Source organism: Nomascus leucogenys, chromosome 22a (assembly GCF_006542625.1).
Source record: "Nomascus leucogenys isolate Asia chromosome 22a, Asia_NLE_v1, whole genome shotgun sequence".
Lineage (NCBI taxonomy): Eukaryota > Metazoa > Chordata > Mammalia > Primates > Hylobatidae > Nomascus > Nomascus leucogenys.
In genome coordinates this window covers 62,011,511-62,155,689 of record NC_044402.1, presented here as the reverse complement: position 1 = coordinate 62,155,689, position 144,179 = coordinate 62,011,511, and the positions used below count along the sequence as shown (strand labels likewise).

Sequence of the window (144,179 nt, the reverse complement as noted above, 5' to 3'; positions counted from 1 at the left end):
CAGCCTGGGAGACAGAGTGAGACCCTGTCTCAAAAACAAACAAACAAACAAAACACACACCCACAAAACGGTTAAGATGGTAAATTCATGTTACGTGTATTTTACCACAATTAAAAATAAAAAATGGACAGATAGAAACTTCTGAACAGTATAGTGGGGTGCTTAGGCAGAACATATGAGGTGCTTTCCTCCGTAGTAGACAAGACAGAAAGTATGAGATTTCCAGATGCTTAATGAGAGATTTGGTATCAAGAAAGATTATTTATTTATTTTTTTATTCATTTTGAGATGAGTCTCACTCTGTGGCCCAGGCTGGAGTGCAGTGGCGCAATCTTGGCTCACTGCAACCTCTGCCTCCTGGGTTCAAGCAATTCTCCTGCCTCAGCCTCCCAAGTAGCTGGGATTACAGGCGCCCGCTACCATGTCCAGCTAATTTTTAAATGTTCAGTAGAGACAGGTTTCACCATGTTGGCCAGGCTGGTCTGGAACTCCTAACCTCAAGTCATCTGCCCACCTCGGCCTCCCAAAGTGCTGGGCTTATAGGTGTGAGCCACCAGGCCTGGCCTCAAGAATGATTTCAAAGGCTTGTGCACTATCCCATCTTTTCACCTCCAAAGAACTATACAAGGTGAACTATGTTATTCTGACTCTCCCTAAGTGAGAATAGGACTGGACTTCCCCCAGTCCTCTGGTTATCCTAGTCCCATACATTTTTTCCAGAGCCTACAACGCCCGAGGCACTGGGGACACGGTGTCAAATCTAAATAGATTCACCTCATTCCCTGCCCTCATTGGAGATAAGGTTCTTGTGAGGAAGAGAGCTTATCACACAACTAACTTGTTATACATGTTGTGAAGCAGACATTAAAGAGGCAATGAGAGAAGTGATCTTTAGCTGAAGTAGAGGTGACATTGAGCTTTAGTGATCTTCAGCTGAAGTAGAGGTGATATTGAACTTCAGCATGTGAACAGGGTTCCCAACATTGCATCATGGCAGTGGTTTTCAAGTTGTACTTTCTAGAAGCATTTTTGGACCTCTGAGGAAGAGTGGGGAAAGGGGAAGAGGCCTGACAGCTCAAAGTAGGGTAAGGTTGAGAGGCAATAGATTTATTTACCCAAGCAATGGAGACTTACTTTCTCAGAGAATCACAGCTGCAGTGGGAGGTGGGATGAATTTGCAACATCTGAAAGCAAAAAGATTTGAGAGTTGCTCATAAGGGAATAAATAAATACAACCAGATATTCCCTGGTTTCGTGTCACCAGCTTATCTATAAACTTAGAAACATCTTATGATTCCTGGAACCTCTCCTGGTCTCCGGCACCCACAGCTTCAACTCCAGTTTCCTGGGGTTGCTGGGTGCTTGCCCCCAAAAGCCCAGCTGCATCAGGACACTCTGTTGTATCGAAATGGGAGAATGTCCTGGTAGAGCTGAAGCTCTGCTTCTACTGTCTCATGCCGCAACAGCTGCAAGTCCTGCTCCCTCCAGAAAGCCATGCTTGCTAGTTAGGTCTTCTTTCTCCACCTCTCTCAGGAAGGGGGCTTAAAACAAGAGGAGATGCTAGACAGTCTCTTTGTTAATAACAACCACTGCTATTTATTGCATGCTTACTGTGTCCTAGTATTTTATTTTTAATATCACAACAATCCCATGAGGAAAGAAATATTAGCTCTGGGTCCTAGATGTGAAACCCGAGGTTCAGAAAAGTTAAGAATCTTGCCCAGATTTATACTGCTCATAAGTGACAGTGCCAGATGTGAGCCCTTTGTGTGTGCTCCAAACCATTCAGTGAAAAAAGCAAGAAGTCGGCCGGGCGTGGTGGCTTACACCTCTAATCCCAGCACTTTGAGAGGCTGTGGCAGGCAGATCATGAGGTCAGGAGTTCGAGACCAGCCTGGCCAACATAGCGAAACCCTGTCTCTATTAAAAATACAAAAATTAGCCAGGCATGGTGGCACACGCCCGTAGTCCCGGCTACTCAGGGGGCTGAGGCAGGAGAATCGCTTGAACCTGGGAGGCAGAGGTTGCAGTGAGCCGAGATCATGCCACTGCACTCCCGCCTGGGTGACAGAGCAAGACTCCATCTCAAAAATAAAAAAAAACAAAAAAAGGCAAGAAGTGCCTAGACTACCTCTCTAGTGGTGGGCACAGAGTCATTCAGGTAAGGCCATTGAAAAAGAAGCTGGAAGGGGAAGATGAGTTAGTACTTGAAATTCTGCTGTCTTGACACAAATAGCTTATCCCGAAATGATAAATGTATCTGTTAATGGAATTTACCCATTTTGTACATCGCACATGTTTTGTATGTGGTGTTGAGCATAGAGGTCTTCATTACGAGTCAGGAAATGTAAGTTCCACTTCCAGTGTGAGCTGTGTCTCTGTCACAAATGGCTTTATTATTCAAAATTTTCAGACCCCAGTTTCTGTCTTCACTTGACTGAGAATAATTCAACGACAGAGAATGTTCTAGTCTCCTTTGTGTCTCTAGTATCTAGTACAGGGCCCCAAAATGTTTGAGGGGGGAATGACTAGGGAAGGAGGAGAATAAAGGAGGAAGAGATTTATCTTGTAACATCTGTCCTGGTGTTAGCAATATTAATTAAAACAGTTTGCAGGTTTTGTTGAAAAGGTCTATTGTCCATCTTGGTGGCAAACTAGGAGGAAATGGTATCTAGCAAGGCCCTCTTTGGCATAAAGGGCACAGAATGTGCAACTGACATGTACACACAATGGAATGCCTTCCTCTGGCCACCTTTCATTTCCCCTTGTTCTTTCCAAAGCAACTGACACCACAAAATGAGAAGAGGTGGAACAGGAGACAGGCTCGCAACAATGACTTACCTGGCTGCTTCCTTTTCAGTTACCTTTGTGGACAGACACAAGAATGCAGAGGTCAGAGCTGCCCTAACACAATGTGGAATTGTGAGCTAGTTTTGTGCCACTAAACTCACCTGATATATATTCTTCAGTGTCCTCAATTCTTTTACCTTTGCAGAGCTAACTCTTACTTTAGGATTGTGCCAGGATTTAAACTGGGAGCATTAGCTGCAGAGGGCAAAGGAGTCAAGCTAATAAGCTCTCCAATTCTGCTTCTTGCAGACTGCTTCAATTTTGAAGGAGAAGTCGTTATTTTTAGAATTCTTACTTGCGTTCACCCTGTACCCCGAATGATTAACTCCTAGTGTGTCCCTCAAGTTTAACCCATACTCCCCCTCTGCTCCTAGGAATGTGACCAGGATTTTAAAAAACTATTTTCAATCTGCCTCCTCTTCCTCTACCCATTTCCCCAATTGCAGCCCTTACCCTCCACCCCTCTCCTATTAAACTCATGTCCATTCAATCTCCAGACTTGTTGGGGGAAGTGGCAGCATTGTAAGATAAACCTTAAGTAATTATTATTGTTTGTTTATTTATTTCGAGACGGAGTCTCTCTCTGTCACCCAGGCTGGAGTGCAGTGGCGTGATCTTGGCTCACTGCAAGCTCCGCCTCCCGGGTTCAGATGATTTTTCTGCCTCAGCATCCCAAGTAGCTAGGACTGCAGGCGCACGGCCACCATGCCTAGCTAATTTTTGTATTTTTAGTAGAGATGGCATTTCATCATATTGGCCAGGCTGGTCTCGAACTCCTGACCTCGTGATCTGCCCACCTCGGCCTCCCAAGGTGCTGGGATTACAAGCGTGAGCCACTGCACCTGGCCTATTTTTTTCTTTATCTTAAGTTCCAGGGTACATGTGCAGGATGTGCAGGTTTGTTACATAGGTACACATGTGCTATGGTGGTTTGCTGCACCTATCAACCCATCGCCTAGGTATTAAGCCCCACATGCACTAGCTATTTTTCCTGGTGCTCTCCCTCTTCCGGCACCCCAGCCTGAAGTTATTATTAAAGTTCAGTTTAACTCTTGTGGTGTCTACAAAGCATGACTTTGTTGAGTCTTCAACAGATCGTAGCGTTACTCACCTTATGTCATTAAACTGAAGAGGCTGGGGTGATAGGATAAGGGAAGTACACAGCTCAGCATGTGGGGAGTTTATTTAAAACTCTTGTGGTCTTTCATTGACTAGGCAGATGAAGTCATTGCTGACTTATAAATCAACAAAATACTTTTAAAATGTAACCTCCTTTCGTGGTTTGTTATAATAAATTACCCTTGACCACTCTTTAAAAAAATCACAAAGAGAAAATTATAATTTTCCTTCATTGAGTTCAATACTTGTGAGCATCTTTCAGGTAAATTAAGAGGAAAAATACATACAAATAGTTACATTTTGGAAATATTTGCACCTAAAACAATAGAATATGTTCTATGGGAGTAATAAGTAGTTCCTAATGTTGATTTATCTAGATGTATTATTTCTTTTTTTTATATAATGTGACTATGATGACCAGGAAAGGAGCCAAAAAAAAAAGGTTTGAAAATAAATGAAAATAAATGCAAAACCTTAAGTGGTGCACACCTGTAATCCCAGCAATTGGGGGCGAGGGAGATGGGGCAATGGCTGAGGCTGGAGAATGGCTTGAGTCTAGGAGTTTGAGACCAACCTGAGCAACATAGGAAGATCCTGTCTCTTTAAAAAAGAAATAAATTGGCCAGACATGGTGGTTCATGCCTGTAATTCCAGAACTTTGGGAGGCCAAGGTGGGCAGACCACCTGAGGTCAGGAGTTCAAGACCAGCCTGGCCAACATGGTGAAACCCTGTGTCTACCAAAAACACAAAAATTAGCTGAGCGTGGTGGCAGGCGCCTGTAATCCCAGCTACTGGGGAGGCTGAGGCAGGAGAATTGCTTGAACCCGGGAGGCAGAGGTTGCAGTGAGCTGAAATCGCACCACTGCACTCCACCCTGGGTGACAGAGCAAGACTCCATCTCAAACGAACAAACAAAAATAAAAAACAAATAAATAAGGAAAAAAGGAAAAAGAAGAACTTGTGAACTTGCAAAGAAAAATGGGTGCATTTCGTAACACTGCCCAAATTGGGTGTTTTTTTATTATTATTTTTTTAACTTTTTACTGGCAAGAGAGATTCTCTGGCATGAACTGAAGGTCCCCTCTCTTCTGGGTGATGTGTATTAACATTGTACTGAGTCTGGTTAGGGTGGCTCTTGGCAGGATAATACTTTTTTTTTTTATTATTAAAAATAATTGTATTTAGGCCAGGTGCAGTGGCTCACGCCTGTAATCCCAGCACTTTGGGAGGCTGAGACAGATGGATCACCTGAGTTCAGGAGTTCAAGACCAGCCTGACCAACATGGAGAAACCCCGTCTCTACTAAAAATACAAAATTAGCTGGGCGTGGTGGTGCATGCCTGTAATCCCAGCTACTCAGGAGGCTGAGGCAGAAGAATTGCTTGAAACTGGGGGGCGGAGGTTGTGGTGAGCCGAGATCATGCCATTGCACTCCAGCCTGGGCAACAAGAGCAAACCTCAGTCTCAAAAAAAAAAAAAAAGGAAAAAAAATTGTGTTTACTTAGAAGCATTCAGAATGTCAACAAAACAGCTGCAACTTGTTTTTTTTTTTTTTTTTTTTTTGAATTACAGAGTGGTATTCAGTTAATGGAACAACAATTATTTGGTATAAGCTGCATCAGAGACAACTAAAGATGAAAAAAACTACCATCACCATATATAACTAATTTGCGCTGTGCACCAAAAAGAATCTGTTTGAAATTTCCATGCCAATTTACAACCCCCATACGTTACCAGGCAAGGTTAGTGGTTATTGAAAATACTAGCAGGGCATGGTGACATGCGCCTGTAATCCCAGCTACTCAGGAGGCCGAAGCAGGGGAATCGCTTGAACCTGGGAGGCAGAGGATGGAGTGAGCCAAAATAGTGCCACTGCACTCCAGCCTGGGTGACAGAGGAGACTCAGTCTCAAAATATAAAAAGAAAACAAATACCACCAAGACATCGCTATCTAAAGAAACATTTCGGTAATGTGTTAATTGTGCAAAAAAATACAACGTATGGTTTAAAAACAAATTTTACACAGCCTTACATTTCATTTTTTTTCTTTAAAAGGAGTGAGTTGTGTACAGGCGGGCTAAATGCTTTACAGACAAGAAAAAAGAAAAACTAGAACCAACTTATTCATTATCATTGTCTTCTTCATCTTCATCTCTTCATCTTCCTCCTCCTCACCCTCTTCATTTTCCTCAGCTTCCTCCTCTTTTTCTTGCTTTTTTTCAGCCTTGACAACTCCCTTTTTTGCTGCATCAGGCTTTCCTTTAGCTCGATATGCAGCAAGACCCTTTTCGCATTTTTCCTTCAGCTTTGCAGCCTTCTTTTCCTAAGGCTGCTTGTCACCTGCAGCAGTGTCATTCCGCATCTCTCCCAGTTTCTTTGCAGCGTCACCAATGGACAGGCCGGTATGTTTTGGGCAATACTCAGAACAGAATAGAAAAAAAGGCTGAAGGAGGCCTCTTGGGTGCCTCGGGATCCTTGAGCTTCTTTCTTGTCTCCCCTTTAGAAGGGATACAGGTTTTCATTTCTCTTTCATTACGGGCCTTGTCTGCCTTTGCTGTATCTTCAAATTTTCCTTTCTCTTTAGCAGACATGGTCTTCCACCTCTCTAAGCACTTCTTAGAAAATGCTGAGAAGTTGACCTAAGCATCTGGATGCTTCTTCTTATGCTCCTCCTGACAAGTTTGCGCAAAAAATGCGTATGGTGACATTTTGCCTCTTGGCTTCTTAGGATCTCCTTCGCTCATATTGGGTAATTTTTCCTCAGTGAGGCACAGAGTCGCCCAGTGCCTGTCTGGCTGTCACTTGCCCTGGTGCTGTCTCTGTCGAGAGGATAATAATTTAAAAGTTTTAAATAAGCATGTCTTATCCTTCAGTTCTCTAAAGCAGGTTTTATATGAAATCTGAATCTGACTGAGGATGTTACTGTTCATTCTTTTCAAAGTTCCAAGTAGACAAGCCACAAAAGGAATTTCTCAGTTTCTTTGGCATGGCTCATGCAAGTAAAAACTGGTGGCTAAGACCTAAAGAACACAGTTTTAATCTCTGAAATACCGATGACTTTGGGCAGAAGCACAGATGGGTAGGAAGAGGGAGGCAAGGGGAGAGATTTCTCTCCCATGATCACGTTGTCCCAAAAAGGGTCCTTGTGTACAGTTGATAAGGTCACATGTCGACACATTGGTTGTTAAGACCTTGATGAAAAGAGTCAGAGGAAGCCAGTGTGAAATACTCAATGACATATCAGTGGTGAGGCCTTGAGGCATATAAAGAAGGTCATCAAAGTTTGCCATCTCTTTTATCTGCTCTTGCTCACCTCTGCCTAGATGTTACAAATGAAGGAAATATTTGTTGGGAATATATTTATCTGAATGCACTATGTGAATAACGAGAATGTTGGAAGAATGTATGACGGTATATATTGGCTCTTTCAATATTAAGAACCTCGTATAGTCCTTTACTAAGCTTAAGGCTTGTGCAAACAAGATTAAACAAATACACACAAACAGCCTCCTCCCTCCTTCAGTAAACCCAAATAAATCTGATCAGCTTGAAGTGATTTCTACAATAGCTCTCACGGCTATCAGGATTTAGTCTGATCTCCTGGCAAAGCCAACCCAGGCCCACATGAGCCCCCGACCCTCTGCCTCCATCCTTCTCTCTCCCTAACTCCCTGCTGGCCCCACCCCCGCCCCCCGGCATGTTAACTGTGAGGTCCTTGACATGCACGCTCCCTCCTCACACCTCCATGCCTTTCTTTCTCCTGTTCCCTTTACCTCCATGTCTGTCTACTCTCACCTGTCCTTCCACATTTAGTTCCGACATCACCTCCTCCTGAAGGCTTTCCTGCACTGTCTCCTTGCTCACACCAAGACTGGTGCCTCGCCAGTGTGTGCCCATGCATGCTGTCCAGGCCTCCACCACAGGGTTCTACTGAAGGGAAACCTTTTGTCTTCTCCTGTTTACTGTTCCTTGTTGTTGTTGTTGTTGAGACAGAGTCTCGCTCTGTTGTCCCGCCTGTTGTGCAGTGGTGCAATCTCAGCTCACTGCAGCCTCCATCTCCCTGGTTCAAGTGATTCTCCTGCCTCAGCCTCCCAAGTAGCTGGGATTACAGGCATGTGCCACCACACCCAGCTAATTTTTGTATTTTTAGTAGAGATAGGGGTTCACCATGTTGGTCAGGCTGGTCTCGAACTCCTGACCTCAGGTGATCCGCCCACCTTGGCCTCCCAAAGTACTGGGATTACAGGTGCGAGTGACTGCACCCAGCCTCCTGTTTACTATTTCTTTTCTCATAATACAAAACCTGTCAGATAGTAAGTGTTTAATGTACATTTGAGGAATGAATGGTTTAATCAGAGTTTGTTTCTAATCTTGTTTCCAGCCCACATTAGCTTATTCACCTGTGTGCAAAAGTGGATGAGGACAAATAATTGTTAAATCGTTTGCTTGACTAAGAATGTTTTACTGATAGCAAGTTGGCAATCTGAAAATTAGTGGGAGAAGTAGTGATGGGTACTGAGCAGACTGCCAACTTAGATTCTGATTATCTGCTGTGAATCATTTCTTTAACCTTTGAAGGCTTTTAAAATTATTTTTCTGGGTATAATAATAATGTGGCTAACTAAAAATAATGAAGATCATGTTCATTGTAGATGTGTGCTAAACATCCTTGTTTTGATCCAAGTGCTACAATTGCGACCCCCACATTACCTCCTTTCCCCACTCTGCCTACTCCCAGCATACATGCGGGCATGCGTGCGTGCACACACACACACACACACACACACACACACCCCTAGACTAAACCTTACCAGATTTAGTCTTTAATAGAGTCCTATAAGACACATTTCACCACATTTCCAAAGTCATAATGGATCTTGGAAGGGAAAGCTATGGAAAACAGTGATAGAAACACACTTATCACACAGCGATAGAGTTCCCTTTTGATCTCTTCAAACAAGCCAAGAAACAAAGAGTGAAAATCATCTAAGAATTCAAAACTGCTGGACTATTCCCATTGCACCGAGTCATATGGATCTGTGTCAAGTACACAATCAGTTGCAAGTCAGCTGATAGAAAAGAGTTACTTCGGAAAGATAATCTCAGGGAGCTTATTATACTCCCTTTGAAGTATTGAGTCCAGTGAACTTGAACTGGAGATTTGAAGTTTCTGATGTTCTGCTGTCACTGGAAAGGAATTACTTTTTTTTTTTTTTTTGAGATAGAGTCTCACTTTGTTGCTCAGGCTGGACTGCAGTGGCGCAATCTTGGCTCACTGCAACCTCTGCCTCTTGGGTTCAAGTGATTCTCTAGCCTCAGCCTCCTGAGTAGCTGGGATTACAGGCGTGCACCACCATGCCTGGCTAATTTTTTTGTTTGTTTGTTTGTATTTTTAGTAGAGACGGGGTATCACCATGTTGGTCAGGCTGGTCCCAAACTCCTGACCTCATGATCCGCCTGCCTCAGCCTCCCAAAGTGCTGAGATTACAGGCGTGAGCCACCATGCCCAGCCAGGAATTACTCTTGACAATTTTCTATGTAATTTATTGGAGAATGACAAAAGTGGTTGAAAATATTATTAGCTGGAATCTTGGCGTCTTTTGGTAACTAAAACAGTTTTGTTTCTCAGAAAAATGACGTTATAGATCTGGCATAGAATTTAGCATAGAAACTCTTCCTACAAGGTATAATGAGAAAGAGAATCAAAGCAAGAGTCTTAAGACTCAGCCTTAGTTCCAGTTTGGCCTTTGTGATCCTGGCCAAGTCACTTCAACATGAACTTGGTTTACTACGTCTACAAAATAAAAGGGTTGGGCTACTATCGCTGCTGTACTACTACTACTGATCTATTTGTGCTGGATTATTCTATATCCAGATGAATGAGGCCAAGTGTTTCGGGCATCACCAACCACCATTTAAACAAATAGCATCTCCTCCATAGGGGAGGAGGCTGCACACATCTGCTGCTCTCCACCCTGAGAATGCGGATGAATTCCAATCAGCAGCCACCACCTGACTGATTTGCCCACAGCCTGCTCTGGGTCCACTGGCTGGGAGGCTTCTGGAGGCAGCTGGGTCATGTCATCCCAACCCAAACTGGTGATGTGAAAGAACAGTCACATGTGTGAGCAGGTGCATAACCCATCCTCAGGAGGGAGAACGGAGTGAAGGAACAGTGGTTTAGGGAGTGACTCATTCAGGTTATTCATTCTGTGTGTAAAGCCCAAGGCCCTCCAACTGGCCCCGACCTACCTGCCCCGACTCTTCTGCTTTCCCGACGCCTTCTCTGGGCCTCTATTGCCCTTCTGGCTAGTGCAGCTGGCCCCTTGATGGCTTATATAGAAGATAATGTACCTAAGTCATTCATCACCCCAACCCTTGTGCATAGGTTTTCCTTGTTGCCAGAACCTGGATTTTGTTCAAGGGTGTCCCCAGCCCTGTGTGATCAAGTGAAGAACTCCCAACCTTCATCCCCAAAGGAAAACTGATCACTATGCTCCCATTGGTAATTGGCCTAAGCCAATCACTGCACTCCCATTGATAATCGGTCTAAACCAATAACTGCACTCCCATTGGTAATGGGTCTAAGCCAAGCCAATCACTGCATTCCCATTGGTAATCAATCGAAGCCAATCGCAGTGTTCCCATTGATAATTGGTCTAAACCAATCACTGGGCTCCCATTGGTAATTGGTCTAAGCCAATCACTGAGCCCCCATTGGTAATCAGTTGAAGCCAATCACTGCACTCCCATTGGTAATCCATCTAAGCCAATCACTGCACTCCCATTGGTAATCCATCTAAGCCAATCACTGCACTCCCATTGGTAATGGGTCTAAGCCAATCGCTGCACTCCATCTCCCAGTCTACTTACAGTGATTATCTCGGGTATGGCCATACACTGCAATTTTGGCCAGTGGGAGTGAGTCAGTTAAGAGGCTTCTGGGAAGATTCACACTGTCCTGTCTGTATGAGATGCTTGAAATGATGCTGCCATCTTTTGAAAAAGAGAATGATCATCTGACAGGCTGAGTGAGCAGAGAAATGAAGAGAATCATCTGGGGCCTGAGTGAGATCACTGGGCTGCTTTGTTAATCTACCCTGGATGCTCTCTACATCTTGAATTCTTGTTATGTGAAATTACAATTTTTTTTCTTACTGTTTGAGTCAGAAGCCCAAGGTATCTTGCTGTTTCTCACACTGGCACACTGGAGACGCAACAAGGAAACCCCAAGTGGGGTTAGTGGAGGAATCAGTTCCTCCACTTAGAAGCCATTACTGAGGAACAAATTACTTCAAAATTTAGTGGCTTGAAATAACAATAAGCATGTATTGTCTCTCAGTTTCTGTAGGTTGCAAATTTTGGAGCTTTTTGAATGGGAAGTCTGGCTTAGATTATCTCCTCTCATGAGACTGCAGATGAGTGTGGGCTGGGGCTGCCCTAATCTGAAGGTTCAACTGGGGCTGGTGGGTCTGTTTCCAAGGAGGCTCACTCACTTGGCTGGCCAATGGGGGCTGGCTGTGGTGGGAGTTCTCAGTTCCTCTCCATATGGGCTTCACCACAAGGTACTTGAGTGTCCTCTGTTTTAAAATATAGGTTTTATTAATATTTAGGTATGGCAAAGCCATCGGATCAGGAATGACTGCTAATAAGCAGATAGTTTGTTATGCTCACAGATCTCAAGAGGAAGGGGTGTGTCACACCAGACACATGGGGAAGTACCAAGGTCAGTTAGGAGGCAGAGGGAGCAGAGTGAAAACAGGGGCACAAACTTTTTTTTTTTTTTTGAGATGGAGTCTCACTGTATCACCATGCTGGAGTGCAGTGGTGAGATCTTGGCTCACTGCAACCTCTGCCTCCCGAGTTCAAGCGATTCTCCTGCCTCAGCTTCCTGAGTAGCTGGGACTACAGGTGTGTGCCACCACACCCAGCTAATTTTTTGTATTTTTAGTAGAAACGGGGTTTCACTATGTTAGCCAGGATAGTCTCATTCCCCTGGCCTCCCAAAGTGCTGGTATTACAGGCGTGAGCCACCGCGCCCTGCCAGGGGCACAAACTTTTATTGTGGTTTCTGTGGGAAGGAAGGAGTGAGGGAGGGTGATTGGGCTTTGGATTGAATAGTTTGAATCATTTCAGCAGGCTCTGGGCCACACAGGCTATCCCTAGTTGTCTAGTTCCTACTCCTGGGGTGATTAAGGCAGGTGGATAGTGGCCTGGAGGGTGAGAGCCCATAAAGGAGGTGGCAGTGTGTGGGCCCTGGATTGATTGGTTTACATTTGTAACGCACCCTCATGGTTGTTTGCTATTTCTAAAAACTGGCTAGTCCTGGGACAGGCATAAAAATACAAAAATAAAAGACATGGTAAATATATTCTGACAGCATGGTGCTGGCTTTGCCCAGAGTAAGCAATCCAAGAGAGCAAGACAGATGCTGTAACGTCCTTTATGCTCTCAATTCAGAAGTCACATATTATCCCTGCTGAACTCTACACAGACCAGTCCTAATTCAACATGGAAGGAGACTATGCAAAGACATAAATACCTAAGAGGTGAAGATCACTGGGGGCCATCTTGGAGGCTGGGTACGACACATCTGGCAAGTTCCTTGACCTCCAAATGTCAGTGTCTTCACTTAAAAAAGATGGCAATAATATTGTTACTTTGACTTCTAAGTTGAAAGCGAACAGAAAGTGACTCTGGCTTGCTTAGGCAAAAGAGGAATTTATTGAATCAGTTTTGGATTCACACAATAGAAGGGAAGGCTATAGAACCAGGCTTAGCAGAACCTGAGGGAGCTCAGGGAGCAGGGAAGGTCATGCAGGGCAAAGCCTCAGGGTTGGTCTGGTTGGGAAACTGATGTTGACATCAACTGCACTGGCCACCAGATAATGTGGCCAGAGCTAAACGCTCAGCACCACCGCTGTTGGGCAACTCTCAATCGCCTCTGTGCCCTGAAGCTTCCACAGTGTGGGGAGACTGGAGAAAGGAGGACCAGGTCCCTTTGCTTCTGGGATTACAGCACATGTCCGCTACAAATACGGGCTTCATGGGATTCACCAAAAATATATGAGCACCTTCCTTGGTAAATCGAGAGTGCTCAGTAATGGTTGGTTGCTTAATAGAAGGGAGAAAGCAGATACCTTGGGATGGAATAGAGTGAGTTTGGAGATCTGAAGTTGAGAGTGAGAATAAAGCATGCTCATTACATTTCCAGCCACACTGAGCATTTCTAATAGCACTCTTACCTTGTCTTCACTCATATGTACATTTGCAAATTCTTAAATTGCTGAGATTTGTACAAATCCTATCTGTATACTCTAATTATCCGGTGAACCAAGTTGGAGGCAAGGGAACAGTGAAAGCCTCCTATGAAAATTGCAGTACTGTCTGTGAGCAGTGGCTCATGCTTGTAATCCCAGCACTTTGGGAGAATGAGGTGGGCAGATTAATTGAGGTCAGGAGTTCAAGATTCCTGCCTGGGCAACATAGTGAAACCCTGTCTCGACTAAAAATACAAAAATTAGCCAGGTGTGGTGATGCACGCCTGTAATCCCAGCTACTCAGGAGACTGAGGCAGGAGAATCGCTTGAGTCCAGGTGGCAAAGGTTGCAGTGAGCTGAGGTCACACCACTGCACTCCAGCCTGGGCAGCCGAGTGAGACTCCAACTCAAAGCAAAGCAAAGCAAAGTGAAGAGAAAAGAAAATTGTAACAGTAGCCTCTTGCTACCTTGACATGAACCACAATTAACCACACTCTTTAAGTGGTGGTAGCTTCCATTTCTGTCACTGTTACCTTCATAGTACTTTTTTTTTTTTTTTTTTTTTTTGAGACAGAGTTTCTCCTTCTGCTCACTGCAGCCTCCGCCTCCTGGGTTCAAGCAATTCTCCTGCCTCAGCCTCCCGAGTAGCTGGGACTACAGGCCCATGCCACCACGCCCGGCCAATTTTTGTATTTTTAGTAGAGACATGGTTTCACCATATTGGTCAGGCCGGTTTTGAATTCCTGACCTTGTGATCCACCCGCCTCAGCCTCCCAAAGTGCTGGGATTACAGGCGTGAGCCACCGCACCTGGCCCCTTTATAGTACTTCTATCTCAGTTTGAATTTCCAAGGCAAAGCCAGACACCTTTTCTCACAGAGCCTGTGCTCTGTTGTTAGGTGTGGGCATGAGTCTTGCTGTTCAAACTCAACTATTTCATTCAAAGTGACCTTGCTTGGGTTTACAAATTCATTGAGGTTGAATGTGTAACTAAGTTCTAAAATATTAGTTCTAAACTAAGTTCTAAAATGGTTCTAAAATGTTCGTATATAAGGAGCACCAGGAGGGCTTGCTGAAACACAAGTTGCTGGGCCCCACCCCTGGGGTCTCAGGTTCAGCAGGTCTAGGGCGAGGTCTGAGGATGTGCACTTCTAATACGTTCCCAGGTGGTGCTGAGGCTGCTGGTCTGGGGGCCACATTGAGAAACACTGACTTGAATGACTTGATGCTGTTGCTGGCCTGATTTGTAAACTTCTTAGACCCTACCCAGTAATCGCCTTTCTTTTCTTTTCTTTTCTCTTTTCTTTTCTTTTTTTTTTTTTTGAGACAGAGTTTCACTCTTGTTGCCCAGGTTGGAGTGCAGTGGTGCTATTTTGGCTCACTGCAACTTCCGCCTCCTGGGTTCAAGTGATTCTCCTACCTCAGCCTCCAAAGTAGCTGGGATTACAGGCATGTGGCACCAAACCTGGCTAGTTTTTTTTGTATTTTTAGCAGAGACAGGGTTTCACCATGTTGGCCAGGCTGGTCTCGAACTCCTGACCTCAAGTGATCCACCCATCTCAGCCAACGCACCCAGCCAGTAATTGCCATTCATAAAGAAAGCCAAGATGACACCTACAGAGCAAAATTATGTGATACTCAGGAATAAACATTGAAACATTATTTTGATTAGAATAATAGCTGCATGGAACAGAAACTTAGCTATCAGAGCTTAAGCATATAGCAGTTTGTTTTTCTCACATTTCCAAGAAGACTAGAAGCTGTCCTAGGCTGGTGAAATGACTTCACCTCATCAGGGGTCAAGGCTCTTGCTAACTTTCTCTTCTATCATCCTTGGTAAATGATCTTTGTCCTCATGGTCACAAGATGGCTGCTGCATCTCCATGTATTGTCTCTGTACTCTAGGCAGGAAAATGAATGATGAAGAAGAAATGCATGTATGAGCTTTACTGAAAGTCCCTCTAGAGACTTCTGTTCCCATCTCATGGGGTTAGAACTATGTCACATGGCCACACCAAGCTTCAAGGGAGCCTCAGCACTCATTGACCCACATAAAATGGGGTTCCGTTGATGAGAAAGGAAGGAAGAATGGGTGGTAACCAGCAGGCTCTGGGATGCACTCACCTGCTTGACTCCCAAAGGGTCACATCACGTACTCAGGCCGGAGCCACCTACAGTGCTAAACCAGCCACGCAACAAATGAAAGGGACAGACAAAAGACATGAAGCCACTTCTGTACTAGCATTTCTTGCCTCCTGCTAATGGGTGTTATATGAAAAGGGAAAACTGAACTAGAACTTCTTTACTATAGACTTCTGAGAAGTTTTATTAATCCTATGTATGTAATGACATTCCAAGGCAGGAACAAACATGCTGCATTTTCCAAGCTTATTTGACCACAGAAGCTTTTCAAAAATTTTTCTGGTGCATCTCCCTGAACTACATTCCATGGAAATTTTTGCCAGAAAACCTTGATATACACAGTGTCAACTATCAGTGTGTTTCTTAAGACTCCTTATGAGAAAAAAAAGCCAAGTATGTTCTTCTTACATCAGTGAGATAGTTCTACTTTTTTAAGGGGAAGGAAATGAAAATAGGAACAGTTTGTGAGTTAGGGCGGGGGGTGTGATGCCAGCCTGCCGCCTGAGAACCATGCAACCTTGACAGGCCTGGTGGCCTCCCTAGAGTCTCCTGTGGTGTTTTTTTTTTTTTTTTTTTTTTTTTTTGTGAGACAGAGTCACCCAGGCTGGAGCGCAGGGAGTGCAGTGGTGCGATCTCGGCTTACTGCAACCTCTGCCTCCCGGGTTCAAGCGATTCTCCTGTCTCAGCCTCTAGACTAGCTGGGATTACAGGTGCATGCCACCATACCTGGCTAATTTTTGTATTTTTAGTAGAGATGGGGTTTCGCCATGTTGGCCAGGCTGGTCTTGAATTCCTGACCTCAGGTGATCCGCCCCCCTTGGCCTCCCAAAGTGCTGGGATTACAGGTGTAATCTACCATGCCCGGCCAGAGTCTTCTGTTCTTACTTGCAAAACAAGATCTGTAGGGAAGCACCAGGATGCATCCCAATAAACCAAAATTCTGCAACTTTACAGCTCCTAGAAAGATCAAGAAGGGACGTCTGAATCAATCTTTGGTAATGGGAGATAGAGGATATATGCACTCCTGTTGGGCGACAGAGTGAAACCCTGTCTCAAACACTGGAGATGGACTCTTGGGGTTTCGACATGTTGGCCAGGCTGGTCTTGAACTCCTGACCTCAGGTGATCTGCCTGCCTTGGCCTCCCAAAGTGCTGGGAGCACAGGTGTGAGCCACTGCGCCTGGCCTGGTTCTCCCATTTTAAGGGCTCATGCATTCTATTGAGCTCACCCAGATAATTTAGGATAATCCCCCCATCTCATCACATCTGCAAAGCCCCCTTTGCCATATAAGGTAACATATCTACAAGTTCTAGGAATTAGGACATGGACATCTTGGGACTCATGGGTATTCTGCCTACCGCGCAGATGAAATCTATTGTTTAAAGAAGTATAGACAGTGTTGGGAAACTAAAGACTATAACAAAAAATTCAAATTAGGCTTAATAGTATGTGAGACAAGCAGTACAAAAAGGTAGAGAAGGTTTATGTGAGAAAAGAAAAGAAAAAAAAACCCAAGAAAGGAGATCAATTACAACACAAGCAAAAGTAGGACAACACTAGTTAAGAGTTGGAAGCACGTGAATCCTTTAAGAGCCCGAGCAAAGGGCAAAGGTTTAGTATGGAATTGCTTTGTGTTTTTTGTGTGTGTGTGTTTTTTTTTTTTTTGGAGACGGAGTCTCGCTCTGTCGCCCAGGCTAGAGTGCAGTGGCGCAATCTCGGCTCACTGCAAGCTCCGCCTCCCGGGTTCACGCCATTCTCCTGCCTCAGCCTCTCTGAGTATCTGGGACTACAGGCGCCCGCCACCACGCCCGGCTAATTTTTTTTGTATTTTTAGTAGAGACGGGGTTTCACCGTGGTCTTGATCTCCTGACCTCGTGATCCACCCGCCTCGGCCTCCCAAAGTGCTGGGATTACAAGCGTGAGCCACCGCGCCCGGCCTAGTATGGAATTGTTGGAGTTTCTTTCTATTATATATTGTACCTTCACCAATAGAACTAAGAGTCTAAAATCACACTATTTAAAAACCAAGAATGTATCAGCATTAACCAGATTGATCCTATAGGCGCTGCCTGACTTTCAGGTGTGGAGGTGGTAGGAAGAGCCACAGAATGGCCCGAAATAATTGCAGAGCTCCAGTGTTCGAAGAATGTATAGGAACCTGGTGAGGTGAAGGCACCCTTGCCTTTGCTTAGTGGCTTCAGAATGTGGAATAAAAAGGAACATGACATCTACATCCAGGTGAGAATTAGGCTTGGGACAATGGGTGGTGAAGTATTAGTCCAAAGGTCAATAAAAGAGTAAGAATCACATGCAAGTATTTAAAGGATCCAGGCAGAGGGGGTGCAATAAGAATTTCTCAGTCCTGGTCCTATTGACACTGTGAACCACGTAATTTTTTGTTGTGTGGGTGTCCTGTGCATTGTAGGCGGGTTAGCGGCATCCCTGGACCCCACCCATCTGATGCAGTGGCACCCTTCCCCAGGATGTGGCAACAAAAAATGTCTCCAGGCCTTGTCAAATGTCCCCAGGGGGAGGAGACAAAAATCACCCCAGTTGGGAACCACTGGTATAGACTGAAAGAATACGCAAGGGGGCACAACACACCAAAAAGGGGGAGCCTGCAAGGCTGGAGAGAGCCTTTGAGGCTACAAGGACACAAAAACTGAGGGAACCTTGTAAGGCGCCTGTTGCTGGAGCTGGTGGGCTGGCTGGGAGCCACCAAGAGCATCCAGCTGGTTTGCATACTGGTCTGTAACTTGGCTGGGGCAGGATCCAGGTCAGAAGAGCTCAAGTCTAATTCGTTCAGGGGTTGCACTCTGGTTGTTTTCCATTTGTTATGCAAGCACAGGTTTCAAAAGGCAATTCACCTGGGCAGGGGATATGCTTGCTTGCAATATAAACAGCTTGGAACCTATTATCTTACATGGTTGTTTCACTTCATCTAGGTTCACTGTCTGTCCTCCTGACCCCTGATTTGTAGAGGAGGGAGGAAACGAGGATGGTAGAGAGACTTGGATGCAAGTAGTGCCACCCGCAGCCTTTACAAGTGCCTTTATGAGAATTAGAAAAGGTGCATCTCTGGCTGGATGAATTAGGAAAGAATGTCCCCTCAGGGAGGATCAGGAGTGGGGCTAGGCTAGGAGAGTGGATGGCACCTTATCTCCAACCCTAGCTGGGAGCGCAGAGCTGCGTGTCAGCGCCCCCATAGTGAGTACCTGCAGAGTTCCTATGGGAGCAAGCCTCCACCACGCACACTACATCTTACATAGCCTGTGAGGCAGAGGCTTACTTATGTAAACGTTGGGGGGCAGACATGACATATGGGGCCCCCGAGCTCTGAGGGGTACTAAACTTTCTTACCAGCAGGATTAGAATTTTAGTATGACACACGGTGAGAAACAAAGGCAATTGATTCTGTAGGAATGAGTGTAAGGTGGCTTGAGAATAAACTAAAGGATAAAAAAGCAAAACGGACAGCTAGGAGAGACTGTGCAAGGTTGCTTCTGTGCATCTGGCCTGATGAGCCTATTCATTGATAAATTTAGGACCTAGGTGATCAGCAAGAGCACTGCACTTTTGCAAGTGAGAGCAGACCTCTAAAGTTCCTTCTAAGGTTCAAACACTAATGGCCCAAGGCTATTAAATGCATCTAGTTCAGGGGATGTGTTCTATAAAGTAAATCATGATCTGCTGCATAAATTCCTATGCACTGGACGTTGTAGAAAAATCTTCCTTTGATGACCTTGGAAGACTAGACACGTTAGCCCTCTTTCTACAAGGGCAAGGAAGGTATCATGCAGCCAAAGGACAGAGAAAGATTCTAAGTCAAGAAAATGCCCATTAAGTGCAGATGTGTCCACGTTACAGATGGAGACCTTGAACCACAGGGTCAGACTAACCCTAACATTGCAGAGTTGCAGAGGGTGAGAGTGTGAATGGAGACCGACACAACAACTGTCTAATTTTGTTTCTTTTGAGACAGGGTCTTGCTCTGTCACCCGGGCTGGAGTGCGGTGGTGCAATCACAGCTCACTGCAGCCTCGACCTCCTGGGTTCCAACAATCCTCTCATCTTGGCCTCCCAAAATGCTGAGATTACAGGCATTAGCCACCATGCCCAGCAAATGTCTAATATTTAAATAAACTTTCTTCCATCTTTGTACTTTGTCAAATATACTTTCATAGCAAGAAAATGAGGGAAAAGTGAAATTTATGGTTTTTATATGACTGAAAGTTGGCAAAAACAAGAAGAAATAACTGGATTTCATTATTACACACCTGTGGGTGTTCTGTTAATGGGCTGACGTGTGAATGCATACTAAAGACATATACAATTCATGCATTGTATATTTATCCATAAAATTAAGGTTTCTTGCTTTCATTTCAGGAAAATTACAATTATGTTGTTATAATCAATATTTTCACATAATTTGTGTTCTATTGACAGTAATACCTAATTAGATTACCTTTCTTGAGTCTTGGTTTTTCTTTTCATTTTTTCAAGTTTACATTTAGAGAAACTGCTCTGCAGAGGCAGTAGCAATTGCAATTATCATTAAAATTCTTCAAGCAACCCTTCCATTTGGAAATGAATCATGAATTTTATGTCAATCATTATAATTGGGTTGCATATGGTATATTGCCATTATCACAGGGACTATCACAAAATAGTTTAATTTCATCCCATAAATTACTATCACTTATATAATGATTTTCAAGATTTCTTATAATAATGTCTTAAAAATTTCTACCTATATAGTTTTGTGAAGGGTTGCTATCATGTTCATGCTTACATGTACAGACCTACATATACACACCTTTAAGACTAACATGAAGGCCGGGCGTGGTGGCTCATGCCTGTAATCCCAGCACTTTGGGAGGCGGATCACGAGGTCAGGAGTTTGAGACCAGCCTGGCCAACATAGTGAAACCCTGTCTCTACTAAAAATACAAAAATTAGCCAGGTATGGTAGCATGCACCTGTGGTCCCAGCTACTCGGGAGGCTGAGGCTGGAGAATCACTTGAACCCAGGAGGGGGAGGTTGCAGTGAGCCGAGATTGTGCCATTGTACTCCAGACTGGGTGACAGAGTGAGACTCCGTCTCAAAAAAAAAATTAAAAAAAAGACTAAAGACTAACATGAACTGTTGTGAATATTGTGCTAATGGATGAGTAACTCCAGAATCTTAAATTGGAACATGAAGGGAAACAAGACTCTTGCATTCAGTCTGAGAGGAAGATTTTGGAGAGCTAATTGTCTTTCCTCTTACCAAGGAGCTCCTGTTACCCCAGCTCTCCTCACTCCCCAAGGCAGTGTCTGTCTGATGCCAGCAGAAGTACAACCTACAAACCATCACAGCTCTGGATGTCGTTACCTTTTGTTTGGAGAACACAGGGCAGAAGATTTAGAGGTCCCCTGGGACCTAAATGATGTTAGTCATGAGTGGTGTTAAGGGTTACAAGTTGCACTGAGTCAATGGTGAATGTGAAGTGACCACGGACCTTCTAAAGTGAGGGCCCAGGACCCCCTACCCTAGTCCTTGAAGGCCAATGCTGCACCCCTTGCTAAATAACCATACAAATATTACTATAGTGGATTGAATGGTGTCTCCCATTAGAATGTCCACATTCGAATCCCTGGAACTTATAAATACAACCTTTTTTTGGAAGAAGAGTCTTTGCAGATGTGTTAAATTAGGAATCTTGAGATAAGCTCACGTTGGATTATCTGTGTGGGCCCTAAATTCAATGACAAGTGATTTTATAAGAGACAGAGGGGAGACGGAGAAGAGGAGAAGGTCATATGATTACAGGGGCAGAGACTGGAGTGATGCAGCCACAGGCCGAGAATGAGAGTCAAGTTATAGCCTTCAGAGGGAATAGGCCCTGCCCATAGCTTGATGTTGGATTTCTGGTCTCTGGGACTGTGAAATAATAGATGTCTGTTGTTTTAAGCACCAAGTTTGTGGCAATTTGTTACTGCAGCCACAGGCAACTAGGGCTAATGATAACAATGACTAATAACCATTAGCATTTACCATGTCATTTAACAGTGACTAATAACCATGTGCCAGGCCCTCTGTGAAGCCCCTTTTACAAGCATTATCTCATTTGAATCTCACAACAGCCTCATAAGATTGGCGTGATTATTTATCCCAATTTACAGATGAGGAAATTGAGGTTCAAACGGGGCAAGCAGCTTGCCTGAGGCCACATAGCTAGCAAGTGGCTGAGCTGGGATCTGAACCTAGATCTGTGTGACGGTAAGACCTACTTGAAGCACACACTGAAGCCTCGCTGCCTGGTCACATATGGAGCTGTTATAGACAAGCCCTATTCTTGGTGGTTCCGGGTTGATAGTTCTGTGTTCTTTGGCACCCTACTTAAAGGGTGGTTCAAATATTTTAGCACTCGCCCTCTCAACCTTCAGCTCTGTACCACCCCTCAGAAGTGATACATAAATTATAATCAACCATTTATCTAACTCAGAAGACCAAGGGAAAACTTTCCTTGCTATAAAGAAACATTTTAGCCATGCTTAGTCACATACAGTTCTTTGCAGCTATTTCGCCTCTGGGTCATTTGGGTTTATTTGCAGATGTTGCCAAATGAATCAGAAATCTTGGGAAACGGTCTTTGGAGAAGGACAGCAATCAGAATGATTTTGTGTTAGTTTCTTCTCCCAGGAGAAACTTTTAGTCAGAAATAAGTTTGTTTTCTTAAGACTTAAAATATGTTCTCTGAGCTCATTAAACTATCAGAACATGAAGTCTAGACTCTGGTAATAGTATGAGTTAGACAGGATTTCTTTCCTTGTCTATCTTTGTCCAGTCTACTGGGGACTAGAAGAGATTGTTCTCTATCTGCTGGCCAGCCCAAAGACCGTGTGTGTGTTTGTGTAAGTGTGTGTGTGGGGGGGTTCTGGATGAGGTGGTTACTTTTATTTTGCTATCCTTTCTTTTCTTTCAAACAAAATCTACACCCCATTTTACAGGTGGAAACATTGAGCGTTTTGGTGACTCTAAAGGATTTTCTCCATGGCGACTCAACTATGCAGGCTTATTACAAATGCTGTGCTCGTCTTCTCAAGAAATCATTCCATTTAGTGAAAACAAGAGCTGTTATACAATGAGTTTTGAGGCTAATTTTAAAGCAAGTCATGTGTCCCTCCCATTGCTCTGACCCAAATATGAGACAGGGATTCAAAGTTGCACACAAAGAAAACCAAAATCAATCAGGAGGCTCTATATGAACATTTAGTGGGTTACGGGAATGCAAGCTTCATTTTTCAGCCACTGCAATGCTTTATCACTTGAAATGTATTTAGTGTTCTAGTTAGTGCCTGGGAGACTGCTGGGAAGGAAGCTTGAGTCCCAAGCTGGAACCTGGGACTGACCTTGGGTCACTTGTTCTCTCTGCACCTGGGTTTCCAGAGCAGTAAAGAGATGCTATTCTAACCTCTCTTGCAAAGATGCCTCTGTAGTGTGCTAACCAACCACTGCAAACAGAGGTTTGAAGCCATGATCAGGAGCATCCTCTTGAAGGCCGATGGTGAAGGGAAAGGATAGAGACAGGGTTGCAGGTAATCCTTAATGCGGCCAGGGCTGAAGAAAGTTGGTGCAGACTGAAGGTGCCAGCGTAGACAAAATGAAGTTCACCTCTAATTTCATTTGTCTGAACCCTTTCTTTCTGTCCAAAGTTAACTTTATGCAATCACTGGGCCTTCGGGAGCTTTCCTCCTCTCTTATTTCTCCAAACCAAAACCTGCTCCCAGGAAATAATCTGATAAATTCATTTGCATCATGGAGAATGGACCAACTGTTATCTTCTGCAAGCCCTCACATTGAAAGTCTTAAAGCAAAAGTAGTGTGTCAGTGTGCAATTCCAGGCAACAGAAAAGATGGGGAAGAGAGGTGAAACCTGTGCTGGGGCAGGGAGTGTTGAGGAAAGTGTCAGGAAAGTTAGGGTCCCAGCAGGACAGGCATTGCCAGAAAGGCAGGCGGAAGTCATTAGCAAGGTATCCAGCGCCTGATGAAGCAGACCATGAAGCTAAGGAGAAGGAAGAGCAGAAAACCTTGAACAAAAGCTCATATGGAAAGCTATTTGCTTTTTCCCTCAAGCAAAAGATTCAAGAAAAGCAAATGTGTGTATAAAACTCATCATTCATTCATATAAAATTGTATTTACTATGTTCCACGTATCAAAGAGATCGCCAGGAAAAAGATAAAATCTCTGTCTGCACGGAATTTTCTCTTAGGCTAGTGGGTGAGGCTAACAACAAACAAATAATTTCAGGTGGTTGTAAGTGTTTTGAAAAAAAGTAAAACAGGGAAAGGAGATGAGAGGGTGATGGAGCTGGATGAGGGGGTTAGGAAGGGGTTCTTACGTATGGCTGCCTGAGTTAGCAAATAAAAATACAGGACACCAGGTAACTTTGAGTTTTAGATAGATGACAAATGCTTTTTCTTTTTCCTTTCTTTATTTCAATAGGTTTTGGGGAACAGGTGGTGGTTGGTTACATGGGTAAGTTCTTTAGTGGTGATTTCTGAGATTTTGGTGCACCCATCACCCAAGCAGTGTACACTGTACCCAATGTGTAGTCTTTTATCCCTCACCCCCTCTCATCCTTCCCCCAGGGTCCCCAAAGACCATTGTATCATCCTTATGCCTTTACCTCCTCATACATTAGTTCCCACTTATAAGTGAGAACGTACGATGTTTGGTTTTCCATTCCTGAGGTACTTCACTTAGACTAATGGTCTCCAATTCCATCCAGGTTGCTGTGAATGACATTATTCCATTCCTTTTTATTGCTGAATAGTATTCCATGGTGTATGTATGTATATATATATATATCTCAACGTTTTCTTTTTTTCTTTTTTTTTTTGAGACGGAGTCTTGCTCTGTTGCCCAGGCTGGAGTAAGTACAGTGGTGCCATCTCGGCTCACTGCAACATCTGCCTCCCAGGTTCAAGCCATTCTTCTGCCTCAGCCTCCTGAGTAGCTGGGACTACAGGCGCCCGCCACCAGGCCGGCTAATTTTTGTATTTTTAGTAGAGATGGGGTTTCACCATGTTGGCCAGGCTGGTCTTGAACTCCTGACCTCAAGTGATCCACCTGCCTTGGCCTCCTGAAGTGCTGGGATTACAGGGTTGAGCCACTGCACCCGGCCCCCCTATATACCACATTTTCTTTATCCATTCATTGTTTGATGGGCATTTGGGCTGGTTCCATATTTTTGCAATTGCGAATTTTGCTACTATAAACATGCGTGTACAAGTGTCTTTTTTGTATAAAGATTTCTTTTCCTCTGGGATACCTAGTAGTGGGACTGCTGGATCAAATGGTAGTTCTACTTTTGGTTCTTTAAGGAATCTTCACACTGTTTTCCATAGTGGTTGTACTAGTTTACATTCTCAGCAACAGTGTAAAAGTGTTCCCTTTATACCACATCCATGCCAACGTCTATTATTTTTTGATTTTTTGATTATGGCCATTCTTGTAGGAGTAAGGTAGTATTCCACTGTGGTTTTGATTTGTATTTCCCTGATAATTAGTGATGTTGAGCATTTTTTCATATGTGTGTTGGCCATGACAGTTTTTTTTTTAGTTATCAATATGTCCCATGCAATATTTGGGACATACATGTGCAAAAATATTACTCATTTATCTGAAATTCAAATTTAACTAGATGTCTTGAATTTTATCACATAACTCTCTCTACTCCCATGAGGCCCCCATGAACGCGGTGAGGTTGTATCCCGGGAGATAACAGTAAGTGCAAAGTTTTCCAGGCAGAAATGATCCTAGTTTGCTCAGGAAGAAACCCTGTGTGGCTGAAATAGAGGGAATGGGGATGGGGAAAGGTGGGGGGTTGGGGGTGGTAAAGATGACCCAGTGGAGGTGAGCAGGGGCCAGATCTTAGGGGGCTCCAGGCAAGTGTGAAGAGTTTGCATTTTATTCTGATCTTTGGAGTTTTAAAGAAAGCTCTCAGTACTGCAAAGTATTCATTTCCATGACTATTCCAATATAATACTGTATTTCCCAAAGCAGTCTCCACTGACATTAAGAACAGACTTACGATAGGAGAGAGTAGGTGCCCCTGCCCTGGGAGAAAAAGAGTGATATCCCCTCTAACTCCACCTGACCTCCCTTCTCTCCCTCCACCCCATTCACATTTTCTTCGGTTTTCCTAACACCATTTCACAAAACCTTAATAAATGAGCTTAAAATGTTACTGGGAGAAAAGACTTAGGGACTCAAATTCTTACTAGAAGTTAAGTGACTACCAGACTGCATATAGTATAGATTTAGGTGAAGATGAGAAAATAATGAAAAAGGGAAATCTGACAGTGCTGGCCAAGTGCTGGCAGCTTGGCTAGTTTGCCTACCTGTGACCCTGAGAGTGAGAGTGTTTGCTGAGTAGAAATAAAATCCAATTCTCCCATTCTCTGTGGTGAGATGGCTAAGAAGCTCTCATGGAAGGGGAATTCATTGGGAACCAGGTTGGCTGGGAACTGATACTGCCAGATGGCAGAGTAGTCAAAACAGTTAGCTATAAAGCCCACCCTGTTTTGGAAAAGGCTGAACTTGCATCCCTGCCGCAGACCTCGGTGGGCTCCCATCTAATAATGTTTCCTGCCTCCTCTGCCTTTTGCCTCAGTTGATCGTGGGTGACTCAGTGCTCATCTCTGGCAATTCACTCTTTGCAGGGATTTATCTTTCTGAACCAGCCTCCTCTCTGGCCTTCTATTAAAATATACTCTACGTCAAAAGAAGAGTTTTGACTGTATTTCTGTGACAGAGTCTCTCTACCTTAATTTTCAGGCAATGTGGGATTTTTCATACCTAATAATAATCTTTTTTTTTTTTTTTGAGACAGGGTCTCACTCTGTAGTCCAGGCTGGAAGTGCAGTGGTGGATCTTGGCTCACTGCAACCTCCGCCTCCCAGGCTCAGGTGATCCTCCCACCTCAGCCTCCCAAGTACCTGGGACCACAGGCACGTGCTATCACACCTGGTTAATTTTTGTGTTTTTTGTAGAGACAGGGTTTCGCCATGTTGCCCAGGCTGGTCTTAAATTCCTGACCTCGAGTAATCCACCCACTTCGGCCTCCCAAAGTGCTGGGATTACAGGCATGAGCCACTGTGCGCAGACCTAATAATCTTTTAGCTAAACAGAAGAGTGACCATGCTCTCCATCTTACAGATAGGGGAAGTGACTGAGAGAACTGACTTGCCTCAGGTTTCCAGAGTAGTAAGTGGCAGAGCATAAATTTGGACCTCTTATTTGTCTTTTCTAACACACCAGGGGTTGTCAATTTGTTTGAAAAATATTTAATGACTTGAGCAACATTGCACGGCTTCATGCTTCCCTCTAAAATCAAAATGTTCTTTTTCTATAGAAACCAAGAGCAGTATCTACAGTGGAAAGAGCTTTGTTCTCATTTTTTTATTTAAAAAAAGTATTTCAAATCGATTGAGTCACTAGGTGATGGGCTGATTCTTTCAAAACAATTTAATGACCTCCCCATTATACAAACAATAAATGTTTATTGCAGTAACTTTAAAAAAGTTAGAAAGCCACAAAGGGAAAAATAAAAATCACCTATAATTCGCCCACCTTGATATAATTGCTGTTGACATTTTGATATGTATTCCTCCATCTTTTTGATACACATGTAAATGTAGTTTAACAAATTGGAAGAAATGTGCTACAAAATGGTTGATAACTTTTTTATTTAATATTTCCATGACCATTTTCTAACGTTGTTAAATTTTTTCCAAAATATGTTTGATCAGAGCATACTGTCTAACCTATGAATGATACATCTACTGCACATAACCTGTTGGTACTTTGAGATTATTACCCATTTTTTTATTATTATAAATAACACTACAGGCTGGGTACGGTGGCTCACACCTGTAATCCCAGCACTTTGGGAGGCTTGAGATGGGCAGATCACTTGAGGTTGGGAGCTTGAGACTGGCCTGGCCAACATGGTGAAACCCCATCTCTACTAAAAATACAAAAGTTAGCCAGGCATGGTGGCATACACCTGTAATTCCAGCTACTCGGGAGGCTGAGGCAGGAGAATCACTTGAACCTGGGAGACGGACGTTGCAGTGAGCTGAGATTGTACTACTGCACTCCAGCCTGGGCCACAGAGCAAGACTCCATCTCAGAACAAACAAACAAACAAAACAAAGAAAAAAACAACCAAAGAACCACCCTGCAATGACCATCCTTGGTCTTATAAAAACTTAAGTGTTGTTTCCACTCAGTGATTTGTCTAGATCTTGCTTGGAGAAAAATAAAGACTGGGTAAAAAACAGAGAAAGTTCATAGACATTAGTTTGATTTTTGTCTATCGGAGAAGGGAAAAGAGCAAGGCCACTGATTTCAAATGTCTCCTCTGTAAAGGCCATTTCCTCCCCCGTACTCCTAGTTCTATTCTGCTAACTTGGCTCTTGCACTATCATCCCTGTAGCCCCAGCTTTCCATCCTGCCACTGCCTTCAGCTGCAATTCTTTGTTTTTGCCCTACTCATCACCTTGGAACCTACCTCCCAGGTCTCACCAGCTGCTGATGGATGTTTTCTGTCTCTGCTCAGTGCCTGAAAACTTATTTCTCAGGGCAGCCAATCAGGGATCCTTATCACAGTATCTGGAGTCATGCCCACAAAGCTCTTTGGCAAATCATTGCACTGTTTTACCTGTGGGCACATCCCCACAATCTGGCTATCGTTGACCTCGTGGGGAGGGTAATAAGCTTAGGGATTATTCCCAGTATTGTGACTTACGGATTTCTTTCATTTCTTCACTGGACTGAGCTACTATCTCTCCATTCCCTTCTTATTAGGAGCTGTTTGTTAGTTCTAATAACAACTAGAAAAATTGTGGTGATCATTAGTCCAAAGCTATAATCTGAGGAACAGTTAAGAGAGGTCATAAAATCAAATAAGGTTAGACTGAGTGCCTTTAAAAAAACATCTCAGTTGTTGCAGGGTTCTAAAAATAGTTTCCAACACATCCTTCACCTTCACAATTATTTTTGTCTTCAGTTCTAAATGTGAAAGGTATAGAGCAGCAAATTTATACATTAACTTCATAGGAGAACAGAAAGCTCATTAATTCTTAACATTGGTGGGATTTGATGGTTCACTATCATATGCTCTGTTCCGAAATATGTCTGGGTCCACTTTTCTGAGATGATTAAGATGTCCTATTGACAACCTCAGGGCTATTAAAAACACAGTGCCCTTCATATGTGAGATAAGGTTACAGCTCCCACAAGGGAGGGTTTGGGCAACATCAGCGTTAATCATCTCATGTTCATTCATTCACAAATTCATTTATTCCAATATTTGAGACTCCCCTATGTGGCAGGCAAAAGAAAAAGCCCCTGATTTCAAGGGGGACAAATAAATATAGATACAACACAATGGAAATATTACAGAGAAAAATAAAGCCAAGTCAAAGAGAGATGTGTGTGGGGAGGGATGTGAGGGATGATATTTTAGATCTGGTAGTTGGGGAGGCCTCTCTGGGGAGGTGGCATTTAAGTGCAGGGACAGGCCATGCAAATAAATATCTGGAGGTGAGGACAAAGGCCTTTAGATGGAAGTGGCTCCTCTAGAGAACCAGGCAACAGGTGAGGGCAGCTGAATGTGGTGAGCAAGGAAGAGGATGGGACATGTGAGAGGGGTCAGGGCCAGCTCCAGGAGCCTGTAGGCCATGGAAAGGCATAGGATTTTATTCTCTGTGAAGCAACTGCCTAGAGGTGGCTCCGAGACACAGGCAAGCTAGTGACCTCAAGAGGGCCTTGGTCCTGCTCCATCCGAAGACCTGATTCACTAGACTTTTGCAGTCCCTGATCCCAGCAGCTACAGTCTGAGATTCCCAGGGAACTGGAAGCATTAATTAGGGATTCTGGGGAGAACCTGGGGGTCCTGTGATAAGGTCCCTGTGGCTGCAAGACCCACCCTCCTGGAGGTTTTATGATTCAGATGAGCTGTTCTGGCACTCTGGGTCCACTAGAAGCTGATGGGATTTTTAACAGAAACAGATGTTATTCCCACTGTGCCACCGGCAGGTTTTTAAGGCCTCATGTGACCATTAGCTGTTGTGTGGGGATCATAATTCTTTCTAAGAGACCCCCCTGGAGACCGTATGATCTGTATCTATTTTTTTGAATCCTAGAACCATGCTGAGGTTTAGGAGGTTAGGTAACTTAACAAGGGCACATGGTTATTGAGCGATGGCAGGATTTCATCTCTGATCTAATTGGCTGGTGATATGGTTTGGTTCTGTGTTCCCACCAGAATCTCATCTTGAATTGTAATCCCCATAATCCCCCATGTGTTGAGGGCGGGACCTGGTGGGAGGTGATTGGATCATGGGGTCGATTTCCTCCATGCTGTTCTCATGGTAGTGAGTAACTTCTCAAGAGATCTGATGGTTTCAATAAGAGGCTCTTCCCCCTTCACTTCCTTCACACGCTCTCTCTGCTGCCATGTAAGACATGCCTACTTCCCCTTCTGCCATGATTGTTAAGTTTCCTGAGGCCTCCACAGCCATGCAGAACTGTCAATTAAACCTCTTTTGTTTACAAATTACCCAGTCTTGAGTAGTATCTTTATAGCAGTGTGAAAATGGACTGATACAGCTGGAAAGCTTGTTTTCCCCATTATGCACCACACTAATACTTCCCAAATACTTCCATTCATTCATCAAAACATTTACTGAACATCTGCTATGTATTCAGTGCTGGGCACACTCCAGGGATGCAGAGACAAATGAGACAATTCCTGCCCTCAAGTGTCTTGGAATCAAGTGGGTTGTTTAGAATATACACTCTATCTTCCAGGATGAAGTGAGATTATAACACACAGCCCCACTTTTAGACTTTCTGAATGGAGATTTGTCTTATCCTCATAAAGGAACTTTGCCAGCTGCCAGGCAGGACATGAGGTACTTGTCCATACCTGTTATTGTGCATCTGCCATTGTCACACATGAAAATCATCCGTTGATCCATCTGTCCTTAGTTACCGTTGGCAGGTACTACCATTCTGTGCATTTCACTAACATTTGGATCCTTGTAACTTTCAAAGAGATCACATTGTGATTCAGGACTAAACTGAAAAGTCATCAGTTGCCCATCACACAGGGATAATGCAGCTGAAGGCAGTGGGAATTGCTAAGTCTCTGAGTGCTCGCAGAATTATTAGGGCCAAGTGTAGGCCTGACTCATGCATGGCGGACTATCGTTTAGGTGGAGAACAGAAGCCTCAGATAACCAGAAGCTTCCAGATAATTTTTTAGAGATGTGAAACTTCCAGGAATATCTTATTTGGTTGAGACAATAGGAACTACCCATGTAACCACATAGGTAAAACTCCAATATCTTTCGACGTGCCTCAAAATTATCTTTACAAGTACCTAAGAGATTATTCTCCCATCAGAATTCTGATTGTTGCCGTCAGCATACTTCCTATAATTTGTAATTGTTTGTCTTTGTCTTTCACCCAAAATGGGGTTATCTTTTCATTTGCTGTTTCCCCAGCACTGGCAAGATGCCTGGAGCTGCGTAGGCCCTCGGTGAGTGCTGCAGGATTGCAAGCAGGGGTTGGGGGAGCAGCATGCTTCTGAGATTCTGTAGACCTAACCATGGCCAAAATGATTGCAAACTGTCTTTAAGGTCTGGCAGGAGCTTAATCTCAGAAGCTTCACTGTATTATTAAAATAAGTGCTACATAGTTGTATAAACATGATACTATTTGGTTTTTAAATACAGAATTATGAACATGTGTTATCTCAAAAAAGTTTATTAGATTATTTTTTTTAGATGACGTCTCACTCTGTCGCCCAGGCCAGAGTGCAGTGGCGCGATCTCGGCTCATTGCAACCTCTGCCTCCCAGGTTCAAGCAATTCTCCTGCCTCAGCATCCCGAGTAGCTGGGATTACAGGCTCCCGTCACCACGCCCAGCTAATTTTTGTATTTTTAGTAGAGGCGGGGTTTCACCATGTTGGTCAGGCTGGTCTTGAACTCCTGACCTCAGGTGATCCACTTGCCCTGGCCTCCCAAAGTGCTGGGATTACAGGTGTGAGCCACCGTGCCTGGCCAAGTTTATTAGATTTATAGATATTATTTGGTAATTACTTTTATGACTTGGCAGTTTCTTTTGCTCAATGGCAACACAGAATGAATGAAATAGTATCTGAAGGATTTTCCCTATGTCTCTTCGCTAATCCATGAGCGGAACATCCTCACTAGATAATGTGGACTTTATAAATAATTTACAATCACACTGATGTCACCGTAGACAGACTACTGTCCTGGTTAGAAATGTCATATTGTCCTGGTTAGTTGCCAGGACAACGTGAGTCCCTATAACCGTAATTGTGTCTAGAGGGGCGGGTCTGAGGGGCCGCTTTCTGTACTGTCTCTCTGCCTAGTGAGCTCCAATGCCTGGCATCAGCTTTGGACCGGGAAAGCCCATTTGAACTCTGGCGTCAGACTTACCTTGGGCAGGTCATTTATCCTCTCTGGATTTCAACTTTCTCATCTGCAAAACAGGGAAGAGAGCTGCCAATACCTAGACACTGGGAGGAAGGCACCTTGGCGTCTCACTTGAGAGGTGCTCTGCAACTTCTTTCTAAAACACCTTTTGGAAACTGCTTTCTAGAACACCTTCTGAGCCAGTAGTGAATCCCTGGTGAGCCTGCTAGTGAGTCTCAGTGATTTGGAAGGCCACTGAGAACACCATGCTATTTAATTCAGATCATGAGAAAAACTGCTATCTCTAGAAAAGTACTCCTTCTCTGGTACAGTTATTTCATCAACCTTTCATTTTTTTCCGTCTATCCAAATTTTATACTTTCATCTACTCTATTCCTACCTCAACTTCTTCAGAAACTTCAAGTACCGCCACAGGTCCCAGGACACGGTCTATTCTCACTTGGATCCTGGGCCAGTGTGGACACTTGGGAGGCTGTTTAATCCCTTGATCTCATTCCATAAAGAAACACATTTAAATCACCTCCCACCAATTTTTTCCCCAATTGAGGTAAATGTAAAATAAGTTGTAAAAAAATATGTAACATTCTTTCTCAAATGTATTCTCCAAACATTAGGAAATAATGCAAAAGAGGCCAAATGAAAGTGTGATACAGTGAATACAGTTGCAGAGAGTCTCGCTTAATTTCACAGTCACTTATTCACCTGCAGGCAGCTTTCCCGAGCAGTGCTGCGGTCCACACAGGAGGGTCTTACCGGCCGCAGTCCTAGACAGAAGTTCACTGTGTGCAGGCCTCCTTGCATTGACTATACGCTGTGTGTAACGTTTAACCTTTAAGACATATTGGAAGCAAGTTCTACTTTATGTCAACGTCCTGAAAAGGAAAGGAACTGGAAGTAAATCAGGGCTATGCTGAAGCAATGCTACTTTGGAATCACAGAATGTTCAAGATGGAAGGAACCGGGGCACTCCCACAACCCCCTCGTTTGTAGAGGAGACGCAGAGTCATGATGTGCCTCACCAGAATCACATGCCAGTTAGTGCCAGAACAGATAATTTTTGTTCTTGAGTGACAACTTATGACTAGACAATTCTCATATTAAAATCATTTTGTAAGTCAACTGAATTGAAGACATCCGATTTGTCCATTTTTTTTGAGAAATTTGAGTTATCTTATTAAATGCTAGTATTAACTGAGCTTTAACCAAGGATACTTTAGTGAAAATAATGTGTTGGGTAATAAAATTTTAAATCTCATGCCATATTGATTAACACACATCTTCCTTGCTTACTTACCTACCTGGTAATAAACCACTCTTAACAGTAAGTGCCTATCGGGGTAAAGCCCTGTGCTAAAAGCTTTCTGTTTCATTTCTGCATTCAATTCCAGCCATATTAGCTAAGCATCCGTATCTCTTTTTTATAGTTGAGGGAAACTGAGGTTCAGAAAAGAGATAATTTGCTTGTGGTCCCACAGTAGTAAATAGCAAAGCCTTTCTAACAGGTATGCTATGCCACCTCCAAACACACACAGAATTCTGCTAGCATGGACAGAGGTGTCCCATCTGTGCCATAGGATATGTATCCTCCTATATCCAGTTCTAAAGTAAAGGTGTAATTTAGGTTCTAGCTTGGGGCCATCACAATTTCCCTCTCCCATTGCCCTTAAAAGAAAGTAGCTTTGTGTGCTTAGGAGTTGGATTCTGACTGTTCCTTTGTAAGACCATGGGGTGACATTTGGCCTTGTTGTTATTGTTGTCGTTGTTTTGAGACAGAGTCTTGCTCTGTCGCTCAGGCAGGCTGGAGTGCAGTGGCGTGATCTCAGTTTACTGCAACCTCCTCCTCCTGGGTTCAAGTGATTCTCCTGCTTCAGCCTCCCGAGTAGCTGGGATTATAGGTGTGCACCACCATACCCAGCTAATTTTTGTATTTTTAGTAGAGATGGGGTTTCACCATGTTGGCCAGGCTGGTTTCAAACTCCTGACCTCAAGTGATCCACCCGCCTCAGCCTCCCAAACTGTTAGGATTACAGGCATGAGCCACCACACCCAGCCCTGGCCTTGGTTTTAAAATACACTTAACCCAGTACTCCTAGAGGGCTGGAGCTCTGCAGGAATGGCACAGGCAGCAGGCAGGTGCGACTTGGTCAACCCCTAACCATGTAGCCTTCCTGGAGGACTGAGAGCCACAGCAATTAATAAGGGAGCAGGGTGCTGGCTGTGGTGGCTCACACCTGTAATACCAGCACCTTGGGAGGCCAAGGCGGGCAGATCACGAGGTCAGGAGATTGAGACCATCCCGGAAAACATGGTGAAACCCTGTCTCCTACTAAAAATACAAAAAAAAAAAAGTTAGCTGGGCATGGTGGCGGGTGCCTGTAGTCCCAGCTGCTCGGGAGGGCTGAGGCAGGACAATGGCATGAACCCGGGAGGTGGAGCTTGCAGTGAGCCGAGATTGGGCCACTGCACTCCAACCTGGGAGACAGAGTGAGACTCCGTATAAAAAAAAAATAAAGGGAGCAGGGAAGGGCACAAGGTTGTTGGAACCTGGTGCTGATGCTTTCCTACAAACAGGCACCTGTTTCACTGGGAACATTGTCAAGGGGAAAGCACACAATTTGCTGAAAAGTGGTAGCTTGGTTAAAACATTGTCAATCATCCAAGGGAAACCTGCATCTATGCCCATTATTTGAACAAAGAACACCAGTAGGAATGTGTGGACATAATCACTTAAGAAATATTTGTTTATGAGCCCATACGGGATTTCAATCCCGACTCATCCCATCAGGTGCCCCGTTTTCAGATTTCAAATGCCATCTCTTTGGTGACGAGCAATTTTCTGGCAAAGGTCTGAGGTCCCCTTTGAACCTGCCCTATCTGACAGAAGACTCCATCAGCTTATCACTGAGACTAAGTGAGTCCTGGTTCTTGTTATCATCATGTTCTGGCTCCTCCCTGGCACTGCTGGTGATGGGGGCAGGAGGGCTAGGACACAGGCCAGTGACAGGAGGTTCTGCTCAGAATGGTTCCTTTACACATAATCACTACTTCCTCTGGGAGCTCTGAATAACATTCTACACATTTCATCTAGGACAACACCCAGACAAATTCCACTCTCTTCCCATCTTACCTCATTTTTAAAACAAGCAGTTTCACCCACACACCCACTTGAGTGCAATGTGTCATCTCCCTCTGGGCCTTCTATGCATTTGCTCATACTGGTTCCTGTATGTGGAATGCTGTCTTCCCAGCACCTTCAGGCTCCATCTACTGAAACCCACATGGTCTTTGAATGCTCAGATTAAAAGCCAACTCCTTTACAGTGCTTTTCTTACCCACCCTTGCTATAAGGGTTCTCCCTCCCTGGACTCTCATGGTAGCTGGTTCATACCAATCTCACGGCAGTCACCACAAACCATTTTACACAGAAGGCACACATGTGTATGTTTGATCCCAATTCAGTAGAGGCTCCTGCGAGGGCCGGTTGTTTTCTCACAGATCCCTGTTTGCTCAATACACCTAGCTCAGTCCTCTGTATCAAGCACTCTCCCAGTGAACAAGGTCACATTCTGCAAAGGCCTGGCCAACAGAGTAACATAAATGGGGCAACAGACAGAGTGGTAGGTACTGTTCAGGAGAGTCCTGATTATGTGAGAAAGGGAAGCATTACAACTGGATGTCTGTCACCACTACATTAGCCATTCACTGGATCCTGCACTGCTTGTTCCTACTATTTCCACCCCAGAAGTCTTCCTTGATCTGATCAAGAGTCGAATCCAGACATCCTCTGCAAACTATGGCAAAAACTGGCCCAGGAACTTTCTTTTCATGAGCCATAAACATACCGAAGAAAGAGAGAAGATAAGGACTACAAAAATGTCAAGGATAACAAAAGCAGGTTTTAAATCTATGCCTGGAGTAAGAACTAATGGCCAATGAAGCAATGCTAAAGAGCAGAGCAAAAAACTGACAGCAACCACTATTTGGCTCCATCTGCTCCACTGAGGACAATCACTTCCAAATTAAAGAGTGTAAAGAAAAACCTGGTTAGGATTTGAAGTCCAAGAGTGATAAGGGGATTGCAGGAGACACCTGTTTTAAATGAGTTCTCATGAAAGACATGTCAGTCGCTGAAACAACCTGTGGATATGAATGCAGAATTGTTGTCAGAACTCCACAGAAATAATGGACAAAGTCCAGATACTGATAATCACTGCCCTACTTTCCAAAGTAGATTCTAAAGACTCCAGAATGGTGAATTTAATGTAAAATCTGGCAAAACCAGGAATAATACAGATGGTGAACACTTGACTCCTAAGAATTTCTTTTCAACACTGATTTAACAAAGAAAATGTCATACAAAATAACTTCCTTCCCCTTTTTTTGATAGGATTACTAGAGCAGCCAACCAGGGAAATAACAGTGAAACAATAGCTTACAGATGAAAGAGACCAGTGGGGTGAGTTGAGATTACGATCCTGAAGGTAAGTTATCACATATACTTTACTCTGAGCTAGATGGGGTTCCAAAGGCTTTATATACACAGTATCATTAGTCATTTATTTAATCCTTACAAGGACCCTATAACATAGAAACTTAACATTGCTCCTATTTGGCAGATGAGAAAACTAAGGCAAAGTTTTCCTGCCAAAAGGTCATACAGGTAGGATTTCAACCCAGCCAATGTGGTCTCCAAGTTGTACTTCTCATATTAGTCTACAATGCCCTTCACGTGATTAGCAAGGCTGCCAAAAAATAGAGGGAGAAATGGGAATCCTCTCTTTTCCATACAGGAAAAAGGACAGCAGAACACATCTGCCCTCTCTCTCGCCTCTTATCCACTCACTTCTCTAACTGGGGGAGGGAAGACTTTGATTGCTGCTTGGGAGATGCAGCTAAGCACACTTTCTTGGCATGGTAAGGTTATCAGTGTAGAATCTGCCACAAGGGGAGTTTACAATTTAAGGCAGGTAAATTCCAGGACTGATATTTAATATATTTTAATAACCACTTTATCACCAGACCAACCCTCAGAGCAACCACTGGTGTGCTACTGAGCCCTGGTAAGTTAGGTTAATAGAGTTATTAGCAAGGGTTAGAGAGCCACATTGTGGTCTTAGTTTCACCAATCCAGCCTTCTTAGTAAGACACATGCTATTTTGATTCCTACTGGTCTAATTTCCAGTATTTCTTCAATTTGTTCTGAACTTAGAGGGGAAAGACACGGATATAATTTATTACCATCAACTCCCCAACAATCCTCTTACACCTTCTGGATAATATCCCAAGTACTAAATGCAGTTTTAGGTGACATTTCTCTGGAGTTCTGACTGGATAATATCCCAAGTACTAAATGCAGTTTTAGGTGACATTTCTCTGGAGTTCTGACAGTTCTGCAGTCATATCCGCAGGTAGTTTCAGCAACTAACATGTCTTTCATGTGCACTCATTTAAAACAGTATAGGCTCAGTCTTGGCTCTTAGGTGCTTTCTAGTTTAGTACCTAAGAGCCTATACTGGGGACCATATGGTATGAAGTAGATGGAAGGAAGATGGACCATCCATGTCATCTCTCCTGTTGTAGACATGAATGTACCTGTAAATTCAAAATAAGTGGGGGTATGCTGGGAAGGGCCACAATCTGGGACATAAAATGATCTTTGGCAAATAATAAAATGATTGAGCTTTAGGTCCAAGAGGAGGGGACCTCATTACTCTAGAGTAGAGGTCAGCAAACTATAGGCACAGGCCTTCTGTTTTGTAAATTTTTTTTTTTTTTTAAGAGATGGGGTCTCACTCTGTTGCCCAGACTGGAGTGCAGTCACATGACCCTAGCTCACCATAACCTTGAACTCATGGGTTCAAGCGATCTTTGGCCTCATCCTCCTGAGTAGCTGGGACTGCTGGTATGTACCACCATGCCCAGGTAATTTTAAAAATTTTTTTGTAGAGATGAGGACTTGCTATGTTTTCCAAGCTTGTAAATAAAGTTTTACTAGAACACAGCCATGCCCATTCATTTGCATATTGTCTATGGCTGTTTTTGTGCTCCACGATGGCCCAATCAAGTGGCTGCAACAGGGACTGTATGTCCTGCAAAGCCTGAAATATTTTCCAACTGGTTCTTTCCAGAAAAAATTTTGCAGACCTGTGGTCTAGACCTAGGAAAGTAATTCTAACATCCTCAGGGTAAGGGGAGAGATTGGGGCCAATGAGAGGAAGGACAAAGGAGCATGTTTAGAGCTGGAACCTTTAGTGGGATTACCTGGAGGAGGCAGAGAGGACAGCATTAGGGTGGAACCACCACTATGCCTTATTATGCAGGGTCCTTCCTCATTGAGAACTAAGCAATAATATGGCCTTCCTAACTGAATTATTTACATCCATTTGTGTAAGTTCCTAGACAGTGAATTAAGTGGATTTTTCTCCCGTTCTTCAGAATTGCCAGCACAAAAAATGTAAAATGCAGGCACAGGTAATCAAAAATGTTTTAATGATTACTGTTTAGACATTTAACAACGTGGGTATATCCAGGTGAGCTAAGCACACTTTGACAGCACACTATTGGATGTTATAGTTTCTGTATTGAAATATGTAAAGACATCTGCAAATTAGTACCTAGCAATGAAGACATACATTTATAAATATACACATTCTAGGTTTGATAAGGTAAATGTAAACAGATGCCATGACTCCTTTTCAAACAGAAAACCCACAAGACTAATAGAGAACCAATAGGCTCCCTATAGTATGAATGTGCAAAATTAAAGCATGGTAAACTGATATTTACATAAATATCAAACCAACAATTAGTTTATACATTGTCAATGACCTTCTAGGATATGTCATGAGTGGTTCCACGAATATCTTTCCCCCAATGGAGAAGGTATTCAGAGGCTAAATTCCAACACTTTAAAATGACACACATCATAGGCTTTATCTGTTTGACCACTGCCTCAAATGTGTGAGATGTGATTTTATGAGAAGCAGTCTATTATTTTTAAACAAGAGGTTCTAAACAAATCTTTAGATTCTAAGCAGAAAGAAATTACAAGTACTATTAGATTTACATTAAACAAGTTACCTCTATCAAATTTCTCAATTCTCTTATGCTGTAGCTATACTTGATTTTACCTCAAAAAGTTTTAAGGTCCTTTTCCCCCCTTTGTTAATTTTGGTAAACTAGGCACATTTTACAAGGAAATCTGTGTCAAAACAGATAACAGTGCATAAATCAATCCAAATTTATACCCTGGCAACCAGTTCCCCATTGCTCATCTACGGGACTCTGTCAAATGGTAAATAGGCAATCATCTCTCTTGAAAAGTATACATCCTCTCTCGCACTGGTGGAAAGCAAAACTGACTTTTTGTTTGCTGTATAAAAACACTTAGCACTTCAGAAATTAAAAATGGCCTACTCACCCTACACCCTTCCTAAAATTTCGAGGACAAAGAATATATATTTAAGTTTCATCAAGACTGCTGTAGAGCCCTCCCTTTTTACATTAATAGTGGCACTCAAAATAAAAAAATAAGATCTGTTAAAAAGTTAAACTGACTGTTCCACTAGATTTGAGCCTGCTTGATTCAAAGCCAATAGTACAAAACTGAAGGTGCCGTGTCTGATTTCACATCAAGTCACTGGAAATTATGTCACATTAGTTTCATAAATCATGGTCTCATGGTCTTTGATTTTTTCTAAACAGAGCTATTACAAATTAATACAAACCTGAAACATACCCTAATTTAAACTAATAAGCTTTGGGCCCTGCTTTTTAAATTTTAAGGCATGTGTGTTTCTCTACCATAACAACATTGTACAAATTTACATTTACAATCACATGCATGATCTACAGTTAAAAAAAAAGTTTGGATTACAGTGTTTTTAAATTGTGAATCACAATTCAGCACCTATCATGTTATAACTAATAAGGCAACAGCAGTGTTGTATACTACAATAATACTCCCTTTCCACAGTCTAGCGCAGGGGTCAGAGAGCCCAGAAATGTTAGAAATCTTATCCCTACTTATATAATCTGTATACGTTTTCTAGGGGTTTTGAATTGATGAAAGAAGTCCTACATGAATCACACTATTGTAGGCCAGACTAGTTACAGCAGCTGTTAACGAGCATCGGGGCACAACTCATATTGTGCTTACAATCAGATGACGTCGTTTGGAGGGTTTCAATTCTTTGACTTCAATCCTTCCGCAGCTTCCTTGGCTTCACATTGTTTTCCAGGGGTGAAAAGCTGTTGGTGTGTCCGTTCACAGCAGCCATGGACCCATTCTGGTGGTCCTTCAGGTGGTCTTTCCTTCGGGAGGCCCCTTTCTTGTTGTAGGTCTAAAGTGTGTAAGGGCAGATGAGAACCAAATGACCACAGACAGTTTTCTTTATAGGGAACTTTACTGGGAATTGCATCCCTAACATTAGGCCTAGTTTCCTTTTAAGATCAAATCTTATCAAAGAGAAACTCCTGAGGTCAAGTCCCCATGACTAAATCTTTTGTCACTGGTTTCAATCATTCTTCCTTTTTTTTTTTTCTGAGGCTTAGCCTGAGGTAAGTTAACTGAATCACAGGCTGCAACAGAAATACTATTTAAAGCGTCACGGAAAATTCAATTTACACTTTACTCTGCTTTGCCTTTTAGTATCTGGATGGCAGAGGACAGAGGTTATGTGGCCAAATTGGTCTTTCCCACCTGGCAGCAGCTCTCTTGACACCCACATCCCTTGTTCGTCTTTAAAAGTTCCTCACTGCCTCAGCGACTATCTCAGCCTTCATGAACAAAGTGCTATGCTGCTATAAGCAGTTAGAATAAATGTGATTTCAGCTTCATCAGGCCCTATCCTTTCACCTCCCTTGTACCTGGTGTATGTCCCACAGTGCAGCCATAAACTATGAAGCCCAGAGGTATATGACTTCAACTCGACCTCAACATGCCACACACAGGTGCCTGTGAGCACAGAAGAGGAAAGGACAAATGTCTGAGCCTCAGGACTTGCAGCCTCTGCCCTTGCTCCTGACATCCGTGTTTTGCCCAGATCAGCAGGCCTTATGGCTACCAGGCACTAGCAACAAAGGTAGGACAGATGTCATCTGGGGGGTGACGCATGGCAGGAGAATCAGCAGTGGCTGCAATGTGGTGAGGCTCCACTGGAGATGATCTGCCCTAAATGGACCTTTCTGTGAGCAAAGACCTACATCACCACATCATATGCTTAGGAATGAACCGAATCCTCACACCTGAGGACTGAATGTATAAGAAAGCTGAGACAAAAAAGCGTATCTCCATATCTGAGGACTGTGATAAAAATCTCTTCTGAAATTTCATTTGGCCGTGAGGTTCAGGGTAGTGAACTGAGAGATTTCTGATTGAAATCACCTCTCATGTCTCTGCTGCAGGTCAGAGGGAAGCAACACAGGGTCCTACTGCACAGTTTTCCATTTCCCAGGGGAATCCCAAGACTCCCTCATCCAGGCTCTAGAACAGGGTTCTAGAGTGTCTTCCAGTGAGCTGTGAGCCCCCCCAGAGGCAGGGGCTGCTCTTGTCATAGTGACTCCATTAGAGGCCAGAGCCTGTCACCCAGCAAGGGCTCCACATGCCCATTAAGTGAATAGATGAGGGCCTTTGTTGGTAAAGGCCCCAGATCCCAAGTCCCAGAGAAGGGTGAGATTTACCTGAATGTAGAAGTTTGTGAAGAGAGCAATCAGGGAAATCATGTATCCAATCTGGAAATACAACCAACCAAGAGGGAATGTGCACGGCCAGATGACCCCGCAGCTGGTCTGGATGATTGTCAGCACAAACTGAAGCTAGGGGAACAGAGGGGAGGCAGCTGAACAGGGACAGTGCATGGACAAGGCCCCACACCAGGCAGACTTTTTAACCAGCATCACCTAAATTTCTGAATTAACACTTGCTGCAGGCACAGCAGTCACTTCATGAACACAACACATACACTACACTTATCCTAAACTCTAGGTGTGTTTGTCTTATATATATTCTTCCTCTGCCCTCCAAGCTATTTAAACTACCTTCTCCAAAATTCAAGGATACGCTATAGAGACATCCAAGACTTTTTATTTTTTGAGAAGGAAGAGCAAGCGCGTATGTTGAAAGGGCACTGATAACATCACTGCAGGATGTGCCACCTGGCTAGACATCCTTCCAACTCCCTATCCATGGACGCTTCTGGTTTGGTGAGGGCTGATGAGTAGATTTAAACCTTTACTGGCAAACAACACTAAGTGCATTGATTAATTTTGATGAATAAACCTTGAAACGCATGTGAACTGGTTAGATAAATGGTGGAAAGATGTTTTAAAAAGGGCTAGGCTGAGGCCGGGCGCGGTGGCTCACGCCTGTAATCCCAGCACTGTGGGAGGCCAAGGCCGGCGGATCACAAGGTCAAGAGATCAACACCATCCTGGCCAAAATGGTGAAACCCTGTCTCTACTAAAAATACAAAAATTAGCCGGGTATGGTGGCACACGCCGGTAGTCCCAGCTACTTGGGAGGCTGAGATAGGAGAATCGCTTGAACCCAGGAGGCAGAGGTTGCAGTGAACCGACATCGCGCCACTGCACTCCAGCCTGGTGACAGAGCGAGACTCCGTCTCAAACCACCCCCCGCCCCACAAAAAAAGGGCTAGGCTCTGCACACTGTATTTCTAGCAGCTCCAATGTTTCTAAGTAGAGTTTCTTGTTTTTAATTTTTGAGACAGGGTCTTTCTATGTTGCCCAGGGTGGCCTCAAACTCCTAGGTTCAAGAGATCCTTCTACCTCAGCCTCCCGAGTAACTGGGACTCCAAGCCATGACCCACTGTGCCTGGCTGTTTGCCTTCTCTTTTTTAAGGTTAGTACTGCAGACTGAGGAATAACTAGGAGTGGTGCTTAAAATAAATCCTGACAACCGGGGTAGGTTTAATCTTCCATCTCAAAGTACACAGCCTAACGGGAGACCAACTTTGCCAGTCTGTTCTTTTAAATTCTGCTTCCACCAGACCCAAAACTGTGTGGTATAAATCAATTTCTGCATCATTTCTCCTCAAGTGTAACAAGGAGGTTAATCAACAATTTTCCTTTTTCACAGGTGGGTGAGAAAAAATTAACAAGGACCGTATAGCAGCTGGCAGAGAGGTGAAAATGAAATATCAAACACTTCAGTCTCTAAGATTTTCTCAGACTTTTTTTTCAGATTGTTATTTTTAAATACTGAAAAATCATAATTGACTTGAAGGGATCTGAATCAGCTTGGTCTGTTTAGAAAAATGTGTTAATAATCCAAGGACAGGGCAAAGGCTTTAATGTCCACGCCCCTCAGTCAGCTAGCTTTGGCCTATTGTCTCAGTGTCATCTATAAAATAGGGACAATAATATGTGTTTTTCTTTTTGGTAGAGACAGGGTCTCACTATGTTCCCAGGCTGGTCTTAAACTCCTGGCCTCAAGTGATCCTCCTGCATCGACCTCCCAAAATGCTGTGATTACAGGCGTGAGCCACTGTGCCTGGCCTGGGGACAATAATATGAAATCAGGCTACTGGAACAATCTATGTAAAATCATGTACTTAGTATGAGTACCCAACACGTGCTAAACACTTAGGAAATGTCAGTGTTTAATATGAGCAGTAGTAGTATTAATTAGTTCATAGAAGAATTCATGAGAGGAGAGAAAGAGGTTACCTATAATATACTGATGAATGGAGAAGGCTTAATCAAGGATGGTGAGAAGTATCAGGTAAAGTGGCCTGGCCCTGGCAGTAAACCAGGGGAGGGAGCTGTTAACTGAAGCAAACAGCTGCCATCCTCACCAACAGGTGCTCCACTGCATGGGGGCTGAGGGGTCACCATACCTGCCAGACAAATATCCTTGCTGCCTAGTAATGGGCTACACATACCTTGGACTCCATACTACTCTCCAGCTCCTTCTAAAACCCCCGGAAACACACAATTTTCATTTTGGATTTTAGACTATAATTAGAAAATGCACACACACATATACACACATACATGCATATGTGCTTATGTGCAAAAACTCAGAAGAGCTGAAATTGAAGTTGGCAAATTAGATTCTAGCCCTCTTTCTACAATTCAACTAGCTGTACGCCCATGGTCACAGTTCACTATCAGTTCAAAATAAGAAAATTCCCTAATCTACCCACTTCAAGGAATTTAATGATATCAAATGAAAAAGGCTGGAGAAGGGGCATCTTAGATGCTATTACGTAACACTAAAGCCAAGAAGAGGTCTGCATCCACCAGGAAGTTAAGTCCTGCGGAAAGAGGCCAAGTCACTCACCAACTGCCCCTGAGTGATGTACTTCTTCCACCAGAGGTACGGACGCATGGAAGGGACCGACGACAAACCATAATAAGAGTACATGAGGACGTGGATGAAGCTATTAAGTGTGGCACCAAAATAAGCTGCAGGAACAGAGGGATTTGGTAAGGAGAATGTATTAGTGTTTTAAACAGAACAGGTGGTAAAATAAAAAAATACAAGATTCTTTTTGAATCAAAAAGAGAGATGATTTCCAACAGGGCTGACAAACACTGCAACAGCAAGCACTGCATGGATGTGTAATGAGAATTCAATTTCCACTTGGGCAGGCAGCCACCAGGAGGCTCCGAGCCCAGGGGTCAGCTGTAGCTGCTAGGGGGGCATCTGACACTGAAGCCATGACGCCATCCTGGCACCTACAGGCTTTGCTGCAGATGCCCACCAGCTCTCAGAGGCAGCTGTTTTTCTTTACATGCACAACTGCCTCAGATATGCTCTCTGAAGGCTGTGGAAGACAGCTGATGGGCAACATGCTCAAAAATGGTTGTTTCTATACATTTGCTGGGGTGTGGAGAGGTCTCTGAAGCCACCTTCTAATTATTCCCCAGGACTGCAGTGCTGAGGTCATACATTTTTATTAATAATAGAGTCAAGAGTCTAGCTCTTTAGAGATAAAAGAGCCATCTTATCACATCACTTTCAATGTTCAGTAGGACCACTAGTTCTTTTTCCAGACTCTGTCCTCCTCCCCAACGGTCAGCAACTAAACCAAGCCATCTGGCTTTTCCCTGTGCAGCTGGAGGTGCACAGCCTGGTGTTAGGGAAGTTTCTACTCCTGGCTATGATAGGAACTGGCTGTTTGACTTTGGACACATCACATCCATTCCCTGGTTCAGTTTCTCCTGGGCCAAGTGGAGCTGATTAAATCTGTCCTCCTGAAAGTTCTCTGAAAATTTAAAGCACTCTTCAAATGTAGGGAGGGGCTGTTTCTATTAGAAAGTTAGGTCAGTTAATCCACCATCATGAGCTCTGACAGCGGGAGGAAGGAGGAGCAGAAAGCCCCAACTCCACCCACCTTTCTGTGGTCTTAGTTTCCTCCCAAATCCAAAGGATCTGTATTTGGAAACCTTTTTTTTTTTGTTTCCCTAGCTCTGGAATTCCATGACATTGTGAATCTTAGTAGGCTCAGGTAATCAAGGGCAGTGCTATCCCAGAGAAAAAATATCCATAAATAGACCCATGGGTTCTCAGTTAAATTCTTCAGTGTTCGATGACAGGACTTTTGACTGAGACATTTGCTAAAACTCCCAGGCTGAATCTGAAGGTGGCAATCTCTGAAAATTATAAGAAACTTTGGACTACAAGGTTTCCAAAACCCAAGTGCAACCTTAGAAAATTTATATCAAGTTTTGGTGCTTGTTATAGAAGACACCTTGATCACCATGCTTCAGGGGATATGAAGGTTGTTAGAACATGTGGAGACCTCCTAATGCATGACAGCTAAAGCTGTATTTCAAAATGAGCCTCACTCCCTGGTACTCATGCAACAGTGTGATCCTATTTTCCTCACCTGCCCATCTCAAACCTTCCACACCATACAGAAGGACCAGAAATAATCTGGAAACTTGCCCTCTAAGTCAGAGAATATTGTACCTATTCCTTAATATGTTCCCAGTGGTATCTCCCTCATCTCACCCAATCAGCACAGAAAGTTCACTTAACTAAAAAAGGGTTTTGTGTGCATAGGTACATAAACTATCATTAAAAGCAACTTGAACACAAAGCTGAAAGCCTGACCCAGACATTTACAGAAACAGCACCTTTTCTGAAAGCATTAGTTTCCACTCTCCTCCCTGCTCACACCTGTTCCCCAAGTCCCCGTCTCTAATACTTACAGTGGCCGCAGGGAACCCAGTTCATCACAAACCACCAGATGTTCAGCATCGAGGCATGGTGGTAGACGTGCAGGACCGTGATCTGGTGGTTGTTCTTGCGCAGGATGAAGAAGAAAGTGTCCATAAATTCTATGAGTTTGGAGAAGTAGTACCACCAGAGGACACGGATAATCTAAGAGGAAAGGGTCAAAAATTTAAGGCTTATCCTCACGGCTTCTCTGGAATATCACCTCTGACATGTTTCACTAATATCCAAAAATCTGATGTCAACTCGGAGAAGCCCGAGTGCCCCAAGAGCTCTTAATGTCCATCAGTGGCTGGGAGCTATGGTCACTCTCCAAGTACCTTTACCCAAAGAACATGGTTGGGTTGCGACAGCTGGAGGGGTTTGAAATGACTACAGGGAATGTTTTTGAAAGGGTCCCTGACACTCTTTGAGACTAACAAAAACATGAGGCTCAAGGTTCAAAACCTTGAAGTCTGCCTATTCCCTCTGGAAGCAGCCTGCACAGCCACTAGCAAAGGAAAACCATCTGAAAAACGCTATTGATTTCAGGGACTAGCATGGGGCAGCCGACCTGATAAGAGACACAGAAGAAAAGGAATCAGAACCTGCAGTGTCAGGTCTCTGCCCAATTAAACATGTCAAACAAGTGCTCTAAGGAGATGACTGCCCATGCTGAGCTGCGACTGTTGGCCTGTGATTTAAAAGAAACCTCATGAGTGGAAGTCAGATTTTATTTTTAACACCACTACTTGGAAAAAAGTACTTGGATGAATGATTTTAAAAATTTAAGACCTTGCTTTTATGATCCTGATTGTGTAAATATAACATACTGACTGCATGTGATTTTTCCTGCCAATTGTTAACCGGAGTTATTTTTACAGAGGGGGATGCTTTAGGTTTTATTTTATACCTTTCATGTTCAAATTTTAATACGATGTGTATAAATTGCCTTTTTTATTCTTGTAAAAATATCAACAGGGATGCCTGGGCAGTGAGGTTATGGGCCATTTTGTATTTTATACAACTTATTTAAAAAAACTCAACACTTAAAATAATAAAGTTTCTGAAAAAGAGACAGTACCTTCATATCTGATTCTCCTGCAGCACGTGTGCCCTGACAGAAGAAGTTGTATTTGCCTTCCCATACTCCTGTTACTAACTAAAAAAGAAGAAAAAGCCAGTCACCAACAGCATCTGAGCCATGTAAAGTCCTGATTGAACTTTACTAGTTGCAGAATCTGTGATAATTTACCTTGGGCTGTGCTGAGCCAAGTTTGCTCTGAGAAAAAACAATTGTAGGGAAGTGTAAACAAAAGGAAAGCTTTAATGACTTGAGCCTCAATTTCCTAAGGGGTGGGCTTAAAAGTCACTCCCAGGCTGCTGCCCTCAGAGACCCTCCTTTACCACGCTGCCTCTCTGCAGAACGCTCAGCTCGTCACCCCCTTGGTCCTAGCACAAGTGCCCAGACCAAGCCAATCACAGGCTCCCTGCTCTGCCCCACAGAAGCCTCTGGCTGCTTTCCCTAAGCCAGTGCTCCTCAAACTTGAGTGTGCAGCACCAGAATTATCTGAGGGGCGAGTTAGTAAAACACGGGTCCCTGGGGGTGTTTCTGTTCCAGTAGGTCTGGGGGCCTAGAATTTGTATGTCTAACAAGGTCCAGGTGATACTGATGCTGCTGATGTGGAAACCATACTTTGAGAACAACTGCTGTAGGCTCAGGGATAATTTAGTCCAACTTTATCTTCATTATTTCCTGTTGTTGTATGTACAATCCTCTGGATCCACGAATTAGGCTTCACAGACTGAAGAAATTGTGCCCATGCCTCAGAATCACTTGCAGTACAGTAGGCACTATGCTGTCACAGAAAGGACCCCAGAATTGGGGTGCAGGCTCTACATCACAGCCCTGCAGTTATCACAGGCCCATCCCCTCAATGGGCCCGTGATAACTGCAGGGCTGTGATGTAGAGCCTGTACCCCAATTCTTGTGTTCCCTGTCCTTGAACACAAGAGTTTAGCTTGGCGAGTAACACAGATTCCCCCCCAGGGAACAAGAGGTGATTACAAGGATCTGAAGGCACCTTGTGATATTTCCACCCGGTCTGACCTCAGAAATAAACGGCAAAAATGGGTGCAGCCGCTGCACTCACGCTGGGTATCCTGCCTTCTATCTGATTTTTCTTTGGTTATCTTTCTTCTTGCCCTTTTCCTTCTGCTTTGTCACCTTCTACACATAAAAAAGCACTGAGAGTTAACAGGCTTTTCATGGCCAAAGAAGAGCACAAGGATTTAGCATGGGAGAAGCATCAGTTCATGATGAAGAGCCATGGAATTAGGAGGGAGGCTTGAGTGCCAGGCCCAGCACCTGGGGCAAGCCAACTAATTCCTGCGGGCTTTTGTTGTTTTTACTGTAAAACGATGAGGTTGGACTAAATTATTTCTAAAGGGTCTGTTCCAATTTTCTGTAGCTTCATGTTAACAGACTTTAAAAACAGACCACACAACAAACTATTCTATACTATCTTTGAAAGACCAGTACCCACATGGTAATTCATTAGAAGGTGTATTAACTTTTCGGTCTTACACTACTCTCTAAAGTCACGGCCAGTCAAGCAGGATCCATGCAGGCTGATCAGAAGTCCTGAGAAGCAAGACACAAAGCCTGAATCCAAAGTGCGGTGGAGGTCGGGGGAGGAAGCTGGCATGCACTCTTGAGACCTGGGGTGGAGAGGGAAGGGCCAGCTTAGCACACTGCTCTCTTTGCTGCCCTTCTTTCTACCCCAGGAGGGAACCAAGGAACCACCTCCTGTGGCTTGAGGATACAGAAAGGAAACTGGTGCTTCTTGATGAAATGTTCGCGGGACAACCGCGAATAAGAAAAATAAGGACAAAGCAGTAAGGTTTTCATGAAGATAAATTCGTGCAATGTAAAAGATACTCTTTTTTAAAACAGCAGCCTCTCTTGGCAAAATTAAAAACATACTAACATGACTGTCTTCATCAGAGATATTTTTGGAAATGTTATCATTTTATGAATCTTAAATCTAGAACCTACCATCACTGTTTTTTCCAGCGACTATTTTGGTTTATGGTGTCCTGAGACATCCTGGGTTGGTTTTGCTTTTGTCTGTTTTAAAATAGGATGGCTGGTGTGTGTGCACTTGTGGAGGTGTGGATGACTGCATTCATGAATGTCTACCTTGGCAGGGGTGGGGAAAATCAAGGGAGCTCTCTGGAGAAGAGGAGGACAAATCCTCTCTTGTAATTCTGCAGGCGCCTCAATGCCAAGGATGAGTACGGGTTGAAGGGGTCTTGTTAACTCAGCAGAAGGGACTCTTGGACACACGCTTCCTTTTTAAGAAGGGATCCAGGTGGGATTGCGTTGACTCTTTAAACTAGTTAACCTAAAATTCCATTTGCCCTCTCCCCACCCATAAATGGGGGCAGGGGAATCCATGTATAAAAGACACCCGCTGTCTTTGGAGTTTAAGTTAAAGAACTCAAACCTCGGTGTTGGGTGGTGAACTTTTTTCACTCCTGAAGCATAAACCAGGTATACACTCGGTGCCACTCCACTTAACCTAGACCCACCATTCCTCTCCCATCTGTTGAGGTTCCCTGTAGGAGCTCTGTCATGCTTCAGTGCAACACTCCCTCCACTGCTACTCACACCTACCACACTTCTACTGGGGCTGCTGTGCCCCTCAAACAACTGAATTCCATATTTCTGTATTTAAAACCCTCCAGTGAGTCATCGTTGCCTTCAGAATGAAACCCTGAATCCTAGGTGCAGTGTCCAGGTATTTAGTCTTCCACAATGTGGTCCCAAGCTTATCTTTCACTTCTCCCCTACCTACACACAAACTGGACCTCTTCCCATTCTCCAAACATGCCCTTCCTTAACCACTACACAGTGGCCAAGGGGAAAGGGCATGGGTTTGGGCATTGGCCCATTAAACCCTAGCTTTCTCACATTTTGCTAGGTGGCCTTAGCTAAGGTATTCCAACATTTTAAACTTCAGTTTTCTCAGTCCTCAAATGGGATAAACATAACGCTCCTGCCATGAAGTATATAATGCCTGTCTCACTCAATGTGGTTCATAGGACTGAATATCAGTGTTGGCAGTGACCACTGTTTTATTCTTTTCAACTAGAATGCCCTCTGCACCCAGGTACTCCATCTCCAGCTCTCAAAATCCTATCTATCCTTCAAAGTTCAGTTAAAATTCTATTTTCTTCTTGATTACGCCCTTGAGCACTAGAGCCTGAGGTCTATTCTCCTTCCTCTACCCTCACCTTGCATGACCTGTAGCTGTTTGCTCACATGCTCCCTTTGTTAACGGGCCTATTGTGTGCTCTTCTGTAAGATTTCGAAGGGTGGTGACTGTGGCTCCTGCATCCGCATCAACATATTCCAGCACAGGGATTAGTGTACCAGAGATGTCAAACAAATATTTGCTAAACAAATGACAAAGAGTTCAAGACTGCCATTTCTTTCCCCTAAATCTAGGCCTAATGTTTCGTGTGCAGCAACAAAGAGAGCTTCATAGTATTTTAAACGAGGCTTGACTTTGTGATGATATTCATCTCAACTCTGTTCACAAGATGAAAACTCTTCATCATCAATTTCATAATGGAGTCATGGAAATTCTCAAATCTCCCTGGCTTCAGAAAGGATAGAATAATTTAACAAACCAAGACCAAGGACCTGAGTTGAAGCTTATTCACCTAAGACCCTCATCAAACCTCCATAAAATGGGCTAGTAGTAGAGGGCTCTGCTCCCTCCATCCCTCTCAGAGGATAGCAATGTGTCCACAGGTAATGGACTACAGAGGTGCTCAAAGCCAAGGACTGACCCCTCTAGCCCAACTAGGAGCACATCACAGGAGACAATCCTCAAGTCAAAGTCACATTGGCCATCTTTCCCTTTGGGACTCAGGCCTAACTTCTTTCCAAAGAGCTGTTTTGGTCAATTTCCCGGAAATTCTTCAAGTTGTGTGTAAGTAGCCACCACAGGGTGAGAGGACCCAGTAGGCTGGAGAAGGTGAAGCACTGAAAATAAGGGCAGGTGTCTGACTACCTTGGGCTTCTGAGAATCAGATCAAAAGAGGACATGACGATACTATAATGAAAAAGCAGACCATCACAAACAGCTAACCACTACGTAACAAAATTTTCCATACCACTGCCAACTCCAAGAACCACCCAGGGGCATTATTTGCAGGCTTTTTCTGAGGAACTGAGATACAAACAGTACCACTGCAAAGCTTTATACGCTTCCTCCTTCCTTGGAGTAAAGCAAACTTTAATTAGGCCAACAGGATGTGCAGAGCTATAATTAAAACCTAGCTACAAGCTCTTTTCTCCATATGAGATAAAGTCAATAACAACCCTAATGGTTTCATGCACCTTTTCAATGAAAGAAAAAAATTTAGGTGAGTTTCACACCTGGTTCTGGATGACATAATTCATGGAGTGAATCTTTTTTCTTTGAGACAGGGCCTGGCTGTGTTGCTCAGGCTGGTGTGCAGTGGCACAATCTCAGCTCACTGCAACCTCCACTTCCTGGGCTCAAGCCATCCTCCTACCTCAGCCTCCCAAGCAGCTGAGACTACAGGTGCATGCTGTCATGCCCGGCTGATTTTTATATTTTTGTGGTAGAGATGGGGTTTCACCATGTTGCGCAGGCTGGTCTCAAACTCCTGAGCTCTAGCGATCTGCTTGCCTTGGCCACCCAAAGTGCTGGGATTCCAGGTGTGAGCCCCCCCACCCAGCCAGGAGTGAATAATTTTTAATGGTGAGTTGACTTTTCCCATCTAATAACACATTTAACCACAACTTGTAACCTTCAGCAGAATAACCATTTCCATGGCACTTTCTGGAATGCTACTGAAACATCTCAGGAAACAAGGTCACTTGCAACACTTAAAGAAAAAGTAGGAAAACATCATCTTGGGTGGCCCTTATCAGCCATTAACCTCAGCATCCCAAGATGTCAGAGCAACAAGATAACTCCTTTCCAAAGAAGGCTGGCTGCTCCTGGTGATAAGAGCTTGATGAAGCTGTATGTTTACTACCTCCTAAGCAGAAATGGGGTAAAAAGTAATGAAAAATAGACTATCCATACTCAAGTTCAACTACATCACAGGACCTAAGGTGCTTTTCTAAGCAAAATCTCCAAGAATACGTAGGGTTGACCCTTTTCATAGCTTTGTTTCTGTGTGAGTCCTCAAGTGTGTATTTTTTAGATCTGGTACATGCTCATATTTTTAATGAGAAAACAGGGAATGAGAAGTGATAAGGATGGCCCAGGTCTTGGTACCACTGGGATTAGCACAAAGGAATCCTGACTCTCAGTCCAAATGCACCTCAAACAGCAGTTCCAAGCATCTTTGCCCTTCTTCATCTGTTTTTGAATTCTTAGTAAGAACATGGTAGGGATACTCTGTCCATGAAGAATTCTGTGGAAAAGCAGACCTTTAGCTGCATCGTTTTCTTCCGCAGATGTTTGGTTTAAAATTAACCATGAACTACTCAAAACTGAAAGTACCTATTTCCTCTAGGGTTTAGTTGGCCAATTTTGGCAGTGCTATTAGGGAGTGCCAGGTCAAAGCATGTGGTTTTTAAATTTCAAATCTTTCCTGTCCAGGGCATAAGGATGCCAATTAAGATAATTTCACACCCATGACCTCCACAGGTGTTTTTTTTTTTTTTCCTTCTGCTTGTGAACAGGAACACCCCTGGGTTACAGCTGAACATAATACTCTTGGCTAAGTTAAAAAAGACAGGTTCTGTACACTTGAGAAGTCTTTAAAACAAAGCACAAAGAAACGGCCTGTCCTCAGTCCAAGCTGAAACAGGTATGTCTGGCATTTTCCCTGAATCCTCAAGCCCTGCCCTCTTATGCTAGCAGTTCTCCCTGTTCAGGCCTCCCAGAACTTTCCCTCTGTAGAAAGCGGATGGTAAGAGTGCAATGAGCATTAGATGAGTTAGCCCAATACCTGACATAAGGTAGGCACTATCTGTCTTTGCTATGATCTTAGGCAAATGTTAAGTATTTTTGCTTCCAACTAGGGCTAAGGTGGTGCTGGATGTCCCAGCCAAAGTATAATTTGTGTCATTTAAAGGAAGTTCTCCAGCCTACCCACTGACTCCTGCTTTGCAGAGTTAAGTCCACTTTAGTTGAGGATCTGTAAAGTGATGTGCTCCTAGCTACACCGGCTGCAGAGCCAAGCTCTCCAAGTGTTGCAGGGGCAAGTTTAGAGGAGTGAGGCCTGGCTCTGGACAAGCCAGAAGGCTTCCTCTCTGTAGAAAGTATTCCCTTCCCCTCCCCTGGGTGTGGGTGAGGAATGAAGGATGTCTGAGCTGCATCCTTCTCTCCATTCTCCCTACCGTGAGGCATTCTCTCAGGGCAGTGTCAGATACACTAGGGACAGCTAACTGTTTCCTTTCAGGCCCTGAGAGAAGTTTCTTTCTCAGCAAGGAATTTTAGTTGTAAGGAAACTAAGAGTGAAAAGTATTTTAGGCAATGATCAGGCATTTCTTGTAAGTACTAATCTCACCAGATGTTTCAACTGCTCTATACCTCTGCTAAATGGGAAAAAGAACAGCAAATAGCCTTTTCAAAGTATTTTGGTAAACGAAGTAATTTTTCAAATAAAATTCAATAATCAATTGCCAGGTTGCTTAAGTGTTTTTCCAAATCCTATTTTCCCACAATAACATATCTATTTTAGGAAAGCCTGAAGGGAAAGAAAAACAACGAGACAGTTTAGAATATTATGTTTCCAAAGCAACTGCTCTGTGGTTCCATCAGATGGCCTTCAAAGCCAGAGCCTGCGGAGATGCTTTCACAGCCCACAATTACAGAGGTTAGAAAGCACAAACAAAGCATTCAGTCACCAAATGCTCAACTTCTTTCATCTTTCCAATAAAAAAGCATCACAAATTTTCAAAAGAAATTCAAAGGAAAACAAAACTGACTTCTGGTTCTAGCAACGTGGCAAACTGAACAAAAGCACAACCAACTCTCTCACTATAAACACAGGTAGAAATGTGGTATAAAACACAGCAAAAACTTCAACACAATCAATTCTTACCTATGTGAGGTCCCCACAACAAATTATTCTTTAGAAAAAGAGAAGTCAGCTTAAATTCAACTCCTTCCAAAATCTTTCTTTTATGTGGAAAAGGCATGTTTACCTGAGATGACCCCCAACAATACTAGTTTGGGGTGCTTACACAGAACACTAGGCAAACCTTTATTTCTGTTTTAGGAGGTAAAGAAATTTAACACAGACAATAATTATTCCAGAGGCATTACCTCACAGATTATCTGTAAGCAAACTTTTAATAGAATACTTAAAAAGGCAACACAGCAAATGGTTAAATTTGGAGATCACTGTAATCTAATCTGTATCATTGGGGGGGACAATACTTCCATGTTATGGAATAAAAAAAGAGCAAGCAGTGAACTTTCAGAAGTAAAAGATACATAGCCATTTAAACTAAAAACACAATAGATGGATGAAACAGATTAAAAACGAAGGAAGTAGAAGTGAATGGAAGAATGCAAAATTTTCAAAGTGCCTAGAAAGAAAAAAGATTACCCCACAAATGAGCAAAAGTGGAACCACAGCAGACTTCTCTGGAATAAATCTTCAAAGTGCTGAGGAAAAAAAACTATTAATCTAGAATTCTATGCCTTGATAAAGTATTATTCAAGTGTAAAGGCAAATAACATGACACTCAGACTAAGATATTGCCCTTCATAGAAAGAACTACTTAGGAAAAAAACTGAATCAAAAAGGAAAGAATAAATTTCACAGAGCAAAGAAAATCAGTAAACACTGATGGTAATAATGGTGATTATTTAGGACCTTAAAAAAAAAAAAAAGTGAGGCCAGATGTGGTGGCTCACGCCTGTAATCCTAGGGCTTTGGGAGGCCAGTGTGGGAGGACTGCCAGAGCCCAGGAATTTGAGACCAGCTTGGGCAACAAAGTGAGACTCCATCTCTACAAAAAATAAAAGTATTAGCTGGGCACAGTGGCATGCTCCCGTAGTCCCAGCTGCCTGGGAGGCTGAGGCAGGAAGATCACTTGTGCCCAGGAGTTTGAGGTTACAATGGGCTATGACCATGTCACTGCACTTCAGCCTGGGCAACAGAGCAAGACCTTCTTTTAAAAAAAAAAAAAAAAAGGTAGAAATAACTCCTGACAACAGTAACATGAAAGATGAGGGGTCAGAGCTAGAATCCTCTAAGGTCCCTGGTATTGTTTAGGAGAATAGAAATACTGACTCAACTGAAATTTTCGTAAGTTAAAAATGCATGGTAAACACCTATGGGTAACCACTCAACAGAATGAATAACTTTTGAATAAGTACAATAAAAAATAACAATTACAAAAATTCTACAAAGCAGTAAAGGAGAAAAGGCAGCCAAAGAAAACATATATACACAAAAAAGGTGACAGAAAGTACAGGCATACCTCATCTTTGCTTTATTGCACTTTGTATATATTACAGGTTTTCTTAACTGAGGTCTGTGGCAACTGCATTAAGCAACTCTATTGGTACCATTTTTACAACAGCACATGTTCACTATGTGTTACTGTGTCACATTTTTGTAATTCTCACAATTATGAAATATTTCTCAAAATATTTCAAATTTTTTCACTATTATTATATCTGTTGTGGCGATCTGTGTGTGGTGACTGAACTTTGATGTTACCATTGTAATTGTTTTGAGGTGCCATGAACCATACCTATATAAGACAGCAAGCTCAATAAATATTGTGTGTATTTTAGCTGCTCCACAGACTTGCTGTTCCCCCTAACCGTCTCCTTCTTCTCTGGCCTCCTTATTTCCTGAGATACAACAATATTGAAATTGGGTTAATAATCCTACAATGGCCTCTAAGTGCTGAAGTGAAAAGAAGAGCAGCATGTCTCTCACTTTACATCAAAAGCTAGAAATGATTAAGCTTAGTGAGGAAGGCAGGTGGAAAGCTGAGATAGGACGAAAGCTGGGCCTCTCATACCAGGTTAGCCACGTTGTGAATGCAAAGGAAAAGTTATTGAAGGAAATTAAAAGTGCTACTCGTATGAACACAAAAATGATGAGAAAGCATTAATAGCCTTATTGCTGAAAGTTTGAGTGGTCTAGGTAGAAGATCAAACCAGCCATAACATTCCCTTAAGTCAAAATCTAATCCAGAGCAAGCCACTAACTCACTTCAATCCTACGAAGCCTGGGAGAGGTGACGAAGCTGCAGAAGAAAAGCTTGAAACTAGCAGAGGATGGCTCATAAGGTTTAAGGGAAGAAGTCATCTCCGTAACACAAAAGGGCAAGGTGTAGCAGCAAGTGCTGCTATAGAAGCTGCAGCCAGTTATCTGGAAGATTTAACTAAGATCACTGACGAACATGGCTACACTAAACTGTAGCACATACCACTGCGCCTGGCAGCATTTTTATTTTTAATTTATCTTTTTTTTCTTATAAATAGGGTTTTACTCTGTCACCCAGGCTGGAGTGCAATGGTGTGGTCATAGCTCACTGGAACCTTGAGCTCCCGGGCACAAGCCATCCTCCCACCTCAGCCTCCCAAGTAGTTAGGACAACAAGCTTGAGCCATGCCAGGCTAGTTATAAAATTTTTTGTAAAGATAGGATCTTGCTATGTTGCCCAGGCTGGTCTCAAACTCCTTGCCTCAAGCAATTCTCTCACCTCGGCCTCTCAAAGTGCTAGGATTACAGGTGTACACCACTGTGCCTGGCCAGCATTTTTAAATTTAGGTATGTCTACTGTTTTTTTAAGATTTAATGTGATTGCACACTTAATAGACTATAATGTAAACATAACTTTTATATACACTGGGAAAGCAAAAATGGTATGACTTACTTTATTGCAATACTCATTTTATTGCAGTGATCTGCAACTAATGCTACAATATCTGAGGTATAAAATAACTATTAACATGCTAAATGAAAATGAATTAAATCTCCCCATTAAAAGACAAGAGACTGTCGGATTCAGTCATTAAACCCCTATGCATTTATCTGGTCAAAAAACTTACCATATTTGCATAAGGAGATATGTCTAAGAAGATTCTTGGCACACTGTTAATTGAACAATTTGCATAAACCTACATAGCTGGGCACAGTGGCTCACACCTGTAATCCTAGCAGTTTGGGAGGCTGATGTGGGAGGATCACTTTGAGTCTAGGAGTTTGAGATCAGCCCAGGCAACACCATGAGACAATGTTTCTACCAAAAATAAAAAAATTAGCTGGGCATGGTGGCACATGCCTGTAGTCCCAGCTACTCAAGAGGCTGAGGTGGGAGGACTGCTTAAAGCCAGGAGTTATAGGCTGCAGTGGGTGAGGTATGATTGTGCCACTGAACTCCAGCCCGGGTAACAGAGCCAGACTCTGTCTCAAAAAACAACAACAAAAAACAATCTAACAACCTACATATCCATCCAAAGAAACACTTATAAAATGGTGTAATAATTTCCAACACTGAAATAATACAAAGAAGTTAAAATGAATTTCTAATTAACTATAATTAACATAATTATAATTAATGAATTACACCTATATGACTCAAGATGAATTGGTCAAAAATATACTAAAAAAAATCTATTTGAAAAAGAGTTTAGTATACCATTCACGTACGGTTTTTAAAAACTATCTTAGAACATACTATGTATTGTCATGTATACATATACATGTAGTAAAAATACATCCAGAGAAAAACTGTACAAACTTCCAAAGAAGTCTTGAAAGGGATTGTACTTTAGATGCATTTTTGTAATGTTTTCTTATTTAAACAAACAAACAAAAATCAAGCATTGGTTAGGTGCACAGATACCATCTATATAATTTTATTTTAAATATTTTCAAATAGTTCAAAAATTACAATTTAAAATAAAAATTGAAAAGGGGAAGAAAGATAAGTTTGGACTTATGCCAAGCCAGATGCATCCATCCAGCTTTTTCAAAATTACAAAATTTTTTTTTCAAAATTACATTTTAAATGTTCTGAATATTTTAAAGCGCATTCTCTCACACTATTCACAACATACAATTCTAACTGCAAGGGAGGAAACATACACAGATACTCAAAAAATAATCTTGTCTGTAACCCATGATTTATCTTTGACTGCTAAATAACTTGAAAATGTGGTTCTGACATTTGCTTTTTTTTTGTATTCTAATACTCAGGATCCATTTGGTGGAGTAATCAGCTATAGTAACAGTGGGATGAAAAAGGTGGGGAAAACACCTTTTCATTCTAGCCTAAGCTAGTGAATGTCGGTGGGGCAAGGATGGGATGCTAAGGGGCACCTCATGAGAGTACTTTGAAAGGAATGCATCATAGTCCTTGGAAACAATGGGACAGCCAAAGAGGTTGGGGAAAAAAAAAATCACTCTCTAGAGTTGAGTCCTCTCCCTTAGTACGCTCATGGCTTCACAGAAGAATTGGATCCTTCCACACAGTCCTCAAAAGTGAGAGGGAGACTGCCAGGCAGAAGTGGGAGTTTTAAGGGGTAGAGCCCAGAAGAATGAAAGAGCATGGTGCTGCTGGGGTTTGAGTAGAGCTGAGCATAACAGATCGGCCCAGAAAGGCCAGAGTGCCTCCTTCTGAGGAAAGGAGCCAGCCATCCTTTCAACATAGTGTTCCTGGGGAATTCAAAGCCATGTGCACTGCACAACACTGACCCTGTTTTCTGGCAGCTGCTGCTGAATCCAAGGATCAGTGCGTGAGGCACAGGAAGATCCACGGGGATGCTCTCTTTTGGACTGTAACAAACGCAATTAGATCCTCTCTGCTTAGGGTCTAAGAGGTCAGAGGCACAGCAGGAGAAGAGCAGACACATTAAATGGCTTCACATGAGGACAGACCAGCTGCCTAAGAGGGAAACCACCTGTAACACTCTAACAAAGGAGTTAAAAGTGGCTTTGATAGCTCACTGGGTGGGTCAGGGGAAACCTGATCTAGCCAGGTAGATAAGGCAGAGTGAGGGAAAGCCACTGTTTGGCACCATGTATGTAGAGGTGCTCTATTTTGGGACTGGAGACAAGAGAAAAGACACATGGATAGTGTGAAAAATCAGGTTTCTCTTCAGAGGACAAACACCCTGAATCTCCGGTGGTTGAAAGGCACACAAGATTTTTAAGTTTGCTGTAAGGGCATCGTTTTACAAAGCTAAGTAACTAATGCAAACTGTTTCTCTTCTATAACCTGGAATTTCATTTCCGAGCCTTCACCATGGACTGTGATATTAGACAACCCCTAATAAGCAAAAGCAGAAAGGATTGCTATAAAGTCCAATACTTTCAAATTAAAACATACCACTAATTCAAATATGCTACAAATCAGGGATCTATGACCTTTTTCCTGGAAATAAACACTAAAGTTAATGAGATAATTAGAAGTAATACCTCTTCTCTCCTTTTAATTTTGTTTCTACCAAGTGCACAAACTATGAGCAAGTCTATATTCCTTCTACATTTTAAACTCGGTTTCACAGTTTTAAAACTGGGATTTAGTTATTTTCCTTCTAGTAAATTTAAAATTTCAGTGACTTCATTTCCTTCTGATCACCTCCCTTCTTTCAAGACTTCTTCCTATCGGCCAGATGTAGTGGCTCACGTCTGTAATCCTAGCACTTTGGGAGGCAGAGGTGGGTGGATTGCTTGAGCCCAGGAGTTCAAGACCAGCCTGGACAACATGATGAAACCCTGTCTTTACGAAAAATACAAAAATTAGCTAGACGTGGTGGCATGCTCCTGTAGTCTCAGCCACTTGGGAGGTTGAGGCGGGAGACCACTTGAGCCCAGGAGGCGAGATGCAGTGAGCACCACTGCACTGCAGTCTGGGCAACAGAGTGAGACCCTGTCTCAAACAAACAAAAAAACCCCGCTTTTTCCTGTCTCCTTTAAGTGACAGTTAATTTTATTTGTATTAATCTAGAACTTGCTAAAGCAGCTGTGAATTTATGCCACAGAATTAAATAAACAAAAATACCAAAGACTACTTATTTTAAAAATTCTTTACAGCCCCAAATATGCAGATAAGCAGGAAGGTAAATAAAAACTAAAATAATGACCATTACAGGTGTGTGACCACAGAAGAATGGCTCTAACTCCTGGGACACTTCTCTAAAATGAGGGGCCTCATGGGGCTTCATGATCTCCTCAGTTCGTTCCATTGTAAAACTCGATGACTGCTCTTCTGTGTCTTAGCATTCAATGGAGTAGAAATGCTAAGTATAAAAAGAAAAATGGCCCGGTGCTGTGGCTCACGCCTGTAATCCCTGCACTTTGGGAGGCTGAGGTGGGTGGATCACCTAAGGTCAGGAGTTCAAGACCATCCTGGCCAACATGGTGAAACCCTGTCTCTATTAAAAATACAAAAAGACAGGAGTGGTGGCACATGCCTGTAGTTTCAGCTACTAGGGAGGCTGAGGCAAGAGAATAGCTTGAACCTGGGAAGCAGAGGTTGCAGTGAGCCGAGATGGTGCTACTGCACTCCAGCCTGGGCGACAAGAGTGAAACTCTGTCTCAAAACAAACAAACAGAAAAACGTGTAGCTAAAATGATATTCAAAGCTTGAAAAAGGACACATGATAACGGAATTACTGATGGGTTTTACATATGTACAGGAGAAAACTCAGGCAAAAACCAAATGTGAATACCATCAACTTGAAGCACTAGGGCTTATTTTCAACTTGGGCATATCTGATCTGGATAGCTTTTTGTAAACTTGATTTAATTTAAGGAAACACTGCCTCTTTGTCTATTACCTCTCTATGTACTCTAAACTGTGAGTTAAAAAATATAGTTTCCCTATTCTGTGTATTTCTTAAATTTCTGTATTCAGTGCTTAGTCACTGTTCAGTCTTCTGTTCTCACCAAGATATCAGAGGAAAATCTATACCTTCTATTACAATGTGTTCAGAACCCCCCACATCCACTCAAATTATAGCACACAGCTATAATTTGCACAGTGTTTTTCTTCTCCTCTTTACCAGGAAATCATCTGTTTGAGATGATAAATAATGAAATTATAGCTGTATTTCTAGGGCTTAAGAAACATTTAAGGCAAATGCTTAAGTTCTCTAAGAATCATATGAAATATTTTTCTCTTTAATATTGCCATGTATAATAATAAACTCTGCAAGAGTTCTCTTAAAGACATGGCTGTATTATCTATCAATTATGGAAAAGTAAGCAGTTCACTCAGAGAAACCTCACAGCTTGCTGTGGTTTTGTCCCTTGAACACAGAAATGTGCATAGTGCTGGGGCCAGGAGTCACTCCTGTGCACTTCCCCTGGCTCCAGTCCTGAACTCTCCATCTTGGAGGCTAATTAAACTGCCTTCATTCTAGAATAGGACAGAAAAAAAAGCAAAAAAAGGAGTTGTAAGCATTTCTTGGCATGTCAAGCATAAAAGTAATGCTAGGAGCATCTACCATTCTAGTCAGAATATTTGTACCTTGGCTTATGAAACATACATAGGAGAACAAGACACAGATATCCCACAGCTGCCAACACCTCTGATAATCAAATATGCCTGCACACGCCCACACTCCTGCACACCACCACATGTGGCCAGGGAGACACCATCAGGGCCTGAGGCTGATGGAGAATTCATTTTGTCCCCTGAACACTAATTTTAAGATTCATGTTTCTATCTCTCCTTTTCCTCCCGCCTCTACCTTCTTCTTTACTACTCCTTGAAGAACTAAAACCAAAATGAAACACTGAAAACCTATACAGGAGTGCCTGAACGTTTGTTTTATCCAGGGCTTAATTCTCCAGAAGAGTCAGAAATAGGTTTGTGTTGTAGAATGAAAGTGGGTAGGCTTTCCCGGAAAAATGTACACAAACTGCTTACCACCGGAGGGGAGCTTTCCTCCCCATTTTAGCTTTAAAGGCTATATAGTGTTACCCCTTCAAAATAGGGAGAAGAGAAGGGTTGATTCTGATTTTTCTTTCATTTTTAAGCTATAACATTTGCCTTTGAGATCATCAAATGTGATTTTCAACACTGCAGTGATATAAAAGAAATAAGTGGGCCTGAACTCAGATAGATAATTCAAAACCTAAATGCAGATCTCACCAGTCACACTCCTCTTAGCTTTTAAAAAACAACTGAAATTTGACAAGTTATCCAATCAGAGAGGGTGATGTGCCACAAAACATACCAAACACAAGTACCACCCACTTCCTTCCTCCCCTACCTTCAAACAAGAAGCAGGCACTTATTAAATGCTTAATAATAAAATGCTTTCACATGTGTTTTTCACATTTTGTTCATTTTCCACTCTGTATTTTGCTTGCATGAGAGTATTTCTGAAAATATTTTAATTTTGAATATCATACGAAACCTAATAGAAGAATCAATAACAAAGGCTTCTATTTTAGATATTCTAGAAGGCATACTTGTACAAACAACTCTGACATTTTGAAAAATCGATTTTAAAACACACTCAAAATGCATTAAGATACTTGCTTGCCCAGTTGTCTCTACACCCCAAGCGGCCACCTTTCCTCATTTAGGAATACAATTTAGGACAGCAATATGAGTGCATTTACGTGAAAGGAAGACTGTGTTAACCTTTGACTTACCTCACAGAACATATACAGAGACAGCAGTGTGAGTCCAAGGTTATACACCACTAAAATCCCCCGGCAAGAGAATGGCTGTTTATTCCTCATGTATTTTGGTCCCAGCCATACAATTAGTAAATATATGACAGAGCAGATAAATGTGGGTATATAATTGTCCAGAAGAAACCATCCTTTTACTCTAGTATCTGAAAAATTAAAAAAAATTAATGATATATAAAAACATTCACAACTTTTCAAACGTTGAAAAAATTTCTCTCACCATGATGATATAAAAGTCACCTGGTATTCATGTTCCTAATTCCAACAAAGCAATCAGGAGAGGAGGCATGGATTTTCAATACATATCAAACAAGGTGAAGCTCCTTGTTACATGCTCTGAATAACAATGTATTATTCATGATTTTTGCTAAGTAAAATCATAATAAAAATATTCTTTCCAAAGAATTTAAGAAGAAAACAAGGAGAAGGCTACGTTTCCCATTAATTGGATTTATTAACCAGGTTTACCAGATTACACATAGGGTGATGAAACCCAAGAAATGGCAGTCATTGAACTATGAAGTCCTCCATCTCAGCTGTGTGTCAGTCGGCAAGTGTGGCCAGCATATGCAGACTCAGAAAACGTGCTGCTTAGCCAGGTTAGTGAAACTGGCACTAATTAGAAAGGCAGCCTTTGCTATGAGTGTAATGGTCAACAGCAGAGAGGACAATGATTTAAAAACAAAACAAGGGCTGGGTGTGGTGGCTCATGCCTGTAATCCCAGCACTTTGGGATGCCGAGGCGGGTGGATCACCTGAAGTCAGGAGTTCAAGACCAGCCTGGCCAACACGGCAAAACACTGTCTCTACTAAAAATACAAAAATCCGCCAGGCATGGTTGTGCACACCTGTAATCCCAGCTACTTGGGAGGCTGAGGTGGGAGAATCGCTTGAAATTGGGAGGCGGAGGTTGCAGTGAGCTGAGATCGTACCACTGCACCCCAGCCTGGGCAACAGAGTGAGACTCTGTCTCAAAAATGAAAATAAAAACAAAACAAAACATGAAGGTGAAGCAGCAATGATCAGATGCTTAAAGTGCCTATTTAAAGTGCAGTATTTAACAAACTGAGGAATAGTAGCGTGAGAGAGAAGACCTAGGCGGATCCAGAGGAGACACGGTATAGGAAGGGCCTCTCCTGCCCCCATTCCTTTTCTTAGGCAGGGAGGAGGGAGAGGGAAACAGGTCAGCCGCCAGCAGCAAACTGACAACCTCTTCTTGGATGGCGGGAAACTCCTTGGTAGCCAGACCCCCTAAGTGTTATGTGTCCCCTGAAAGATTCAGCTTCATACTCTGCCTGACCCCAGGAAGCTGCCTCTGAAGCATGCTGCCCTTTGAACCCTGCTATGATGATCCCTGAAAACCTGTGGCTCCTCAATCTTAACTACCTGCCAAGGCTCACAACTCCAGAACTTGAGGCACATGCAGCATTCACCTACTGCGTCTTCAGAGAAGCAGCAGTTGGGAGGACAGCCTCTGCCATTTAATTTTTTTTATTATTCATTTGCTTATTTATTCTGAGAAGGGGTCTCACTCTGTCGCCCAAGCTGAAGTGCAGTGGCGTGACCTCGGCTCACTGCAACCTCTGCCTCTAGGGTTCAAGCCATTCTCCTGCCTTAGCCTCCAGAGTAGCTGGGACTATAGGCACACAGCACCACGCCCGGCTAATTTTTGTAATTTTAGTAAAGACCGGGTTTCACCATATTGGTCAGGCTGGTCTCGAACTCCTGACCTCAGGGGACCCACCTGCCTTGGCCTCCCAAAGTACTGGGATTACAGGAGTGAGCCGCCATGCCCGGCTCTGCCCTTTCTTTGACCCCTCCCAGGCTGGACCATCTTGCTACTCTCTCCAGTCGTTTTCACCTTGATTTGACAGAACAAGAACAGGCTCAATAAAGCTTATGTCCATGTGGGGGAACTGACTGTCAGTCTTCCTTTCTTGCACTGTACACACTAAACTTTCCCAGCATTTCTCTCATGGCTGGCTTGCTTTGGCTTCAGAGGGACGTGCCCTCCACACCCTCCCCACTAGTTATGCTATGGTCACGGAGGGTGTTACTGTCAGTCCGGCAGAACTGGTTGTGCTTAGAAGTCATTCAGGGAAATGGCTGGCCCCAGGGACTTTAAGGGGATGCTTAACACCTTTTGTTCTCAGCTTTGGGCCTTGGCTGTCAATTTTAAGAAAACCAGTTCCCACTTAACAACTAACATCAGACTGTTACATATTTTGTATGAACATATATATCACAAACAATAAATACACACAAATCTCCCTCTTTTTTTAACTTAAACCTCTGATTTACACTTTGCTTTATTCATTTTCCCACAAATACTCATCTTTCCAAATTGGCATGTATTCATCCTCCCACACTGCAGAGTGCTTCCCGGGCACCTGACCCGAACTCCAGCCCCAGGTAGAGAATCCTTAGGATCTAGTCAATCTGTGGTGGTCCTAACCCCCTCTCTGGTGGCTGGTTCAGGCAGGGGCATGTGAAGCAATTGTGGCCAGTGAGTTTTGAGGGATGACAGCTGGCAAAGAGCTCTTGGAAACGGCTTCCTTATGCTTAAAACCACACAAATGAAACATTTTTTCTTCTTCCTTTGAATGTGCTGCTTGGAGCTGCTGTAGCCATCCTACAACTGTGTGAAGTGGGGGACCCATTCTGAGGACAGAGCTGCTGATACCTGGGAGTGGCAAAGTAGAAAATGACAAGAACAAGGATCCTTGGTTGCATTATACAGTCCCTGAAATAACTATGGAATTGCCCCACCTGGTAATGCAAGCTAATAATTATCATTTTAGCCATTTAGAGTTGGATTTTTTGTCCCTTACAGCTAAAGTAAGGCCCTATCCCAACCCTAGCACATACAGATGGATCTAACTTATTCTTTTTTGTTCTTTTCAGCGGGCCATACACTAATTTACATAACCTGTCCCCTACTGACAGGCATCCAGAGGATTCCTTGAAAAACAATGCTGTAATGAGCATCCTGATATGTGTCATTGCATAACTGATCAAGGCTAGCCACAGAATAAAGTATTAGGAGTAGAATGGCTAGGTAAAAGGGCATGTGCATTTTAATTCCAACAGAAGGCAAAACAGCCTTTCAGAGAAGTTGTACCCTTTCTCCACACCTTCACTATTATCACTATTATCGCAGGTGACATGAAACCTATTATTTCATCTCTGCCAAGCTAATAGACTAAGTCCTTTTGTTATTTCTTTTGTATTTTAAAAATCATGAGAAACTGAGATTCTTTTTGTCTGTTTAAAAGCCATTTCTAGTTTTTCTGTGAGCCTAAAAAGTTCTTTCTTTTTAGAAAAGACTTTAAAAGACATTTACAGATGACATCAAAAGAAGGCAATATGGAGCTGATTTACTTTCTAAAAGATAAAGCAAGTAAGGTTCAGGTGCATATTTACCAGTGAGTTAACATGATACAAAATGAGAAGACCTTAAAAAGCCCTTAAAATTGTAAAAAGGGAAGAGTTTTAAACTCCTATTCCAACGCTGCATTTTGGAAACTAGTTTTTCTTAGAGACTGCCAAGAATTGAGAAAAACATGCCACTGATAATGGTGAAATCTATAGTATTCTCAGGCTACAAGCTTTACAGCATATTTTTAAACTCCAGTTAAAGTCAACAGAGGACCACCCACAGCAGGTGTCTCTGTCAGAGACTTCTCCAAATCCCTTGTCATCCAGGATAAAGTTTTAGACTTTTCATAGAAAATGCTAACATTTTCTAGTATCTCCTCATGCAATATTTACAAGTGACTACAGGCAGGGAGTGATGCCGCAGAAGGTAAGCAAAACCAAAAACCACCTTACCTCGGGGGCCTAGCAATGCCTTGAAATAGGTACTAAGTGATGCATCAAAATGTTCCATTTGAAAACCTATTAAGAAAAAAAAAAGATACTGATTAATCTCTACTCAAAATGTTTTTTATACAGTATTTTTTTCATAAAAGAATAAATTCTTTTCAAAGATATGCTACGGACAAGGTTAAGTTCACTTCCTTAGGTTAAAAGAATTTTTTTAATTCACAAAAGTGACTTCTGTGCTAGATCTAACTTGAAGATCAAAAGGAAAGACACAATTCTGTTGAGTTCACTTTATAAATGAAGTGCCAGTTTTCTGAACTTCTTTTCTGAGTTCCATAAAAACTCTTTCCGTGAAGCTGAAATCTCAGTGGGGAAAAACGTGGAACTAACTGGAATGAGAGGTGGCAGACAGGAAGACATCCTGTCTGGGCAACAACTGAGGACTTGAGGTAAGACAAGGAAGAGCCATATCAGGGAACAGAATGCCACAGTGACAAGACAGTTTTTTCTGCTTGTTACTTTTATCAATTATTATTTTACAGTACCTCATGTCTACAGTAAAACAATTCAAATATTAAAAATTTAAAAAAGGGGCAAAAATCTCATTACTTCCCTCAACTGCAATCCCCAAGCCACGCATCACAAGGAACCTAATGGTAACATTTCTTCAGTATACTTCCAGAGATTTCTCCTCTTTTGAGCACAAAGAGGTCATACTAAATGGATGTTTTCACAATTGTGGGTTGCAACCCATTAGTAGATGATCATGTCAACTTAGCATTAAAATAATTGATCATAATAGAGAATCAGAATGCTTTGCTCTTAGTGAGAATGAATATAGTTTCATAAAACTTTAGTTTTATTATATCATATTTATAAGTATAATGTACTTAGTTGTGATGTAAAATATATTCTTACTGTGGGGATCACAGTTCAAAAAACTAAAAAAAACACTATTATATATAGAAGTGTGTATATATTACTTGCTTATTTTCACTTAATAAAACATCTTGAGATACCAGTTAAAGATTTACCTCCATCTTCTAAGATTCTATAGCTCCCTACCTTCCCCCATTTAAGATTTACATTTAGAGGGTAGCTAATCAACTTTTCATATGCATACTGACTAGATTTTCTATTAAAGACACATATTTCCAACTTTCCTGGCCATTCTTCTTACAGGAATAATCATCAATATTATAACTTCCAAGGGCAAAGGCAGAACTGATTTTATTAACTAAGCTGTTAATCATTTAGCAATACTTCTCTTCCTTGGCTTGCCACACTGAAGCGTTATATATTCTCTGGCTAATTTTAAGATAAACTACTTTATCCACGAAATCATCTAATGGTTGTAGTAGGTACAATCAAGTCAATCCAGATGAGATGGGACGTAGAGATAGGAGGAGCCATCAATGACACTTTCAAAGTAGTTAACAGGGTTCTGTCCTGACAGCTTTCCTGCCCAAGGGAGATTGGGGAGGGTGCTGACACCAATTCATGGCTGGAAATGAGGGCACCAGCTCCCCATACCCATCTGCCAATAACCAGGTCAGCCACCTTTGCCCCTCAATAGTTATACAACCTTAGCACAAGGTCACTTCTGCAATCCAACAATTAAGATTTTAACATACAGTAGTCCCCTCTTAATCCACAGTTTTGCTTTCTGAGATTTCAATTACCTGAAATCAACCACAGTCTGAAAATATGAGGTGGGAAATTCCAGAAATAAACAATTCCTAAGTTGTAGATTGCACACCATTCTGAGTAGCGTGATGAAATCTCCCGCAGTCCCACTCCATCCTGCCTGGGATGGGAATCATCTCTTTGTCCAGCATATCCTCAATGTAGACACTTCTTCACCCTTGAGTCACTTTGTAACCTTGTGGGTTATCAGATCAACTGCCTCAGGATCACAGTGCTCATGTTCAGATAACTTTTATTTTACTTGTTCTATTTAATTATTATGGTTGTTAATCTCTTACTTTGCCTAATTTATAAAGTACACTTTATTATAGATATGTATGCATAGGAAAAAAAACCACTGTATATAATATAGTGTTTGGTACTATCTGCGGATTTAGGCTTCCATTCTAGGGGCCTTAGAATGTACTCCTTGACGATGAGGGGGTACTAATGTACTATATTCCTAAGAAAGGCCATTTTGGTCCTAAGCCACTTTCCTGCCCTAGATTGAACCACTTCAGGAGAGACAAGAAATTCTAGAAAATCCTGGTGCTGAAGAGAATAGGTTTAGCCTTATGTTTCGTAAAGAGAACTCCTCTTTAAAACACAGTTAAATAAGAAATGTTTTATCTATTAAAGGCTATTAAAAGTTCCGCCTGAGGTGGGTTCAGGAAGGGCACTGGCTAAAAGACAATTTGGCTGTGTCTATTTTTTCAACATCTACTGAAAATCATCTAGAAAATCCAAGTTTTGAAAGACAACTATCATGATTTTGTGACACTGAAGTCACACTAACACAATTTAATTTCATCTATGATATATGGTGGGCCATGTATATCGAGGTCACAGGGTTCCCTGCTCTCCACTAGGCTGCATCCCAAACAGACAAATGAAAGGAAATAAGGAGGAACAAGGTCATAAAGGCTATGACTAATGGACTGAATAACTGATGGACAAGCTGCTCACTGGGGACAGACACCTTCCTCCAAGGCATTTTAAAACCTAGATTCTATTACCTAATGGGTAATATTAACTTACTTACTTATGGGTCACATTAAATGTACAATGATCAGGTATTAAGCATAAAGGGACTTTTGCTACTCTTCATAAGAAACTAGGGTTTGAAACCCCTATTTTTTTTCACTTATTAGCAATGTGACCTCGGACAAGTTATTTAATCTTTCTGAAAAACGGGGAAAAGACCAAAGTAACTGCCTTTAAGAAGATTAATAAATAAGGTAATATAAATAAGGCCCTTAGAGCAGTGTCTGGCATGTAGGAAGCCCCCAATAGATGTTTCTGAATGTATGTCTGCCACAGGATTGCCTCCATGATGAATACTGTCAACCACCCACGGCTGTCTCTGCTTCTCAGCAGGGGCACTGCTGGCATTCCAGTGGAAACAATCAATGTCCTGTGCATTGTGGATCATTAATTGTCCTTGGTCCCTGTCCACTAAATGCCATCAGTGAGCTCCAATCATTCTGACAACCCACAATGTCCACTTGTAAGCCCTAACACACCCCTAGAGAGACAGCAAGAGAAGGTGGGGGCAAGGCGGGGGGGAGTTGATAATATATCAGGAGAGGAACTTGTCAGAAACAGATATTACCCAAACATGAAAGACAAAACTAAAAGGAATGTACTAATTAAATACACAAATATCTAGCACCTACTGTATATTAACACAAAGGATTGCCAAAATAGGGATAAACATAAAGGAGCATACCTGGTGACCTGGAAAAAAATGAGACATTCATAATGGGGAAAAGAAGCCAGATGTAGTAAAGCAAAAACAAAATCCAGTTTGCAAATGAGCAGACAGTAGAATGATGATACGAATATAAGCTGAATATATGTTCAAAACCATGCTGTAACAAAATTCAAACAACAGTATTCTGAGATCAAACAGGAGGAATATGTCTAACAAAAATAAGGGAATCAATCATTTCACTTTCTAATTAAGAGATCTTTCAGAGGGCTGTAGTCCGGGTCAGTTTCTATGTAAGGAGGAAATAGAGAAGCTGGAAACAAGAGTGAAGAAATGTTTCAAAGTGAAAATACAGATTGGTGGGGCAGGAGTGGAGGGGGATAACAGTAGTGGCCCCGGAAAAATATGAAGCCCAGGAATTGCGATAAATGACCTGTTACTATAAGGACAAATGCCTAGGACATAGTCCAATTTGAGAATCTAGGCTAACATCACGGCAACAGAAAAGCAGCTCGATTAAACATAAGGTAAAATTTCAGTCCAAGAGTACTGAACCAGCAGCAGGCTACCAAAAGAGACTGTGGAATTTAGTATTTGGAGATATTGAAGAATCCTGTTACAAGCCATCTGTCCCAAATAATCTGAGTCTAAACCATTTTGAACAGAGGCCCTGCGGAAGCTAGGAGGCACAGGAGCACTCTTTCATCTCTATAAAATGAAATGTGTTCTCTACAAAAGCACACACAAGAAACGATTTTTGTCAAAAACGGTACATCTGTTCTTAGACTGCATTTCTTCTCAGCTTGGGAATTTTTCTCCTAGGTTTGCAGAACTTTTCACAATCAAACTTAGGAATGTACTGAAAGAGCCAGCAAAACATTCTCTAAAAGAACAGATACATGGGGGGAAACAATAATAATTTTCAAATTACTGTTCCTGCTTATTGTTTCTGAAATGACTACAGTGAAAAGGGAGAAGGGGTAGGTAGAGGTAGGCCCTGGACAACAGGCCCTAATCAGGAGAGTCCTGATCCGTGGATCCCAAGCTTGATTCTGGGCTGGACTCTGGCATGTTCAATATTTTCCCCAAACTCTCCCCTACCACACCCACAATTGGAGATATACTGTAATCTTCTCAGGCAAGGCTGTTTGTTTCTGCACAGGTTACTAAGAGACATCTTCACCAAAAGCTTCATCATTTACTCAATACAACGTCATGTTTGTCAAGGCAGCCCCATAACTAGTGTCCCTCAATACCATGTACTTATTTTTCATTCATACCACACACCAAGTGCCTACCACATGCTAGGCACGGAGGCCTGAAGGCCCTGGGATTGCAGGCTGGTGAGAAAGACCATAAACATGTATTAATTACAGACAGAAACACACGTACAATATGATATGCAAAATAACTGTTAGCAAAAAAAAAATTAAGCAGAATAAAGGGGCTGGAATCATGGAGTGGGAATTTATTTTTGAAAACAGAGAAGGCAGCCTGAGAAGGTGGCAACAGAGCAGAGCCTGAATGGTGACAGCAAACCACACATCTACCAAGGGAAAGGGTGTTCCATTTAGAGGCACAAATGAGCACAATGGCCCTGGGGTCAGGGCTAGGCTGGCATGCACAAGGACCAGAAGCCACGACAGGAGTGGGCAGCACAATGGGAGGCCTTCTGTCCTCCATTCCCTGTCTGGTGCCCAGGCCTTGCTCAGCAGTAGACAGAGGTCAGTCACGAGATACACCTTGCAGAGTGCATGTGGCCAACGGGCTAGGAACAGAAGAGGGTGCCAATCCTTATCTGCTCACACTGCTACCATCTCCTAACCCTCCTTCCTGCAGCCCTCCTGCCAGCAACGTGCCCTTTTCATTCCCATCTTCCTTGCTGAGCCTCATCTGCTATGCCACATGAACAGCACAAAGGTCTCAGCAAATGAATTCTTCATCACCAGGCTAGGCTGGCTTGCCCTGTTAAGTAAATTGGGCACTTGCTGAGTGGTCTGTGGGCTGAGCTATACTCTTTTGTACTAAAGGAATGGGAGGCACAGGGCTATGCAAAAGTCTTGACACTTTGCCTAGTAATCTGGATTTATGGGAACGGCATGACCTACTTTGCACAAGATGCCCAATCACACTGCCAGGTCTGTGGTTGGCCTCACTGGTGCGGTTTCCCATCTTCTGAGCTATGGTGGACCAATGACATAACTTCTCAATAACCCGAATCACACTACAGGCAGCCTGGGTGAGCTGGGTCAAGTGGGAACACAGCTGCTCTGTACAATTGTACTAGCAGGGACCAACCCCAGGCACTAGGCTCCATGGAAAAGGAGCTTTAGTCCTACATGCAGCAAAAGAATAAGCTATTCTTTGATCTGGCTGGTTCCCCACACTCTGACAGGAAAATGGACAGGGCTGGGAGTGGCCAGCACGTCCCAGGAAAAAGACCACGCTGACACCAAGCCAAAGCATCGATTCCCATCCTCTTTAACCAGGAGTCTCTGACCTGCACTCAACCTAGGGGACTTCCCAGAATTACAGGTCACAACAGGGAGTAGTAATAGGGCCCAGTGAAAGAAAAGTCCCAATGAAAACAGTCTCCCAAAGCTATTCACTAGTTCAAGAGCCACACACAGAAAATAATGACAGTAAAATGGATTACGGGCAGGTAAATTAGAACCAATTTTAAAGAATTCCTTTTTAACGCACATTTTCCAAAAGACCCTCCTAGTTTAAAAAGCCGCTTCCCATTATAAAATTCTGGAGTGTTTTTGGTAACCATGCAACTATATTATAATTGTGTCTCATTTTAAGTATCTCACTACAAAAAACTAACTGCAGCTGATCATTCTCTTTATAAACTACCCTATATTTAAAGATACAGCTGAAAGGAGCATGAGAGTGTGAGGGAGTTCAGCACACCTTTGTCTGACTCACTCCCACCACCATGGATCAGTTCTGCGCTCCTGGCTAGTTCCTTCCCCATGTACTATACTAAGTGTTGTAGAATTTTAGGATCCTTGGGCCTGAATTCGAGAGAAAGACTGGAACTACCACAGCCTGGAATACAAAAACCTGGAAATACTAACACGAGCAGAACAAAGAACAAAACCCAAAGCCCTAAAGAGAGTCCTGCTCACGTGGAAAATCCATCTGTCCACTGTTCAACTCCCTCCAGGGGCAAGTATGTGCCCAGGTGAACCATGTGTGGGAGGTTACATCAACATCAGTGCTCACTTTGAACTAATAATCAAACTAGTTGCTAGAAGCATGTTTGAAAAAAGACACTACGATAAGCTTTACAGGAAATCAGTCCCCCTCCTCCTCCTTTCCACTTGGCTCCCAAGGACAACAGAACATGAGGGAATGGGGGTAGGTGGCAACAACGGAAGGAGGTGGTTGGGGTTAATGAGGAGAAGGCACAGTCACAATTCCCAAGATGAAGTACGTCTCAAGGAGAGTGCAAATATTAAGCATCTTGGCCATTTCTACCTGGAGTAGGAGAGAGTAACAAAGCTGCCCAGCAAAGGAAAAGTACTGGGATCTTAAGGCAAATCTGTTTTAAAAGGTATCAAGATTTTTAAAAATATATATGATATAAGAATTATATTAAAGAAAAGTTTATTTCCGAAACCCACAACCAGGCTGTTTGCTGACTCTAAAACAGTAAAGATCTTTTTAGGGCCAAGTCTTGGTTTGTCTGGCTTCTAAGGCAGCAGTCAGCTTGCTTTGAAAGCTCCCTTTCCTGTGATATCAGTGAAATCACATTCCTTTTGATTTAAAAACGTTTAGCTATTGTCTAGCTTAACTTCATCATATCCTGCTTTACTTTTTTTGACGGTTATTGTTCACCTAAAAATGAGTCAGCTGAGTTTACAAACCCATGTGCTGCAAAGGATCAGACTGAGATTTCCTTGCATTTTCTCTTCTCTCATTCCCATCCATCACTTTTATCAGTCAGCTCGTGTTAGGCAGGCATGGGAACATTCTTCGAGTTGGCTGCCAGTTACACAAAATGAAAAATTAAATGGTGCTTTAATTTGGTAGTCACAACCCTGATTCTAGAATTTAAAAAGATTTTTCTAGGTTGGGAAAATCAGTTCCCAAATAAAACCACACCTTGCTGAGGAATGTTAAAATACAAAATGTCGTGAAGACCATAAAGGAAAGAAGATCCAAGTATAACAAGCTTTAGAAATGAAAGTAACTTGACAACAGAATTCATATTAAAGTGTTGGCATTTAAATAAATGATAACTCTGGATTAAATCTTGGCTCAAAAATATCTACTGCGCCAACAGTGGTACATCTGATTGTGTGCTGTCATCCTAACACTCTGAATCTATGCTTATTCTCTTTCTTAACCCCCTGCAGAATTCCTGTACTTTCTAATCTTCATTCTAAGGACATAACAAACTCTTGTAATTCTCTGATAAGGTCATTTTTCCTACCATATATCATACATGGAGGCAAAAAACACAGCTCTATTTGGGGTTTTAGATGAGTAACTGCAAAACTGGGACACTGGTAGGTTCTACAAAGCACTGCCACAGGTTAGCTCCACAGCTGAAGACAGCAGAACAACCTCATTCTGGTATAATGGATAATTGGAGGGGAAATTTTTAAATGTTGCAACAATAAAATTGTTGTGCAACAATCAAATTGTTGTACAAAAATAAGTTTAGGGTCAAAACAGAAGCCTCCACTTCCTGCTCCTTGGCTGCTACTAGTTAATTAAAAAGCACTTTTTAACCATCGCTGGAGAAGGACATCCTTCTAATACCTTCTAACATCCTTCTAACAAGTGGAGAGTCACACCAGTGGCTGTTATCTGTGGTCCTTCCTCCCTCTCCTCTTGCCTTCATTTCCAACCCTTTCTCCAAGGCCCAGATTAGGTATTACAAAGCCTACCTCCACTCCACTGCCCCTCTTGTTGCTGTCTAGACAACTCATTTAGTATACAGCAACTTCAACTTTTTTATGAGCTAGATACTTCTGTGCTCAGGTATTATGGGAACAAACTCTGCAACTCCTTAGAGTCCAAACTCTTTAATGGCAAGTACTCCAATCTGTCCTATGAGTATAATAATTATCTACTGGTGATACTATAAATGAGATACACCTGTTATTACAAAATAAAAAGAAAAGAAAATGGCACACCTGACTCCACAATGGCAGCATCCTAAAATATGGACTAAATCCTAGTTACAGATGGCATTTCCTCGGGGAAAACTTTCTCAGTGCTAGTTATCTGGAACTCTAACAGAGATGCTCTCTTCTCATCTACTACATGATCAGTAAAGGCACTTTGTAAAGTGTGAGCCCATAAAAAACAAAAACAAAAACAAAAAATGCATGTACACACACATACACACACACACACACACACACACACACACACACACACACACACACACCCCTCTTAAACATTCAAGGGAATTTCTTCCCCACTGGGAGACAAAGATGTATTCTAGTCTTGAAAGGCAATACACAAATACACTTGATCTTAAAAAAACTCAGATATAGAAATTTTTTCAGCAGTTGGTGGGGGGAGGGTAACATGATTTTAGAACTTTATTCTAGGGGAATTCTTATTCACAGCTAAAGACGGAATGTACAGTCAAGTTCAAAGTTCTTCCCGCAGTTCTCAGCAGAGTCAAGACAAGGACCACTTACAACAATCCACACAACAAACGAGCATTCAGAAAAGGGTTCACCACTGTAGAAAATTACTCTTGTAGAGTTTTATCATCTTAAAGCTGCCAACTTAATTTTCTTTTGAAACTAGAAGAAGTGGTGATAACTTTTAATTGAGTGAAGCACACTGTTATTTGAAAAAAGACGATAATTCACACACAGAATGTTCCTTGCTGGTGGGTGAAGGCCAGATTGCTGCAGTTGGACTTAGAACTCCACTTTCACATAGAATTTTGCTGACAGTAACTAATTAATGCCCACAAGGCTGCAGTGAAGCAAGGTAAAAAATCCATCAGGTGCAGGAGTCAGTCATCCTCCTGACTGGTTTTATTTCTGTGTGTCCAATGATTCTCAGAATGACTGCTTTTCAGGCTATCAGCCATTTGAAAGGCAGTTGACTCACTGAGTTAAAAACTGTTTAATGTGTGTCTACTTTGTGTCAAGCAGTATTGCTTGTGAGGAACAGGAAAGTGACAGAGACAGACATGACCTCTGCCACAGTACAAATCAGTAAGCAGTGTGCAAAGGCATCTGTGGCTCAACCACTTTTGGGTGGTAGTGGTTAGGAACACATACTCTGGAGCCTGAGAGCCTGGGTTCAAATCCCTGCTTCACCACTTACTAGCTGTGTAACGTTGGGCAAGTTACTTAACATTCTGTGCCTTAGTTTATTAGACTGTAAAATGAGGGTAATTACATTAACTTCCTCATGTGATTAAATGAGTTAAGATATGTGAAATGCTTAGAATAGTGTGTGGCACAGCAAGTGCCATAAAAATATTTCTATTATTATCATCATTACAGAGACTTTGACAATGATCAATTTCATATTCAATGTTTATGGAAGAGTTTTGCTAAGGCATAAACTGGAGTTCCCTGCAAGGTCCATGGGCAGTGAAACGTGCTCACATCCATACCTCACAGCTCTGTTATTCTCTATTTGGCACGGACTCACAAATGATACTTGTGAATCTGGGGATTTGTAAAAGACTCTAGATAAATTCCTCTGAAATGTCAAGGAGATGCTGGTCACTGACTTCTCTGTGAGTAGAAGAGCAGGCCAGTGTCTATCCCAACCTCAGTAGAGAGCAGAAATAAATCTGCATCTGATAAGCCTTTTTTTTTTTGTACTCCTGACAACTAGCATATAATAGATGGCCAATAAACTTATTCATTTACCATAACTGAAAATGGGGCTGAGTTGCCAAAGGTCACAGAGGTTGGGTGGAGCCAGAATTTGAACTACGTCTCCAACTCTATTGCCTACCATTCTTAAAATACCCCATGCAGTCTCTCAAGAGGACATCTTCACATATTTACATAAAAGATGGTGACAACATGTGTTAGTATTGCTTGAATTCATATAGTTTTACGAGAAAAAGATACAGAACTATGTAGTTTTAAAATAACATTATCAAGTTAAAAAAAAGTTGTTTGGAAGAAGATGTTTGGTAATAGAGTTCTTTAAGATCTCTGTAATTAAGACCTAGATGGGAAGTAAAGGGGCAGCAATCCTCCCTGACCTCATTTTCATACTCTTCATCATCACTTCTACTGTATCTCAATCAGTGATAAAATTACAGGCTTATTTTTTAAGTGCTGTGATTATCAGTTATACTGTAATTATCTGTTTATCTGTCCACATCCTATTAGGCTCTAAGCTCTTCAAGGGCAGAACCTCTCATGTTCCCATTTTATCGCTAAAGTGTCTGGATCTGTGCCTGACCAACTGTTGATTGCTCGTTCAAACTATGAGTGAATGAATGAATAATGAGCGGATCAATGAATGAATGACTTTATCTAGAGTTTCATATCAATGGGCTCTCAAATCTGGCTGCATCTTAAAATCACCTAACAGCTTTAAAAACAGGTTTTTGGGATCCACTCCTAGAAATTCTAATTCAACAGATGCTAGGCAATATCTTTTTGAAAAGATGCTTAGGTAATTCTGGGAAACAGCCTGCTTTGGGAACCACTGCTACATATATAAATTAAGCTTTTGGACTCTTACTAAAATCCCCTGCCACCCTTTAATTTTTATCACCCACATGGTATCCATACACTGTATTACAGAGACAGAGCCTAGACTAGGATGATGGTCTCGAGGACAAGTTATTTTTTATTCCAACAAATTCTGCAGCAATTCCCTGTTTCCTCTAATTTCACCAGCTGGGGGGAAGGGATGCACAGGGGGTGGGGGGGGTAATCATATTTTTTCAAACCATCTCTCAAGCTGAAATAAAACCTCATATCAAGATAGAGCTCAGTTCTTGTATTTTTCAAACACTGTGTGACATGGTACATATCACACATAACAAGCATGCATTAATCCATCCTGCACCTGATGGATTTTTTACCGGTAAGCTCTTTTTTGGGGGATGCTGTTACAGAAATATTACTATCAGTAGAGGAGATCCATAACACCATTACTACCAGGAGTCAACAGTGGCCAAGTCTATAAAGCTCTGTGAGAACAAGGAACATACCTGTCTTGCTCCCTGTAATCCCTAGTAGCTGTTCTTGGGACACAGAAAGGAATTTAGTAACTCCCTGTTTCATCATGTTGAACTGGAGCAGTATGGAACACTGCTGACAGGCTGCTGCTGCTGCTGCTGCCAAATCAAATGCTTGGCCAAGGACAATTCCATACATTCCTTCCAGAAGGAGGCAAGATGGGTGATAGGAAGAACCTGAACACTGGCTGAGAAATGTGGGCTCTGGCTCCATTATCATCAATCCTAAACTGAGCTGCTTCCTATTATATTCATTTCATTACCTAGACTACAGGACCTCAAGCTTTCTTCAAGTAAATATGGTATCTATGGGAGGCAGAGTCTAAGATGCCCTCAAAGATCCTGGTACACCTGATACTCACACCCTTATGTAGCGCCCTTCCCCGATGAACCAGGGTTGTGTGTGTGACCAACAGAATAAAGCAAAAGGGATGGTATGTCGCTTCTGGGATTAGGTGGTAACAGATGTTGTGGCTTCTACCTTGGTCAGCTGGCATGTTTCTGTCTGTGTTTCTAGGACCACTAGCTCTGGGGAAAGCCAGCTGCTATGCTGTGAACAGTCCTAGGGAGAGGACAATGTGGCAGGAAATAGGCTGCTTGCCAACAGCCACCTGAATGAGCTCGGAAGCAGATCCTCTGGCCTGGTCAGCTTCAGACGAATGCAGCCTCATGAAAGACCCTGAGACAAAACCACCCAGCTAGGCCTTGCTGGGACTCCTGACCCTCGGAAAACGTGTGTGACAGTAAATGTTTCTGCATTTTAAGGCGGCAAATTTGGGGATAATTTGTTAACAATAGATAAAAGCCTTAGAAATTAACAAGGTCAGTGGGGTTAGAAGAAGAGGTTCTTACAAGACAATTCTACTTCCCCTTGCTAGCCTTCCTTTTGGTTACCACACATAATTAAGGCACCAATTAAAAGCACGGCCTAATAAAATATAAACCCTCCCCCTTGATTTAACTGGAACTGGGAGGAGAAGTGAAAAGGCTTATTATCTAAAGTATAGAATTTGGTTATGAAAACAATACAACACTTTTGTTTCTAGCCTGAGACAAGGGATCTAACATTTACTAAGAGCCTACTATGTAGCTGGGTTTTCAAAGACTCACTAAGGAAATATCCCTATTTCCTAGACGAGGAAACTAAAGTTCAGAGATCTTAAGTAGTTAACTCTAGGTTTATATGGCTTAGGGCAGGCAACTGTCCTGTTTTTCTGGGGGAATTTCCCGGGATGTAAGGCTTTCAGTGCTAAAATCAAAAAATTTTCGGGCACACCGGGAAGAGTTACTGTTAAGTAGCTCACAAAGTTACTTAAATATGTGGTTGGTCCAAAACTTGTGCTCTTTACAATTATCACAAGTTGATTTTTTTGTTGATGTTGTTAATTTGGAGACAGGGTCTCGCTCTGTTCCCAGGCTGGTCTGGTCTTCAACTCCAGGGCTCGAGCAATCTTGTCTGCCTTGGCCTCCCAAAGTGCTAGGATTACAGGAGTGAGCCACTGCACCCAGCCAATCACACAGTTGATTTTTAAAAGTACATCTTAAAGCTATTATTTGGCAGCTTATGATCTGCAACAAATTTCGAACTGTTACGTGTTAAAAAGAAAACCACAAACCCCTCCAGGCTTTATCTCACAATACACACAGAAAAGACTGTTGGGTTTTTTTCTGTGAAAGGGTAAATAATTGCTATTCATATGATACATACTAGCATGGAAATTTTTCACCTTAAAGGATTCTGCAAATTTCTGTTCCAAAATAGCAACTGAGTCCACAAACGACACTGGTAACTCCCCTCTGTACCTCAACAGACTCTCCGGTGTGGCTAAATGAGCTGACAGGTGACTGGGTGGGCTCTTCACAGAACTTCACATCAAATCTGGTGCTCTGGCAGGAGAGGTAGGCAGTTACACAATTTTCTCTTCCACAGAAGCCTAGAGACAGCCAACTGACACCACTGGAAACTTCGGCATAAACAGCGCTCCTGTGGCTGTCATACCTGGTAGGTAAGCGAGGCAGTGTTGCCAAAACAGCTCTTTTTAAGAAAAGACCCACGTAATAACCACTGGGGTAGCTATAATCATAAAAACAGAAAATAACAAATACTGGCGAGTATATGGAGAAAGTGAAACACTCAGGCGCTTGCTGTTGGCGGGACTGTCAAATGGTACATCTGCTGTGGAAAATAGTTTGGCAAGTCTTCAAAAAGTGAAACACAGAATTACCATATGACCCAGCAATTCCACTCCTAGGTATATACCCAAAGAAATGAAAACATACATTCACTCCAAAACCTGTACACAAATATTCATAGTAACATTATTTATAATAGTCAAAAAGTAAAAACAACCCAAAAGTCGATCAACTGATTAATTAATAAACAAAATGTGGTACATTCATACAATGGAATGTTATTCGGCCATTAAAAGGAATACAGTACTGACATTTACTATATCATGAATGAATCTGGAAAACACTATGCAAAGTGGAAGATGCCAGACACAAAAGGCCACAGATGATTCAATTTATATGAAATGTCCAGAATAAGCAGATCCATCAGTGGTTGCCAGGGGCTGGAGAAACAAAGGAATGGGAAGTGACTGATACTGTTTATGATGTTTCTTTCTAAGGTAATGACATTGCTCTGGAATTAGATATACTTAAAAATTAAAAATAACTTTAAGAAAAGGAAAGGTACTTAAAAAAAAAGGTTTAATATTTTATACACTCAAGCCCACTTCTAGCAATCTACAATAAGGAAATAAAAGCAGATGTGCACTAAGATTGACTTATGATTGTCATCAGTGATATTTGTAACAAAAACTGAAAGGTGGTTAGCTTTCAAGTATCCATCTAGAAGTAACCTTCTAGATGAAACCTTCCATAACCTAGAAGTAACCTTCTGCCACAGAAATTATAGTACAGGAATATAATTAAATATCATGCCATAATTCAAATGAAGCTATTGGGCATTTATTTTAGAGAAATAAAAACTTTATGTTCACATAAAAACCTGTACACGAATGTTCACAGCAGCTTTATTCATAATAGCTAAAAACTAGAAACAACCAAGATACTCTCCAACAGGTGAATTGTTAAAACAAACCATGGTATATCCACACCATGGAACATTACTCAGCAATAAAGAACAAATGTGATACATAAAACAACCGGAATGAATCTCTGAAGAATTAAGCTAAGTGAAAAGGGCCATCCATTTATAAAACACTTCTGAAATGATAGAACTATAAAGATGGAAAAGAGATTAACAAATTGCCTGGGGTTACAGAAGGTGTGAAGGCAGGATGGAAGAGGATGTGGTTATAAGGGCCACATGTGCTGACAGAAATGTTATGTATCTGGACTGTACTAATGTCAGTATGCTGGCTGTGATATTGTGCTGCAGTCCTGTACAATGTTACCACTGGGGGAAACAGGGTAAAGAGTACTTGGGATCTCTGTATTATTTCTTACAACTGCGTATGAATCTACAATTCTCTCAAAAAGTTCAATTTTTTAAAAAAATCTACGACCATGAGAAAAACCAACAAGGCTGAGCATTTGATTTTTTAAAAATTCAATCAGCTTCCCCAACCCAATCACATGTGGTGGTGACTTTTTTGGCACCTGTAACTGTAAAGGAAGGTTTATGTTGGAAAAGAATAGTCTGAACTATGACTCCATTCACAAAAGTTTAAGGCTTTACCTAAATGCTGGTGTTTCAACTACTCATTTTCACAGTGGTCTGATGAAGCTTCTCAGTAAACATTTTCTTATCCAGACTACTTGGGTAATGGGGATACTGTTTTGATCAACCCAATGATCTAATTAACTTCAAGGAATCATACATCTCACAAAGAGGCCCGCTGTCAAACAATAAGAAAATCATGAAAGATACCAAATAAAATCCTCCTGATTAAAATGTAATCTTTGATGATTCAGAGGCATTTTGTGATCTTGAGGTATCTCAGAGTCAGAATTATAAATGCCAAATCTCACTTTACACTACTGTAGATGAGCAGGCACAGATAATTGGGATAAAAGTTTATAAATTTATTATGACTCTACTGCTTTATATAAGTTCCTGCAATTAGTTTCCTTGCCATTTTCCTTTCTAATACATGGTACATAGAAAACTTAGTTTTATTTCATTTCTAAGATACGTCATCACTCTGTCTCCCAGGCTAGAGTGCAGTGGCACAATGATGGCTCACTGCAGCCTCGACCTCCCGGGCTCTTGCAATCCTCCCACCTCAGCCTCCTGAGTAGCTTGGGACTACAGGCATGTGCCACCATTCCCAGCTAATTAAAAAAAAAAATGTAGAGAAGGAGTTTCGCTATGTTGCCCAGGCTGGTCTTGAACTCCTGGACTCAAGCAATCCTCTTGCCTCAGCCTCCCAAAGTGCTGGGATTACAGGCATGAGCCACCATGCCTGGCTAAAAACCTAGTTTTAGACTGTCAGATTCCAGATGTTTTTGAAAATGAAAAATAATAAAAGTTTACCATATTATAAAAACAAAAAAACTGTGCTTTCTTCCATCTTTTGGATCATTTTCTTGTCAATGCACTGAGAAGCAAAAAAGGGTTAAGCAGCACTTTTACAACGTGCAGTCACTATGTGAGTATAGCTTACTGAAGAGTGATGCCACCACACTTGTGCTCTGCTCTGGGCTTTTTGCTGCCTGCCATCAGCAAAGAGCTGTTCAACCCCCACAGCTCTTCAGAGCACAGTGGATGTTTCCCAGAAAAGGCTGAGGTGACGTCTTCTGTAACCCTCCTTGGAAATTATCCAGCAAGATTAGATCTCTTCTTGGCAATGCTTTTCCTCTTTTCACCAAGTGCTACATTCAACAAATGAGCCACTGTGTTTAAAACCTCCTTGATAATCACTAAAGGTGAAATACTGAGAATTGGGTCCTAAGGTGATTACATTTTAGTGGAACTGCAAGGATTTTAGCAAGTCACGTTAATGTAACTGAATATTCTGACTGGCTAATGTGATTTTTCCTTCATTTCAATTCTCTGCAAGTACCAAAATTCAACTCTAGGCTGTCATAGAGACATTTAGCTGTAACAAAATGAAGGAAAGCCAGTGATCAAATTAACATGAAGTCAATTAGGTGCCCACCTACAGCCAGAACACCAAGGGAGAGACACCAACAGGTTCCAAAATGAAAATTAAGGACAGAGTGAAGGAGAAACAAATACGTACTCCTGTATAGAAATTATAGAAATGCATTACTGGAGAAGTCAATCATGTGAAAATTTTAGGAAAAGAACTGAGACAGTAAAATGGCATATATAATCTTTTAGCAATATGCCTTCACTGAGCACCAAATGTGTAAGGCACTACGGCAAGCGGTAGGGACAGAGAACTTGGTCCTTTCCCTTCAGCTCAGAAATCTAGCTATTCCTCCAGTCATGACCCATATTTTCGGTTCATTTCAAAACACAGAAATTGATGTCTTATGTCATAATTTGAGTGAAAAAAATAAAATTAAAAAGAAAAAAAAAATCAGCACAAATTAACAACAGCTTAACACACACCCACCCTTGAAAGGCAAGAACATTTTACTGGTCAGGAGCTAGGGGATGGATATAAAATAGTACATAATATCCTACTTTGATTTGGAAAAGCTATCACATATTTCCTATGTAAAATCCAATGAAAACAATTATTTGAAGAAAATTAATGTAACTACAGAAGCAGTGACATGTTTAAAATGTATTACGTTTTTCTCCAATGATTTTTTTCATATACATGAACAATTTAATAAATTGCAACTGGGTTGGAGAAGAAAAGGAGAGGGTCTTGGCCAGCTTGTGCTGCTATAAAGAAAATACCACATGCTGCTAGATTAAACAACACTTACTTCTCAGGGTTCTGGAGGCTAGGAAGTCCACGATTAAGGTGCCAGCAAATTAGGCTCCTGGTAAGGGTCCTCTTCCTAGCTTCAGATGGCTGTATCCTCCTAGGGACTTGGGGACATGGGGACGGGTAGAGAGAGTACTGGTCCCTCTTCCTCCTATAAAAATACTAATCCCATCATAGGGACTCCACCCTCATGTCCTCATTTAAACTTAATTACCTCCCAAAGGCCCCACTCTTCTAATAGCACCACTTTGGGGGTTAGGGTTTCAAAATATGAATTGAGAGTGGGGGGACACAAACCTTCGGTCCATAACAGAGAAGCAGTTTTCCATTTAAGAGATAAACGAATGACTGTTTACAGAGTCTAAAGAAAATTGACACTTTTAAAAAAACCTAGTCTCTAAGGTGAATCATTTTCATTCATATAGTCAAGTTATCAAAACACATAATCTTCACTTTATGAAAGGGTTGTACTATTGTAAATTAGTCATCTGGCCTTTGGAAAATGATTTTTTGGAGAAATGTTACATTAGTTGTTCTTGAACTTCCAGGGGTTCCATATCAATTGTGAAAATCTGATTAAAGCAAAAGGGAAATTCTCTCCATCTCAAAATGACAGAGAGTTTGGATTAAACTGACTGACATTTACAGGGTCCCCCAAATCCCAGTAGTCCCCAAGTTAAAAACCCTAGCTGTCAGTGGTGGACAGATCTCCAGACCAGCCCTAAACTACTTAACTCATAATGAAGTGGCAGCAATAGGACTAGATTCTCACCATTTCTATGAGAAAGATATAATCTGTAATATGTATAATTTCAGTTAGAGTTCTCCAGGATCTGAAACTATACTGTAATAGCATACACTGTAATATTACCTTGGGCAAGCTGCTAAAACTATATAGACTTCAGTTTCCCAACTCATAAACATGGGGACAATAATGCTTATACCTCATGGAGTTGCTGTGAGGATTAAATGCGATAATAAAATTGTATGAAGTATTTGGCATAATGCACAAACACCTCAATTCGTGGCAGCTATTTTTATCATCATCAGAAGCACACATTCATCAAACATACATTTAACACACTGTCACAGGCACTGGAGACACAGAAATCCACAAGACTACAAATCTGCCTTCAGAGAGGTCAAAAGTCTCTAGCAAGGGAAGGAGAAACAGTAAATTACTGTAATAAAGTCATCTATGTACCACGACAAAGTATGTACAGGAGAAAAGGATGGGTAGAGGTGGGGGGATTAATACAGAGCAGTCAATTCTGTATGGGGACCAGTGGGTCAGGTGGAGCTCTGCAAGGAGAGTAATATTTAAGGCTTGCTAGTGGGGATCAGACAGAAGGCAGAGGTGAAAAGGTGAAAAAGTGAAAAACGATGCTGGAGAAGGAGGTAAGAGCTCCAGAGTTTGTTTTTAAACTGGGGGTTGGTAAAGACGGGATGACAGTGGGGGCGAGAGGCTGAAAACAGGGTGAGATCAGCATCAGGTTGGTTAAAAAAGGACTGCAAGAGTCCAGATGAGAGATGGGGGCCCTCCAAAGGCACAGCAGGAGAGGGAATGCAGGGGTCACATGGGAGAGATGTCCAGGGTGGGCAAGGTGAGGGAGTCCAAGTTTTTGGTTTCTCACGCTGGAGGGGGGTGCCACATAGTGAGTGAGGAAGCATGAGGGCTGTGGGTGTGTGGAGGGGTGGCAAGCAGACTGCAAGGAGAGAATACGGAAAGTTCTGTCCACCTAGAACTTCACCACTTTACTAATTTTATTAATAAATTGATTATAGTCTGATGTGTATGTTTCATAACCTGTTCGATTAGGAGGCATGTCATATAGTTTGAATTAGTGGAGTGCAAGTTAGTGGAAATTCACTGTACTGAGATGTTCTCTTACAGGGAAAAATAAGAAAGATAAATTGTACATTAAGTTCATAGTGTTAAATGTTATTAAGAAGTTCATCCTTAAGCTAGGACCTAACCCACACATTTGTTTAGGGACTTATGTATTCCTGTTGTCCTAAGAAAACATTAAGCCAGCTATGCTCAAACATGAATTACACACTTCAGGAGGTTGAATTATTTAGCAAATTGCTATTTCCTTCACTAAATGGTCTGCTAATGACTGAATGCTTATAAGGAAGCTTTCCGAAGTGATTTCTCTCACCCCATTAACGTCTCTCCAAGAGAACCAGATAACCATTTAAAAACCTAATCCAGCCCACTATTTCAAATGATGGGTTTTTCCCCCTTATTTTCAAGTCCTTTTCTTTGCAGAACATAATAATGCTAATAGCAACTAACACTCACTCCATCCTTACTATGTGCCAGTCTTTCTGCTGTATATTTACAAGGATAATCTCAGTCCTCATGCCAGCCCTCTCACAGATGAGTACACCCAGGCAGACAGCCACTGTCACCTGTCCAAGGTTACACTGAGAGGAGGCCAACTGACTCCAGAGCCTACTCTTTGAACCACTACATTCTACAATAAATTTTTTTCTATAGTAAAATGATGTTTACTATAGAAAATATGGAAAGTAGAGAAAAAATATTTATTTCATTTTGAAGTAAAAACAAAAAGCTACCAAGAGTGTAGCTGAATCCACGTTAACCCTTCTACCATCTATAATTAAGTGGAGTGATCTTGGGCTAGTACATGTCTGAAAACCTCAATCTCCTCACCTGGAATATTCTCTTCAAATGGGAAGAACATGAATACCTAATCAGATGAGATGGTTCATGTACAGCATTTAGCATGGAGCTTTGCTATTAGCATATACAAATTTACATAAATATATTTACATAAGTAAACATAATTTTATTTCTTCTACCTTTTTCTACACTTTAAAAAAGCACATACTTCCAGCCTGGGCAAAACGGTGACACCCCACCCCATCTCTACAAAAACTACAAAAAATTAGCTGGGAGTGGTGGTGCACACCTATGGCCGCAGCTACTCAGGAGGCTGAGGTGAGAGGATGGCTTGAGCCCAGGCGGTGTTGGCTGCAGTGAGCTGTGACTGCACCACTGCACTCCAGCCTGGGCAAAAAATCGAGACCCTGTCTCAAAAACATAAAAATAAAATAAAACAAAAAAGCACATACTCGTAAGCTTAAATTTCAACACTAAAGCAGTCATTTTCCTTTTTTTCAACTTTAATAGTATATTTGATTTAACACAATACATCTAAAATATTATCATTTCAACATGTAAGCAACATAAAAATACTTTACATTCCTTTTGCACTATGTCTTTAAAATCTAATATTTTACATTTATAGTCCACTCATGTGGACACTCAATTTTCATTGGAAGTATCTGATTTGCAGGCCGGGCGTGGTGGCTCACGCCTGTAATCCCAGCACTTTGGGAGGCAGAGGCGGGCGGATCATGAGGTCAGGAGATCGAGACCACGGTGAAACCCCGTCTCTATTAAAAATACAAAAAATTAGCTGGGCACAGTGGTGGGCACCTGTAGTCCCAGCTACTTGGGAGGCTGAGGCAGGATAATGGCGTGAACCCGGAAGGCAGGGCTTGCGGTGAGCTGAGATCCCGTCACTGCACTCCAGCCTGGGCGACAGAGTGAGACTCCATCTCAAAAAAAAGAAAAAGGAAATATCTGATCTGCATTTAGAGCTCATAAGATTTGCAACTGCGAAAGTGGATTCACATACTCAAGTTGTTTCAAACACTTAGAAGTTTTAATAGTTGAAAATCAATAAAAAATTAGAAACTTTCTCAGTCATTCTAGCCACATTTCCAGTGCTCAGGGGCAACATGGCTACTAGGTACCATAACTGAGAGTGCAGCTCTAAAATGCTCTCCTCCCCAGGGTTACTTTAGACATTCAGTTTTAAAAAATGTGTATGGATGTTGGCTTTATTTCTCATTTAGAATATAATTAATATTCCCTATTTCCTTCTTGATTGGTCCCAAATTCCTTTATCATCTGGAGTTCTCATTTAGTTCACTGCACTGTGCTGGTTCGGTATAATGAGATCAGTTCTGGGCTAGGGCCCTCTCTTGAACTCCTATTTCAATATATTACTCAAACCCTGCTCTCCTCCTCTATTTTAATTGTGTGCAGCCCTTTGTCATCTTTGTAAACACTTTATATTTTCAGAGTACTCTCATACTATCTGGTTTGATCCTTGGAAATGTGTAAGTAAGATGAAGGTTTGGTTTTAATCCTATGAATCTACCAGGTTTATATATTTGCCCAAGTCACATAGAGATGAAGCTGGATTGATTATAACTCATATTTCTGGCCAGGTGCAGTGGCTCATGCCTGTAATCCCACCACTTTGGGAGGCTGAGGCAGTCTGAATCCCTTGAGCCCAGAAGTTTGAGACCAGCCTGGCCTACGTGGCAAAACCCTGTCTCTACTAAAAATAAAAAAAATTAGCTGGGTGTGGTGGTGCACACCTGTAATTCCTGCTACTCAGGAGCCTGAGGCACAAGAATCACCTGAACCCAGGAGGCAGAGGTTGCACTAAGCCAAGATCGCACCACTGCACTCCAGCCTGGGTGACAGAATGAGACTCTGTCTCAAAAACAAAACAAAACAACCCCACATTTCTTTTTTTTTTTTGAGACGCAGTTGTGCTCTGTTGCCCAGGCTGGAGTGCAGTGGCGCGATCTCGGCTCACTGCAAGCTCCTCCTCCCGGGTTCACGCCATTCTCCTGCCTCAGCCTCCAAGTAGCTGGGACTACAAGCGCCCACCACAGCGCCCGGCTAATTTTTTGTATTTTTAGTAGAGACAGGGTTTCACTGTGGTCTCGATCTCCCGACCTTGTGATCCACCCACCTCGGCCTCCCAAAGTGCTGGGATCACAGGTGTGAGCCACCACGCCCGGCCAAAACCCCACATTTCTTAACTTTCGTTCCAGTGTCTTTTCTACTATGCTAGGACATAGCATAGTAGAAAAGGCTTCCTTCCACAGATATCAGGCCCCACCTCTTACTAGTCCCACCCAATCATATATTGAATTGCAGGCAGCCTTAAAAAGTTCTCAGGACTGAAAAAGCAAATCATCTCTAGTATTTGCTGTGATTACCAGAAATTAACTCCTAAGAAACCAGCTTATTATCCCAATGTTTATTTTTTTTAAATGATTGAAAATATTCACTTTAAAAACAGGATTCTTGAATTCATTTAAACTACTGTCTTGCAGTAAGGTGGCCAGAAGGATCACCTCTCATTTATGTATATGGAGACCCATGAGAAAAATAGGGAAAGAGCAATTACAATGGCAACAGCCAACTGAATCCTTCCACCAACTGGATTCTTTGATGAACTGCTGCAGAAGCTCATCCATGCTTGTGATAATCACCAGACAAGAGATCCCTGCCTTCTTCCTTACGTAAGATGTTCTGTTGGGTATGAAGCAAGAGGTCATACTCGGAGTTGACAGTCCATGCCATACCCAAGAGTATGTGTACTGCAGAGACATTTCCAAATAACGTTACCTGTGACAAGAGGGTTAAATCCCACAAGCAGGGTCAGTCCTGCAAGTATCATGTGCATCACCATCCACAGTTCTGCATTTGGATCATTTACCTGCACGAAGGCTGCCAGCAATCATTTTCATGAACCAAATTTGACTTCTGAAGCAACATTTATATACTTTTATTTATTCCTCCAATATTAGACATTTAATGTTTCCAAGGTTTCACTATTTTCAAATAATACTGCAATAAACATCTTTACACATAAAACTTTAGCTGTATATTAAAGTATTTCCATGGGTGAGACTCCCAGAAATTGGCCAATTAGGTCGAAGAGTCTTAGAATGCATTGCAAAATTCCTTTTCAAAACATTTTTATGTATTAATGTTCCCACTTGCAAGGTCTATGTAAACAGCCTATATAACTGCACCATTGCCATAACTGGACAATCTCATGAAGAAAAAAATTTTTCATTCATTTAGTCTAATGTAAAACACTATACTAGTATGTCAGAAATATAAATCATACAGAAATCCCAACAGCTGAATAAATAAACACTATATGCACTGAAAATTTGTGTAAAGAGCCATTTCGGCTGACACTGGTAAGAGAAAAGTGAAATGGCAAATTGTGTGTGTGCTCTGCTTGCCTAAGGATTAATTTGTGAACATAAGCTGGTATTTGTTAACAGGTCACCTATGTTAGGAGCCTTTCTTTCTCTCAGGTTATTAGTACATAGTAAATAGAACTGTCTGCATTCCACAAAAACTCCCCCTCAAACCAAGGAGCTAAGTCTAGTTATCAATTTTTAAAACCTCTAAGAAGTATTATGCTTCACATGAACAACAGCAATCCTTGAGAACAAATATGGATTTTAAAAAGCACAGTTCAAGCATTTGTTAAATATCTATTCTGTCTGGGGACATGGACTGTCATTTAAAAAACTGAATCTACAAACCCATCCACAGCTTTACAGGAACCCTGTAAATAATGGAAAATTCACTTCTGGTGAGAGAGGCACAAAACTACCTTTAAAAAAGGCAAATTTTTAAAGTAAGAACTTGAAGTAAGAAGACTCTTCCAGTTTTTTTTTAAATTATATATACAACATTTGGCAGAAGACAGGCTATTTTTGCTAATCAGTAGCTGAGTCAGCCAAATTTGGTTTATGTTATTAGTATTATTATCAATAAAGCAGCATAAAACAGCTTGATTTTTCCAATCCCATGTGGAGGAACTAAGTGAGCAGTTGGAAAAATATTTTTACTTGCTCACAGAGAGATTTCATACTCATGTCACAGGACACAAATGAGAAACCCCAAAGAGTCCTCTTGCCTACACTTTTCGGCTCCATCACCACACCTAGAATAAACGAACAGCATAAAACACAACAGCTTCCATTTAGAATCAACCAACTCCTAACCTGGGCGTTAAAATCCTCACGAGGACAACCAGACCACTATCTGGGAATTATGTCACACTGAAAAAGAAGACTCCACCAGCAAAACATTGGTCAAGTACTAAGATAAGCTATCCAAGGTTTAACAGGAAACGGCATTAACTCTGGCCTAATTTGTTACAGCATCAAACAAAGCTTGCATCATTACAGATTGTAATGCTTCACTAATGAGTTAAGAGGATTTCATTATGAAACCATAATATTCTTCCTTTATTGAGTCCCTTGCTTCAGGACCATAACACCATTAAAAATAGAAAACACACCACGGATAATAATCATAGTAGCTAACATTGAACACTTAATGTGTGCTAAGCATCGTACCACGCACTTCACATCCACTATTTAATTTAATCTTCTCAGTAAGCTCAGTTACCGAGCCTGCACTTGTTGGAAAATGGGATTCAAACCCTGGATGTTGGCTCCACAACCTGCATTTTTAACTGTCAATCACATTGAGATTAAATTTAACTGTTAGGAAAATACAAAAATGCATCAAACTAGCAATCTACAGATACCTGTAACACACTACTGGGTCCCAAGTAGTAGTCTAAGATTTAGGTGAGGAACAGTTTATGCCCAAGACAATCTAACACCAAGACAACGGTGTAAAAAATAGAATGTCAGTGAGTCAATAGTTACATTAATTACAATGTTTATGTGACACTTAATTTGGTTTTTCTTCCCCATTCAAATGAATCATCAGATTTTGGCATCCTAGAAACAGGATAAACGAGGTCATGTTAATTCTCAGGTAAGTAGGCCTGCCTAGACATGACATAAAAGCAAATACAGTGATAACATGATCTCAGTGAAGCTATGACTAAAAAAGTCTCAAATAGAAACTTCATGGAATGAGAAACGGCTCTACCATGTCCAATACTAGCCAGCTTTTTTTTTTTTTTTGAGACGGAGTTTTGCTCTTGTTGCCCAGGCTGAAAGGCAGTGGCATGATCTCGGCTCACCGCAACCTCCGCCTCCCGAGTTCAAGCGATTCCCCTGCCTCAGCCTCCCGAGTAGCTGGGATTACAGGCGCCCGCCACCACACCTGGTTAATTTTTATATTTTTAGTAGAGATGGGGTTTCTCCATGTTGGTCAGGCTGGTCTCGAACTCCCGACCTCAGGTGATCCATCCGCCTCGGCCTCCCAAAGTACTGGGATTACAGGCATGGGCCACTGCACCCGGCCCAATATTAGTCAGTTTCCAAAGCCAGGATAAGTAATAAGGTTTTCCCATATCCCTTTTAAAATATGGATATGCAGAATTTAAGAAAATCAGTTATGGGTCAGGTGCAGTGGCTCACGCCTGTAATCCTAGCACTTTGCGAGACTGAGGCAGGCTGATCACTTGAGGTCAGGAGTTCGAGACCAGCCTGGTCAACACAGTGAAACCTTGTCCCTATTAAAAATACAAAACCTAGCCCGGCATGGTGGCACACGCTTGTAATCCCAGCTACTCAGGAGGCTGAAGCAGGAGAATTGCTTTAACTTGGAAGGCGGAGGTTGCAGTGAGCTGAGATTGTGCTATTACACTCCAGCCTGGGAGACAGAATGAGACTCTGCCTCAAAAAAAAAAAAAAAAAAAAAAAAAAGAAAAACAGTTACAGATCTCTATCTATGGATATTGATTACGTAAGTTTATATAAATAAAAATAACATTTAAAAACATGGATTAAATAGAGTTAAAAGAATTGGGGACCGGGCACAGTGGCTCACAGCTGTAATCCCAACACTTTGGGAGGCCGAGGCAGGCAGATCGTTTGAGCCCAGGAGTTTGAGACCAGCCTGGGCAACATGGAGAAACCCCACCTCTACAAAATATAGGAAAATTAGCTGGGTGTGGTGGTATGTGCCTGTGGTCCCACCTACTCTGGAGGCTGAGGCAGGAGGATGGCTTGAGCCCATGAGGTGAGGCTGCAGTGAGCCAAGATGGCACCACTGCATTCCAGCCTGGTGACAAGAGGGAGATCCTGTCTCAAAAAAAAAAAAAGGAAATAGAATCAGGAAGGAGGGCAGAACACTGGTCTATAACAACGACTCTGGGATAACTACTTAGTCTTAGTTTGGAGAGAAAGCAGAGGAATGGGCTATCATACCAAAAAAAATAAGAATTTCTTCATCTCCAAAGTGTATCAAAAAGGAAAAGAATTAGCTTGAGGTTTGACAGAAGAAACTTGCAGAGAGATGATATGCAAACACCAGAAAAGGCCTAGGGTGATATTGCATATAAATAAGTACCCCACTCTCTTCAATGGCTGGGGCGTACAAATTAACCCGAAGCCAAAGACTTCTTTTCTGGACACTGATAACCCTGTTCCATCTAGACTGAAACAAGGTAGAAAAGCACTGTGCTAAAAGTCACCTGGTCTCCCTGACTATGCCCAGCACCCTAAGTCCACTCGCTAACATGAATGTCCTATCCTACTGGTAAGTTTTCAGGGAGGTTGCTTCACAATTTATTCTCCAAAATGCCACGTTTCACACTCAGTTTACTAATGACCACTTCACATGTGTCTAGATGTCCTATCCAAGGACAGGACAATTTATGGATAAATACAGCCAAAGAGAATCATGTGTGATTCTTCAATCTAAAACATAACTTCTAGGCTTAAGATACCCATTACTGTGTCGTAAGCCAAATATCTGATACTTATGTCCAAATGTCGTTTTCTAAAAAAGTGCCCGCATCTTACCTATCATTTATGGAACACCATGAAGGTGATGTGATACCGCACCCTGTAGATATTTATGCCTGTCAAGTATTCATAAGCACTCTTCTGGATGGAGTGAGCCTGAGAGAGTTTCTGAATGACCGAAACTAGACTCACATGAAAAGTTAATTTCCCACTAGCACCCAGTCAGAGACAGAGTCATAGGGCTGAGGGCTTTGCTCAGGAGGGAGATCCAGGCTTGGGACAAAGGGAGAGGCTTCACCAGAGGAAGGGGTCTTCCACTGTCACTTAAGAGACTGGTAGGTTTGGGTAGGCCAAGGAGCAGGGGAAAGAAATAAGGAAATTGCTACTCAAGAAGTGGAGGCAGGAGTGGGCTGCCACAATCTGGGAAGAATTGTGACACTTGGTAGGCCTGAAAAGTGTCTCAAATTTTACCTCAACTTTATTAAGCAGCCATGTTAATTGGCTGGCATGTGTTAAACATTCCACTCGACCAGAAAACCAAGTTGGCAATGATTTAAGGCACATTAAAACGTGGATGCTCCATAAATATTTGTTAAATGAATTAACTCTGGACAGAGCATCAGGGAAGACTTCATGCAAGTGGCATTTGGCCAGGTTATTAAGGACTTTGCAGGGTGGAAGGCCTAGAAGGCAGAATGGTTGGTGGATAGTTCAAGCAGAAAGCACAGCATGAAGAGATACGGAGGTGTGAAAGGATACAGTAGACAGAAAGGGTAGGGTATCAGAATAACTCAGTCATCTCTTAGCCTGTTGAAGCTATCATCTTGAGCATCTTATAAATATCCACGTCTTCCTAGCTGCACCACCAAGGCCCATTTTCTTTCCTGTGGACTCCCAGCTGGCTTTCAGGCACTCATTCTTGCCTCCTTCTATCCACCTCCACATTGCACCTGAGTTCTTTTTAACCACCAAAATCAGTGGGGCCACTCTTGCCTGAAGCTTTTTGTCGCCTTGCTCTCTGGATACAGCCTACAATCCCTCACTTGGCTTAGAGGCCCTTTCACACCCAGGCCCACACCTGCTTTCCCTAGCCCAACTTCTGCCCGCCCCTCTTGCTCACTGCCCCCAACCCCACCCGTTTCCTTTTCACGTTCTGCAGTGTGTCCTCGACTCTGGCAGCTCCCAAGCAGGGAAAGCTCCCTTACCCGCCTGTCCCGCTTCCCCTCTATCTGTGCACACCAGAGAAATCTTCCCTGATTCCTCCTGCAGAGCCCCAGACTAGGTTAGGTCCCTCTGTGTACATTCTAATCATATCCCAAATACAAATTATTTAACCTGTGGTTAACATCTAAGTCCTTGAGGCATTATGTATCTGTGGGATGACTGTGAGGCTGAAAAGCAGCCTGGAAAGCAGTTTTGCCCTAGGCACCAGCAAGTACAGTGACTCAGCCATACTGGCCTTCATGAGAAAGCAGAAAAAACCCAAGGTCTGCTTTCCCTCACCTTGCTTCCAGCAGAGCAGGAGGCACTCACATCAGGCACTTGGCACCATTACCCAGCAGGGCAAGATTACAGAACTTTTCACCTTGCTTGCAACTTTAGAAACTGTGTGTCCACCACTACTGCAGCAGACAGTTATGGGTGACGCTGACGTACAAACAGATGAGATGACTCTACTTTAGATGAGCTCATGTTTCCACACGCATTCTCTAACTGAGGACCCCAAATGGACCCAAATCCTTTGAAACAGGATATTCTGCTCCCTCTTATGACATGTTTCTATCCACCCACTCCTCCTGTCTGCCTTCCCTAGCAGGCAGTCTGCCATCACCAAAGCAGCCCTTTGTCCCCACCCTCCTTGCTCAGGCTGGAACCTACAGTCACAAATAATCCTGATGCCCAACCTACCCCTGTGGCGCCTCACTGCTAGGTAAATCCAACAAGCAGAATTGATGGTTTTGCTGAGATCTGGACAGTCCCTATGAATCCCTTAAAAGTTCTCCTCCTTCAGTGGTCACTCTTCACACGCTACAACAGGGGTGGATGAAACTTGAAAACATTATGCTAAGTGAGAGAAGCCAGATACAAGAGGTCACATATTGTATGATTTCATTTATAGGAAATATTCAGAACAGGCAAATCTACAGAGACAGAAACAGATGGGTGGTTGTCAGGGGCTCAGGAGAGGAGAGAATGGCAAGTGGCTGCTAACTGGCAGTGGTCTCCTTTGGGGTTGTGAAAATGTTTTGGAATTAGAGGTGACTGTGGCAAACAACACTGTGGATGTACTAAATGCCACTGAGTTGAACATTTAAAAATGGCTAATTTTATATTATGTAAATTACACTTCAATTGAAAAATTTCAAATAACTTTTTAAAAAGTCCCTCTTCACCCTCCCAATTCATAGAGTATCTTTCCATCGCTCTGCTTATACTCTGGATCTTTTCCCATTTCTTTCAAGAATTTATTCATCTCCCATTTGCCTTTTACCTTCCATTTCCTCTCTCGACTGGATCCTTTTTTTCTGCTGACAAATCAGCTCCAGTGTTCAACCTAAAAATCCTTCCCTGAACTTTATTTTCCCTCAAATCTCATTTACAACGATCCCAAGACCCCATAAAAGTCAGCCAATTATCAATAGCCTCCACTTTTCCACCTCCTATACCCTTCTAGTTCCGTTTCCAGCAATAAGACAACCACAGATAGTAAAAAACCTACCGGCTACCACACATAAAAAAACACTCTTGTTAAAATGAATGAACCTACAAATTTAAAAAGAAACTGCCAGATACCTTTGGCATTGCACTGCCCAATGAGACAGACAAGGGCACAAATAGCTATTTAAGTAAACTGAAATGAAAAACTAAAAATTCTGTTTCTTAGTTGCATTAACCACATTTCAAATGCTCAAAAACTAGTAGTTAGTGACTTCTATATTGGATAGTGCAAAATATATCCCATTAAAAAAAAAATCTGAGCATCTGGAAATACAGTAGCTCAACTGTACTGATACCTGATTCAGGTATCAAAGAATCTGAGGTTATAAAAATCTTAAAAGAATTCCTTAGAGTAAAATCAAGAGAAGGCTGATGCTCTATTTACAGCCCCCAAAGTAGAGCTCTAGTTGATCTGACATTATACAAAAAAGGCCAGAGGAAATCTTTTTGTAACACATAGAATTAAAGGTTAAATGGTTACATAAAACAAGATGGAGATGTGGGACATGATGCAGCAATTTTTTATTAAAACAAAGGCATTATCCAAAATCAACAGTTAAAAAAAGGTCAAGCAGTATCTATCCAAGAGACAGGAACAAAAAAGAAATCAGCTATTTTAAAACTATTCCAAAAGGTTGCTAGGCTGGAAGCCTAAATACTGTAATGTATAGACAGCAAAGAGAAAGAGATGAATTAAAAAAATAAAATGAACATCTAAAAAGCTATTAATGCTACACTGAGACCTTAATCTCTTCATTTACTCCTTGCTGTTTTGGGTTTTTATTTTAAAAACTGACCACTACAGCCTTCCCATAGAGCACTAAAGCAAGCAACCAGTGTTGTTAAGAGGACGTAAGCTTGCTTTTAAATACTGTCCTATCTACAAAAAGTACCTTACAGATATGTTCATTTGATAAAACAACCAAAACCAGCCCACCTGGTGAAGTTCACATGTGAAGGTGACACACATAGAGCCTGTGGCATAAAACACGAAATTTATTTAGGCAGAAGGAAACAGGAGGCAATGGCTGCTGAAGCAAGAAGGAAAAATGTTTTTATAACTAAGTAGAAGGGTGGTCCTTTAAAAATGCAATAAATGGCCAGGCGCGGTAGCTCACGCCTGTAATCCCAGCACTTTGGGAGGCCAAGGCAGGTGGATCATGAGGTCAGCAGATCGAGACCATCCTGGCTAACATGGTGAAAACCCATCTCTACTAAAAAAATACAAAAAAATTAGCCGGGTGTGGTGGCGGGCACCTGTAGTCCCAGCTACTCGGGAGGCTGAGGCCAGAGAATGGCATGAACCTGGGAGACGGAGCTTGCAGGGAGCCAAGATCACGCCACTGCACACCAGCCTGGGTGAAAGAGTGAGACTCTATCTCAAAAAAAAAAAGCAATAAACAGGACCTATTACATGGATTCCCAAAGAGTAGTCCAAACATCCCTGAAAGTCCCCAGGCCCTTTTCAGGAGTTCTGTAAGACGGAAACTATTTTCATACTACTACTACTACTAAGAGATTACTTTTTCACTGTCACCAAAAATTTTGAAAAATACGTTTTTATATTTTGAAATATATTTTGAAAAATATATACTTTATTATCATACAACAGGTTAGTTATTTTTAAATGTTTTCATAATTGTTTTAAACCTGTATTTTAAAACAATTTAAAATTGATTTCTAATAAAGTAAATACTAATAGATATAATCCATATAAATAAAGCTTTTTGAGTTTCTCAGTAACATTTAATAGTGCAAATCTTATCTTTTTTTCTTTTTGCTTTTTTAAATGTTTTTCTCTCAGGCCACTTTGTCTAAGAATAGTATGTCGGCCAGCTGCAGTGGCTCATGCCTATAATCTCAGGACTTTGGGAGGCTGAGGCGGGTGGATCACCTGAGGTCAGGAGTTCGAGACCAGCCTGGCCAACACGGTGAAATCCTGTCTCTACTAAAAATAGAAAAATTAGCCAGGCATGGTAGTAGGCACCTGTAATCCCAGCTGCTCGGGAGGCTGAGGCAGGAGAACTGCTGGAACCCAGAAGGCAGAGGTTGCAGCGAGTCGAAATCACGCCATTGCACTCAGCCTGGGGGACAAGAGCAAGACTTCGTCTCAGAAAAAAATAAAATATAAAAAAGAGAGAATAGTGTGTCTTCAGACCAAAAAGTTTGAGAGCTGTTGTATTAAAAACTGCACATAGAATTTTCCTCTTCTGTAAGATTTTATTTCTAAAAAGACATTACATACTTAGCTTCTTATCTTAATGGCAAATATCCCAAATATACTTTAAAAATAAAGAGCTTCTAGGCCGGGCGCGGTGGCTCACGCTTGTAATCCCAGCACTTTGGGAGGCCGAGGCGGGCGGATCACGAGGTCAGGAGATCGAGACCACGGTGAAACCCCGTCTCTACTAAAACTACAAAAAAAAAAAAATTAGCCGGACGTGTTGGCGGGCACCTGTAGTCCCAGCTGCTCGGAGAGGCTGAGGCAGGAGAATGGCGTGAACCCGGGAGGCGGAGCTTGCAGTGAGCCGAGATTGCACCACTGCACTCCAGCCTGGGCGACAGCGAGACTCCGTCTCAAAAAAAATAAAAAAAAAATAAAAATAAATAAAGAGCTTCTACGGACACGTCACTTAACAATGGCAATACATTCTTAGAAATGTGTCACTAGGCAATTTCATCATGAGAACATCATAGAGTGTATTTACACAAACCTAGATGTATGGCGTACTACACATGCAGGCTATACGGTACAACCTATTGCTCCTAGGCTACAATTAACCTGTTCGGCATGTTACTATACTGAATACTGTAGGCAACCATAACACAGTGGCAGGTATTTGTACAGCTCAACAAAGAAAAGGTATAATAAAAATAGAATATAAAAAATAAAAACTGATTCACCTGTACAGGGCACTTACCATGAATAGACGTTGCTCTGGTCGAGTCAGTGAGTGGTGAATGACTGAGAAGGCCTAGGACATTACTGCACACTGTAGACATTATAAATACTACACTGAGGCTAAACACTACGCTGAGGCTACACTAAATTTATTTTAAAATTTTTTCTTCCTCAATAATAAATTAACCTTAGCTTACGGTAACATTTTTTTCTTTATAAACTTTTTTTTTTTTTTTTTTTAGGGACAGAGTCTATGTTGCCCAGTGGGGCTATCCACAGGTGTAATCATAGCTCACTGCAGCCTCGAACTCCTGACCTCAAGTGATCCTGCCTCTTCAGCCTCCCGAGTAGCTGGGACTACAGGTGCACGTCACTGTTCATGACTTTTACAGACTTTTACATTTTAACTTTTGACTCTTTTGTAATAACACAACACAAATACATTGTATAGCTGCCCAAAAATTATTTTCTTTATACTCATTCTGTAAGCTTTTTTCTATTAATTTTTCTTTTAAAACTTTTTTTTTCCTTAAAAACTAAGACAGAAACACACACATTAGCCCAGGCCTACTCAGGGTTTTTAATATCACTGTCTTCCCTTCTACATCTTGTCCCACTGGAAGGCCTTCAGGGGCAATAACGTGATAACAATGCTTTCTTCAGGAATACCTCCTGAAAGACCTGCCTGAAGCTGTTTCACAATTAACTTTATTTTTTGGTAAGTAGAAGGAGTACTCTTTAAAATAATGACAGGCAGTGGCTCATGCCTGTAATACCAACACTTTGGGAGACCGAGGTGGAAGGGCTGCTGGAGCCCAGGAGTTGAAGATCTGCCTGGGCGACACAGTGGGACCCCATCTCAACAAAAAATTTAAAAAGCCAGGCATGGTGGTACATACCTGTGGTCCCAGCTACTTGGAAGCTGAGGTGGGAGGACTGCATGAGCCCAGGAAATCAAGCCTCCAGTGAGCTGTGATTACACCATTGCACTCCAGCATGAACGACAGAGCGAGACCCCATTTCCAAAATAAATAAATAAAAATTTTTAAAATGATAAAAGTATAGTAAATACACAAACCAGTAACATAGTTGTTTATTATCCCTATTAAGCACTGTATATGGTACGTAATTGTATGTGTGATACTTTTATAGAATTAGCAGTGCAGCAGGTTTACACCAACATCTCCACAAACACATGAGTAATACACTGCCCTAGGACATTAAGATGACCCCTACTTCACCAGGCAAGAGGAATTTTTCAGTTCCATTATAATCTTATGGGACCACCATTATATATGCAGTTCATCACTGACCAAAATATGGTTATGCAGTGTATGACTAGTCTTTTTTTTTTTTTTTTTTTGAGACGGAGTCTTGCTCTGTTGCCCAGGCTGGAGTGCAGTGGCGCAATCTCAGCTCACTGCAAGCTCCGCCTCCTGGGTTCCAGCCATTCTCCTGCCTCAGCCTCCCGAGTACCTGGGACTACAGGCGCCCACCACCACGTCCGGCTAATTTTTCGTATTTTTAGTAGAGACGGGGTTTCACTGTGTTAGCCAGGATGGTCTCGATCTCCTGACCTCGTGATCCGCCCGCCTCGGCCTCCCAAAGTGCTGGGATTACAGGCGTGAGCCACCGCGCCCGGCGCAGTGTATGACTAAACTTGTCCTTTAGCAGTTAAATGAAACTTGGAGTACACCGAGTTTAAAAATCTAACACTCAAATATTTGAAGTTTGTTAAAATGGTCATTTTGGAAATAAGCTAATAATAATGAATAAATCTTACACTAAATATACTGTAACTGTATTAGTCTGTTTGGTGTTGCTATAAAGGAATATCTGAGACAGGGTAATTTATAAAGAGGTTTATTTTAGCTCACAGTTTTGCAGACTGGACAAGCAGCACAGTGCCAGCATCTGCTTCTGGTGGGGCCTCAGGAAGCTTTTACTCACTGTGAAAGGTGAAGGGGGACCAAGAGTGTCACATGGTGAGAGAGGAAGCAAGACAAAGAAGAGCAAGAGAGAGATGCCAGGCTCTTTTACACAACCAGATCTCACATGAACTCTTTACCATGAGAGGGCATCAAGTCACTCATGAGCGATTCGCCTCCATGACCCAAACACCTCCGAGTAGGCCCCACCTCAAACATTGGGGATGAAATTTCAACATGAGATTTGGAAGGGACAAACACCCAAACTACATCAATAACTAGAAATACTCTGTGAAATAAGTTGTTACAGTTCTCTACTAACTCGTCAAGTTACATTCAGTATGGTATTAAGAGAAATTCAACCCAATCAGCAAAACAGGAGTGAGGTGATTTTCACATTATTGGTAGGCATAAAAACTGAGTTTCTTTAGCAACAGCATGATACTAACTCTCCTTCCAAATGAGGACGCTCCTCATGGAGACTTAATCACCAAAAACTAAAATTTAAAATCATAAATAATGGGAGAAGCAAATTTCCTGTGGTTAAATCACATTAGGTAGTACTGCAAATAGAAAGTATTCAATTATCAACCACTACATAAATGCTGAAGTGTTGTTATACATGCAAACATATACACAGAAAGGAGGAGAAGGAGGGAAAAGAGGTGGAGAGAGAATGGAGAGGGAGTGAAACGGAGAGGACCAGGAGAGAAAGAGAAAGAGGAGTGCGTAGAGGAGTGATCACTCAGAATGAAAGTCAAAAATTCATTTTTCTGATTTCAACTTGCCACAACACACACTTTTTGGAAACCAAACTTTCCATTTACCTACCATGTCAGTCAGTTTTCATCAGGTACTAGTTTCTTTGGCTCTGTTTGCTAATCAGTTCAACCTGTATCATGTAAGAGATTCTTCAAAACTTTACAGAAACACGAAAGCCACCCTCCCCAAAAGGGTACAGCTACAGGGTGGCTTGGGCCACTATGTGCCCCCAGCATTAGTGGCTGAAGCTCAGCTGACTCCTTAAAGCCAAGACCTGGCTGAAGGAAGAAAAGCAGGTCAGCAAGGGGGGAGAGGGGAGAGAATGAATAATAAGGTAGGGAGAAAATTACATGATACTCGCTTCTCTAAAATAAGAATCTGGGAGTGACATTCCACCTCTCCAAGCATGTCTTTCAGGGTTGGGAAGAGTATCCCTTTGCAAGAGAACGGTGTTAAAGAGAGTGTTAATCCTGTGTGAACCTCAACACTTACCTGCTATAAAGGTGGATTACATATCCTCATGGGTCATGAAGAAACTCACTGCTTTTAAACTAGACCTCTGAAAGATCACTAGTTCACAGCCACAGGATCATTAGTTCACGGCCACAGAACAGACACTTGCAGGTTTCTCCCAACAAAATGCTTGCTGTTTGGTTTCGTAGTTTGGAAAACATTACAGAGAAATGCCTATAAAACCAGGTAGACTGTCTCATTAGAGGAAACCAACTTGATCTGAAGAATGGGGAAAAAAATCATGACTGTTTATAGTGGACAGTACAACTGAGACGTTAGTAATGGGCAAGGCACCAAGAACAGGACCAAGACTGTCTCCTCCCTCTCTGTTTTAAATCGTGCTGCATCAGTTTGTTTTCAGGGGCTTTGTCTTATAGGGATACTGATTGATGTAAATGAATACTCACAATTTAGCACACATAAATCTTATTTTTATCAAATCAAAGGACAAAGGGAAGGGAGAACAAGAAATTTAACTGGTCAACTTAGAACGAATGGGCTCTCTTGTTTTAACCTTATTTCCCTTTCTGGAGAATAAAAGTAATGATAATTATAATTAAAGGAGTTTTCATGTGTGGTTTATGGAAGTCATTACTCTATTAGTCACGTCCCATATCTATACAGGATTTAAAATTTTTAAATTATACTTGGTGCAGTATTCATTGAAAGTCTTTTTCACCTGTAAGCTCAAATTCCACGGTGAAACAACATTAGGTAGAAGGACAGTGACCAGGGAGAGATAAAACAACTATGATACCACGTCGCCTGTCTATTGACCTTCCTGTCTATGGTATCCTAGAAAACGATCTCTAATGTCAATATGGTCTACAGTGGCTCTGAAATTGTTTCTCTCCCATTTCCCAGGAAATAGGCTATACTTTAATCACTGCAACCAAGTTAATTGTGAAGGACAAAAAACTTCTGAAACCAAAAACTCTTAGGTTGTAAACATGTCCAAAAAAGTGTTTGATACCAAACTGACATTTTAAAAACAGAATTTAACACGTTATAGCAAGTAGAACCCATTTCCCCTTTTCCAGCACAAGCCATCAAGTTCTGTTTGGGGCTTCAGCCTCCCAAACTCAGTTGGAGAAATCTTACAGTATGAAAACCCAGGAGACAGGGGCCACAGCCTGGACCAAGAGACCAACCAGAGCCACAGAGGCTCCTGAGAAGACCTGCAACACAGGGTAAAATATGCAAGGGAGGGCCATATAACTTTTATCTTTACTTATTTTAATTTACTAATATTTAAGTATTAACCTATTTTTATTAAATTTTTGTGGCTACGCAGAATTCAAATTGCAGCAAAAATCATTCAGGGCTAAACACTGGAAAAATCTCTTAATTCTAAGGTACATGACACATTGGACTCAAAAACAGTTGCTGAGTCCCTTTCACTGGAGAAATTTAAAGAAAGGGTATAGAAAAGTTTTGACCAATTCCACCCAATCCTGCATCCCCAATTCCAATCTCAAGGACCAGTTTCCATCTGATCTCTCTCCACCTACAGATGGTGGTCCTGAATCTCAAAATCAACAAACCAAAAACTGAATCCATCATCTTCTCACACCTGGTTTTTCCTTCCAACTCCCTCATTTCTGTGACCTGCCCCATAACCTTACCAGGAATCCAGCCCCCAAAGCAGGGTGGACTCCTCCCTCTGTAATGGACACCAGGATTCAGGTCCTGTTGCTGGCTCCAAAATGCCCACAATGCCCTGTTCTCCCAAATTAGCACATTCAACAGTGACATAAAGGAAAGAGTTAGACAGAGAAATGATATCTGGTGCTGCTCCACAGCTAGCTGTGTGATTCTAAGCAAGCCATTTAAATTCTCATTCTTGGTTTCATCACCTATTATGTGAAAACGCCAAATTATTTCTAAATTCCAAGCTCTATGGGATTTACAGGATTTGCATCCACTTCTCTTGATCCCCAAAGCCACCACTATGTAGTTGAAGGCACCATCATTTCCCAACCAGATTAGTACACTCTCCTAGTGGATCTTTCCTGCCTCTAGTCTTGTGCTGCTCCTCACCCCCTGAAAGCACCTGTCTAGGTTACTCACCTCCAGAAACCAGTTAAAGGCCCCGGGGAAAATGACCAAACCCATCCCTGTGGCCCCAGGGCCCATGTGATCAGAACCCTGTCTCCCTCTGGCTTCCCTGGTCTACTTTCTGTTCCTCATATGCTCCTCCATCACCCAACTACCTGCCCCCTTTGCCTCCGAGCCTTTGCTTCAATACTCTGCCCATTTCCTCAGTCCACAGAGATTCTTGCTTAGTCTCCAGGCAACGTTTCCTGATCCCCTCCCCCACCCCACCAGTCTGATTTAGTGTCCTTCCTGTTTACTCGCAGGGCACACCTTCGCAGACCTCTCAGAGGCCTTGTCACTGTAAGTATCCGTTTATTTTGTCACTATCCTTCCCCAGGACTCTCAGTTCCAAGTGAGTGGGGACTGCTGGTCTCGTCCACCACTCATGGCACAGACAGCTGGTTCTTGCCCAAACTCTATAAACAGTAGCAGTACTTCTAGCTGCACATGGCCACGCAGAATCAAGATGAGATTTTCCAGCCACCTGCAGCCACGGGGTGATGTTCTAGCCAATGAGACATAAGCAAAGTTATCTGGAGGCTGTTTCTGGGAACTTCCCGTAAAAGAAAGCACCATCAGTGCTTCTACTTTCCGTTTCTTCTTTCATCCTGCTGCTTGGAAGACGGAGGCCACACTAAGCCTGACAGATGTATGATGAGCAAGGAATTTACGCCGGGTCATACTAGCCCTGAACCATCCACCCTGCCTTTCATGAGAGACATACACTTCTACTTTGTTTTGGGATACCATTATTCAAACCACTATTATTTTGGCATGTCCATCACTGCAGCTGAACCTAACTGCAACATACACGGCCATACCTGTAGTATAATAATAAACTACCTGTTGATTCGAGTATATACCTCAAAATTCCTGAGTCTTTTTACTGGTAACTGTATTGTCGCGTGTCTCTGTGGGGTCCACATTCCTTAGCAGAGGCTAACACAGACAAATAACCAACACTGAGTGGGTTTAAGCGATCAACAAATACCGACCAAGTGGCTACTGAAGTAGATAAGTAAGCTCTGTCCGACACATACGGTGTACTTTAGCCTGGGCTCAATGTTGCTGCCAACCAAAACAAGGTTAAAGAAGAGGGCCAGGCCAGGCACAATGGCTCATACCTGTAATCTCAGGATTTTGGGAGGCTGAAGCAGGCAGATTGCTTGAGCCTAGGAATTCAAGACCAGCCTGGGCAACACGGTGAAACCCTGTCTCTACCAAAAATATAAAAAATTAGCTGGGCATGGTGGTGCTTGCCTGCAGTCCCAGCTATTCAGGAGGCTGAGGTAGGAGGGACACCTGGGCCTGGGAAATTTGAGGCTGCAATGAGCTGAGATAGTGCCACCGCACTCCATCCTGGGCAATGGGAGTAAGAGTGCCAGTTTCCACGACCATTTTATTACGGAGTATTTCAGTGCCTAGACATCAAAGTTCACCCTATTCCGTCCTTGGGAACAGTGCCACCAGACTGGTCTATCATTGGTATATTCTACCTGAAAGCCCTAACAGGTAATATGCAGGTAAGTAAGGCCCTTTAAAATAACAGCACATGTCATCTCTGCTTCTAGGGCAGGTGGGATGTCTAGCAATTTTTTTTTAACCTTAAAGACCTTCAACCATTGTTTACTATAAAGGTAAACCTTGATCTTTGTGATGGGCTTACTGGTAGGATTTCTGCTAGTGAGCACAGGCACCAGGGCCTGCAAATTTCCTGGATTCATAGCAACAGGGGTGAACCACCAGCAAGGTCTGGTGAGGGTGTCTTTGATCTCCTCGGAAGCCTCATCTACATATTTTGGGTAACAGGGCACCAGGGCTTTGGAGATGTACTGAAGGACAGCATAAATCTGAACCATACAACCACTACCCTTTGCACGAACATGGATGTCCATTCCAGCAAGCTGTTTCTTGTCCAGAAGCAGACCTAATTCCAGTGGCTTGTATTGCAGTGTGAGCAGCTTGATCATCTCCAGGGGCCCCTCGTTCATCTTGATGAAGCCATTGCCACATCTGCAGAGCACCACAGCTATGGCCATCTTCTTGTATCTGAAGATCTGCACAGACTGCAGCCAACAAGTCCTTAGACGGCATATCTCCAGGCATAGGTAAGAGCTCCTCATTGCACCATGCCACAACAGGAAAAGGTGTCTAGCAATTTGTATGGTCTGAGAGCTGTTGGTGTTCTACTCCTTCAGCTGGAAGCAAGGCAACTGGCCTTCTAAAGTCTCCTGCCCAGGTAAGCTCTTCATTTGTGAAACATTATGTATTCTCAGGCTATCAAGGCATACTCAGCTTCACACAGCCATTAGCACATATTATAGGACTGGTTATATTTGAAAGGTACATATGTATTTACAGAAACATTCAGGCAAATAATTGCTAGATACCTACACTATGTGCCAGATAAACATGCCAGACACTACGCAGGTACAACCTCATCTAATGTTTAGGAATCAAGAAAACAGAGGCAAGGAACCAAGGAGAAATTGTAGTTGTCCAGGAAGGATCTGACGTGCTATGGAAGGCTGGGGCAATGTGGGGAAGGGCAATAAGCTTAGAAGGACAGAGAGTATGAATGAGTAATACTTAGTGACCGACAGTTGAGCAAAGTTTGGTAAGAGCATGGTTGATGAGAGAGGAGAACACAAGCATTGCTTCCAGCTTAATGGCTTGGGCAAATTGGTGGAGGATGGTGCTCCTGACTACGTTGGCCAACAGAGGAGGTATGCGGGGCACCCAATGATGAAAAGGTATGAGTCTGGACCTCAGAAGAAATAGACGGGCTAGAAATAAATATCTAAGGGTGAATGGTGGGTGAGTGGATGGATATTTGAATCCATGGGGCAAGTGGATCATGCAATGAGATTTGGTCTTCTGACAGTACTTTGCAACTGTTTGCCTACATTTAAAATTTAATATGCCAGTCCCATTTCTTAAAAAGATGGTAAGTTCAAGCCTGAACTCTGTACCAGGGGGTCAACAAAAAGTACTTACCTTACTGTCACTAGTCACATCCAACTTCCCTTGGGTCACACTGAGCCTATTCTAAGCCCTTGCAAAGGGAACAAAGGGAACAAAAAGAAGCTGCTTTTTGTTTCTACTCCTTGCAAAAGGAAGAAAAGGGAGCTGCTCTGAAAATGAAACCATCACAATATTTATCACATTGTCCTAGAAACATGAGGTCCCGGGATAATGTCTTTACGGGTCTTTCTGGAGAAGCTCAAAGGGCATCTGTTTCAAAGGGCAACTTCCTTCTTGGATGAAGCATCTTGTAGAGAAGACAATCAATGGCCAAGGCAGGTAACAGACACCAAGATACTACACACGCCTCGAATGGTTCCCTTAAAGCCTGAGCTTAAGCAGTCTGGGCTCTACTTCAATCATATTCTAAACATCTAAACCAAAAGACTGCAATTGCAAATAACAGGGAGACAAATATTCAAAAGGCTTTTAAGCAACATTTTCTGCTACGGGCAACTGCTGATGATTCTTATCTGAGTGCAGTCTCTTAACTGATGTGATTACTTGAACATTCAAAATAAATTATCATTTGAGGAAATTATCAATTGAGTTCTCCAACCTAATTTGTGCAAAGTATACAAAGGCAGTGACACCTTAAGCTGAAATTAAAAGACGGTGGAGAAACATAATAAAGATTAGTTATGCAACCCCTCAAACGAAAATGTCTTAAAAGATTTTAATTCAAGCCTGTGTAACATAAATAAGGCATATAACACAAAAACACATTTCTTTTTTAAAACTCAATCTACACACCCACATTTTATAACTGTTGTTTGGGTGTGAGGGTGAGTGAGGAGAGGGAGAAGCAGAGTTAAATGTGTAAAAAATGGGGGAAAATCCTGCTACAATACAGCATTTTTTAAAGGGACACACAGTCTAGCAATTGTGTATTCATCTCCTCTATAGCATGTCTCTGAAACCAACAGTTGTTTTATCACCTGTTCAGATTCCATGTGAATATATAAGCCACCCCATGAATTTTGTGATTCTCTTATTTTAGGAATGCTGATACTTATAGCCATTACAATGTTGCCAAACCTAGTGTCCCACAACCAGAAAGAGAATTCAGTTCTGAGGCCAGGCGCGGTGGCTCACGCTTGTAATCCCAGCACTTTGGGAGGCCGAGGCGGGCGGATCACGAGGTCAGGAGATCGAGACCACGGTGAAACCCCGTCTCTACTAAAAATACAAAAAAATTAGCCGGGCGTGGTGGCGGGCGCCTGTAGTCCCAGCTACTCGGAGAGGCTGAGGCAGGAGAATGGCGTGAACCCGGGAGGCGGAGCTTGCAGTGAGCCGAGAGCACGCCACTGCACTCCAGCCTGGGCAACAGAGCGAGACTCCGTCTCAAAAAAAAAAAAAAAAAAAATTCAGTTCTGAAAGAGTCTAAGGATCCTAAGAGAACTGAAGGTGGTGGCAGACTTGTCTATAGCCCGAACACCATGGCCCAGCACAGTGGCCCTTAATGAGGCCTTGTATCAAAATGACTTAATGTCATTCTCTATCAGAATGTTTTCAAAATATAGTCACGCATCCCACAATGACCTTTAAATCAACAATGGACCACACATACAATGATACTCCCATAAGATTATAATGGAGCTGAAAAATTCCTATTGCCTAGTGACATCATAGTACAATAACACATTTGTGGTGATGCTGGTGTAAATAAACCTACCGCATAGCTAGACCTGTAACAGTACCACACATAAAATTATGGACAGTACATAATGCTTGATGCTGATGATAAACAACTATGTCATTGGTTTATTTAGTATACTATATTTTTTATCATTAGAGTGTACGCCTTCTAATTACGTATTTTAAAAAGTTAACTATGAAACAGCTTCAGATAGGTCCTTCAGGAGGTATTCCAGAAGAAGGCATTGTTGTCATAGGAGATGACAGTTCCATGCGTGTTACTGCCCCTACAGATCTTCCAGTGCGACAAGATGTGGAGATGGAAGACGGTGACATTGATGATCCTGCCCCTGTATAGGCCTAGGCTAATGGGTATGTTTGTTGTAGTTTTTAACAAAAAAGTTTTAAAAACTTTAAAAGGAGAAAAAAAGCTTAAAGAATAAGGATACGAAGAAAGAAAATATTTTTTGTACAGCCATACAGCCTGTGTTTTAAGCTATTATTACAAAAGAGTTAAAAAGTTTTAAAAATTTAAGTTTATAAAATAAAAATGTTACAATAAGCTACAGTTTATGTATTAAGAAAAATATATATTAAACTAATACATATTTTTAAAAAAACTTTTATTATAAATAAGTAGAGATGGGGTCTTGTGATATTGCCCAGGCTGGTCTTAAATGCCTGGCCCCACCTCAGCCTCACAAAGTGCTGAGATTACAGACATGAGCCACCACACTTAATCGAAAAATATTTTTTATAAACCTAATGTAGCCCAAGTATACAGTGTTTATAAAGTCTAGAGTGTACAGTAAAGTCCTAGGCCTTCACATTCACTCCCCACTCACTGACTTACCCAGAGCAACTTCTAGCCCTGCAAGCTCCATTCATGGCAAGCGCCCTATATAGTTGTACCATTTTTTATCTTTTATATTTTTACTATATCTTTTCTTCATTTAGATATACAGATACTTGCCATTCTGTTACAGCTGGCTACAGTATTCAGTACAGTAACTTGCTGTACAGGTTTGCAGCCTAGGAGCAATGTGGTATATCATATGCCCTATGCATGTGGTAACCATCTAGGTTTGTGTAAGAACACTCTATGATGACCACACAGCAACAAAATTGCCTAAGAATACATTTCTCAAAAAGTATTCCCATTGTCAAGCTATACATGACTTGTATGACTTGTACACCTGACTTACATTTTCACCCAAGGGAGATCAGGCGATCTGGAGATAGAGGCTCCCTAGAGAATTTGGGCGTCTTTCCCTCCCAGTCTGCATTTCTCTGAGCGTATATACCTTGTAAATCAAACCAGATGGGGCTAGGACCAGGTAAGGAAACCAATGCTGGATGCCCTTGACCAGTCACACTAATCCAGCCACACTAGACCAGTCAGGCTAGTGAACACTGATTCAACTGGGCTTTTGAACACTGATTTCTTACACTAACAATTATAAGCTATTCAGTGTGTACACTTCTGATTTTCCCTAAAAAAGAGGTTTAAGTTCAAAATATCTAAAATAAGGAGTAATGGAAGAAACAAACGGTCACCCTTTCAAGTATTGATCATAAATGTTATTCCCTATTAGCTTTCTTTATCTAAACCCTTATTTAGTTACTGTCAACAGAAGCTGTATGTTGATTATCCCGTCAGCCTCCCAGAATGTAACGATGAATAAGAAACTCAACCTTGTTTCCTCTCATGTATCTAAAGCTGCAAATACAAAGATCACTACTTAGGTCTGACAGGTGTACAGCATAGCAGGGTGGCCAAGATTAGAGTCTTTAAGCCAGTCTGCCTGGGTTTGAATCCTGCCTCTGCCACCTACTAGCTGTGGATATTTGGACAAGTGACTTAACCTTTATCTTAGTTTCCTCATCTGTAAAATTGGGGTCCCTACCTCGTGGGCTTTTGTGAAGCCACAATGAATTAATATATGTTGAACACTTCAGCAAAGTGCCTATTATGTGGTACCAAGCAGCTGTATTCAGTACCCACAGAACAGCTTTGTTCTCTTTAAAATTTGCAGAATATTCCGTTGCCCAGCTGTAGCATGATTTATTCTTTTCAAGGACATTTAGTCTACTAACTCTTCCGATCTTTTGCTATTAGAAACAATGCTTCAATAAACATCCTATATAACAGAGAGATGTTTTTACTGTGCTAATCAAATTAAGTCAGTGCCCCACCTAACTTTCATGTACAATACTGATAGTTTTAACACCCTTCAAAGTAGGCACAGGATTATCACCTTCCAAGTTCTAGACAGATTCTAGGGTCTCCAGGAGGTAGAGTGACTTACCTGCTGAAGCCCGCACAGCTGTTAAGTGGCAGAGGTGGAATCCCGCATAGGTGCATGGCTGCCAACCCAATCTGCTTCCTACAGCTGTCCTTACTTAAAAGAAGTACAGGAGGTATTCTTTTAAATGCACCTCAGATCCATAACAGAGATTAATATGCAGAAGTTTGGACAGAAGCAAACTCAAATTTTCACAGAGATGCTTCTAACAAATACAGCTGATGGAGGCGTCGACAACTTCTGTAAATATTGAAGTATTATTTCTTCTGCCAAAGACTGAAGCAGAAGTACCCTGAATACTACCCCTAGGGAGATACACCACATTTTCAAACTCCCCTGGAAGCAAATGAATAATTACTGAATTTGGTATCATGAGAACTATTCTTTGGGGAAGGAGAAATTCATAACACTCACTTTGTTGTAGCATTTGCTGTGCCAAGACCGAAGAGGAACAAGTACTACTCTGGGGTTCAGAAACTCGTAAAACACAGACCTGAGTGGCCAATTCGCCAGCATGGCTTCAATTAGGTCTGTTCAGCATGGGCTTCTAAGAGATTAATTCTGACAGGATGAAATTGTTGACATGAGGAAAAGGATGGGGTAAATGTGGAACTTAACAGAGATGGAACCTGTGCTCCCAAGAGGGTGCCTACCTAATATAACCATAAAGATTACAGTTCAAAATCACAGGTATATTTCAATAAAATTGTTATTCTCCCAATTAGAGAAAGCATGCCAGTATCAGCACTAAAAATCTTAAAATAAATCAGAAATTTTTCCCTAAATCCCAGTCAGCCAGCAGACATCAAATAAAAGGTACAGAAGTCCAATCTAATAATAAGGAATACTAAGACATACTCATGCCTGGATGCAATTACAACTGTACTTCACACAGAACTGGCAGAAGAGGATGGAGGAGCAAGAGTGGGAATTTTGTCTTTCTAAAAGGTCACCAAGTATGAACATTTTAAATTCAGAGACTACGCAATTCTAAAAGTCAACTAAAAATGTTACCAGGGAGCAAACATGCCAGTGGGAACCAAAAAGGCTAGTAATCACATTTATGGGTTGAAATTGGGGTTGGTGGTGAGGGTTCCTATTGCAGAAACTGAAAATCAGGTCAGGATAGGCCAGTACATCTCCAGCAGTGACGTTTTAATCTGATAAAGAGAAAGCCAGCAGCCTGCTGCTGCTGCAATCTCCATCACCTGTTCTGACATTTTCCCTCCCTCCCTCCTTTCCTTCTTTCTTTATTTTGGGACAGAGTCTGGCTCTGTCACCAAGGCTGGAGTGCAGTGGTGTAATCACGGCTCACTGTAACCTCCAACTCCTGGACTCAAGTCATCCTCCCACCTCAGCCTCCCAAGGAGCTGGGACTACAGGCATGTACCACCACATCCAGCTAATTTTTGTATTTTTTGTACAGATGGGGTCTTGCCATATTGCCCAGGCTTGTTGCAAACTCCTGAGCTCAAGCGATCTGCCCACCATGGCTTCCCAAAGTGCTGGGATTACAGGTGTAAGCCACCGTGCCCAGCCAACATCTACCTTTCTAAGATCTAAATGATCTCACTTTCATTCTCTATCCCTGGCCAAACAGAAACGAAGCAAAAATAAAAATAAAAAATAAAAAATAAAATTTGCTCTAGGCAAAAATGAAAATAAAATTTAATCTTTCATTTTAAAGGAAAAGAGACCAATGCTCAGAGTTGATTTTCTTCAAGTTAGGACAAGAAACCAAGGCAGCCAGATTCTATACAAGAATGAGGCACCCTACTTAAACAATCATGCCTTCCAATCTTCTCAAATTACTTCACTTTTAATAAACATACAAACATGTATGTACTTTAAACCTATAACATGAAGCTACATGTGTTTTAATAACTATCATGGGAGCGGAGGTAACCCAGCTGGTGGAAGAAGCCCAGAAGCCTGGCTATGCCAGCATCTGGCTGCACCACCTTTGGTAACATTGGGGCTTTCCTTTTCTCACCAGGGACAAGTGTAGGAGGCATCCCAATTCTGTAATGTTAAAATGTGGAAAGTTACCTGCAGTGATTTTAAGATGCCGCTGATTATAAGCTCCATCTCTACCCAGATGTGAAATGTGAAAAGCTGACAATAGATGAAATGTGGTAGAAACATGTTCTTGCAGAAAGGCAACCAAAAAAATAGCTAAGACAAAGGTTGGCCGTGAAGAGGAGGAATTGGAAGAAATGGCTAGTCTGGATATCTATCTAGGCTGTGGGGCTGTTTCCATCTGATCACAAAGCTTCCTCTTCTCTTTGGAAGAGAACCTCTCCTCTTGCTGGCCCTCAAATCCAACTGGTCTTCAAGTCTTATCCTGGACACAGTCTCCCACAATTACCTCTCTCCAGTCTGTGCTCATGGCTGTGGCTTCAGGTCAGGCCTTTTCACTGCCCTGGCCATCTCTAACAAACCCACAGCAATCCACCCTACACTCTAACAAGACTTTCTTTCTGCAGCGCAGCACTCATAATGTCCTCATTCTCATTCAAAAGCTTATTGGTGGTATTCTACCAAACACCTTAGGAGAGGGAGCAGGCCAGGGTGTCAAGGTGATCTGAGCTGGAATGCTTTGTGACCTCAAATCAAGTGTCTAAACTCTGGGCCTTTTTCCACCTGTAAAATGGGAATGCTGTAGCATCCATTAATAATAGAAATAAGTCCTTGTGAGGGGCTCAGTGCAAGGTCTGACATACAATAGCTCAGTAAAAGTTAGCCATTATTATTAATTATTACATCAATAACTTGCCTTTCTCACCTTTTCTTCCACTCCTGCCTTCTAAACCAGCGTCTGCCAATTGTGCTATTTGCTTTTTGCCCAATGATTCCACACTCGCTTACTTTCCAAACTCCCTCTTGCCTAGAACGCATGTTCTCCTATTCCTGCCTATCAACTAAGAGTCCTTTATGAAATGTAAGGCTAAATTCTAATTTTAATTCAAGTCCATTTAGTTAAATCCAATCATCCATTCGGTCCTTACAACAGACACTGTAGCTGACTTCCTGTGTTCTGCAGGCCCTTCTTAAAGGTGAAGCAGCTAGCTCAGGAGATTTAACTCCACTTCCCTGGTTCTGGGATGGGCCCCCAGCTTATCAAATGTCCACTGTTCCAGTTATTGCTTCAAGTAACCAAGGCCTAAGTCAATCACCTTAAGGCAAAGGACTCTTTGGAGGGTGGCAGGAAGTCAGGGAATCCCCATGTGAGATTATGGTGGCAGTTGCTGTCAGTCATCTTGGAAAATCAGCCTAGGACATAACAGACATCTGAAGGGACTTCAGAGAAATGGAGCAAATGTCCTGCCCTCAGGACTTTTCAGGTCAGATGCACAGGTAGTCTCAGTTGGGTTTTCTGTTTCTTGCACCAAAAGCATCCTAACCAATTCAGGAGTGCTAGGCCCTGATACTTAGGTCTAACATGAATAGCTCTGCCATAAACCTTTCTCAGATATAAAGATACAAGTTTCCCAGAAATCTGCTTCTGACTCTCTTTTGGTCCAAGGTGTAGATTAAGTATGTGTATACGGGCTTAAAGTATACACTAAATCAGGAAACCCTCTGGAATCAAGAACTGTTGTCATTCATCTTTGTATCCAGCCCCTCACACCCAAAATCAGTAACTGAGAAGTCAATGAATTTAAAAAATAAACCAAGTGTGGGCTACAAGGAAGGGAACAGATTTTAGACAGATTTAAGAGACAATAAATTGTTAGTCTTGGATGGATTAACAAGAACCTTTAAACACAAGGTTAGATTTTTAAGTTACGGAGTAACAGTGTTACATAATGGCACAGAGCCCACCGGACAAATAATCCTGGCAGCACAGGGATATATGAATCAGCAGAGATGTTGCAGGAGACAGAGCTACAGGAATTTGGACAAGTCACTTGTCATCTCTAGGCCTTAATCCTAGAGATTCTTTTTTTTCTTCCACTTTAAGTTCTGCGATACATGTGCTGAACGTGCATGTCTGTTACATAGGTATACATGTGCCATGGTGGTTTCCTGCACCTATCAACCCATCATCTAGGTTTTAAGCCCTGCATGCATTAGGTATTTGTCCTAATGCTCTCCCTCCCCTTGCCCCCACCCCCCGATAGGCCGGGGTGTGTGCTGTTCCCCTCCCTGTGTCCACGTGTTCTCACTGTTCAACTCCCACTTATGAGTGAGAACATGCAGTGTTTGGTTTTCTGTTTCTGTGTTAGTCTGCTAAGGATGATGGTTTCTAGCTTCATCCATGTCCCTGCAAAAGACATGAACTCATCTTTTTTATGGCTGCATAGTATTCCATGGTGTATATGTGCCACATTTTCTTTATCCAGTCTATCATTGATGGGCATTTGAGTTGGTTCCAAGTCTTTGCTATTGTAAATGGCGCTGCAATAAACATATGTGTGCATGTGTCTTCATAGTGCTCCTCAATTCTTAAAAAACAACTGGGGGATAAAACCTCACAGGGGTGTTTTAAGAATTACGTGTGGAAAGCAACCGTCTATGTACATGTGCGTATTAATAAGTACCTGACACAGAAAGCATTCAAGGAAAGACTTATTTATAGGTAACTAATGAGAGGATTATCCTTTTGATAACAGAAGAGCTGGTAGGCAAAGAGGAGGAATTAAAAAAAATTACAAAATGTTTTAGGAGAGAATGTAGCCAGGAAAGAAAGAGGTAAAACTCTCTCTTTACACTCTCTAACTACCCACCTAGGCACCAAAGTTACCCTCAAGAAAAGTAAACAGTTTTGCTTTGATTTGTGTAATTCAAGCTGGACATAAGACACCCAAGGATGGACGCTCACCTCTAGAAGCAGGAAGACAAGCAACAATTACGCAGGGAGCAAAAGAGGAGGTAGTGGAAAAAAAGATTCTTGCAAACATAGAACATCCAAAAATTAAGGTCTGTAACCAAGAAGAAGCTCTGTTGATTTCAGGGAATGAGAAGGAAACATTTTCAAACCACCATTTGGCAGACCCAATGCTGGGCTCTCATTTGCATTATCTCTTGAAATCCACAATGATTCTGCCACATAAAATCCCCATTTATAGACAAGGAAATTGAGTCAAGGAGGTGAGGTCCATATCTGAAGTTACAAGATATTTTTCCTGAAAAACATCAAATTTTAGTAAACCTTCTACTGTCACTTTTCAGCAAAGTTCTGTACTACATTCTGTAACATTATCTATCTGTAACTATCAATAAAAATTTCCCCTTTGTCTTCAATTAGAAATAGAAACGAAAATGCAAAAGGAGAAACAGTACAGAAAAAGTTCCTGGCAATAAGAAGTTAGAATCTAGGGTAAAAATCTAGGCCTGGCGCGGTGGCTCACACCTGTAATCCCAGCACTTTCGGAGGCCGAGGCGCGGCGGATCACGAGGTCAGGAGATCGAGACCATCCTGGCTAACACGGTGAAACACCGTCTCTACTAAAAATACAAAAAATTAGCCGGGCGAGGTGGCAGGCGCCTGTAGTCCCAGCTACTTGGGAGGCTGAGGCAGGAGAATGGCGTGAACCCCGGGGGGCGGAGCCTGCAGTGAGCCGAGATCGCGCCACTGCACTCCAGTCTGGGCGACAGCGAGACTCCGTCTCAAAAAAATAAAAATAAAAATAAATAAATAAATAAATAAATCTAAAAGGAAAATGAGTAACATTTCCCTTTCAAGTGCAGAGCTTTCCTGGAGAATCACAGGCAGTATCTGAGCTACTAGAAAAGTAACCCACTTGTCCCCAACCACAGATGGAAGGCTAAAGTGTTTGTTCACGGCCATCTAAGGCAAAACCGCCTGTTTCTATCTGTAGATTCTGCAAGAAATGCTTTTGGCTGAGACGTGCAAGCAAAACAAGTGCAGACCAACAGGTTATCTGCCAAGCGGTTAGGAGAATGAGTTACAAAACCTGACAAGCAACATCAGCTCTTCCGTACAATTCAGTGAAGCACTTCCTGCCACGGGTCCCGCTATTTAAAACAAATTAGGCTGCTCACTCCCCACAAATCCCGTCTAGCACCTCTCGGTTCCTCACTCTAGCTAATAAACCATGCACTGGATTCTTCCGAAAGAGACCTCCCTAACCACCCTCCCCCACCCCGCCACCTCCGCCACTTTGCATAACTTGGCCAAATGCATTATCCAAATTTGCAATCAAGGAGCTTAATTCACAATTGTGGATGGGGCGAGGGGAACTGCCAAGTGCAAGAACACGGAACGGTTGCGAGATACAGTTCAGTAAGAACAACTCTTGCCCTAGGCATTGCTCCGTCCACCCGAGGTGGTGGGGTGGGAGAGTCTCACCGGCGCAGAAACAGTAAAAAGGCACTTTTCCTTACAACTCGCAAGACAACACACACTCCAGCTCCTCCGGCGCAGGGCACAACCGCCCCTGCGCCGCGCGCCTCCCTCGCCCCCGCCTCTCCAGGGATCAGACTCTCAGAAAGGGCCGCCCCGGTGGCCCCCGAGTCCCCGCCCTCTCGCTTCCCCACCAGCCTCATCCCTCCCTGAGTACCGAGGGCTGCCGTTGTCTGGTTTCAATAAAAACTGAAGTGGTCCCGAGCTAGCAGGCTTCCCTCCGAGGGGCGGAGGGAAGGTCCGAAGGGTTAACGGAGGCGGAGAGAATACGAGAAAAAGAAAAGGCCGGAGGGTCCCCCCAGCGGCGCCCGGCGCCCGCGGACCCTCGCACAGGCTCTTCGAACTCACCCGGGTTTCGCCGCCTCCAAAGAAAGCGCGCTCCCTCCGAGAGCGCTCCCCCGGCTCTCCCGCCGCGCGCTCCGGCCAGCAGGGCGGGAGGACCCAGGCGGACAGACCCATCCCTCCGCGTCTGGTCGGGGCACGGTGTCGTGCCCGGCGGCGCCTGTCAGCGCGCACAGGTGCGACCGCGGCACAGAGAACGCTCCCGAGCGCCCTGCCTCAGCCTCGGCGTGGGGCGAGCCGCCCGCGCCCGCACCCCTTTCCCCGCGCCTGAGGAGCCGGGCTGTACCCCGGAGCCAGCGGAACTGGAGGCCGCGGGCGGAGCGCGGACCGCCCCGGCAGCTCTTTCTCGGCACCAGGTCCGAGACCTAACGGCAGTTCTCTCTGACCGCTTCCCGGCCGCGCGCTCGCGCGGGTGTCATGGCCGAGCGGCGGCCCCCGGCGAAGTTTCCCGGAGCTGATGGCTTTACCTTTTAGCCCGAGGGGCAGCAGCAGCTTTGAGCAGCAAGGCGGCGGCGGCGAGAGCCCGGGTGGCAGCCGGAGCAGAGGAGGATGTAGAAGGAGACACCGGTGGCTGGGACCCGCTGCGATGGGAAGAGGAAGGCGCCGGCTGTCTACAATCAGAACGTGGGCTGACCGTGACGTCACAATGGCGCGGCCAGCCAATCGGGACCCGAGGGATGAATCAAGCGCTATGATGTCATGCGGCCCGGGAGCCAATCGCGGGACAATAGAACTTTCCTGATTGTAAATTCCAGAATCCGATGCGGTGAAGAGCCTACGCCGGGGTTGGCCCCCTCGGTTTCACGTGTCTCTGGGAAATTTTTTTCCCGTTTCTTCCTAATAAGCCTGCGTGGAACGCAGAGCCTGCGCAATAGCCCCGGTGAAGTTCTCGATGCCCTGAACTCTGGTTTTTTTATTGCCAGGCGTGGCAGGAGTCTGTGGCCGCATTTGGGTGGCAGAAGCTCAACCTCGTTACGGTCTCCTCTATGACTATGTCATTCTGAAGGGGATCCACTTCATCGTTAAAGCAGAAAGGGTTAAATGCCCACGGAGACCGCAGGAGTGAAGGTCTGCAGTTGAACAAGATAAAGCAACAAGAACAAAATGACTCAAAACTGTTGTAACCGTAACTCCCTTGCAAAGGATTTACCGTGTATTTTTCTTAGGGATTCTGATTTTTCTTTGGAAGCCACTATCAACTCCATTCCTACTCTAGAAATTATTCTAAAGGATTGTTGAATGAGGAAAGATGGAATAAGTGTCTTTTCAGCTAAGCATATTAAAGCACTTAAGACAAAGGGGGTTCAGGGCATAAACGGAAGAGCCTTGCTGTTTTTCACTGATATTTGGATAATTAAAGACCTTCATTAGCCTTGTATCCTACTGTTTCCCCATTCAGACCCCAGAGATTTAGCCTTTCTTCGTGTGCCCGTCTTGCTGTATTCTTACTCCTCTATGTCCATCCAGCTGACCGTCGACTATTTAATGTAGGCAAATTTATTCTTTTTTTTTTTCTTTTTTGAGACAGAGTCTCGCTCTGTTGCCCAGGCTGGAGTGCAGTGGCGCGATCTCAGCTCACTGCAACCTCCACCTCCCGGGTTCAAGCGATTCTCCTGCCTCAGCCTCCCAAGTAGCTGGAATTACAGGCACGTGCCACCACACCCGGCTAATTTTTGTATTTTTAGTAGAGATGAGGTTTCGCCATGTTGGCCAGGCTGGTCTCGGACTCCTGACGTCAGGTAATCCGCTTGCGTTGGCGTCCCAAAGTGCTGGGATTACAGACGTGAGCCACCGAGCCTGGCCGGCAAATTTATTCTTTTACATATTTACAATGTAATATTTATCACGTGCCAGCTGTGTTCCAGGCACTGGGCCATTGCAATAGGAACGCAAGTATACAAACCATGTACAAATTAAGTAAATTAAACATATAAAAATAATCGAGATTGTCAGTTGCCATTGAGCTCCACAAACACTGAATGACTTCAGTTTGCTAGATACTATGTTAGGTATTCAAAATTTAAAACCTTCAAAGACTTCTTGGGCCTGGAAAATGATACAGTCAGGAAGCAACTACAATGCAGAGTGGTAAATGCTGCTGTGGACATCAAGGGACATGCGAAAAGCATATGCTGGTGGCATAGACTATTTTTTTGAGATATCTCCTTCATTCTTCACTCTTCTGCCAGTAGTCCAAGGCCAGGGTTCATCTCTGTCATCCCATCTAAGTTTTGCCTTTCCAGGTTTTAAAAGTTTCTAATTTAACTTGAGATTCCAAAAATCTTAAGTTTTACGCCACACTTGTTTGTATTGTGCTTACCCATCAATAAAATGTTTTAAGCCCACTTGACCAAAATATCTTTAAGTTCAGGCTTATATAACTGTCAAGCTATGCATTAAATATCAAGTGATTTTTCTTATTGTATGATTTAGTATGACGTTTTGCTATTTTTCCCATCCCCCAAAGGCTGCCTTTTTACACAGTTCTTTGTTGATGTGTGTATCTTGGTTTCCATTATAGCATCACCACCCTGTATTGTAGTTGCTTTCTGATGGCATCATCTTAATCCTTGGGGTGTGTGTACCCCACTTTAAAGACCACCGCTTTAGGTAGTAAACTCCGTTGAAGGGGAAAACATGTTGAATTTTGCTCCTTATTGATCTGTAGATCTTAGTACAATCCCTGACATATAAGGGCTCAAGAAATACGTGTTAGATGAGTGAATCTGTGAACTGTCATTCCCCCTCACCATAACCATCACTTTTCAGCCCCAGAGTTCCAATCCTCTGTCAGATAGTCACATCCCAGGATTATTAGATTATTAACTCCTCTCAAACATGTTGGCAAGGTCATGTTCTCATTAGTTCTCAGTACATATATATATGCAAATATATTATTTTACATATTACAATGTAATGTTTATCATGTGTCATATATCTCTGGGGGAAACTTCCTCCCACCCTAACAATTACTTCATATTTCTGCTTCATTACACTCATGAGTAAAACTGTAAGAAAAACAGTGGAACCGAAACAACTCCCCAACTTAACTGTGGGATTTTTTTCCAAATAAATCAAAAGAATACCTAGGATCCAATGCCAGGCTTACTAAATAACAGGGTTCAAGGAACCTGTTTTAGCTAGCATCAGAATCAGATTCCTGGCCAGCTGGGTTCTGGAAACTGTGCTGAATCCATCCTTGCCCTTCTAACCCACCTATCCAACAATGTGAGCCCAGATAAGGTACAGTTAACAAAACCCTGTAACTATTACCTGTTTGTTCATAGCATCCACATGGTAGTCCCCCAAGAAATGATTGTTGAATTATCTTCATTCAATAGCTAACTATTAATATTTTCTTCTTTCTCCTTCATTTATTTATTTATTTATTCATTTTTGAGATGGAGTTTTCGCTCTTGTTGCCCAGGCTGGGGTGCAATGGCACAATCTTGGCTCATTGCAACCTCCGCCTCCCAGGTTCAAGCGATGCTCCTGCCTCAGCCTCCCAAGTAGCTGGGAGCGCCCGCCACCACACTCTGCTAACTTTTTTGTATTTTTAGTAGAGGTGGAGTTTCGCCATGTTGGCCAGGCTGGTCTTGAACTCCTAACCTCAGGTGATCCACCCACCTCGGCCTCCCAAAGTGCTGGGATTACAGGTGTGAGCCACTGTGCCTGGCCTTCTATTTGTTTTTAAATTCTGGTAACATTTTTCCTTTTGCTCTTAGTTTTCATCATTGAGCTCAAATCTCCTCAAACCACACACTTCTAAGTGTATTAGAAGGTTGCTTCAGTATTGCTTTTGAAAAGGAAAGTATTTAACATCCTAGGCAATTTGTTTTATTGTTATAGCAGCTGCAGTTGAGTTAAAAAATATAATTGGAACTTTCATTAGAATACAATTCTGATTAGTGAAACTTGTTTCATTAGGAAGTATTTGCATGATGTAATGAAACACATCCTTCCAGAAAAGATATAAGCCAATGTTTGCCTCTGGACCTATCAAAGTTGACTAAAATATAGGCCAAGTAGCAGCTATTTTATGCTAAAGATGACACTGCAGTCTCTGTTGGTTCCTACGTTCTCCGCCTCCCCCCACAATCCTTTTTTCTTCTGTTCTAATTTGTGTTTTCTATTATCTTGCTGCCCAGAATTCCCACAGGCCTGGCTTGTCTTTGTTGGAGGCAGAGGTAGATTAAAGGCAGTTTCTTGTCCTCCTCAGACCTTGGAGTCAGTTCCACACTTTCATTGTTACTTTGCTATTCCTTCTCTTCATTGCTGTTCAACAATATGTACTGCAGTTTATCTCTATCCTTGTCCTTGAGTGTTCATCTTGATAAACATGAACTACTTGAAGACGCTGCCCATGCCTGGTCTGCTATATTGTTTTCTTAATGGCTAGCAGAATTTCTGGCAAATCACAAATGTTCATAAATATTTGATTAATGAATGAACAATTTGTACAATTTCTGGATTCTCTAGCTTTTTCTTCTCCACTTCCTTTTATACTCTTTAGTACTCTCTCCAGAAGTGAGTGGGCAATGAAAGAGATCTGCATCCCAGTCTTCTGTATCCACATTTGCTTTGCAGGTGATATCATCCCCTTTCATGTGTTTGGATTTCATCTATAGTCTGCTGACTTCCAAATGTATTTCTCCAGCCCACACATTTTGCCTGATTTTCAGACTTACATACTTAACTACCTATTAATGACTTCTCTAAATGAGATATATTCATAAACGAGATATCCAAAAGACATCTCAAATTAAGCATAACAAAAAATGAACTCTTAACTGGCCCTCAAACCTGATCTTCCACAGTTGTTCCCTGATTTGTAAATGACAATTCTATGGACCCAGTTTCTCAGATCAGACACCTTAGAGTTACGTTTAGCTCCTCTTTTTTTCTCACCTACTACATCCAGTGTATCAGCAATACTCTACTACTTGACCTTTGAAACATATCCAGAATGTGTTTGCTTTTTACCATCTCTACCTCATGACCACCTGGTTTAAGTCACTATTAACCATTGCCTAGAATGTTGTAATGGTCTCCTAACCAGACCTCTACTTCCGTCTTTGCTGCCTACAGTCTATTCCCAAACCAGGTGCCAGAGTGATCCTTTTAAAACCAAAGCCAAATCATGCCACATGTGTGCTCAGTGTCATCTAGCAACTTCTCATCTCACTGAGAGTAAAAGTCAAAATCTTTACAATTGCCTATAAGATCCTTCATGATTTTGCAACTTACCATTTCTCTGACTTTCAACAGCTACTCTGTCTTCCACCCACAATGGCCTCAAGAAATATCTTGAGCACATCAAGCACTAGACTGCCTCAGGGCCTTTGCATTTACTCTTCACCTTGTGCCTAGAATGATCTAACCCAGAAATCTCCAAGACTTACATCCTTGCTTCATGCTGGTTGCTACATCAGTGTCATTTTCTTAGGGACTTCCCCTGGATCACTCCCTTTAAATTTGCAATACCTCCCTCCTTGCCTTTCACACTCGGGAACACTTTATGTTTCTCCTTAGCACTTAACATTCTGGCATACTATAGATTTACTTTTTAATATTTGTGTATTATCCCCACAGCCCCATAAGCTCATTGAGGACACAGACTTTGTTCTCATCACCACTGTTTCCCCAGCACTTTCAACACTGCCTGGCACTTGGTAGGAGCTCAATAAATATTTATTGAATTAGTAAAGGAACAAATGAATTAATGTAAAATTGAAATGCAAGCCAATAATATATGTTTTTACTAGGTATCATATGGCCAAAAATTAAGTCAAAGAGAAGGAAAGCTTACTAACTACAATAGTTTAAAAAATATTATCTGAGTATAATTTTTCTGTTCCCTGTTACAGTAGATACAACAAATTTCTCCTTTTGCCTTTCTGAAATTTTAAAATCTGAAAAATTAACATGCTCCAAAGGAATATTTAACATTTTTAAAGTGCTATTAAAAACACTGTAACTATACTTTTAATGAAAACGAAACATTATTTAGTCTTAAATTGCTATGAATTTGGGATATCCTACCCTTTCTATGCATGCATCAGTTATCTTGAATATCAAGCATTTTCTCTTGACATAAAAACTGTTATATTTATTTCAATGATGAATCCAGGTTCGTAACAATTCTTTCCCTTATGCTTTCAACGTTATAATGAGACAAGCAAATTGAGCCACAGAAGAGTTAAGTGACATGACCAAGGCTGCACAGCCAGTTAGTGCAGAATTAGAATTTAAGTTCAAGTATCAGTTCTCCCTTTCCAACTTGGACGCGGCAGAATGGCTCCCGCAAAGAAGGGTGGCGAAAAGAAAAGGGCCATTCTGCCATCAATGAGGTGGTGATCCAAGAATACACCATCAACATTCACAGGTGCATCCATGGAGTGCGCTTCAAGAAGCGTGCCCCTCGGGCACTCAAAGAGATTCCGAAATTTGCCGTGAAGGAGGTGGAAACTCTAGATGTGCGTGTTGATAGCAGGCTCAACAAAGCTGTCTGCACCAAAGGAATAAGGAATGTCCCATACCGAATCCGTGTGCGGTTGTCCAGAAAACATAATGAGGATGAAGATTCACCAAATAAGCTCTATACTTTGGTTACCTATGTGCCTGTTAGCACTTTCAAAAAGGTACAGACAGTCCATATGGATGAGAACTAATTGCTGATCCTCAAATACATCAAATAAAGTTATAAAACTGCAAAAACAAGTCTCGGTTCTCAACTTCTTCGTATGCTAAGATATGCTGAAGATAAGGTAAGATTTTAACCTAAGATAGATGGTCAATGTATCTTTACTTTGCTGGTTATTAAAAGATACATTTCATAATTGATTTATTTTATTCTGTAACATATTAAATAGCTAAAAGTTTCCAGGATGTAAACAAAAGCGTAAGATAAATAAACTTTTAGCCAAAAAACTACCTGTGAACAACTGACCAAGAACAGCGATGTGGTTTCTATTGTTAAGGAGTATGTCCTTGTTAAGTAGTATGTTCTGAAAGTGCTCTATGAGATTTTCTGGAGCCCGTGATACAGTCCAGAATATGCTTTGTGCTAATTCTATCTTTTGTAAAACAAAAGTTTTTTAAAACTTAGCCATAAGTGAATTAGTCATTCTAAGTTGTGCGATGCTTTAGTTCTCAGCATAACGTGTCATAAAAGGCCGTGCTTTTGTCCACCTGCAATATTAGACATGATTTTGCATGTCAAAAACTGGTAGTATAATTTATTTTCACAGTCTCAAATTCACTTTTTGCCAAGAGTGAATGTGGGATGTTAAGACTCAAGTGAAATTCTACAAGTTTGTGTTGCAGTTTAATTATTTTTGAAAACTATTTCTTGGCCTTTGATTGTAAAGCACTTTTTTCTCCCCTAATTCATATACCCCTTTGTGTCAAGTTCACTCAGTCAATTCTCTTTTGAGTTAAATAGCATTGCAGTGTTGCCTTCTAATCTGAGTGGTTAAATGACATGCTTTGACTGTTACAGTCTTCTCTATAAGATGTATTTCAATAGAATGAATTAGGGTATAAAACGTAAAAGTTTTCAAATACCCTATGAGCATAAAATTGGGACAATTTTAGATGGTTTAAAGTCTAGAAAATACAGAATACAATATGTTAATACTTTTGCATCTTGTTGATGCATAAGATTAACTATTTTCTTTTTTTCTGAGACAGGATGTCATTCTGTCATCCAGACTGTGGTGCAATGGCACCATTTTGGCTCACTATAGCCTCCACCCTCCAGGCTCAAGTGATTTTCCCACCTCAGCCTCTTGCAGAGCTGGCACCACAGGTATATTCCACTATGCCCAACTTTTTTTTTTTTTTTTTTGTATTTTTAGTAGAAAACGTTGGTGAGGCTGGTCTCAAACTCCTGAGGTCAAGGGATCCACCTGCTTTACCCTCCCACAGTGCTGGGATTACAGGCCTGAGCTACGACGCCTGGCCAACTTCTGCTGAGTTTTTTTTTTTGTTGTTGTTGTTGTTTGTTTTGTTTGGAGACTGAGTCTCACTCTGTTGCCCAGGCTGGAGTGCAATGGTGTGATCTCAGCTCACTGCAATCCACACCTCCCGGGTTCAAGTGATTCTTGTGCCTCAGCCTCCCGAGTAGCTGGGACTACAGGTGTGAGCTACCACGCCTGGCTATGTATTTCTGGTAGAGATGGGGTTTCACCACGTTGGCCAAGCTGGTCTTGAACTCCTGACCTCAGGTAATCCGCCTGCCTCGGCCTCCAAAAGTGCTGGGATTACAGACATAAGCCACCAGGCTCGGTCTTTACTGAGTCTTAATCTAAACATAATCTTTTCATTTTTCTCTTCACCTCCCCTGACCTCTTTTACTTCCTTGAATGTTACTTAGAACAATATGTTCCTTCCCTCTTTCCCCATGACCAAAGCATTCTGTGCAGGCTTTTTATCATTTATAATATTAATACTGTAATTGTTTTCTTATTACCTCTCCTCCCCAAGTCAAGTGAAGAATATGTGTCATTCATCTTTGCACCTCTAGCATGCTGTGACACGTACATAGTAGGCATTCAGTAAATGTTTATTGAGCTAGACTCTCAGAAGACCATTTACTTTCCTCGTGATAAAGATAGCAAATAAGACACAGGCTGTTTCAGGATGTGCAAGAAAAAAATGTTGGAGCCCCCAATTCATATCACAGTTTATTGTACTTTAATGACAAGATAGGCAGATTCTGACATGGCTCCCAATAATCTTTGCCACTTGATATTCATGCTGGTGGGTTGGACCTAGTAACTTGTTCCTAACAGATAGAACATGGCAAAAAATGACGGGCTGTCACCTCCTAGATTGTTAGAAAAGAAGGTTTGACCTCTATCCTATTGGCACTCCCTCTGTAACTTCTTGGCTTTGCGTACTTTAATGAAGGAAGGTGCTATGGAACTGTCTACATGTCAAGGAACTAAGGTTGGGCTCCTGTCCACAGGGAGCTGGGAACTGAGGTTCTGAATCTAACAGTCCTTGAGGAACTAATCCTGCCAATCACCACATGAGTGAACTTGGAAGTGGATCCTTCCTCAGAAAAGTCTTGTGATTACTCCGGGCCCAGTGGATATCTTGACTGCAGTCTGTGAGAAACCCTGAGGCAGAGAACCCTGCTAAGGCAAACGATGCCCCAATTCCTCATCTACAGAAACTTTGAGGCAAAAAATGTTGTTCCAAACCACTAGATTTTGGGAGAATCTGTAATGTAGGAATAGTTAATACTTTTTAAAACAGAATCAGACACAGACGAACTGAAATAAAGTTTCTTTACATTACTTATCAAAACAATCAAGGTATGCCTAGTGTTTGATAACTGTGTCAATATACCGGTCACAAGAATTTACCTTTCCCAAAGCGGTTTTCTCATATCATGAAAAACATATAGATATATGGGTATAGGTTGCCCAATTTCAAAAAGAAGAGGTCAAGGCAAGCGACGTGGAAAACAAATTAAGCTGCTTCTTCATTGATTAGGGAACTTACTGGTAAGGAACCCTCATTCCTCAACCTATGTCCCCCAAATATCAGTAAACATTTTCTCAACTCGGGGGTTGTCAAGTGCCTCAATTTCTCACTTCATTTATTATTTTGAATTAAGGTCTTGCAGCTTACTATAACACAAACCAAAACACAGACATTATATGGGGAAGATAACGCACTGAACTTTCGTTCACTAATGAGTAGACCCAATTAGTTTATTAGATCAGCCAAGCAAGGAGTAACTAGACTGTGAAAGTCTGAAAGCCTGGAAAATTGTGTTGTGGTTAAGAAAAATTCCCGCGGAGTAGGGATAAAGGGGGGCACAGTGGATGCATAGAACAGGCGTAAAAAGACAGAATTACTTTTCAGAAAACATTCATTCATGAATGAATTCACTTGTTAAATTATCCTCCGCACATAGCAAGAAATCTGGAAGTCAGTGGATGCTAAGTATGTGTTTACTGACTATTCTTTGGGAACTTCGTATGTGCTACGAATTGAAGTGATAAAACTTTTTACCAATATATGGTAAAAGGCGATGTGCCTTAGGAAGTGCAAAAAAAGTGCTATGGGAATCCACATGTCAAAGAGGATGAGGAAAGGGCATTGTAGCAGTAGGGCCTTTGCAAAGGCTGTATACCCTCTCCTTAAAACTGCTCACCTCTCCCCTTCCCAGGTCTCAATTGAGAAGTCATCGTTTTAAAACGACAGGTCTTTCCCATACCTGGCTAAAATCAGTTTCTCCTCTACTTCCTCTTCCTCAGCCACTACTTTACTTTGTCCACAGCACTTAGCACAATCTGTAATTGTTTTGTTTACTCATTTTTACCTCCTACCTTCCCTATTACACTTCAGGATGACAGAAGCAAGTCTACCTTGTTACTGGGGTGTGCCGGGCATAAAGTGTGCGTACATTTTTTTTTCTTCCTGTTTTTAGAGATGGGGTCTCGCTCTGTCGCCCAGGATGGAGCGCAGTGGCGCGATCGCCGCTCACTGCAGCCTCGAAGTCCTGGGCTCAAGCGATTCTCCTCCTTGGCCCCCCAAAGCGCTGGAATCAGGGGTGTGAGCCACCTGGCCTGAGTGACTGAATCTAAAATATGGAGTCAAAACGGGGTATTGATGTAGAGACAGAAAAAAACTGGGTGTCCAGACATGAATTCCAATCAAAGGAGCCGGGCCTTCTTGGCACGTCGCGCTCCGAGAACCCGGGAGGGATCCACAGAAGCGGGGACGCCCTTTGTCGCCGGCCTGAGGGGCCGGCGTGGCTTCCGTTTGCAACCCCTTCCCCCAGTCTTGACCGCAGGCCCTTGAGGGCCACCATCATTTCTGGGTTCCCGGAACGCGGTGGGCACACTCGCGCCAGGCGCGAGTACCAGGGCCTGCCCGGGGCCCCCTCCTCCACTCTCGCGGCGTGGAGACCGTTAACTGCCAGTGGCTCAGGGCGGTGCCGCCGCCACCCCAGCGGCACTCGGCTCTTCTCGCCCGCCCTGCGCCACTCGGCTCCTCTCGCCCGCCCCGCGCCCTCGGCGGCCCCGCCCCGCACCCCCGCGGCGGTCACCCCATTCATCCCGCGGCCGCACCCACCAATCACCGCGCACCAACAGCGCGGCATCTGGCGATGGGGCGGGGCCTCGCGAGGCGCGCGCTCGCGCCCTCCCCGCCTTGAGCTCGCGCCCGGGCCGGGTAATTCCCGGGCAATGACCAGACCTCGTCCCCGCGCTGACCCTTCCTGGGGACATCGGGTGGGGGCGGAGGAGGCGCTGAGCTAGGGAGAGGAGAGTTGTGCGGCCCGGACCACGCAACCTTGGGATCGGAGGGTGGTCGAGGCCTTGAGGGAAGAATGGAAGGCGGCCTTGACTCCTGGTGCTTCCACGCCCTTCAAATCCAGAGCCCAGAGCGTCCAGGCTGGAGTCTAGGACGTTCAGAGACGCTCCAGTGGGTGGAACCACGTGGGGCGGGAGAAGAGGGGGAGATTAGGCAGCAAGAAAACGGTCCCCGTGGGCAGTTCAGCCTAAACCTGGAGCTGGGGAAGGGCCTCTGGAGAGAAACCTTAAATCGTTACTCATCTTTCATAGTCTTTTATAATTGTGAATGAGCCCTCCGTTGTAGACTGTTAATGCGTGTCCAGGATGCCCGAGAGTGAGGGTAAAACAATAAAAGACTCCTCCTGTTGTGATTAAAATTATATTTGCTTTTTGTATCCTCGTAAGTTTCATGATATTGAAAATGTGTCTTGTTATATTTCATAAATGAGCTTTAAAAAGAATTCTGAGATATCTTCCAAAAAGTATCACTCACCAGGGAAGAAAAGAAAAGGAAACCTAGTGGCTTTTCTGTTGACGCCAAAGGTTACTCCCTCTGCCTCACCACACACACAAAAAAACAAAACAAAACAAAAACCCAGAAAAACCCTTAAAGGCACAGAAAGCAGTTTGGCTTGATTGTAAAGCCTTGGTAGATATTTTTGCTTATCATTTAATCCTTTTAACAAGTCTGTAGGAATAGATGGGTATTACCACCAGTTGTAGATGTTGAAACAGGCTGAGATTCATCTGGCCAACGTCATACATAGTTTGTAAGTGACAAAGTGTGGGCCTGTCACGGTAGAAGGTCGTGACTGCAGTTGTCCGGGTTCTTGACATTTTGAAGAAAGAACTGAACAAAACGCCCAGCAAAGCAAAGAAAGAATGAAGCAAACAAAGAACGAAAGCAGGGATTTATTGAAAACGAAAGTACACTCCACAGTGTGGGAGCTACCCGGGCAGCGGCTCAAGGACCCCGATACAGAATCTTCCTGGGTTCAAATACCCTCTAGAGGTTTGTTTCCCTTTGGCCACTTCATGCTCACCTCATGTAAACGAAGTGGTAGCCCGCAATCAGTTTGATTGGTTGTGGACAACCATTCAGAGGCTAGAGTGAAATTACAAAGTTGCAAAGGAAGACTGGACCCGCAAACGGTCTGCTCTGTTGCTAACTCCCAATTTTCCATCTGTCTGGCAGAAAATGTCAAGAGGAGTAACCTCTGATCCTTTCATTACTTCAGGGTGCAAAGTTAGGGTTTTCTTTTCTTTTCTTTTTTTTTTTTTTTTTTTGACGAAAGTCTTGCTCTGTCACCCAAGCTGGGGTGCAGTGGTACAATCTGGGCTCACTGCAACATCCGCCTCCCAGGTTCCAGTGATTCTCCTGCCTCAGCCTCCCGAGTAGCTGGGACTACAGGCACATGCCACCACGCCATGCTAATTTTTGTGTTTTCGGTAGAAACGAGTTCACTATGTTGGCCAGGATGGTCTCGAACTCCTGACCTCGTGATGCACCCGCCTTGGCCTCCCAAAGTGCTAGGATTATAGGCGTGATCCACCGTGCCCCGCCTCCTTTCAATTTAGTTCTAGGAAGCTGGTGTGAAATAGCTTTAGGTTCTCTGCCTCCAGATCCTATTCTCCTGCCTCAGGCCCTTTCCATACTTCTCTCCCTTAGGTCATGAAATTTCAACCCACAATAAATGGAAGGTGAAAAGCAATCTGATGATTTTGGAGTCCTTAGCTAAAAACTGCATCTAGCCAAGTACTAGCACCTCTTGGAGATGGGTTGTGTTTTTTGAGAACTCTGTTAAGTACATAGTTTTCATGCCAGTATTATGAAAGGTAGAAGGAGAGTTCCTTGAGATTCTGAAGTGCCAGGTCACGTGAGTTGATGACTTTTGTAACCCTGGGCTGACCTGAAACAAAACAAGACCTCTTTCGGTTGCTAGGTATTGCCTGCTAGGATGCTGGAGGGCTGTCCAGGTCTTGTTCAGGGACTTCAGTCTTTGTGGCAAGCAGAGTATAGAGCAGTTGGATTAAAGACCGAGTTAATTAGGTCACAGAATGCTTTTTGATGGGGGGAAAGCAGCAAACTATGATGGGACTTTCAGCTCAGTCTAGTTTAACAGATTAGCCAAGTGTATCTGCTCCGTGCTATAGGCACACAACAATGACTGAGAAATCTTTTCTGCCCACAGGAAAAGGTTACAGTTGGCGTAGGGTGCATCAGTGAGTCAAGTCTATGAATAACTAGTAAAGGAAGGCAGCACATAAAGTAACAATGCAAGTAAATACAAAGCGAGAATTATGGTGGATGCAATGAGTTTTGACAGAGCAATTGAGGTCAAAATTAAAAGCAAAGAAAGGAGATCCCTTTAGGCTGCAAGTTGAGAATTTAGAACTTTTCTGCACCAAGCAGCCAGAGTGGTCTTTAAAAAGAAATGCCAATCCCAAATCCTTAAACAACCTTTAATAGCTTTCCCATTGCACTTGGTACAAAATCCCAAATCATTGCTATGGCCTAAAGACCTGCCTGAGGTGGGTCCTTGCTTACCTGCCCAGCCTCACTGGCACCACTCTCTACACTTGCACCACACTGTTCCTCTCTGTGAGTTTGTCTCATCTAGGCCTTTTACGCATGCTGTTCCCTCTGCCCGCTTTACCACCCTGCCCCACTTTTGTACCCCTTTATCCAGCTCATGTGTCCTCCCATCTTGCCTTCAAATTACTTCCTCTTGTGTCCGGAATTGGTGGGTTCTTGGTCTCCCTGACTTCAAGAATGAAGCCGCGGACCCTCGAGGTGAGTGTTACAGTTCCTAAAGATGCGGTGTCTGGAGTTTGTGCCTTCAGATGTTCAGATGCGTCTGGAGTTTCTTCTGGTGGATTCGTGGTCTCGCTGACTTCAGGAGTGGAGCTGCAGACCTTCCCAGTGAGTGTTACAGCTCTTAAAGGCAGCACGTCCGGAGTTGTTCGTCCCATCTGGTGGGTTCGTGGTCTCACTGGCTTCAGGAGTGAAGCTGCAGACCTTCGAGGTGAGTGTTACCGCTCATAAAGGCTGCTCAGACCCGAAGACTGAGCAGCTCCAAGATTTATCCCGAAGATCGAAAGAACAAAGCTTCCACAGCCTGGAAGGGGACCTATCTGACCCCACCCACATCCTGCTGATTGGTCCATTTTACAGAGAGCTGATTGGCCCATTTTGACAGGGTGCTGATTGGTGCATTTAGGAACCTCGAGCTAGACACAGAAGTTCTCCAAGTCCGCATTAGATTAGCTAGACACAGAGCACTGATTGGTGTGTTTACAAACCTTTAGCTAGACAGAGTGCTGATTGGTGCGTTTACAATCCCTGAGCTAGACACAGAGTGCTGATTGGTGCATTTACAATTCTCTAGCTAGACATAAAAGTTCTCCAAGTCCCCACCAGATTAGCTAGATACAGAGTGCTGATTGGTGCATCCTCAAACCCCGGAGCCAGACACAGAGTGCTGATTGGCACATATAGAATCCTTCAGCTAGACATGAAAGTTCTCCAAGTCTCCACCCGACTCAGGAACCCAGCTGGCTTCCCCTAGTGCGTCCCACGCCAGGGCCACGGGCGGGGCTGCCCGTCAGTCCATCACCGGGCGCCTGCACTCCTTAGCCCTTGGGCAGTCGATGGGACCGGGCACGGCAGAGCAGGAGGCGGTGCCCATCAGGGAGGCTCAGGCCCCGCAGGAGCCCACCGCGGGGGCAGGGGCTGGGGGGTCTTGGCTCGGCCATGGCGGGCTGCAGGTCCCCAACCCTGCCCCGTGGGGAAGTGGCTGAGGCCTGGTGAGAATTCGAGTGTGGTGCCAGCAGGCCGGCAGTGCTGGGGGACCTGGTGCCCCCTCTGCAGCTGCTGGCCTGGGTGCTAAGCCCCTCACTGCCCAGGCCGGCTGCAGCGGCCAGCCGCTCCCAGTGTGGGGCTTGCCGGGCCCACCGGGAACTCGCTCTGGCCTGCAAGTGCTGTGCGCAGCCCCAGTTCCCACCTGTGCCTCTCCCTCCACACCTCCTGGCAAGCAGAGGGAGTTGGCTCCGGCCTTGGCCAGCCCAGAGAGGGGCTCCCACAGTGCAGCGGCAGGCTAAAGGGCTCCTCAAGCATGGCCAGAGCAGACATCACGGCCGAGGAGGTGCTGAGAGCAAGCAGGGGCTGCTAGCACATTGTCACCTCTCACTCTGAGAAGCTTCCCTTGGAAATAGGGTCCACTATCATCAGATCCTTTACTTTGTTCCCCAAGTACTTATCGAAATTTGTAAGATAACTGTTATTTGCGTGATTATTGATCACCTCTTTAAATCCACCTATTCCATAATGACACTCTTTCCCCATAGGGCATATAACAATTTGTAATATATATTTATTTATGCAGTTATCTGTGTTTATGTCTGCTGGCCCCACCTGTTTTTAGGCTCTATGCAGACATCATTTCATTTCCCATTATGTCCAATGTTCAGCACAATGCTTGGCATATGGTCAATGCTTGATAAATACTTTGACGTCAAATTAATGTTCCAGATCAGTCAGTCTAAGACACATGCTGAGGAATAGTGGGAAACATGCTGGGTAAAGTAGGATGGAGCCAGATTGTGAGGGGCCAGACAGAGGCTTTTCTCTTTTTCTTTCTTTTGTTTATTTGTTTGTTTGTTTGTTTTTGTAGGTATGGGGTCTCACCATGTTGCATAGGCTAATCTCAAACTTCTTTTGGGCTCAAAATATCCTCCTGCCTCGGTCTCTCAAAGGGCTGGAATTACAGGCATAAGCCACTGCACCCAGCTCAGAGGATTTTCTATCCAATTGGCTAGACCTGTGCTGTTCATAGAGAAGCCACTAGCCCCACATGCAGCTATTGAGCACTGGAAATGTAGCTAAGGACTGAGGAATAAAATTTTACATTTTATTTAATTTTAATTAATTTACATGTTCTAACTTGGGTATGTGAATCTACTTTTTCAACTATAATTTTATGAAATGTAAATACAGATCAAGTGTTTCTGGTGAAAATTTAGTGTTTGAATTGAGAAGTACTATAAATACACTGGAATTTGAGACCTCAGGAAAAAAATGTAAAACATCTTGTAATTGCTTCCTTTAATTATATGTTGACATGGTAATAGTTTTGATGTATTGGGTTAAGTACAGTATATTTTTAGAATAATTTTACTTATTCTAGGTGTATACCCAAAAGAATTGAAAGCAGGGACTCAAACAAATACTGGTACAGTAATGTTCATAGTAGCATTTTTCATAATAGCCCAAAGGTGGTAATACGCAAATGTCCATTAATAGCTGAACAGATGTATTAGTCCATTTTCACACTGCTATAAAGAACTGCCTGAGACAGTGTAATCTGTAAAGGAAACGGGTTTAATTAACTCACAGTTCTGCATGGCTGAGGAGGCCTCAGGATACTTACAATCATGGCAGAAGGCAAAGGAGAAGCAAGGCACGTCTCACATGGCAGCAAGAGAGAAGAGAGAGAGCAAAGGAGGGGAAGTGCCACACTTTAAAACCATCAGATCTCATGAGAACTCACTATCATGAGAACAGCATGGGAGAAACTGCCCCCATGATACAATCAACTTCCATCAGGTCCCTCCCTTGACATGCGGGGACTACAATTTGAGATGAGATTTGAGTGGAGACACAGAGCCAAACCATGTTATTCCATCCCTGGCCCCTCCCAAATCTCATGCACTGTTCACATTTCAAAACCAATTATACCTTCCCAACAGCCCCTCAAAGTCTTAACTCATTCCAGCATTAACTCAAAAGTCCAAGTCCAAAGTCTCATCTGAGACAAGACAAGCATCTTCTGCTTATGAACCTGTGAAATTAAAAGCAAGTTAGTTACTTCCAAGATACAATAGGGGGTACAGGCACTGGGTAAATGTTCCCATTCCAAATGGGAAAAAATTGGCAAAAACAAAGGGGCCACAGGCCCCATACAAGTCTGAAACCCAGCAGGACATTCATTAAATCTTAAAGTTCCAAAATAATCTCTTTTGACTCCATGACTTAGATCCAGGGCATGCTGATGCAAGGTGTGGGCACCCAAGGCCTTGGGCAGCTCCACTCCTGTGGCTCTGCAGGGTACAGCCCACCTTCTGACTGCTCTTATGGGCTGGCATTAAGTGCCTGTGGCTTTTCCAAGCAAATGGTGCAGGCTACTGGTGGATCTACCATTCTGGGTTCTGGAGGGCGGTGGCCCTTTTCTCACAGCTCCACTAGGCAGTGCCCCAGTGAGAACTGTGTGTGGGGTCTCCAACCCCACATTTCCTTTCTGCATTACCCTAGTAGAGGTTCTCCATGAGGGCTCTGCCCCTGCAACAGACTTCCGCCTAGACATCCAGGTATTTCCATACATCCCCTGAAATCTAGGCAGAGGCCTCTAAAGCTCAATTCTTATCTTCTGCATGCCAGCAGGCCCACCCAACTTCATATGGAAGCTGCCAAGTCTTGGGACTTGCACCTTCTGAAGCAATGGCCCAAGCTGTACCTTGGCCCCTTGTAGCGATGGCTAGACCTGGAGTAGCTGGGATGCAGAGTACCAAGTCCTGAGGCTGTACAGAGCAGCGGAGTCCTGGGCTTGGCCCGTGAAACCATTTTTCCCTCCTAGGCCTCTGGGCTTGTGATGGGAGGGGCTGCTGCAAAGATCTCTGACATGCCCTGGACACATTTTCTCCATTGTCTTGGCTATTCGCATTCAGCTCCTTGTTACTTATGCAAATTCTGCAGCTTGTTTGAATTTCTCCCCAGAAAATGGGTTTTTGTTTTCTACCGCATGGTAAGACTGCAAATTTCCAAACTTTTATGCTCTGCTTCCCTCTTTTTTTTTTTTTTTTTTTTGAGATGGAGTTTCGCTCTTGTTGACCAAGCTGGAGTGCAGTGGCGCAATCTTGGCTCACTGCAACCTCCGCCTGCCGGGTTCAAGCGATTCTCCTGCCTCAGCCTCCCAAGTAGGTGGGATTACAGGGGTGCACCACCAGTCTGGCTAATTTTTTGTATTTTTAGTAGAAATGGGGTTTCACCATGTTGGCCAGGCAGGTCTCAAACTCCTGACCTCAGGTGATCTGCCCACCTCGGCCTCCCAAAGTGCTGGGGTTACAGGTATGAGCCACTGTGCCTGGCCCCTGCTTCCCTTTCAAACAGAAGTTTCAGTTTCAGACAATCTCTTTGTGAATGTGTATGACTGAATGCTTTCAGAATCAGCCAGGTCACCTCTTGAATGCTTTGCTGCTTAAAAATTTCTCCTGCCAGATACCCTAAATCATATCTCTCAAGTTTAAAGTTCCACAGATCTCTAGGGCAGGAGCAAAATGCTACCAGTCTCTTTACTAAAGCATAGCGAGAGTGATCTTTACTCTATTTCCCAGTCAGTTCCTAATCTCCATCTGAGACCACCTCAGCCTGGACTTCATTGTCCATATCACTGTCAGCATTTTGGTCAAAACCATTCAACAAGTCTCCAGAAAGTTTCAAGCTTTCCTTCATCTTCCTGTCTTCTTTTGAGCCCTCCAAACTGTCCCAACCTCTGACCATTACCCAGTTCCAAAGTCACTTCCACATTTTGAGATATCTTTATAGCAGTACTCTACTCCTGATACAAATTTTCTGTATTAGTCTATTTTCTTTTCTTTTTTCTTTCTTTCTTTTTTTGAGACAGAATCTTGCTCTGTCACCCAGGCTGGAGTGCAGTGGTGTGATCTTGGCTCACTGCAAGCGCCGCCTCCCGGGTTCACACCATTCTCCTGCCTCAGCCTCCTGAGTAGCTGGGACTACAGGCACCCGCCACCACACCTGGCTAATTTTTTGTATTTTTAGTAGAGACGGGGTTTCACCATGTTAGTCAGGATGGTCTTGATCTCCTGACCTCGTGATCCGCCTGCCTTTGCCTCCCAAAGTGCTGGGATTACAGGCATGAGCCACCGCGCCTGGCCTGTATTAGTCTATTTTCATACTGCTATAAAGAACTGCCTGAGACTGGGTAATTTATAAAGGAAAGAGGCTTAATTGACTCATAGTTCTGCATGGCTGGGGAGCCCTCAGGAAACTTAAAATCATGGCAAAAGGTGAATAGGAAGCAAGGCACATCTTACATGGCAGCAGGAGCGAGCGAGCGAGAGAGAGAGAGAGAGTAAAGGGGGGAAGTGCCACACTTTTAAACCATCAGATCTCATGAGAACTTACTATCACAAGAATGGCATGGGGGGAACCACCCCCATGATCCAATCACCTCCTACCAGGTCCCTCCCTTGACATGTGGGGATTCGAGATGAGATTTGGGTAGAAACACAGAGCCAAACCATATCAGTGGATAAACAAAATGGGTAAATATACAACGGAATATTATTCAGCCTTAAAAAGGTATGAAATTCTGACACATGCTGCAACATGATGAACCTTGAAAACGTTGTTAAGTGAAATAAGCCAGATGCAAAAGATCACGTATCGTGATTCCACTTACATGAAGAACCTAGATAAGCTAATTTGTAGAACCAGAAAGTATAGTGGTTACCAGGGGCTGGAGGGAGGAGGGAATGGGTAGTTATTGTTTAATGAGTATAGAATTTCTGTTGGGATGATGATAAGGTTCTGGAAATGAATAGTGGTGATAGTTGCATAACATTGTGAATGTACTTAGTCCGCTGAATTATACATTTTAAAATGGTTAAAATGGTAAATTTTATGTTATATACATTTTACCACAATGAACAAATTTTTTAATTAGTTTATTTCTTTTTATTTTTAAAAACTATAGTCACTGCCAAGGTACAGCTTGGGCCATTGCTTCAGAGGGTGCAAAATTTAAATTACATATGTGACTTTTTACCTTGGGCCTGACAGGTAGCAAGAAGAAGGTCCGTTCTACCATCAATGAGGTGGTGACCCAAGAACACATCATCAACATTCACAAGGGCACCTGTGGAGTGAACTTCAAAAAGCATGTGCCTCTAGACCTCAGAGAAATCTGGAAATTTGCCATGAAGGAGGTGAGAACTCCAGATGTGCATATTAGTATCAGGCTCCACAAAGCTGTCTGGCCCAAAAGATTAAAGAATGTCCCATACCATATCCATGTGCAGTTGTCCACAAAAAAGTAATGAGGATGAAGAATCACCAAATAAACTCTGTGTTTTGGTAGCTATGTACCTGTCACAATCTTTAAAAAATCTACGGTCAATATGGATGAGAACTAACTGCTGATTGTCAAATAAAGTAGCACTGCAAAAATGAGTAAATGAGTAATATGGCTCTCGCATTATATTCTTTCTCTCTCTCTCTTTCTTTCTTTCTTCTTTTCTCTTTCTTTACTTCTTTCTTTTCTTTCCTTCCGTCCTCTCTCTCTTCTTTTCTCTTTCTTTCTTTCTTTCTTTCTTTCTTTCTTTTCTTTTCTTTCTTTCCTTTTTTCTCTCTCTCCCTCCCTCCCTCTCTCCTTCTCTCTCTTTCTCTCTTTCTTTCTTTTCTTTCTTGACAGAGTCTCGCTGTGTCACCCAGGCTGGAGTGCAATGGCACCATCTAGCTCACTGCAACCTCTGCCTCCCAGGTTCAAGTGATTTTCCTGTCTCAGCCTCCCAAGTAGTTGGGACTACATGGGTGCACCACCACGCTGTGCCAATTTTTGTATTTTTTTGTAGAGATGGGATTTTGCCATGTTGTCCAGGCTGGTCTTGAACTCCTGAGCTTAAGTGATTGGCCTGTGTCAGCCTCCCAAAGCGCTGGGATTATAGGTGTGAGCCACTGCGCCCCGCCTTCTCATTGTATTTCTATTGGCAGCACTGGGTTAGACAATGGGGAACTCTGGGAGAGGATGAGTACATTTCTCTGATGAGGTTTTTCATTAATGTCTGTGGCACCAGGAGGGCAAGAAGGCAGAAGATAATTCTTGTAAGGAGGGCAAGAAGGCAGAAGATAATGGTAAACCCAAGAATTTAGGATTTGGTAAAATATGTCATGTATAAAAACGAACATCTGGAAAAACCTGGTGGGAAGGGGAAACACAGTAGGATTAAATCTGGGAAGGACTTTCCTTGTAGCTGCAATTAAAACCTTCTAGAGATAATGTTTTCTCTGCTGTAATGGGATAACTTGGCAATAAGCCCAGTGCAATGTCCCTTATTTGTTGTGGGATCAAATGCGTTAATATGTGTGAAAGGGCTCTTTAACCTGAGCTGAGAGGTAGAGATAAGGTGTCAGGTAAGGTTAATCACAAGTATGAGAGTTCTTTGGTGTTTTCATGGTGATTCGTCCTGTCTGCTCTGGATTTTGCAGAGAAACCTTAGCTTTTGGGGGATTTTCTGCCAGTGACATATTTTCTATTTTATATAAAACTGTTGGAAGGATTATCCATTATGACTGCATGTTACCTCAACTCCTCCAAAACTGCACCATCAACTATGTTAAGAATGTTGCCCTTGGAGAATGATTATCTTTGCGTGTTCAACATTGTCCTGCTATTTGTGAGATTTTCAACCAGCCAGAAGCCAGGCAAGTACTGACCCAAACTCACAAATGTGCTCTGGGTCCAGGGACCGGCTGTGGAAGAAGGTGGATGGACAATGATTGGACACAAATTTGATTGTTCAACTTAGTCTGTTGCTCAGGGAAGCCAGTGTGATACATGACCCAGGACTGTTACAGGGTTGATCTTGTGGGTTCTCAGAGGTTTGAACCACACTGGACCCTTGGCCCTGGCCCGTAAACATCCTTACAATCCTCCACACAGTTGAAGAAAGAGTCCAGCCCTTCAGGCCTGCCCAGATTAAGGATGGCTTATGGTCAGAATGACTTATGCCTCTTCAGAATTAAAATTTCACTTGAGTGGGCTGAAACTGGCTCTTACTCTGGGAGTATCGGGGAAAAAAGTTTGCTGGAGAAAAATGATAATATAAGTTTTATACTCTATAAAATAATGCTGGGGTGTTCTCCGCCTAAATGAAATCAGGAGCATAGGAAGTGCTGAAAAGTTTGCACCAAATAAGTTTTTATTTATCTCGATTGATCTATCATTTATCTATTTAGATATTTACATTTATTACTGGTTTCGATTAATTTAGTGTAGCTTAGTTCTTTTTAAAGATCCCAGGCCAGGCGCGGTGGCTCACGCCTGTAATTCCAGCACTTTGGGAGGCCGAGGTGGGTGGCTCACTTGATGTCAGGAGTTCGAGACCAGCCTGACCAACATGGTGAAACCCCATCTCTACTAAAAATACAAAATTAGCCGAGCGTGGTGGTGCACACCTGTAATCCCAGCTACTCGGGAGGCTGAGGCAGGAGAATAGCTTGAACCCAGGAGGCAGAGGTTGCAGTGAGCCAAGATCATGCCATTGCACTCCAGCCTGGGGGACAAGAGCAAAACTCCATCTCAAAAAAAAATCCCTGTAAGGCCCAAGATTGTGTCCTGGCCTTACCACTCTAGTAATTATCAAAAGTTCGTTCCTGCACTCATGTCTTTATAGCATTGCTGCTGGTCTGGGATGAGGGATGTATATTTTTAAAACCATCTAAATTCCTACATCCTATCCCTGGATAGTTCAATAGTGTCTTTGATGAGACTTTCTCTGTAGCTTCCATTGTGATGGCCTAATCATGGCGAGGACTTTGCATTATGTTCCTAGATATCACAGGTAATGGAGTTACTAGAGTAAATTATTCCTTTTTATTAGACTGAGAAGAAAGCGATTTCTGTGCTCCACTATATCTAAGGCATTCTGTGGCTATGTCTCTTCTTGAAAAAGTAGGAATTAGAGATGGTTATCTACAAAAAAGGAGAAGGTCCATTTTGGCCTGAGTCTCTTAAGTAACAATTCGTTTAACTTAACCTGGTAATGATTCTAGCATCTGCCATCCTCTTCAATGAGAAATATGAGCATTACACAGTTTCCCAGGGAAATGAATGAGGCGTGGGGAAGAGGTGCTCACCCCTTAAATGCTTTGTCTGAAAATAACTATTACGATTTTGGTTCTGCCAGCCACGGTGGCGTTCACCTGTAATCCCAGCTACTTGAGAGGCTGAGGCTGGAGGATCCCTTGAACCCAGGACTTTGAGGCCAGCCTGGGCAAAGTAGTGAGATCCTGTCTCAAAAAAAAAAAAAAAAAAAAGATTTGGCCGGGGACAGTGGCTCACACCTGTAATCCCAGCACTTTGGGAGGCCGAGGTGGGTGGATCACAAGGTCAGCAGTTCGAGACCAGCCCGGCCAACATGGTGAAACCCAGTCTCTACTGAAAATACAAAAATTAGCCTGGTGTGGTGGCAGCCACCTGTAATCCCAGCTACTTGGGAGGCTGAGGCAGGAGAATCGCTTGAACCCGGGAGGTAGAGGTTGCGGTGAGCTGAGACTGCGCCATTGCACTCTAGCCTGGGTGACAGAGGAAGACTCTGTCTCAAAAAAAAAAAAAAAAAAAATTACCTGCCAGCAGACTATTACTAGTCACTATTTTATAGGTTAGCAAGCTTCTTGATTCATTTTTTTCCTATGTGATGCCAGAGAATGCATTTCAGCTAAAGGTGTTAAGGGATTAAAAGGTACCTAAACCTTTAATCTAGGAATACTTATTTCTCAATAGGTGTCAAAGCTCTTTCATCTTTTGGATTGTTCTAGGGGAGCCACAGCGGTATTTTATGTATGTGGCTGTAATGTCTGCACCCTAAATTGTCATGGTGTAAACATTTCTGGGTTCTAAATTTGTGGTAGCAGTTGCTATAGTTATTGGTTAGTTTTTTTCTGACAGAGTTAAATTATTATTCTGAATTGTGTCCCACCTCCTTGTCTATTGGACAGTATAAGGTATTTTCATAAAGCCAAGTACTAATATTTACTCACTAACATTAAATGAATTATAGGAGGGGCAGAAAGCACACTATTGGCTGTTTCTTTTTTCTAAAGTGTGCATAAAATCCCAAATCCACCTATTGCTTGGTCTGAATGAATGCAGATTTCAAAACCATCTAAGCAACGTTATAGCATTTAGCTCTCAAAATAAAAGGAAGGCAATTGACTCTAAGTATTCTAGATTAATAATTCAAACGGTTTTAAAAAATATATCCCATACTTTTCTTGCCTACTTGAATATACATCTTTTCCACGGTTGTGTAATTTTGTTTCTGCTTTTTTAACTTCATAGTTAATTATAATATTTTGCCATGTTGCTATATTATCTTTTAAAAATGTCCATTAAATTATTATACTACAGCCATTGCTTTAACCATTGGTGTTCAATTCAAATTTCTAGGCCTTGAATCAAACCTATTGAATAAAAAATACGGAGAGTAGACTCAAGAACCTCCATTAACTAAATTCTTCTGTTTTATCAGAGATAAAGCCTGAGATTCAGGGATAGGAGTGGCCTTAGGAGTGCCTGTACTGCTGAAAAGGAAAGTCATCATTTCCACCATTGTAAATAATATTGCAATGAATATTGTTGTGAACACATCTTCTTCCTTCTTTGAATAATGTCCTTTTTTTGGGCTATGCCATATTTCTTCCTAAATAGGAAGAACCATAAGTATGCAGAATTTTAATCTACCTTCCTGACTTTCTTATATTCTTTTCCCTGATTAATTTATCAACAAATATCTCCAACAATGGTAAATCTGATTTTAGCTACATTTTAAACTGTAAATATGAGACAGTCAATAGTTTAAATTTGACAAAGTTAACAGAAAAGATCAAATTCTTCCATACTCTACCTAGCAGACTAATCAGAATGGGGAAGAAGGCAGCAAAGGTGCGGTGGATCTGCAGCCACTGGTGAGGAACTGATAAGTGGTCGTACTGTAGCATTAACTAATGTTCGTGAATGTTCTTTATACTTAGCCATTTCACATTCATTACCTGATGAGGTTCTCCCCACTCTGTGAGCAGGTATGATTATTCCCTTTGTATTTATGAGGAAACCAAAGCTCAAGATTGCTCAACGATTTGCCCTGAACAACTAGGAATTGTTTGAATGTGGAAGATTTTCTGTCTCACATCATACTCAAATAGCTGTTTATTGGGGATGCCTTTTTCTTAATATAATATCCAGAGAGCTTTTCTTCTTTATATCTAATTTTACTGTTGTTTTAAAAATTAGGCAATTACAGTTCCATCAGCTCAATTCAAAACCCAGATAATAAGCAACATTTAGTTGCAAGGTACTCTAGGGAATACAAAAATGAGAGGGCACAGCCCTGGGCTTTTGGGAACTTTGATCTGGGAAATGTAAACAGCATGTTTAAAACAAAACAGAACCAAGGACTATAGAGGATTTTCTAATTTCTTCCTTTACAGTTGAGGAAACAGCTCTGGCATCAAGGATTCCCCACTTGAGTTACTGTAAATACTCCTTCGATGCTGGTCTCCTGCTCCGGGCTGCAAGCTCCTCTAGGACAGGGCATGGCTTCCTTATGCCCATTGCTACACCCTGGTGTTTGTGCATGGGCAGGTACAGAGTGGGCACACATTTGATGCATCTTCACCTCAATTTCTTCCAAATGGAATATGCCTCATGATATTTTTCTTTATGGAACAGGTATTTACTTAGTTTCCATTATGTGGCATGCACTTTTTAGGCACTTGGGAGACCAGGGAACAAAATAGAAAATACTCCCTGCTCTTCTGGAGTGAAAAGGTATAATCAATCTTTTGCCTTGCAGGAGTTTGA

The 144,179-nt window shown here is 42.6% G+C and overlaps 1 protein-coding gene and 3 pseudogenes across 6 annotated transcripts; 1 reads left to right on the top strand and 3 right to left on the bottom strand.

The window, feature by feature from the left end:
* Window positions 1-6,090: 6,090 nt before the first annotated feature.
* LOC100579976 lies at window positions 6,091-6,714 on the bottom strand (annotated as a pseudogene).
* A 31,647-nt stretch (window positions 6,715-38,361) lies between these two features.
* ELOVL5 (ELOVL fatty acid elongase 5) lies at window positions 38,362-119,046 on the bottom strand. Of its 5 annotated transcripts, XM_030802275.1 has the most exons (9): window positions 118,672-119,046; window positions 66,595-66,660; window positions 62,722-62,909; window positions 58,807-58,887; window positions 47,162-47,239; window positions 46,074-46,245; window positions 44,197-44,321; window positions 41,577-41,711; window positions 38,362-40,237 (listed from the first exon to the last, which is right to left on the bottom strand). In XM_030802275.1, the coding sequence occupies exons 2-9, from the start codon at window positions 66,650-66,652 to the stop codon at window positions 40,094-40,096; spliced, it is 981 nt and encodes a 326-aa protein (XP_030658135.1). In that variant the 5' UTR covers window positions 66,653-66,660; window positions 118,672-119,046; the 3' UTR covers window positions 38,362-40,093. The 5 variants fall into 5 exon arrangements, with proteins under 5 accessions (XP_030658135.1, XP_030658132.1, XP_003254189.1 ...); XM_030802272.1 differs by lacking the exon at window positions 58,807-58,887; XM_003254141.2 differs by lacking the exon at window positions 58,807-58,887 and having other exon boundaries at window positions 118,211-118,972.
* LOC105738548 lies at window positions 103,645-106,861 on the bottom strand (annotated as a pseudogene). Its single transcript, XR_001114375.2, has one exon. The product of XR_001114375.2 is annotated as a 40S ribosomal protein S16 pseudogene (transcript).
* A 5,431-nt stretch (window positions 119,047-124,477) lies between the features above and the next one.
* LOC100579642 lies at window positions 124,478-124,875 on the top strand (annotated as a pseudogene).
* The last annotated feature ends 19,304 nt before the right edge of the window (window positions 124,876-144,179 follow it).

Coding starts and splice junctions, on each gene's coding strand:
- ELOVL5 (XM_030802275.1), bottom strand. CDS start 66,652: ATGGAACATTTTGATGCATCACTTAGTACCTATTTCAAGGCATTGCTA. Junction 62,910..66,594: donor GGCATTGCTAGGCCCCCGAG/GTAAGGTGGTTT, acceptor TTAATTTTTCAG/ATACTAGAGTAAAAGGATGG. Junction 47,240..58,806: donor AGCAGCTGCCAGAAAACAGG/GTCAGTGTTGTG, acceptor CTTCTTTTTTAG/TTAGTAACAGGAGTATGGGA.